At 45.4% G+C, this 114,201-nt stretch overlaps 2 protein-coding genes across 10 annotated transcripts; one reads left to right on the forward strand and one right to left on the reverse strand.

The window, feature by feature from the left end:
• Nucleotides 1–2,468: 2,468 nt before the first annotated feature.
• On the reverse strand, nt 2,469–91,036 carry R3hdm2 (R3H domain containing 2). 9 transcript variants are annotated; one of them, XM_051176106.1, is made up of 26 exons: nt 90,958–91,034; nt 65,438–65,655; nt 48,909–49,107; nt 43,291–43,332; nt 42,519–42,605; nt 39,912–40,038; nt 37,510–37,588; nt 36,802–36,861; nt 36,305–36,445; nt 35,688–35,796; nt 32,938–33,033; nt 30,192–30,223; nt 30,023–30,076; nt 23,999–24,222; nt 21,421–21,587; nt 16,914–17,015; nt 14,722–14,964; nt 14,278–14,404; nt 14,018–14,178; nt 13,430–13,584; nt 11,931–12,022; nt 6,958–7,127; nt 5,848–5,995; nt 4,185–4,282; nt 3,783–3,867; nt 2,469–3,172 (listed from the first exon to the last, which is right to left on the reverse strand). In XM_051176106.1, the coding sequence occupies exons 3-26, from the start codon at nt 49,071–49,073 to the stop codon at nt 2,832–2,834; spliced, it is 3,105 nt and encodes a 1,034-aa protein (XP_051032063.1). In that variant the 5' UTR covers nt 49,074–49,107; nt 65,438–65,655; nt 90,958–91,034; the 3' UTR covers nt 2,469–2,831. The 9 variants fall into 9 exon arrangements, with proteins under 9 accessions (XP_051032063.1, XP_051032062.1, XP_051032065.1 ...); XM_051176105.1 differs by lacking the exon at nt 65,438–65,655 and having other exon boundaries at nt 90,958–91,036; XM_051176108.1 differs by lacking the exons at nt 32,938–33,033; nt 65,438–65,655 and having other exon boundaries at nt 90,958–91,036.
• A 16,152-nt stretch (nt 91,037–107,188) lies between these two features.
• Inhbc (inhibin subunit beta C) lies at nt 107,189–113,543 on the forward strand. The gene is made up of 2 exons (XM_051176341.1): nt 107,189–107,504; nt 112,529–113,543. Exons 1-2 carry the CDS (start codon nt 107,189–107,191, stop codon nt 113,269–113,271), a joined length of 1,059 nt encoding a protein of 352 aa, XP_051032298.1. The 3' UTR covers nt 113,272–113,543.
• The last annotated feature ends 658 nt before the right edge of the window (nt 113,544–114,201 follow it).

The following is a 114,201-nucleotide window of genomic DNA, read 5'->3' on the forward strand; positions in this document are numbered from 1 at the left end:
TTGTAGACCAGGCTGGCCTGGAACTCACAGAGATCGGCTTGCCTCTGCCTCCTGAGTGCTGGGATTGAAGGTGTGTGCCACCATGTCTGGCTAACCCCAAAACTTTGGGCCAGGAAAGGGCGGGGAGCTGAGTGGGTGTGTGCCCCTACCTGACTCACTCCCAAGTGCACAGAGCATCTTTCTCCTTGCTCCTGTAGAATTCCATCCTCAAGAAGAGAAAGATGGTGGCCAAACCCAAAAGCTATGGGGCTGGAGAGACGGCTTCTTACCCAGAAGACTCAGGTCGGTTCCCAGCACCCACACACTGGCTGCATCTCTAGTTCCAGAGGCTCTACACCCTTTTTGACCTCTGCAGGCATCAGGCACACACACAGTGCACATACATACATGTAGGTAAACCACTTGTATACAGAAAATAAAAATAAATCTTAGCTGGGCAGTGCTGGCGCACACCTTTAATCCCAGCACTCGGGGCGCAGGCGGATCTGAGTTGGAGCCCAGCTTGGTCTGCATCCTGAGTTCCAGGACAACACAGAGGAAACCCTGCCTCAAAAAAACGGGGGTGGGGGTGGGAGGCCGCTGGCACCAGAGGTCTAAGGTGCAGATGAAAGTTTAGTCAACCCTGGGAAGGTTAGAGCTGCCTGTGGTCTTTTTTCTTTCTGAATGTATGTGTGAGTGCAGGTGTGTGCAGTCTGAGAATAACTCCTACAGTCAGTCCTTTCCTTCGACCTTGTGGGCTCCAGACACTTGCACACAAGCCCCTCTACTACCATTAACCAACCTTTCTGGCCCACAGCTACCTTCTATAGTGAGATTTATTTTTAAAAACACATTTAAATACATTAACTATATGCTGCATATTTTTTGGTGCATGTCCCCTCATGTGATTAGTGACCAAAGGACAACTTACCAGTCAGCTTTTCCCTTGTTGTGGGATCAAACTCCAGTTGCCAGGCTCGGCAGTCAGCATTTACCCACTGAGCCACTCTGAGGGCCATGGAGTGAGTTTCTATCATCTGTAAATAATGTTTCCTTACCTCATGAGACCTGTGTCCTTTAGAAGACAGACAACCGGTACGGCTTTACCCTTGTTTATCTATTCATTTGAGTGTTGAGACAGGGTTTCTCTGTGTAGCTCTGGCTGTCCTGAACTCGCTCTGTAGACCAGGCTGGCCCTGAACTCACAGAGATCTGACTGCCTCTGCCTCCCAAGTGCTGGAGCTAAAGGCGTGCACCACCACAGCCGCCACCACCTGGTAGCTTTTCATCCTTTTAATTACAATTCTACTTCTCAATCCTGACAGCTCAGCACAGGCCTATGGGATGGCTGCGTTCTCAGGGGTACAGCTTTCTCTATCTGTGGGTGATCACACGGAGGAGAGCAAAGGCAAGGTTGTAGCTGAGTGATTTTGTTTGTTTGTAAGAAAGTCTCAGCGGGTAACCCTGGTTGTTCTGGAACTTGCTATGTGCGTGCCAGTCTTGGACTCAAGAGTTTTGCTTGACTGCTTCCTCAGTACTGTTATTAAAGGAAGGTATGAGCCATCACGCTCACATCCACAGACCTGCTTCGAAACAACAACAGACACACACACAGGGAAAGGGAAAAGGGAGTGCTGAGGGCTCTTTACTGCCCCTGCTCTGTCAGGCCACAGCACTGAGAGGGCACGAAGAGCCGCCAGGCAACTCCACCTTGCAAGCTGGACAAGGACAGGTAAGCGTGCTATGTGACACAGCCGGCACTGCAGTTGGTTTTGTCGAAGCAACATTCACACGTGTCTGCACCAAGAAGCCGACTCTCTGCTTTTAGGGTTGAAGGTGCAATGTCCACACCCTGAAGGGTGTTTCAGAGGACTAGATGGACAGAAAGGAGGGCAGCATCTCGACTCAGTTCTGGACGTGACTCACCCAGCTCAATAGCAAGGCTACAGTGAGTGGCAGAATTAATGGGCAAGAAGGAAATCTCTGATAGGGACACAAAAGCCCACAGCTGAGGAGCAGTTTGCAGTTTGAGAAGCACAGACCCAGCAACTATGAGAATTGTATATAGGAAAGGGGAGGGGCCAGAAAGAAAAGGTTAGGAAAAGCTATGTGCACAAGCGAAGGAAATCTCCCTAACCTATAGAAACCTTCCAGCAACTGTGGAACTGGACCCATTCAGAGCCTGTAATCCCACTCACACCCACACCAATCGTCAACAGAGACAGTGATTGATGCCCAGTGACAGGTTTTTGCTTTTTTTATATTTATAAACAAAACCAACCTCCCCCCAGTAACTTCCCAAACAAACAAAAAACCAGATTAAATAAAATGTACAGTGAATACACCCAGCAAACATCTGTATGTGCAATTGAATACTGTGTCTGTTACTGTGGCACAAACCCCAAACAAACAATATACAGTGTTCTGGGGATGGGGGTCCCAAGTTTTAACTCTGTGGGGTTTGGGGAGACAAGATGGGGGAAGTGAGAGAATGGGGAAATCAATTTACTTTTCTTAATTCTGTCCATATAAATATATTCATGAAGACCAGAGAGGGAGGCTGGAAGGTGCGGAAATGGGGGAAGGGGGAGTGTGGGACCCTTTCAATTCTACTTGACCAAAAAATATGAAAGAAATTAATTCCATGGTGGGAGGAGATTTAAAAAAATGGCAGAAGAGGATGGGAAGGAGGAAACTGAAGGGGGCTGCAGGGGAAAGGGACCATGGCAAGGGAGTGGAAAGAGTCCCGTGCCAGTGTGAGACTCTGCTTCTCTCTTCAGCCTTGAGGTGGTCGACTCCGGCCCAGTTCTGCCTCGGCCCCCACTCCTACTGTACCAGCCTCCCTCCCCCATTCATTGGGAGCTGGCTCGCTCCAGGATCCTCAGGTCGTAGTTCTTTTTGGCCACTCGAAGTTTGAAGCGACTCACAGAGTTGTTGAGGCGAAGGGAGGCGTTCTGGGCGGCCAGCGGGCTGGGGAACACAGCCACTATAGTGTATAAGGCAGCAAGGTCCGAGTGCCGGCCATTCTCAGCAGGGCCACGGTAGTCCCCTCCACCTGCACCAGGCGACCCCTGAGCATCCTTAAGCCACTGGATCTTGGCACCAGACATGGCAAGCTGGGTGAAGAGTTTGTCTGCCTCTGTACGGGTGATCCCTTCAGGGAGGTCTGTCACCTCCAGAACCCTCCCCAGCACTGAAAGGGGAGGGGAGGTGAAGACTGGTGAGACACGGGGCAAGGACCGAACGGTGGCCCGGTAGAGCCTGACAATAAAGCCCCACCTTCCCCATTTAACTCCCCAAATCAACCCAACTTATCCCCATGGAGACGGGGTGGGGTGGGGTGGGGCAGTCAGAAAGACACGGAACCCTCCTCTCTCTAGCCCAGAGACATAAATAAGAGGGACTGAGGGTTAGAACTTTGGGTGTCTGATCTGGGCAGTGATAACTGCCCTCCTTCACAGGGCGTCAACAGCTGTTGGGTGTGTAGTTCAAAGACTACATGCCCGGCATGGAAGGCCTGTGGGAGAAAGCTCCTCTCTCATGCTCTCCAACCCCCAAATCAGGTCTAGGATGACCAAAGGGAGAAGCCCTACATTAGGGGACTGCTTCCCGAGGGCACGGCCACTCCCATCACTGTGCTATAACAAAGGTCTATGGTGGTCTGTCTACCTCAGGCATGCTTCACTACCTTCTGCTTGTTTGTGAGCAAAGACATGCATTTACCCACTCCACGCTAGCTTCCCCACTCCACTGGGAAGGCAATGAAGGGCGTTTCCTCCCGGGTCAGGAGCCCAGCTACTCACCGACATCTGCTGTCCCCAGGTCAGTGGAGGCGGATTTGAGTGCCTGTCTCTTGCCTCTGTTTCCGTGCTTCAATCCACTCTGTCCCTTTAACATCCCAAGTGAGGAGCATTTACTGCCTCGTGTCCCAGTGTCTGCCCTAGAAGCCGAGGGGCAGCACCCCACCCCGAGGGCCCTGTCTCACCATGGAGTTAGGTTGCCCCAGGAGTGGTAACTAATACGTAAAACCTCTTCCTCTCCCACGGAGGTGGGAGTCATGAGCACAGCAGGGAGTAAAACTCTATGCTGCGCCCATTCTGTGTTTTCTCCTGAGTCCACCAGCTGCTTGAAGCAGATGGCTCACAGACGGGACCATATGAGAAGGGGAGTCTGTGGCCCCAAGGCCGATGGTGGCACACACTTACCTGGTGCACCGTGTAAGTTGACTGGCCATGCAGTAAGGGAGGGCAGATGGACAGGTTATACTGTAATGGCTGACCCAACAGGGAATATCGCCCATCACCTAGGGAAGAACAGGTGTTTTAGGAGCTTGAGTCTCACAGTGTGTCCATTATGAGATTTCAAGAGGCTATGGAGATAAATAGCAACAATACACATACTGCTCCTACCTTTTCTATGATGGGAGTGTCTATGTAACTAATTTAAGAGTTATACTATTGCCAGACGGTGGAGGTGCACACCTTTAATCCCAGCACTTGGGAGGCAGACAGAGGTGGCTCTCTGTGAGTTCAAGGTCAGTTATAGGACAGCCAGAGGTGTTGCCCAGAGAAACTCTATCTTGAAAAGTTGTACTCCTATGTGGTAGCACACATCTTTAATCTCAGCATTTGGCAGAGGTAGGCAGACCTCTGTAGGTTCATGGTCAGCCTGGTCTATATTGGGAGTTCCAGGACAGCCATAGCTACATAGTAAGATCCTGTCTCAGAACAACAAAATAAGACAAAACAAAGACCTGTATCTCTTCCTAAACTCTCAGCAGTACTTTCAGATCCCTTTGAGTTCTGGCCATCACAGACGCTCTGTAAATGGCCAGGGAAGAGTTAGGTGTAATGGTAAATGCCTATTATCCTAGCACCTGGGAGACAGGGGCCAGGCTGGCATAATGGGAGTTACTAAGACCCATGAGAGAGGCAGTGCAGAGTGGTGGACAAGAGCACACACACTTAGAGCCCGATGCCAGGCAAAAACATTGGCTCTGTAGCTAGAAATGCGAAGCTGGGGAATTCCTCTCTTAGGTGCTGTTGGATGGATCACCAAACATGGCATGTAAAGCACTTGTAGACATATTAAGTATTGTGTTGCTTACTACTCACAAAATAATTTATTTTGGAGCATTTAAAAATTTTTAAACATCTATCTCATTTACTTGTAATAGACAAAGCAAAAGCAGTAAGACTATTTCCATCTTACACATGCTTACCCCATTTTATGGATGATAAAATTAAGGTCTATGTCTAAGTTTAAGTAACTTGTTCAACATCACAAAGCTAGTTTGCCCTGAAACTCAAACCCAAGGGTTTTAGGTGAAACTCAGTGTCCACAGTTAGCACTTACTGTCCCTTCAGGGGCCCAGTTCAAGGCACACGTAAACTCACACAGGCACACGCATTAATAACAGAATTATAAAGACACCCCCCCCCCACTCCAACAGGGTTTCTCGGTACACAGCCCTGGCCGTCCTGGAACTCATTGTGTAGACCAGGCTGGCCTTGAGCTCAGGGAGATCCGCCTGCCTCTGCCTCCTGAGGCATGCCCAGCTAAAAGAATCTTAGCCAAACCCCACAGTGCTCTGACACTTGAATCTCTCTGGTCCAGCTCTTCTGTTGAATGGAAAGTTGAATGAACTTCCCTCCTCTCTTTACCGACCTGGTAGTAAACACCAGGTGTGTGTAGGAGGAGGCTGAGTAAGCCACGTGAGAGCAGCAAGGGCAGGCTTGGTGTCCTCTGCAGTGTCACATGCAGTGCCAGCTCTACCCTCCCTCCCCGCTGCGACCGTCTCATCTCCCACCTTGGAATGGAATGTGAATGCTGAGCTCCACAGCAGCCCTCCTTCATCTAAGTTCCTACCCTGTGCAGGACCCCCCGGCCGGGGGAATGGCGTGAGGACAGGCAGGGGACCGAGTCCAGTGCAGACGTTGCTGAGGCTGGTGACAGGAGAGGGTGCTGGAGACTGGGTAGGAGATGTGACTGGGCTGCTGCCCATTTGTGCGTTGGCCTGTGAAAGACAAGAGCATGTGTCACCGGCCACACACACCCTTTGGTGTGTCCCATGCCATCCAATTCACCACTCTCAAGTAACAAGGAGTCTTGTGAGAACACTCTCTTCTTCCCTAGTTTGTGTACTGTTTACTGTTCTTATTTCCAGCACTCCAGATCAAACCCAGGGCTTTACCTGTGCTAGGTAAGCAAAGAGCCCCTCACCTGCCTGACAGCCTGCATTTCTATTCTTAATACCCACTTTTGATAAACTATTCCCTTGTCTCGTCTGTGTGGGAGGCACAGCTGAAAGAAAGTATTGGAGAAACCAGACTTATTAAACGTGAGCATATTTTCTTCAAAGGAAGGAAGTGCTGACTTTGGTCACCTGGAGGTAAGTCTGGAGTGGAGGCTGTCTGATCACCTGGTGGCCCTTTGTATTCTATGGAGCCAGCTTCCCGGATGCCCCAATATTCATCCATCTTAGTATTGTTTAGGCCCTTATCCTGCACTTTGTATATATGCATGTTTGTGGAGGCTAGAGGTCAACTTTGGGTATTCTTTTTTATTCATGACAGGGTTTCTTTCTGTAGCCTTGGCTGTCCTGGAACTCATAGGAATCCAACTGTCTCTGTGTCTTGAGTGCTGTGTCCTGAATGGGATTAAAGGCCTGCACTATCACTGCCCAGCTTGGGTACTGTCCTTTAGATACCACCTACCCCAGCACAGACCTTATATGTACTAGCAACAAGATCTACCACTGAGCAACGTTCACCCCTGGACCCTCCATTTTAAATACACTCTAAGCATGGTCTTCTGATGTGTTCTGTCTCCTCTCTTAGATAATTAGATCCCTGAGAAGAGGATACACTTCATTATTCTTGTTCAGAGGTACTGTAAAGGGGCTGCATAGTCAATGACACAGACTCCTCCTGAGGGGAATCTGGGCCTTCCTCTCCAAGACAAGGTTGGAGGACTAACCTGGGGGCCGCCATCAGGATTGTACAGGTCTCCAGGCTTCTGACCTCGCTGGTCCACACTGTAGTATTTGCAGTGACTCCATTGGGCCATGGATGGATTCTGGGGGGCCTGGGGTCCATTAGGGACATTCAGTTGCATGAGCACCACACCTGGTCCAGAAGTTGACACTCCTAAGTGGTATGAAGAAAGCCGTTGTTGGGAATTCAAACTATTTGGAAGTACAGTTATCTGTGAACAGAAAAGTCAGCAACAAACCCACCCACTTGTTTCAAGGCCATTGCGACTGTGTCCTGCCAGGGATCTGAGACAGCTGCTGATCTGGCCTTGGACTCTTCCCCAACCAGTGAAGTTTGAGTGCAAGAGAGATGAGACCAGATGCCAATATTCTCCTGCCCTTCATCTGCTGGGGCATTTTGTTATGACTGGCAGGAAAACTATTCCATTCTGTCAAACTTGAGTATTGCTAAATACCCAGGTCAGATGGCTGAAATGTCTGGGGCATGGGCAGGGCTTCAAGTATATGCAGGTTTTTGGGTAAGGACTGCGGCTGAACCGGCAAAGTCTTAACTGATTTGGAGAAGATGGAAACTCACAGCTTCATTATAGGCAACTTACAAAGTACTTTTTCACCAGTGGTGACGTGATGCAACACAACAGAGGGCATGGTTTGGAGGCATGAGGTGCTAAGATATAACCACAGGGCAGGAAAGACCACTACTAAGCAGCTTAGTCGACAAGCACTCACTGAACATGTGCTGTGTCAGTCCTTACACGGACACTAAGCGCACAGGAAAAAATCCTGGTCACTGTCCTTCTAGAAAGGACAATCTATTAGCAACTCAGACATTAAGCAAAGAGTGGAGAGCGGAGTCTGAGGTGCATTCTGAAAGGTACTTAAACTCTACCCTGGAGACGCTGGGAGAGAACCAGTGCTTTGTAGAGCTCACCTCATGCTTGCACTGGATACTGGGGTGATGAAGGGTGTAGGGGAAGGAAAACCGAAATAGGAGTTTCTGAGTGAGAGTAGCCAGAAGGATGATGGCAGGGCTCAGAACCTGCTGAAGGGTCTACTGGGAAGGATCCAGTCTTCCTTGCGTTAAAAAGAAGGTAAAGAGTCAGGGGGAAGCAGTTTGATGGGGGAATAGGTAGGGCTCTGGTTCTACACAGGGGATTATAAAGCGTGATAAGTTTTCTTTTGACTTTCCAGCTGTATTCTTGCCGGGGCTGAGCTGGCATGTAAGGTGGTAGAGAAATGGGGTTACTGGGATTTCCAGCTCAGAAGCTACAACACTGCTCTTTTCACGGTTTGGTACTTCAAGGTTGCCATGGCCACTATGATGGTAAATGCTATGGCTTCCGGGTACCAGCCATGCTGGGAGGGGAGTGCTTGCTCAGATAGTGTTGGTCATAGGAAAGTAAGAGGAACGTTAGGAGGTCTCAGAGAGCAATACAGGAGACAGAGAAGCTACTTGATTCGATTCTCTGGCCCATGTGTGAACCCCAGCCTCTAGGGTTTATTAAATCAGAGAGCACAGATTCTCAGTGCAATAGGCTTGGATCTTCCTATCCCCTGCACAAAGGGGATAGGGTATTCATGAATGTGGAAACCACAGTTGTGTGTTATACATTCATAACAACACTCCCCTTGCTACAGCTGCTCTGGGCACTTCGTTTCTCCATCCTACCAGCCCAACGCACGCCAACACCCTTTATCAACAACAACGCAATTGATCTTATTCAAGCTCCTCATTGCATCTCGAGGGGCCAACACACACACAATCAAATCTACAACTCTTGTAGAAGGCAGCTCATGATCAGAGCCTAATGCCGTGGGCTAGGAGAGGTGGGGCATGTGTCAGAGAACACAGTCAGGACAGAGGCAACCTCCTCAAACCAACGCAGACGTGGCGCTCCTGGGGGCTCAAGGCGAGGAAGGAGGACACAGCACTTGTGTTACTGTGTCTGGTTCCAGCGCAACAAAGCCAATACTGCCAGGAGTCTTAGTTTGCAGCCTCTGATCTGCACTCCCCACACTCTCCTCCCCTCTGGCCTGGAGCACTGCTCCTTCACTCAACCGAGGACACAGAGCACTACCCAAGTGATGAGCTGGATTTTATGCTTCTCTTCCTCGAGCCAAAAGCAGGTGGCAGCTGTTAACTGCTGAATTGTCCCCACTTCTTAATGGACATGGCAAAAAAATATAAAATAAAAAATAAAAAATAAAAGAAATTCCACTGCCCAGTGATAGTGCCTCCTTATCACCGGGCTAGGGAGAGGAGCTGGCTAAGAGTGGTTGGAAGAGAGAAAAGGGGACCGAATAAGGAAATCAATTTCAGCTTGAGAGCTAAGAAAGGAGAGGGGACGTGTGAATGGCTTTTTAAGTGGCATCATTAAACCTGGGCAGAAAGGTCGATTGGGCAGAGCAAACCACATAAATACAAGCAGATGACATTTATGTCTGGCAGAATTGGTTTTCGCTTTTTGTTTAGATTTTTTTTTCTTAGCTCACTGAGAGAGAAGGCTGAAAACTGACCAGGCTTCTCCCTTATCACCAGGCACCAAAATCTATGGAAAGGAAATGAAGCCAAAACTACAGGACAGAATCAGTATCTTGGCTCCCCACCCCACCCCACCCCACCCCACCCCACCCCACCCCACCCCACCCTTTTTTTTTTTTTTTTTTTTTTTTTTGGCAAGGGAGAGGGAAATGCGAAATGGACAAGGACACTCTCAGTTCTGAAAGCCCTGAGAGATGAGCCGGGGAGAGAGAGAGGCTATTTCTGTGCACTGCAGTGACCCTGCTGCCATGTCACTCACTTTTACTTCACGTGTGTGCGCATCTTCCCCAGCAAACCCCCATGTAAAGCTCAGGGGGCCTGAGAGCTGCCCTCTCAGTGGGAGACACAGTCCCCTGGAGTCACAGCCATCTCTAGCATTACAGTGGCAGAGTTAAGGCTCAGGCCTCGAGGTGAACTGGACGTCTACAAAAAGGTATTAATAAACCTCAACAGTTGTTCCAGGAACAGCCAATCCTAATCCCTGCCTTTATTTTTGGAAAAGTGACCATGCTGCTACATGACAGGAGGGCGGGCGGGCTGACTGTCCTCTGAAGGTGACAGGGTGGTTTTTGTGGACTTCTCCTGTCCAGTTAACAGTAACTGGAAAAGAAAGTAGAAGAAACACTTGTTTCTTTTTAAAATTTCCTTAATTCCCACGGGCAGGTATTTACAATTTTAAATATTAGTTGTTGCGTGAATATCATCTCTTAGCACTGGTAGGGCAGAGGGCTCCACCGTCTGGGAAGGGTACAAGTACTGTCAGAAGTTTCGAATCAGCCTAAACAAGAAGAAGATACAGCTGGGGAAACTCCAAAGCAGCAAGGAAAACCGGTGATGCCGAGGGTTTCCTTACTCCCCTGACTTGGGGAGCCCGGACCCCTTCCTTCTCTGAGCCTAGCTCTCTGATGTTGCCGGTGTCCAAAATAAGAGACTAGGTCAAGTGAGTAACACAAAATCATTTTCTATTTCTTTGTTTTGATCAATGTAAAGATACTTTACATTTGAACAGCAGATCACCAGAGGCCAAAGAGGCATGCTGACATACCTACCACACACAGGATGCCAACAACACACGTGCAAGCGCGTCCTCACACACAACACGCACTGGTCCTAACGGTCAGGGAGGCACCCAGCACCATCACAGTACACTGCTTCCACAACTTCCACTGAGAATCCCAAGGCCAAGTGCCCTGGGCAGACAGTAAGAGAGCCCACTCACTCATGTAATGGAAGGGGATGAACGTAAAACCTTAGCTTGTAAGAAACCCATGTTTGGTCTGGATGACACCAGAGGTCATGGCACTTTGAGGGTGACATAGATCATGTCTTATGAGCAACAGTAATTCTGTAATTGCCTCAAAACACCAAACAATGAGAGTATAAAAAAACCTTAGTGTGAGTACTTCATTCTAAGTGGGAAAACCAGCCAAATGGCTCACCCTCACCAGAAGAGGGCGCACAATGTCCCCCAAGCAAAGCAGAATGGGGAGGGCTGGAGGGTGAATTACAATTCAGAAATCCAGTCTAAAAAAAACAGGGAAGAAAGACGAAGAAAAGGGATTCCATCCCTAAAGCCCTGAAGTTTCCTTAGCTGTACTGTGTGGAGTGTCAGAGAGGGAGGCAAACAAGGGCAATCACCCTTGGCGTGCTGCAGGGCAGAAGCGGGACCTTCAGCTGGTCAGCGGAAAGCCACTTAGTCCCTGGGCAGAGAAGGATTGGGTGCACGAAGCCTCCTGGGATCTGTCACTGCAGATGAAGCTTACAGGGCACCAAGTCAAAAGGACCCGCGCTCCAGTTCCAGGGCTATGATGGCCTCTGGTAAGACATTCACCAGAGTCTTAGATTCCCTTACAGGTGTGGTCACAATAAGAACATCACAGTGGCCTGGCAGTGGTGGCCCATGCCTTTAAGCCCAGCTCTGGTTCTACAGAGCGATTTCCAGGACAGTTAGGGCTAAACCTGCCTCGAAAAACCAAACAAAATCACATGTATGTGGATGTACACCAAAATCTGCTAAGCAGATCCATGACATTTTAAAAATCATTTCTCAAAAATTTTTTTTTCACTTTCCCAAGAGAAAGAGAAAGAGCTGTCTAAAGGGTAAATGGGTGCAGAATATGGAGGTAAGGAGTTTACGACAGCAAGTGCACTGGTGTAAACACCCACACACGTACACATGGACTCAGACAGACAAAGAACAAAGGACCCAGAGATATAGCTCAGAACCATCATCTTTCTAGATTAGCCGCTGAGTGTCAGGATCGAGGCATGCACTCTACACTCAAATCAAGACTTAGGTCTCTGTGGTGAGGTCACAGCTCACATCTGAACCCCCAACGCTTTACAGTGTAAGCCCTTCAGTAGTGTATGACCCTGCCAGTGCCCAAGCCCTCCCCAGATCCCTTACCCTCTTACCTGAGTACTGCTGTGGTGGGCTGCAGGGAGAGGGAGACTGAGGCATCTGGTACTGCTCAGAGCCAGGAGGCTGCAGAAACCCCACAGGAGGGCTGGGAGATGAGAAGAAAGGAGGGGTGAAGGGACACAGGGGGAGGCATGGCCCCTGGCAAACAGCTGCTGCATCCTAAGCTTCCCCGGTGGGAAGCAGCAGCAGCTACAAGCCATTCCGAGACCAATTTGCCATGTGATTTCTAAATTCACTGATCAGTTCAAACTTAATTATATATATTTGTACTTGATCATCTTTCAATTAGGAAGCTGCTAATCAGTGCTAAATGTGGGACGCTAGCAGCACAAGCTCTTCTCAGCAGTATGGAACACAAAACACCTGAGTACATACAGAGGCCTTAGAAAAAGGATGGACCAACAAACACATGTATGTGTGTATGCACACACAGGTATTCTCAACAGGATAGGCCACCAAGTATGGAACACCAAGCACACACATATGCACACATACAGAGGTCTTACAAACAAGAGGTACTAAACAAGCCAGGGTCAGACCCACAGTGCTAGAAGAAAGGGGTAAAGCTACTAAGGGCGAATGCCTGAGGATGCACAACACAGTGATAAACACTGGGTATCACCTAACGACAAACAGGAGCAAAAACATGGAGATATACACATAAAACGACAGATAAACACAGACTGGAGATAGACACACAGGAACACATACAATTCTACTTCAGCCACATGTCTATCCAGCTGTGTGGCTTTGGGTAGGTTTGTTAAGAATCCTACTCGAATCTCATCCATTTAATTAATTAATTAACTTATTTATTTATTTAATTTTATTTTATTTTGAGACAGGGTTTCTTGTGTAACAGTCCTGGCTGTCCTGGGACTTTCTCTGTAGACTCACAGAGATCAGCCTGTGATCAACTAGAGATGGGAGGCAAAGGCAGGCGGATCTGTTGAGTTGGAGGACAGCCTGGTCTACAGAGTGAGACCTTGTTTGGAAAAACCAAAAGAACAAATAGACAAAAAGAAACATAGAAAGAAACAACAAAAAAAAAGGTAGCAGGCTAGATTATTTCTAAGATATCCCTTTCTCTGCGATGATCTGTCCTCTCTCTACAGTAAGAAACAACTATGTACGTATACTGTAAAGCTGGTTCTTTTAATGATGCTCAGTCCCTTATCTCATAGCTCTGAGTCCCGCTGACTGAATAACAAGACCTGGGTCATTCTAATCTGTCTGGGAAGCAGGCAGTTTCTGCTGAGCTCTATAAACATCAAACCCTAGCACCCAATTCTGAGGCTGGATTCACCAGTCTCAGGCTGGCTACCATGCTGTGACCCTAATGCTTCTGACTCCCAAGTGCTGGGCAGCACCTGTGCCAGGACACCAATGGGGTCTTAAATCTTGCATCCCTTAGACCAGTGGAGAAAAAAGGACAGTTGGCAGTTGCTGAAGGCCAAGGGGAGATTCGGCCCGGCTCTCTGACAGTCCTCACCTTGTGCCGTTCTGCTGAGCTGGTGGGATCATGCTGTAGTATACGGGCACACCCCCTGCTGGGAGGCCTCCTTGCACAGACTGGCTGGCAGGGACCAACATGGGCTGCTGGAAAGGCGGCTGGACCACATTTTGTGAGTCACTGCCCACTGGGACCTGGGTGAACAAGAGCATGACTAGGGGTCAGCTTACCGAGCTCACCCACAGGCTGCTCATCACCAGCCCAATACAACTCCCTTCCCACTTTTAGGGTCTCTTCCAGTACTCCTCCTCTGCCCAAAGCAAACACTCATACAGACACTGAAACCTCTCCCTTCTTCACACACCACCTCAGACACCAGACACGAGGAGAGAGCACTGATCTCCTCTGGACTGATTCCGGGGTGCACACTCCTTATGTGACTGTATGAAAAGCACAGTTTAAAGACTTCTCAACTGTCTGTGTTTGCTTTGAGAAGAAAACATCCCTCGAAGTTCTAGGGAGAAAAGATGGTCTCAGTATTGGAATCTTAAGTCTGATGACCCCGAGAGGTTGTCCTTTTCGATTCACAAGGACCGGGTGCCCTTCCCGAACACAGGGGACACACACCTGGTAAGAAGGCAGTGGAGTGTACTGAACCACCAGGCCTTGCATCTGGCCTCCCATGCTGCTCCTCTGGTTGCTGAGCAGGCCCTGGTTCTGAGGCTGCTGGACCCCGAGCATGCCTTGGTAAGCCGTCTGCTGCTGGTTAGGCATCATGGGCTGCAGACCTAAGGATGGGTAAGAAGCTGTCAGTGTAAGTGTTCCGGAGGTCACCCCCGCAGATCTAACTGCCTCCCTTCTATTCCCACACCAGCAAATCTACTTACCAGGCTGTTGAGATGGCTGAGGCAGCTGCTGACCACGCTGGGGGCTATAGGCCACCGGGTGAGAGAGAGGTCGATATTGCTGGTTGGAATTAGGATACTGTCCAGGGGGGTAGTAAGAAACCTGGATCTTTGGTCAGAGGAAATAGATGTGAGAGGTCTTTTTAATCCAGTCTTAACATCTGCAAATTACTGTAAGCCTCAGGGCTGATAACCAGAAATTTGTAAATGGAGATATTTTGAGTTCACAATTATAGGGTGACTATACAAGTTTGAAATAAGTCAGGACTTGTGTTGTGCGGGAGGGAACTCTTCTGGTGGAATGGTAACTGTCCACGTGTGCAGTGGGGGTAGCATCCTTTCGGGTCTGTGTCAACAGAGGAAAGGAGGGCTGTCACCCTGAACAAACTGGAGCAGTGACCAAAGGCTAGGGAAGGGGCTGCTGACCTGTTGAGGGGGCTGCATGTAGCCTTGGGGTGGAAGGACGGGCTGAGCAGGTGGCGCATGGCTGGAGGCGGGATAGTTGGAAGTAGGGAGGGGCTGTCCTGCAGAAGCCATGATGAAGCTAGGTTGTTGAGGATGCTGGGAAATAAGTGGGGGCTGGAACAGAGCTGAGGATGGATCAGCTGCTTCCGTAGAACCTTGGCGGCTAAGGCTCATCTGTCCAAATGGGTTGCTGAGGTCATCTGCCTGTTGAGAGAGGAGAGGACTTTAAGGACCGAAGCTGTGTCAAACCTCACACATTTGGCTTCAAAACAGAAAGACAGACAAACTGGGTGTGGTGGCACACACGTGTAATCTCAGCACTTGGGAGTCGGAAGCTCATCAGTCCACAATTAGCTTCAGCTTCATACTAAGTTCTAGGCTAACCTCAGCTATGCAGGCCTTGTCTCAAATGTGTTAACCCTAAAGAGAACACAGAGACAGGAAGTGCACTGTTCTACCGCAGTGGCTCTCAGCCTTCCTAACACCGTGACCCTTAACACAGTTCCTTCAGCCATAAAATTATTGCGTTGCTACTTTATAACTGTAACTTGATACTGTTACAAATCATAAGGTGTTTTCTGATGGTCTTTTGTGAAAGGGTCAATGGACCCCGGGGACAGTCCTGCTTCTGTGCCAGGAGGGGTGTCCGTTTTAAATGGAACAGCTGTGTAAGCCTAAGTTCAGAAGCAGTTATCTCTACAGAATTCGACAAGGGCTTCCCTGATTACAACCATCAAGGTTCTCTCTCAGGAGAGGGGGGCAAAGGGTACAGCTTCTACCTACCTATAGGAATACAGGACAAAGACAAGAACCTTTCTGTTTCCTGTACTCCTCATGCTTCTACCTTGCTATACCCTTGTCTGTATAAAGCCATCCGAAACACCTGCATAGACTGTGGACGCGAAGGCGCCTGCGCCTGCCTGCCACCACAGCCGAGAGCTAACTGCTGGGCTCACACCTGCGGCTTGCCTCTGTGCTCCCTTCTGAGGTTATTCCCACCTTGGCTCTTTGACACTAGCCTAGAGTTCTCCTGCCCTTCAGAAACCACTTCCAATTCTCACCTCTGAGAGGGGGCCGGGGAGGCGGCTGCACTAGAGACTGACTCAACAGTGCTGTAATTACCTTTCTCCCAGCTGTCCTTCCTACGTACAAGGGAGGGTGTGCCATCTCACTTGCAAGTGGCAGGTCAGTTTCTTAGCTCTCTGGTCTGTTTTACTCTCTGAACAGTAACTCACACACAAACACACATGCACACATAGAGTAGTTCTTTTGCAAAAGAAAATACTGGAAACCAAAAGAAAATGTTGCCATCTTGTTTCATTCAATTTCCAGGGAACTGTTGCTACCTTACTGGTCAGGAATAGATGACAAGAGACTAGAGTGAGATTAATTTGAGGTCCGTATTCCAGCACTTTCAGAGTGGAGATAGAGGTAAGAGGAAAAGGATTCTGGTGAAAAAGCAGAGGTGTGACCAACATAAGTAGAAAAGGTAAGGGCTCAGCACCACTGAGTTATCAACTATGAGGCAAGTCAGACTGGCAAAGGGTTTATACTTAGGATGCATGCGACTTTTTATTTTAATTTATTTACTTTTGGTATTTTTGAGACAGGGTATTTCTCTAGCCCAGGCTGGACTAGGATTCACTGTGCAGCTGAGGCCAGCCTTGTACTCAGGGCAACCCTTCTGTCTTATCATCCTAGGTGCTGAGACTGAAGGTCTGTGTGCCACATTCACTTACAGACAGTGTACATGGTGTACACTGTGCATGTGGCACAGTGACACGGGTAAGACAACATTTTAACAACAGGGACCCCAGCAGTCTGCAATGAAAGGAGACCAGAGAACAACCCTGTACAGAGTAAACTGGGAACACAGGAAAGAAAGGGTACATGTAACGGAGCAGGAGGGCCTCGGCTAGTTACATTACTTCACTCAGGACTTCAGCAAGTCTTCATAGAGTCACGGATCTATTGGCACACTGTGATGAGGCCATCAGGTTGGAATTTAGTTCAGCCTGTGCTGGTCCCTCAAGATACAGCTTTCAACATCTCTTCCAAAAGCACAACATACTTGCAAGACCACTAAAGACTGGCCCAGACACCCCACAGACACAGGCCACACAGGGACAAGACGGGGGGGGGTGAGTTTATACCATGTTGTACTGCTGGGACGGAGAGACTGGCAGGAGGACTTGGGGACAGGAGCTTGGAGAGAACGGAACAGGCTGCGGAGAGGGCTGCAGGGCCGGGACTGGCTGTGGGCCAGCACGGAGGCATGAGAGAAGGAAAAGGGTGAGGGAGAGGCGGAGGGGCAGAGATGGGGAGGGAAAAGGGAGGAACAGCAAGGTTAATCATAGAAGACGGTTCATATGACTCACATGACCCCTGAGCAGGCTTCGCCGCCACCAAGCCTGGGGTAGCTTGTGGCTTTCACATCTCTCTCTGTTATCAGAAGAGATCCAGTGTACCCTCTGCCCCATTAACCACTCAAACCGTGCAGCTCTTGGAGTAATCTCAGGACTCTCAGGGCCAAGGTCTGTGACCTGATTTCAAGCAAAACTTTCCTGAATGCCCACTTGAGGGATTCCTGTATACACTGCTGCACTACTTTTGTAGGAAGGGTCACCCAAGGGCATTTTCTTGGAGGAAGTGCTCATCCACAAACACATCTCCCTCTAGAGGGAAGAAAAGGAACAAACACCCAGAAGAGGCTGCATCCCAGCTTCCTCTTGATCCGAGATGTTCATGTTTCTTCCCGCTGTGAGAGCAGTGTGAAAAAAATGCCCTCATGAACAAACAGGGTAAAATATAACCACATTAGCTGTGGGTTTTATCCCTCAATCCCTTCACTAGCCTCAGGCAGGAGAATTTGTTTATTGACAACATGCAATGTTCTACACAACGAATTATATTTTCCTCATTTGGATTTTCTCATCGATTCTTCAGTCATAGCTCACTGGTAGGAGAGGGAGGAGAGAGGGAGCAAGGAGCAAGGTAAGGAAGAAGCGGGAAATAACATTTACAAACTGTGTCACAACAGCCTTACAAAAATACCTAGAGACATGACAGCTTGTAATTCCAACAGTAAAAATAGGGTCAACCTGGGGTTGCAACTCAGTGGAGTGCCTGTCTGGCAGTGCAAGGGTCTTGGTTCAACCCTAGGCAACATCTCCACCTGCAAAAACAAGGCTCCGAGTGATCAAATGTCTTGCCTGTCGTACAGCTAAATGACAGAGCAGGCCTGAAACCCAGTTCTTTTGCTGTTGTTCGTTTTTGTTTGTTTTTCAAGACAGTTTTTCTGTGTAGCTCTGGCTGTACTGGAACTCACAGAGGTCCACTTGCCTCTGCTTCCCAAGTGCTGGGATCATGGGTGCACTACTGTGTCGAAACCCAATTCTTCAGGACATGTGTTCATATCAGCTTATACTAGGAGTGTGGAGAGGGGTAAAGGAAAAGGGAATTAGAAGATTACTCAAACTGAGAATCCCAAACGACCTGGAGAGGAGTGCTACCATAGCCCAGAAAATTAACCCAGCCCTACTGACAAGCCTTGTCTTCTGTAGGTCAATGGTATTTCAAATGCAACTACTGGCCACGCTGCCAAACATCAGCTACAAACGCTGGTGGCTCTCGTAGCATTGTCTATCACCCTGTTGGTTCAGGCCTTAAGAGCAGTGAATTAGTAAAACAACTCCTGTCTATCACACACTTGTGGTAGCACACACTTTAATCCCAGCACTGGGGAGGCAAAGGCAGGCAGACCTGTGAGGGTTGGAGGCCACCCAGTCTACATAGAGAGTTCCAGGACAGCTGGGGTGGAGGGGAGAGAAGGGACGTGGAGAGCACAGTGGTCTTCTGGTTCCCATAACTAGGAAGGGGCACTGCTTTTTTATGTGTGTGGATATTCTGCCTGCCTGCATGCCTGTGTCCCTAATGCCCATGGAGATCACAAGAGGGTACTTGTTTCCCTGGAACCTGAATTACAGATGATTATGAGCCACCATGGAGACTCCACAGGAACTGAACCTGTAAGAGCAGCTGGTGAGCCAGTGTCCGCTGCTACTGGACCATCTCTCGGGCCCTACCCTTGCTTTTGCTTTGGTTATTCTGCTATTATCTTCTTGGATAGTCTCAGACCTCAGAACCAGGACACCTGCTGCCACCTACTGGTGATTCTGGGCTCCTTTGCAATATGCAACCTTAATCAGCTGACAAAGCATGGCCACTGAGCCTTTAGCCTCAGCCTCACTCCCTGGTGCCACATGCTTCATAGACACATGAGATGCGGGTCTGGTGAGAGTGTTGTTGTGCCTGCACAGCCCCTGGGCTGGGGCTCAAGTTTTCTCAAAGGTTTATAACACAGTGGCACGGGCAGTCAAACACCTTTACATTGTCTGAGGACCCAAACAACCGCTCAGACATAGTGCTGACAGCCATTAGGGCAACACACGAAGGAAGGGAGGAAGGAAATAAGGAAGGAGAGGCCCTCAGGTGTGAGGTCTGGCAGCACAGCAGAAAGGCAGAGGACCAGTAAGAGGCAGGCAGTCGGGAGAAGAGAGGGAGAGGAGGAGGGGGTGTTAGATGGTGGTATATACAAGTTTAGTGGCCACCACACATGCTTTCTGGGACACTGCATCTTACCCGGGGTAACATTCTCTTAGGACTATGTGACTACAATTACCCTCAATAGCGTCTGCCTGAGAGGACAGAGGCTTCTGTACACCCAGTCCACTGCACTGACCCACACTCCACACCAAGGACTCAACCACTGAGCTGCAGAATGCAGGAGCAGGGTAGGACTTGAGGGCAAGTTTGGGGTTTAGAGCCCACCACTCGTTAGCTACACCAAAATATTTGTCCCAAATGGTTATTCTCCTCTCTTTGCCCGTTCTCTGTTCTCGCTGTGTTTTTAGGTGTGGATGGCAGGTAGAAGGAAAAGACAGAAGACTAAGAGGGAGAAAAAGGAGCAAGATCGTATTAAAATACACACATTTCAGGAAAAAGAACTAAAAAATGCTGGGATCTTAGCAAATGAAATGGACACACCCAAACCACAATGGGAGGTGGCTGAGGAGAAAGCTAACCCACTCACAGGCAGAGCCGAGGGTCTACAGGCATGTCATACATGTCTTATCGGGAGCCTAAGTTAACATAAAGATGACGTAATGGGGCAGGTGGTAGCTCATCCTGGGATCTTCCCACCTGAATTTCCTGCATGGTTACTCGGTTGGGAACTGACTTTTGTATCTAGAAAGGAGCTATATATCTAAGGCCATGCTGGACTGAGCAGGGCAATGGAGGACCCTGCAGGTAAAATAACGACTTAAAGTGGTAGCAGAGCAGTGCAGACAAAGGGTCTCTGAGGGTAAAACATGAGGCTCTAGTCACGAAGAGCTCTTTATAAGGCAGGAAGTGGCCATTCAAAATATCTTTTAATTATTTTTTATAGGTGAGAAGAATATTAAGATTCCAGCTCAGAGAGGACCTGGCTCTCAGGCTAATGGTTTTCATGGTCTGCACTGGAGCACAGTGCTTCTCAGACCCTGGTTAACACCAACACCAACACCAACACCAACCAGGGCTTCCAATGACGTTGCTTTGGCGGCCCTGGAACTCACTACATAGAATAGGCTGGCAAGCTGGCTTTAAACGAAAACAGAGCTGACTGATTCTACCTGGGTTTAAAGGTGTGAGCCACCACTCCCAGTAAAGAAGATATGGCTCTTTTAATGGCCAGTCAAACAGACAAGTTTTGGGGTCTTTAAGGAATGTCTTACTTTGTAGCTCATGCTAGCCTCAAACTCATTATGTAGCCGGGCTGTCTTCAAGCCTTGATCCTCCTACCTCAGCCTCCCCAGTACTGGAATTACAGCTTGTGCCGTGCCGTGCGTCTGGTCTTTATGTTTTATGGTAATATGTTGTGTGAACTTGAGTGTTACTCCTGTGTTTATGGATCAACATATTTAGTCAGACTACGTGTGAGACGATGGGAGCTGTGATCTTTTCTAGTATAGTGACAAAATCACCTTGTTAATTACACAGGACTGTAAAGGGTACAGTAGAAACATGGCATGGAGTAGAAGATCTAACAATTCTCAGCAAACACAGGGATAAACTGTCCGGTGCCAACCTATGGAACCTCAGCACTGGGGAGGCAGGGGCTGAAGAACCTCCTAAGAAAGAGGCAGAGATGTAAATGCAGGCAGTTCTTAGGCCAAGTGTGGTGACAGCACACACCAGTCACTCCAGCACCTGGCAAGTGGAGGAGGGTGTGGAGCTGAGGTCCCAGCCTTCAACTTTTAAGGCTAATGTAGGCTTCATGACAGCTGTATCAACAGAGCAAAGCTTTGGCCAAACATTTGACCTGAATCCTTTCTCTCAACAACTAACAATAAACGGGTCGGATGGTGATGATGTATGCCTTTAATCCCAGCACTCGGGAGGCAAAGGCAGGTGGATCTCTGTGAGTTCCAGGCCAGCCTGGTCTACAGAGAGAGTTCCAGGACCTGTTTGAAAAAACTAAAAATAAAACAAGCAATAAATGGAAGCAGGGGTAGACTACTTCCCAACAGATCCTTTCTCTGCTCACACAGGGAAAACAAGGTGACCTCACTTCTAGAGCTTCTTTGAACCAGAGCAAAGGCTTGAGTAGTGACTCACCTGTGAAATCATGTGACTATTCAGGGGTGGCGCTTGTTGAGGCGTGGGAGGGAGAGCAGGAAGTTGTTGCTGCTGCTGCTGCTGCTGGGCAGTACAAGAGAGAAGGCCCCGGACAGACTGGGGTGAGGTGGCCTGGTTGCACACTTCTGGGGCACCTAGTGCCATACCTAAGGCAAAGAGAAGAAGCCACCCAAAGCTGTAGGTACAAACCTCCAATGCAACTGTTCCTGAAGTGTCCAGCTCAAGGGTTTCCCTTTTCCTTGTCTTTTATTGTCCCTTCCTTCTGCCCACCTCTGTCCCCATTTACCCAAATATCTATGCAAGCCTACAGATGGAGTGCAGTTTCTCTGCTGACAGGAGTCTACCACTTGGGAGATTTCTGCTCCCTAGAGTCAGGAACTACCTTGAATGTCAATGTTTGGTTTGGGAATTGAACAAGTTGTTCTACATGGAGAGGCAGGCAGATTTCCGAGGCTTGCCTATCTGTACATAGTGAGTTCCAGGACAGTCAGAGCTACACAGAGAGCCCTGTCTCAACACAACTGCCTACAAATGAGAAGCTGTTGAGGCGTTTCTCCTGACGTGCCTAACATCAACCTGTGCATCATAATGGACAGATGGAAATATGAAGCTTCGGGATTCCTGCTCCCTTATGGGATCTTGTGTTCTCTTCAAATTGTATAATACGATCTCTTGTAAAGTTGATGAGAAAGCAACTTGCTTCGTCAAGTAACCATGATCACACAATGTACAACCTTTACCCAACAGTTTTTCCCATTTCTAGGCTCACTAAGGCATTTTCATATTCACACTTAAAAAAAAAAAAGAGGAAAAAGGTTTATTCTGGCTCAATATGCAACATACTTTACTGGATATGCATTAGATATGAGAGATTACATAATGAACTAAGGAAAGGTAAAGGACTTGATGATGGGATATCTATAGTCAGACACGAGCCGGGAGGTGGTGCCCGCCTTTAACCCCAGCACTTGGGAGGCAGAGGCAGGTGGATCTCTGTAAGTTTGAGGTCAGCATGGTCTACAGAGTGAGTTCTAAGACAGCCAGGGCTACACAGAGAAACACCGTCTCAGAAAACAAACAATCAAAAAAAAAAAAAAAAAAAAAAAAAAAAAAAAAAAAAAGATGGGTAAGACAAAAGAATGAATTGGTGGTACTATCACCAAGGCTGAGAGACAGCCAAGATGAGGGATGAGGAAATAACAATCCCTCAGAGGGTCAGGGAAAAGGTGAGAGACGACAAAGCTAATGTCATATTCAAGAAATAGCTGGAGAGCTGGAGAAGGATGGACATTTGAAAATGAAACTACAATGTCAAACTAACAAGTTATACTTATTAAGTAGTCTGAATTTTATCATTACTGTTTTCTTTTTGAAACAGTGTCTCACTGTGTACCTGTGGCTGGCTTGGATTCACTGTGTAAACCAGGTTGGCCTTGAATTCACAAAGATCCCCTGTCTCAGCCTCCCAGGCTGCCATCATGCCCTGCTCTTTGTATAGGTGATGTAGAAACATGAGCCTTATGTGTGTTCAAGGTCTCCAAAGGGGTTACTTTCAAGACCCACTCACCTTGTTGCATGGATTGGCTGATTCATATAGGCTGGTTAGTCAGTGTGCCTGTCTCTGCCTTCCCAGTGCTGGGATTGTAAGTATACACCTTCATGCTTGGCGTTTTTGTTTATGTGATAGGGTTTCTCTGTGTAATGTCCTGGAACTCACTCTGTAGATCAGGTTGGCCTCGAACTCACAGAGATCTGCCTACCTCTGCCTCCCAAGTGCTGGGATTAATGGCATGCGCCACCAAAGCCTGGCTAACATGAACATTTTTAAGAGGGAGCTGAAGTGAGTAGATCTGTATTTTAGATTAGTACATTAGCTCTGAAAATGGCTGGGAGCTAACCCTTCAGTGTAATAAAACGAAGGCCTAGCTAAAGGCAGAGGCAGTGGCATTAGGAAGGGGCTCACAAAGAGGACAGGAGGTCTAACAGGAGCAGGCTTCACCACTACTCCTGTCTGTGGAATGAGGACAAGGCCTTCTGGATGGGATTCAAGAAGGGCTTCCTAGTGACAGGGTGGCGAGGCCAAGTCACAGGAGAGCTAACAACCCTGTGAAGAGCACTTCTTCCTAGTGACTACGTTCTACCTAAAGCAGCTGCAGCAGGTGTTTCTAAGCTCGGCTACGTTGGCTAATGCTAATAACTTACAGTTACACTTTATACTCTCTAGGGGCACAGAACCAAAGTATCTGTCATTTATATCTTACCATGTAACCTGGCCCTGAGCTAATGATCTATCTCAGTTGGGTAACAAAATAAACAAATCTCAAATAGCCTCCCCCACCTCCTAAAAAAGAACAAAGTCTGTAAGAAAATCAAAGAGCCAACTAGATTTAAGACTGGGTAATGGATGCAAGAAATCAGATTTCTCAATTCTGGTAATGCCATAAATTTCTAGGGAACTATACTGAACCAGATGTTTCATCAATGTAGGTTATTAATGATACCATGGAAACCACCAGCATCAAGGGCAAGGTGTGGCAAGGGGGAGGAGCTGGAGTACCTGGCCGAGAGACCCTTCCGGCACTGCCGCCTTTATTGCTGTCACCGCGGGTGAGGATGGAGATCCCACTGAAGCTGCTGGCTTTGGTGACAGGCGGTCGCATACTCCGGACAGACCCATCTGAGTCTGTGCTGCTCCAAGGCCGTGGCTCCAGGGATCTGAGTTCGCTGTCTGTGCTGCTCTGTCGGCTGCTTGAGGTGCGGCTCAACCCTTCACGGTTGCCCCTGCAGAAACCACAGTGGTCAGAACACCCCCCACCCCCCCACTTCAGCAGGAGAGCCAAGAGAGAGTTCATTTTTTATTCTTTTGTAACATAGAAGTGGGGGGGGGCATGGACACTGACTGCTTGTTAGATGGATGGGCAACCAATATCTGATGGGAGCAGACACAACAAGGTCCAGCCTAGTAAGAAAGCACAGAGGCAAATCTGAAAGACAGTGCACTGACAGCTAATTCAACAATGGATTCAAGGCGGATGGGAGCCACACATATGACCCCGAGACTGGTGGTCTCTTTCCTACCCCTGCAGGAATCTCACATGTGAAGAACAGAGGGCAGCAGAGGGGCGGTATTGACTTCTGGGACTCTTGGAAGTTCTACTGTTGGTAGAAGGTAGGAGTGGCCAGGGACATGGTTAAATCCCACAAACACCCCACACACAGCATGCACCTGCACCAGCAGGGTGCTACATGTGAATGTCCTCCCAGGGGCTGGAGGTGACAGACAGCAGTCTGACTGTCCTGTCCCAGTTGTTTCCTGAAGTCCCATGCTGGTATTTGAGGACAACAGACTCCACAGTCCCTAAGAACTGAAGTTGTCAGGAAGATCAAACATATGTTTTGGGCGTGGTAGAAAGTACACGAAGCTACTGAGAAAGGGGTTCATCTGTTCTCACTGCTCTACAATGGCAGGCTTATCCTGGCATAAAAGCATCACCTGCGATTAAAAACAGCAGTATGCCGCAAGATATGTCTATTAAAAGCATCACCTGTGACTAAAAACAGCAGTATGCCACAAGATATGTCTATTTTGGCCTGAAAATTTTTGTCTTGTCTTTTAAAAAATTATTTATTTAAATGTGTATAAATGTTTTGCTTGTCTAAATGTATGTGTACCATGTGTGTGCCTGATGTGCAGAAGGCCTGAAGAGGGCATCAGATCCCGTAGAACTGGAGTCATGTTTGGTCATATGCAGCCCTGTGGGTGTTGTGAATTACATCCAGGACCTCTGCAAGAGCAGCCAGTGCTCTTAACCACTGAGCCATCTCTCTAGCCCCTAAACATTTATTTTGTGTGTGTGTGTTTTGTGTTTGTGTATCTATGTGTGCACAGTGGCCTGAGCAAAGGGCATGTGTCCACAAGTGTATAGATGCCAAGGAGAACAGAACAGAGGATCCCCTGGCAGGCAGGCGTGAACCAAAAGGTGTGGGTGCTCAGAGTCACAACTCCAGTCCTCTGGAAGAACATTCCTCCAGCCCAGTATTGCTCTTGTGTGTTAAAGGGTGTGTGTGTGCATGCACACACGCATACACTTGTGCCTCCCACACATGTATTTAAACACCTGTGTGTGCAGCACATGTGTGTAGAGGCCAGAAGTAGACATCAGGGAGCTTTCTGAAATGTTTTCATTATTACATTTTGTTCATTTATTTTGTGTACCTGTATGTATGTGTGTAGGTCTGAAGACAACTTGCAGATATGTGGGTCCCAGGGGTCAAACTCGGGTTGCCAGGCTTGGTGGCAAGCACCATGACTTGCTGAGTCATCTCACCTGCCTTCCCTTATTTCTTGGGGGGAAGGAGACAGTGGCTTTTACTGAATCAGTTGGGTGGCTGGCCAATGAGCTCCAGGCTTTGCCTTGGCCCCTACTTCCACGACAGAGGCGACCACAGTAGTTTAGGTTCCCTTCTTACCAAAACCAAATAGAAAATGTTGCCCCAGTTTGTTACCTTAGCACCAACGGCCCTTTGGCTCAGTTATTCTGAGAAAACTAGCTAGCTTTCTTTCTTTTTCTTTCATTCATTTCTTTTCTTTCTCTTTCTTCCTTTCCTTCCTTCCTTCTTTCTATCTTCCTTCCTCTTTTCCCTCAGATAGGATCCCATCATCCTGCCCAGGCTGGCTTTTGTCTCACAAGTGCTGGCACTGCAGGTATGTGTCATGAGTGGCTTATGGCCACTTTTTAAGTGTCTATTAACTATGGAGAGCTAAGAACACACTGGCGCAACAGATAGGGATACGTTAATTCATCTTTCCTATCCCAATCCCATGCTTCCCTCTCTATAGAGAGTTAGAATAAGGGATTGTGACACATTCCTGTTTTCTCCAAAACTTGACTTTTTTCTTCAGATGTCAAGAACAAAAAGGGAAGCAAACATAAAGATACCTGAGGCAGACAGCAAATGAGACAACCTTAAACTAAAATACCATAGGCAGTTAGGGCTGGGACTGTGGTACTTATCTACCCAACCAGGTTCCCCAAGGCAGAGACGGTCAAATGCTCAAAATGTGGGCTGAGCTGCCTGTTAATTTAATACAGTATTCCCTTGAGAGAGTATCCAGAGAGAAAACCTATGTCAGTTTCCTTCTCCATACATGATCATCTCACTAAAAACATGGAAATTAGGGAGAGCACTTCAATTCAATTCCGAGGAATGACAGCGCTGTCTGCATGGTAGAGCCATGGGGTAGAGCCATGAATAAAATCAGAGCCAAAGTAGCTCTAACCTCTGTCACTGTTTCAAGATGGGGTCTGTGTGGCCCAAGCTGGCCTCAAGCCTGGTATGTAGCCAAGGATGATCTTGAACTTCTGACCCTCCTGTTTCTACCTCCCTCAGGGCTGGGTGTGTACGGCACTATACTCAGCTCATGTAGTATGAGGGATGGAATTTAGGGCTTCCTACATGCCAGGCAAGAAGCACCAATTGAGCTTCACTCCCAACTTCTCTGACTTAATTTTAAAGTAGATTTAATTTACTTTTGTAGAAAGAAGTCTAGTTTGTTGGGTCTGAGAAAGGGGGGAGGTGTAGAAGAGGCAGCATTTGATAAAAGACAATAAGCCTCACGTGTGACTTATTAATCAAGGGAGTTAGAACTTCCAAAGAACTGGGAAGGTGCCATAGTTATTGCCAGCGTGGATGGTAAAATGTGGTACATCTTATATTGTCAGAACCTGAACTAGGACAGAAATGTAGGCGGCAGTTGCAACAGAAGGCTTTGCCAGTGAGACTTCTGGACTATGCTCCAAAACAGGGTAATCGGTCACCCCATGATCCAGCATTTCAAAGGAGCTCTTTTTTTTTTTTTTTTTTTTTTTTTTTTTTGGAGACAAGGTATTTATGTAGCCCAAGCTGGCCTCAACCTACCTATGTAGGCAAGAATGATCTTGAATGTGCATTCATTCCTCTTGCCTCCACCTCCTGAGTGCTAGGACTAAATGTGTTAAAGGTATACACCACTATTCTCTCCTTCGTGTGGTGCTGGTGACTGTATACTAGGCAAGTTCTCTGTCAGCAGAACCACATCACCAGCACCTAACCTAGGTTTTGTTTTGTTTAGTTTTTTTTTTTTTTTTTTTTTTTTCGAGACAGGGTTATTCTGTGTAGCCCAGGTGGCCTTGAACACATAGAGATTCGCCCATCTCTGCCTCCCCAGTACTGGGAGTAAAGGTGTGCCACCACTGCAGGGGCTAACCTAGGTTTAAAAAAAAAATTATCTGTTCTTAAACCTTTGCATTGTCCTTTTAACTTATTTGCTCATTTGTATGAGACAGGGTCTCACTCTAACCTTGGCTATACTAGACTTGCCTTAATCATGGGGCATCTCTGCAGCCCCTCTGATCTTTTTTATTTCTGGGCAGTGCTACCCTGAGGTCCATCTGAAAACCAGACTGTGCTGGCCTTGAACGCATAAAGATCTTCCTGACTCTATCTACGTCCTCCCGAGTGCTGGGATCAAAAGTGTGTGCTACCACACCCAGGTTTTTATTTTTATTTACAACCAGGTATGTATGTGGGTGTCAGCACAGGGGTATGCACAGGCAGTGCAGGTGCCCTTCCAGGCCAGAAGCAGGTGTCAGACTCCCATAAAGTTAGAAATACAAGCAACTGTGAGCCACTTGATATCAGTGCTGAAAACTGAACTCAGGGTCCTCTCCAGTATCGGTATGCGCTCTTAACTGCCGAGCCATGTCTCCAGCCCCAATTTTATTTAACCGTTAATTTTTTTACATTTACGTATTTGTATTTGTAAACACACAGCAGCTGGCTTTCTGAGGGCTGGACTCAGGCCACGGGGATGGGCAGCAGCTGCATTACCAGCTGAGTCAGTCAAATCATTGGCCTTTACCTTGGACTTTAATCAAAACTCAGTTTGATTTTTGAGCTTGAAGAAAAGATCTGCAGAGGTGAGGTCCGCACCTGCTCACCAGATTCGCAAGCTATTATCTGCACAGTTTGATGCGGCCTGATGCTCACAGGACAGCACTGGGAATGCGAGTTAGGGCGTCAAACAACACGTTTGGGAGGAAGAGGAGATGTTAGGAAAGAGCTGGTGTGGGACAAGAAAAAGAACAATGGACAAAAATCAGCCTCAGTTTTGACAAAGCCAAGTAAAGTAGGGCTGGCTATTTCATCTCTATGCTTTCGTTTCCCTTGATGTAAACCAGTTGGCCAGGTCCAGACAAGCAGGTAGGGTACATTTTGGCAACTACAAAGCACTGTTCATAAATAGGAATAAGTTAAAGCTACTTTATTATAGGTACTGCAAAGTATCGAGCAGAATTTTCATTTTTTTAAATATGAGAACTTTACATATCTTTGATACCATCAACAATTCAAAGCTCACTCTGCCTCTGGTTTTCAGATGGACCTCAGGGTAGCACTGCCCAGAAATAAAAAAGATCAGAGGGGCTGCAGAGATGCCCCATGATTAAGAGCACCAGCTGCTCTCCCAGAGGACGTGGGTTTGATTCCTAGGACTCCTAGCTCACACCTGTTTGTAATTTGTTTCAGGGGACTCTGACGCCTTCTTCTGGCCTCTGTGGGTACTGCATATAAGGGGTGCATAGACACACATGTGTGCAAAATATCCATACACATAAAATAAATCTTAAAAAAAGAATTCAGAAATATGGAAACTCCATTTCAAGGGTGGGGAATTTCATTGTTTTAATCTTTTTCTTCTTCCTCCTCTTCTTTTTAAGATTTATTTTTATTTGTGTGTGTGTGTGTGTGTGTGTGTGTGTGTGTGTGCTGTGTGGGGGAAGTACACACGAATGGAAGTGTGGAGGCCAGAGCTCATCCAGTCCCTTGGAGATGAGTGAAAGTACTTGTGTGCCACTTGCTGCAAGTGCTGGGAAGCAGCCCGGTCTTCTGTAAGAGTGCCACACCCTGGGGACCACTGAGCATTCCAGTCTAGCTAGCTTTGGAATGGGCAGTGAGGGCAGGGCGGCTACAGCTTTAGAAGCAAGACCTATATTCTGAGTTCCTATGATCCCTAGGCTTTAAAAAGTGGAGGGGTCCCTTTAGAAAAAGTTAGCCCTGAATCACAGGCTTAGCTTCCTATCCTTCCTGAGGTCATCCATACCTCATATTGTCTCAAAGTGAGACTACAGAGACAGACTCATATATGTATTTGTATATGTGCATATATAATCTTTCCACGAGATAAAAACATTCCGTTATCCACACCTCTTCACTCCACAGATGAGCAAAGGTGGTCAGCAGACAGTTAGGGTATGTTTGAACCTTTTAAAAATGTCCAATTCCAGCCAATTTGTCTCAGACAAAACTAGTTGTTCCCCAACACCATCTACTCAGGCCTCAATGGATTTGACAAAAATAAACTCACTAAGAAGGAGCCTTTCCCCCCCCCCCAAAGGGAAATAGAAATCCAGCGAAGCGAAATCCACGAATTTAATTATTCCACAAGCAGCCATGCATGGAGAAAACCATTCACTCCACTGAAAAGATTACAGCAAAACAAAACAAAAAGTAAAAAGGAGAGATACAGATCACACACAGGTACCTAAAAATCTGCCTTCTTTTGTGAGAGCTAGAAGAAAAGGCTTCTTTGGAGAGTCTGTTGGTTAACATCAAAAACAAAACAAACAAAACAAAAATGGTATCATTATAGGATTACATTGACCTCACTGATAAAGCTGAATGGTAAGAGAGAACATGTAAATGGTACTAACCTGACGTCACTTAGATATCCATTCTGGCCAGTCTAGGTGAGGGAGAAAATGGAAAATAACTCATAAGAAAATAATAAGGCGTAACAGAAGAGGATGTCCATGACACTATGAATACCCATGGTCTTCAAACCAAAGCTCTCACCCCACCAACAGGGAGAGAGGGGGCAAGGCTAGGATAAACCCTGCCTAACCCCCCGTCTGACTTCTCACTTTAACGTGAAAACGCTTGGCATGTTTAGCCTTTCCATGGCGTTTACAATGAAGGCTGATTCAGGGAGAATGGAGAGGAGGGAGAGGGAAGTCGGAGCCTCACTGTTTCCTTCTTACCTCTACACGTATAAACTGTCAAAACGGACATACTGTATTTACACGTATGAACCGGCTGTCATAACTGACATACACGTTCAAAGGGAGGGGGACATGAAAGGGCAACATCAAGTTTTGGAAATTAATCTCAGTGGCTATTCTCTTTCTGTCCTTTTCATTTGCCCAAACCAAAGGCGCTGTGACCTGAGCCCCATTATGGGTGAGATATTGGGGAACCAGATACTGTTTAGAGCCTGGGGGGGGGATGAGGGTGTTAAAGGTCTGACGTAGTCCCACCAGGATCGTTTTCTGACGAAGCCACTGAGCTGAGTGAAGTGAGCACTGTGGTGCCACCCAAACCTTAGGGACAGCCAAAAGCGCTGTTGAGCATGGTGGGTTCTGCACAGAGCAGAGACTCCATCGGGCAGCTTTCCCAAGACACAGTTCAGGCTCTAGAGAGGCTGTGGCAACAGCATTTCCATCCGAACACCCTTCTTGGCACTTCCCGTTCTGGGCCTGCCTCCCTGTCCCCATTCTACTCTTAATCCCTCCCTCTCACTGGGAGGGCTCCTCTCCACATGGAAGCCTAGGAGGATGGTGGGCTTTGGCCATTTCTCCTCATCTAGATTTTCTGAGACTGCCAAGGCCTCTCCCTACACAAGAGCTAGGAAGTACTGAAAGGAACGTGATAAATCCACAAGGATTTAACAAAGAATACATGTATCAGTAGAGGCATGAGAGACTACAAACCAGGAGGAAAAGGAGAGAAGAGCTAACTTTGCCTTCGTTACATCTGCAGGCAGCTGTGTTCCACTGTGGTTGATAACTAGGCCCAATGTCCTACATAAGCTGTCTGTGCTTTCAGCTCATAGGGGTTGACACAGGGAGGCAGTCGCTTTCCACGTGTCAGTGACGCAGAAAAGGACACAGATAGCTAGGCTGTCTTTGCTGGCACTACAATCTGAAGACCCCTGAGCAGAGCAATCTATCAAGCGGTAGCTTCCATTCTGCAATGAACATGGACTCTGGAGCCAGACATCTAACTAGCAGTATTTAGGAGGTTGCTAGCAAACTACATTGTCTCATTTACAAAGTGAGAAAAATATTTAAAACAACTTCACAGACCAGTTGTGAAGATGACTTCACCTATGTAAAATGCTAAGAACAGTGCCTAACAGCGACTAAGGACACATAAGCACTTGTGTTCGGTTTAGTGGTAACCATGAAAGCTCTCCTCTCTCCCAGCCCTTGCGTTGCGGGTGATGTACTAAACCCTGAGCAGGGGGAGTTTCAAGGACAGACTTTTCTGACTCAGAATGGAAGTCTACATGACAGAAGGTAAGAAGGCTGCTTCTAGAATTCTAGGTCAGAAAGCTTGTTGTGTGTCACTTTCCAGTAAGGATTCATAAAAGCACCGGGCTCTCTCTAGATAATGGAGCAGACACACAGCAGCTCGGTTTTTGGTTGGAGACAGTATTTTTCTGAGTGAGGTGACGATGAAAAGACGCACGTGTTCTTTGTGTGTGTTTGTGTGTTGGGATGAGAGAAGAAGAACGGGGTGGAAGGGGAATGCTGTCCGTCCACATGATTTGACCTCCTTTGTTGCTAATCTGACCTAAGTAAAATGTTTTCTATCTAGACCCACGTGTTCTATCTAGAGAGCTGCTGTTTATCTAAACCCTTTCCTGAAACCCTGCTCTACATCTCCTAGACTAGTAGGCAAAGGTAACCAGATACAGGGGTAACAAGTGCATTTGATATGGCCCACAGTTCTTAAAACTAAAGTTACCTAAACTAATTGGTGCTGCCTTTTGGACCGTGAAGCCATTTCTTTTCTAGGAGCAAGGTAAGAAATACAGGAAGGAGGAGACTCCCCACTCCAGCTATGACTGAGGGATGGGAGCACCCTGAGCATGGAGATGAGGGACCTGCAGAGGATGATGCCAGAGGAGCACTTTAACAAAGCATCCGAATGTCCTAAAAACAAGCTGGCCAAACAAGATCAACGTCGAGCTTCTATGGATACCGAGTCTTCTACTTAGAAGCAAAGATTCGTAGGACAGACAGTGGGCATCTACAGGCGAGCTGGAGGAGGGCTTGGTAGGCAAGACTTAGGGCACTTTCATAGGCTCTGCCAAAACCATTTCTTTCCAGTCTAGTCATATTTACCAAATTCAGCCACTCCAAGTTTCGGTTCTCTTTGTATACCATATTGCAAAATGTATTTCAAAACAAATATTAAAACCAGTAGCTTCCCAATAAGCCACATTTAGGGTTAGAGGTCAAATCTGGGATTGACTGATGTTGGTTAAAAAAAAAAAAAAAACACAAAGAAAGAAAGAAAAAGAGCCAACAACATTTATGGCGGGTTCATTCCATTCACAGTTCCAAGGTTAGAGCTAAGAGCTATGATCTGACAACTCTCAGGAGCTACACTTACCTCTCGGGCAAATATTCTCTCTCGGGCCCTTTGATATTCCTCCTCTCTCTCTTCTATTGACTTGCTCCTCCTTCCATCCTGCAATGGAACTCTGATCTAGATCGATGAGCAGAATTAAGCTAGTTAAGTTCTCCTCGTACTGCAAGCTCACTGCACACCAGCAAGGAAGAGAAACCGGGAAAGTTTATGGTTGCCATCAAAAAAAAAAAAAAAAAAAAAAAAAAAAAAAAAGGAAAATAAAGAAATAAAATTTCCAGTCCTGGACAGGTCTCACTGGGTACATCTGACCATGCAGTTTGGGAGATCAGCTTTTCTGGATGGGAGAGGACCTGCCACTCCCCCCACCCCCAAATATCAGGAACAACAACTATTTATAAGGGTTGGGTTGCTTCTCTGGAGTATTCAGGGACTGTTCAGTCAGTAAAGATCAAGAAAATGCCCTGGGAAAATTAACAGTTCTTTAAAGGGCAAGTAAGGGAGAGAAGGAAGCTGAAGAGGGCAATGAAGTGTTCAGAGAAGCTAAATGCAGAGGGGGTTCGCAGAGCTAGTGTGTCACAGGATCCCTCTTTTGTCCCTAATGCCGTGTCCCAGCAACCAAGTCAAACATGGCTAAGCAAAGGGGCTTGGACATTTAAATCTCAGGTGTGACTAAGCATTTTTCTCACCTTAATTATAGTGACTGAAGGGAGCTGAGGAGCAGAGATTACAGAAATAAAGAATAAAGAGACAGCGACACAGAAGAGAACAAGAACAAAACAGAAACACACAATGAGTGCAGTGGAGAGAAGAGGAAAACAGGAAGGGTAGAGAAGGGAATGGAGGAGAGAAAATTTTATGTTCTCCGACAGACAGTGAGGTGACCAATACGATAGGCTGTCTCACGGGTGGAGGACCACTGCCCGCTAGCCGCCCCCTCGCTTCCCAGCACTGCTTTTCCTCTTCAACTGCTACTGTAAGCACTGTCCTGGGAGGGCGTCGCTACAGTGACTGCAAAAGCAGGAATTCTGAGAGGGGGCTCACTGAGCCAACATCACCATGCTACAGACAACTCCGACCTACAGACGGATCTGAGCTCTACAGAACCACCGCCCCGGGCTACCACAGTTCCCAAACACAATCCAAGATTGAGGAGTCTCGCTCTACTTGGATACGGTCCTCACCATTCTGTAGGACCCGTACCCCACTAAACACCTTTCATCACTTCTATTGCAAGAAGACATGAGATCCTCAATGAGCTGCTCAGCCTCTAGCACTGATAAGCCAACAGCAGAGTAGGAACCATAATGGGGCATCAAGGTGAAACCCAGCTCTGGTGACTCTGGGTAAAGGTAAAGTGACTTCAGGCAAGTATGGTGAGGTCTCTGAGACTCAGTCAGTATAATGTGTAAAGTGGGATTCATAACCCCACTTACACTGGGTTGTGGAAAGGATCAAAGAGATTATGTATGTATGTATGTATGTATGTATGTATGTATGTATGTATGTTTACAGCAAAGCCCAGCTCAGGGAAAAATAGCAACACCATGTTTATTCTAATACCACAGCCAGAAAGCACATAGTAACCCTACTAGGGACCAAGCTTGAAGCTGTAAGATGAAAAGTTCCCAACAGAACAGATCACCTTCCATTCCAATATGCCTCTAGGCCTGAATCCTTCCCGATCCATGAAGAAGGGGTTCTGGGAAAATGGAGAGAAGGGCATCAGGATGGAAAGGCTCTTTCTTGTTTTACAAAAAATGTGTCTTTTTGTAGTTGCCTTTGCTTTCAATCAGACCCAGCATGTTTGTCCACAGTAGATAATGGCACCGTTCTCAACAGGCCTCCCTTTCATAGTCAGGCAAGCAAGAATGGTTCTGGTCTCAAGACCAGACACTATTTCAAGAACACTAGCTTTGACTCTAGAAGTGAGATATTGTTACACAGTTACTAATCATGACTCTAGAAGTAAGATGTTATTATATAGTTACTATTCCTTACCAAGACTCATGTGGCTCTACCCAACCACTCTTCAACTCTAATCCCCTCTGGAGGCCAAGCAAGATGCAGAGTAGCTCTAAACTCTCCATCTAGCCAGGAAAGCTAATCTTCAATCACCTGCTACCTCAAGGGGTGGAGGTCAGAGCAGCCAGACCGGCCATAAATGAAGGGATAGGACAGTTTGTTGCGTTCTTAGTCCCACAGGAGCGTACCACAAAGGGACCCGAGTTCCCAGCACTGAAAGTCACATTAACTCACCTTGATAGAAGGAGGTGGGAAAAAGATTAAGGAATTTGCCAAAGGTATCAGAGATACTTTTATATCTGGTTACATTAGATCATAACTTTGCCAGTTCAAGGCTAGTCCTCAGCTAGGATAAGAATGAAAGTGGATAGAGTAGCTTTTGGAAGCTCTCAATGTAAACTGAGAGGGGTTGGGGGTGGGGGAGACACACTGAAATCAGCTAGGTCAAGGCTGACACAGGGAGAGGCCTTGCTTTGTACAAAGGAAATGTAGTTACAAGTTAGTGGCAGACCATCCCCAACATCCCTGAGCACCACGTTTCTGGGGACAGGAGGGCTGTGTCCAGCCCAGCAGCTGTAGTTAAGACTCAGAGAGCAAGAAGCCAAAAGCAACTCTGGATAGCAGCTCTATGTATTTTTTCCTTCTAAGACCTTTGTAATTTTCTCCCCCCCCACCCCCCGCACCAATTCCTCTCCCTTCCCAGTTTCTCTTACTGCATCTCTCTAGGCCCACCCTTTTTCACTCTTCACCTGGTTGTCGTCTCGGTCCATACTGGCATCATCTCTCTTGAGGATGAATCTCTGTTGAAATTCTGTGTTCTTCTCATCTTTTATGTGTTCTGAGAACCTCTGTTCAGGGCTGAGATGTGGAGAGAAATGTGCAAAGAAGGGAGTTAAAAGACCTTCACATCAAGGATGAGGACTTACAGGCACAGCTCTCCCAAATCCCACATCCTCTATTCAGGATTATTTGGTGTCAGGAATCCAAAAAGGTTTAACGAATCTTTGCATATAATCTCTTCTCTCTCCCACCATCTTCTTTTGAGACTGCATCTTCTGTAGTCTGGCCCTCAACTCCTGATCCTTCCTGAGTGTCAGGACGGTAGCTGTGCACCCTGCACGATGCCTGTACTCATTCAAAGCTGGTCTTGTCCCGTGTGAGGTGAACAGAAGCCAAGGCCAGTGTGTTTAAGACACCAGTTTCTCTAGTCAGAATCTGTCTTGTCTTACAGAAAGTAGGAATCGATGAGGTATCCCTCCCTGCTTCCCCTCCCCTAGAAGAGACATCTGGATTCTACATCTTTCTCTTCTCCTCTATCATAGCAGGTCATCCCATGGAAATGTTTCCAATCCATAGGTTTCCTTACATTCTTGTGTTGCTGGTTTTGTTGATGATGACAGCTTTCCCAGTTTGATCAACATTGTGGTCCATCCCAAAATAGGCAGCTACCCGGTGTAATAGCATCCGGTGGTATGAGGTCATCTGAGGGAACTTCTTGAACTGGTTACTGAAGGGATACCAAGGGTAAAAAGTAAAAGAAGATAACAATAAAAGGCAACTAATTTTCCTTAACAGTGTGAGAACAAAATAGTTTCAGTATTTTGCAGGTTAATTTGTCCCAGTCTCTAGTAATACTACCTGTTCCCACTCTGTGATGCCACTGCTTAAGGCCTTACTTCCACCAGCCCGAGTGTTGTTAGTCAAAGGGAACTGGGAGAGGTAGAGTAGCATCTGGGACAATTCCTAGCTGCTAAAAACATATCAACCCTCACCTGCTCTTACACAGACGCTGTGTAACCTATTCAGACTGCTTCTCCCAGCACCCCTCCACCTCTAAGTGTGCATTCCATAAAAGCAACTCACTTGTTGTCACTGATAAATTCCAGAATCTCCTGTTCCAATTTTAGCAGCATCATTCTGTCCCTGTTTACGAAAGATTAAAACAAACAAAAGCATAGTTCTCCTACAGACATTAAAAGCAGAGACTGAAAACAACTTGTTCATCACAAAACTGAGAGGTTGATCCAAACTCTAATAATGGCCACAGCACAGAGGCTGGTGACTCTCCCTATACTGTCCTGTGTTCTGAAAAAGAGCACCAACCCCAGTACATGCCCTGTATATCTCTCCTAATCATGTACCTGGTTATTCACATGAACAATCTAATTATTAGCAGCATGCTTGTATAAACACATACTTTATGACTGCAAATCTATGCATTATTCTATATCCCACCCAGTTATACAAAGGTTTTAAAAACAGCTATGATTTTGCTTATGTACAAGCCAGGTAGCTCGCTCCTTCAGGATTTTTAACTAGTTAACACTCAAGTCTTCAAAGTTCTTAGTCACTGTACTCTTCTCACACAAAATTTTTTACAACTCTTCAAAACACAGTAATCTCGATGTGAGCTTCTGAATCTCTCAGATATTAAACTCTACTTTTAGAAGAATTGAGAGATGGCCATTCTACATCCTAGTAATAGAGAAAAGTTGAAAAGCTGTTTGGTTTGAAAGGGTCCTGCAACCCCTACCCTACCTTTTTCCCTTCCCACCAATCAGATTATATTACCTTGGGTTCTTTTTCAGTGTATTTACAAGAAATTCATGTAGGTCTATTCCAGTGGAGTCGGTATACTCTTGGCTGGAGTCTAGAACACCACAGCAAAATAAATGTAAAAGAAGAGAAACTGCTTGCATGATATCTAATTTCACACAAAAGCCAGTATCTAAACAGAAATTACGAGAATAGGAAAATTAGAACCAAACTTTAAGTTCCCAGAATACAATCTCGAATGGCGTTTACTGTGAGCTCTGTGACAGTTCCTATCATGGACTGGGCTGTGATAAAGCATTTGTCTAGCATGTGTAAGGCCCTAGGTTCAATTCCAACAACTGCTAACTGAGAGAGACCCTGGGCTGGGGAAATAGCTCAGTGGACACCCACATAAAGCTGGTGTTGCGGACATAGAATGAGGACAGGGGATCACGTGCGTCTGCGGAACTCACTGGCCAGCAGTGAGTCCTACATGCAGTACAGACTGTCTGGACAGGTAGGTGGAGCGGCTGCTTGGATGGCTCAGTGGCGAAGGTGCTCACTGCCATAGCTGGTCACCTGGATTGGATCCCCAGAGCTGACAGTGGAAAGAGAGGGCCCACTCTGAAAGGTGTCCCCTGACCCCCCACACACATCACACACAATCAACAGAGACATACAAAAGTTAAAACAAGGCAGACAGCAACAGGAGACGCCGACCTTCCAACACGTGAACATGTACGCGTGCATACACCAACCCTGCTCCCAAAGCCCCCACACTACAACAACAGAAAGAAGAATGGAAGGATCTGGGCCAGAGTGTTAGTTACATCAATATTACACTAAAATACTACTTAATATTAATAAATATTTGCTGAATGTCCTGATCGAAATAAAGCAGATTTTATTCTACCTAATAAAAACAAAGTACAGGAAAGAACAGTCACAGGTGAATTTTCCAAAAAATCTCAGGGACTTTGTCCAATATATATCCAATATATATTATTTTTTTAATCTCAAGTTTGCTTCATTTGTCAAATACAATTGTTCAAAAACTAAATTTTCTTATGTATGTGTGTAGGTACACATGCCATGGCACAGGTCAGAGCACAACTTTGTAGAGCACCTTGAGGTAGATTCCAGGGATAGAACTCAGGTTGTCAAGCTTGCATTGTAAACACTTTTACCTACAGAGCCATTTTGCTGCACCCTCATATGTGACAATTTTTATACGCTCTGTCTTTTTGCTACTAGCCCAAATGTTTAAAGCCAGAGTCTAAGAAGTAAAAGTATATCTATGCTATAAAACATAATATATCAGGGCTGGGGTGTAGCTCAGCTGGTGGAAGGCTCATTTTAACATACATGAAAAGAAGCCCTTGGTTGGATTCCCTAGAACCACTTAAACTGAGAATAAACAAAGCCAGGACTGACTGACTACACTGACCTATCCTGGGCAGAGTCAATGTTGACAGAGTACCTCTCTGTGGTATGTAAGTCCTGAGGCAAGTTGATTAAAGATGCATAGAAGTACTTAACTTAGTTATTTGCTCCCCCAAGCAACCACAGCAGCAGGAACTGCTGGTCCAGTAAAACCAGTGGACACCAAGGTGTCAAGATGTAAGAAAGAACACTGTAGACTTGTAGCTGCTCAGGAGGCTGAGGCAGGAGAATTCAAGGCCTGCCTGGACTACAAACTAAATTCAAGGACAGCCTGGGAAACTTGGGGAGCTTTTGTCTCAGAATGAAAAGTAAAAGATGGCTGGCGTTGAGCATAGCGGTGGAGTGCTTACCTGGCATGCACAGCACCACACTTAAGGCAGGCACAGTGGCACACAGCACAATCCCAGGGCCCAGGAGGGTAAGACAGGGAGATTATAAATTCAGGGTCGCCTTCACCACAGAGGAAGTTATAGGCCAGGTCAGGCTACATGAGGGCCGCCTCAGAATTTAAGAGAGGAGTGGCAGAGCTGGCTTGGCAGTTAAGAGCCCTGCATGCTTGCCCAGAGGACCCAGGTTTGATATCCAGTGCCCACATGGTGGCTCACAACTGTCAGTGACTCCAGTCCCTGAAGAACTGGTACCCTGTTCTGGCCTAGTTGGGCCCCGGACATGCACATGGGGCACAGATATACACACAAGAAAAACATCCATGCACATAAAATAAAAATAAATCTTGAAAAAAAGAATTGAGATGCTGGGTGTTGGCGCACGCCTTTAATGCCAGCATTTGGGTGGCAGAGGCAGGTGGATCTCTGTGAGTTTGAGGCCAGCCTGGTCTACAGAGCAAGTGCCAGGACAGGCTCCAAAACAATACAGAGAAACTCTTGCCTTGAAAAACAAACAACAACAAAAACACCTTCCTCCTAAAAAGATGTGGTGTAGAGAGAGAGAACACTGGCTCAGGCAGTTAGCTGGATGACAGGCATGGTCCTCACCTCTGGACAGCATCTTCCTGGGGACCTTTTCTTTGCTTTTGTCTTTGTCTTCCTTTTCAGAGACATCCTTTGTGGACTTTTCTTCCTCCTTGTCAGAGGGGCAGCTGATGTGCAACTGAATTATATCCTTAAGTAAAAGGAAAGTGGCACATAATCAAAGAAGGGAAGAAGATTTAAACTCTTTGGTGGATGTGGAGAAATTGGCTCAGATCAATAAAAAGCACCTGTTGCCTGGCAGAGGACCTGAATGCACTTCCCAGCACCATACAGTGGCTCACAACTGTCTCTAACTCCAGATCCAGGGGCTCTGACGCCCTCTTCTGACTTCTGTGGGCATGCACATGATATACAGACATACATTCAGGCATAACATTCATACACATAAAATAAATACTTGTTTGCTTTGTTTTTCCAAATAGGGTGTCTCTGTATAACAGCTCTGCCTGTCTGGAACTCACTCTGTAGACCAGACTGGCCTCCAACTCAGAGATCCACTTGCCTCTGCCTCCTAAGTGCTAAGATTAAAGGCATGCACCACCACCGCCTGGCTAATGAACCTTTTTTAAAATAATAAACTCTGTGTTTCCCTCAAAATCCCAATAAAAGCAAATCTTGGAATGGCAGGTTTATCTTTTCTTTGTGTGTGTGTGTGTGTGTGTGTTTGTGTGTATGTGCCACAATATACGTGGAGCTCTGTTGTGGAATAATGTTTTTGTATACTGCAAAGAAGTATCACTGTTACTGATTTAATAAAAAACTGAATGGCCAATAGGAAGGCACAGAGGACACTGGGGAGAAGAAAATTAGCGACACCAGGAGTTGTTAGCTAGATGCAGAGGAAACAAGACATACACAAGATGAGGTAACAAGTCATGAGCTGCATCTTAGCATGTAAATTAATAGAAATCAGTTAAATTATAAGAGCTAGTTAGAAACAAGACTAAGCTATTGGCCAAGCTTTCATAATTAATGAGTCTGCCCATCATTTTTTGTGAGCTCGCAGTCCAAAAGCAAAGTCTGTCTGCAGAGATCAGAGACCCTGGCTTGAGACAGGCTGGCTTGTGTACTGGTGTGTGCAATGCTTGCTGGTTAGCATCGAGCTCCCAGAGGTTCTTTAGTCTGTGTGTCTCATCTTAACATAAGAACTTTTACATCGGGCATATATACTCAGGTCCTCATACTTGTATGGCAAGGTTTTAGCCACTGTGGTGGTTTGAGTAAAAACGGACATCATAGGTTTATATAATTGAATATTTAGCCACCAGGGAATGACTCTATTTGAAAAGATTAGGTATAACCTAGTTGGAAGAAGGCAGATGTTGGTGGTGCACACACCTGTAATCCCAGCACTCAGGAGGCACAGGCTGGATCTATGTGAGTTCGAGGCCAGCCTGGTCTACAGAGGGAGTGCCAGGACAGCCTCCAAAGCTACATAGAGAAACCCCATCTAAAAAAAAAAAAAAAAAAAAAAAAAAAACACATTATTGGAAGAAGTGTCTGGGGCTAAGTTGTGAGGTTTCAAAAGCCTAAGACAGGCCCAGTGGCTCTCTTCCTGCTGCCTATGGATCCAGATGCAACATCTCAGCTATGCCATGCACCCTGCCATGATGACAATTAAATGTTTTCCTTATAAAGGTTGATGTGGTCGTGGAGTCTCTTCACAACAATAGACACTGATTGAGACATCCACTGAGTCACCTTAACAGCCCCAACTTTATCTTATAGAAGAGTATATGTTACTCAGGAGGCAGAGGCAGGCAGATCTCTGTGAGTTCAAGGCCAGTCTTGTCTATAGAGGAAGTTCCAGGATAGCCAGAGCTGTTACACAGAGAAACCCTATCTCAAAACACACACACAAAAATCCTCCCCCCCTACCCCGGAAAAAAAAAAAAAAAAAAAAAAAACAAACAATAAAAGAAGAATGTATGTTGTTAGTTACTTTGGATTTTTGTTTCACCAGTCAAGCAGAGGGCAATCTTTTCCTGTCGGAACTCACAGCTGAAGCCACACTGGGTACCCCTTGTAGGAACTGGATGGCAAGGGCAGGTCACTCAAGTGAAAGGAAGTGGCTGGGAACCATTCAGCCCTGGGTCCTCTGCCACATGAGCAAGATACTAAGACTCACATTCCCACTGTAAGAGCTTTTCCTTTATGATTTATCTATCTGCATTTTATGCACGTTGGTGTTTTGCTTGTATGCATGTCTGTGAGGGAGTTGAGATCTCAGGAACTGGAGTTAAGGACAGTTGTGGATTGTCATGTGGGTGCTGGGAATTGAAACAGGATCCTCTGGAAGAGCAACCAGTGCTCTTATTTGCTGAGCCATCTCTCCGGCCCCTAAGAGCTTTTCTTTAAAGTGCCCTTTCATGCAAGTCTTGGTAGTGCAGGTCTGTAATTCTAGCACCCGGGAGGTCAAGGCTGGATTATCAAAATCATCTCTGGCTACATAAAGAGTTTAAGGCTAATCTGAGGTACATAAGACCCTGTCTCAAAACAAAGCAACATACTTTCTTCCTTGATTTCTAGGTCTAACATCCATGTTGTGATTGCTCTTATGCTTTACCCAACAATTGCCATGTTCAGCACTTAGGCTTGTAAAAGACCTACCTGCATGTCTAGTGACCCATCAGCAAATGGAGTGGAGGATTCCTCACACACCGCCAGACTGCGTACCAACTTGAGCTTGGAATTAGACTGAAAAACAAAACAAACATTAAAGATGCATCTCATATAGTGTTTTGGTAAATATTTAGAAAATACCTTCTTAGACTCTGCCAGTAGCAGTTTCTGTTAAGTAGTGTTGTTCTTTTTTTCTTTTTCTTTCTTGCTTTTTCTTTTCTTTTTTAATAGGTTATAACTTTGAAGTTCTAGCTGTCCTGAAATTACTATGTAGACCAACCAGGCTGGCATGGGGGAGATTTTGGTAAATATTAAAACTCATATAAACAGCCATTCTCCTAGAGAAGCCAGGAGTGAGCAGAGAAATAAGCAGCTCAGTACAAATACCCTCAGGCCCTGTGGGTCCTCTCAGACAAAGGGGAGGGACTGGAGCCCGTCCCCCAGGAGGAAATGTATGTAAGTGTGCATGCCACAGCCAAGTGCTGCACACGCCTTTAATCCCAGCACCTGGGAGGCAGAGGCAGGTGGATCTGAGTTCGAGGCCAGCCTGGTCTACAGAGTGAGTTCCAGGACAGCCAGGGCTACACAGAGAAACCCCATCTCAAAATGTGTGAAAGACGGTCATGACTGAGATACAATAGGCAGACAAGAAAGCTTTGCCCATATGTAATGTGAGTAACCTAGACAATCCTGAAACACACATTTACGAAATGTGTAATGAATGAAGTTACACAGTAAGAGACGGGAGAAGAGCTCTCACCTTGGCTCTTTTCCTGTTGTGACCATGGCTAGATGTCCGTCTCTGTTAGAAAAGGATTAAAGAACAGGGAAGATGGAGAATCAGTACTGTGAGCAATGCACGTTACCAACAACACACTAATTACTGGCATTCTAAGTGCCATCACCCTGTGGTGAAAATCTTTTGGTGTGGCTGTTGCCTGATCCCAACCCCAGCAAGTTCACACAGAGCATCATTCCCCACAAAACAAAGTCTAAGAAGACAGGTAACAATCTCCTGGGTTATTCACATGACTCTGAACTTCATGATTAAACTTATTTCCCCAGATATCATTCCACAGGACATATACTTTTATTGTGATGATACACAGTATTTCATTGTGTGGCTATGCTACAGTTTATTTTTACCAATCTCCCCCCCCCATATATAATTTCTAGTCTTGGTTTTTTGAGACAGGGTTTCTCTCTACAACAGTCCTGGTTGTCCTGGAACTTACTTTGTAGACCAGGCTGACCTTGAATTCACCAAGATCCACCTGAATCTGCCTCCCAAGCTCTGGGATTAAAGGTGTGTGCGACTACAACCCAGTTGATGTTTATAATCTTTACTAGTATAAACAGTGACTGCGTCATTAATATAGGAGACCTATGGTCTATTTTATAGACTTTATGAAGTGTTGCTAAAATGCCCTTCAACGTGTATAAATGTCTACTCTACTAATAATGTATGAATCTACTTACTTCCCATATGGTTAATTTTCACTTAACAGCCAAACCAAGTTCAAGCCTACCACAGATCAGGTACCAGGCAGAGAGAGCATATATACAATCATGCTCTCCTCAAACTTTCCAACTCTCATTTAAAACAGGAAGAAAGAAACAGAAGCAATGGCTGGAGTTAAAGGACCAAATCACATGATGGAGAGTATGAGCCCCAGACTGAGGCAGTAAGACACACAGAGAGCTTTAAGAGAATTAACATGATCAGTTCGTTATTTTGGTCATTTTTCTAAAGCAACAGAACAGAGGAGCCCAAAGGCATTATAAATATGAAGGCAGGAAGTCCAGTCAGGAGACCACATTCAGCTGGTTATTAATACGGCATACCTGAGTTCAGTATGTGTTGATATGGTAGCTTGCCCATTCCAAAAAAAAATCTTAGAACCTGCATTTTTGTGCCACTAAATCTCCCTGTAAAATTTGCTCTGAATCCCAATAACCTATTCCCAAAATACATGTCACATGGTCCAAGCAAAACAGCCTCCTCTCTTTCAAACTTTTCAGCAGCAACTCAGACAGGGACTTCTTTGACAGCACCAGTTAGATCACGGTGCGGCAGACCACAGAAGTAAGGGGGAGAGAAACTGGAGTGGAGAGGAAGAGGGAGCAGGGTCTTCACTGCCGAGAGACTGTGTGCCATGCTGAGACACAGAAGAGGACAGTGCATCCTAAGGAGCTGCCAGGGGCCAAAGGCTTTGTAAAGAACAAGAGCTCTACCTCCTGTGGTGGGAGCAGAAGGAGTCACACAAGGGGGAGCCAGTCTTCTCCAACCCCACCTGCCAACCAGCCATATCCTGAGATGCAAATAATTTTTTAACCAGATGAATGCCTCAAAGGAAATATAAAACCTAAAATGTTCTTTCGTTACTGTCTATCTTTAAGACACATACACAAGCGTTCAAAAGATAACCGTCTCCTAAAAATGAATAACTTGGATCTAAAAGTTAGTTTAATTATTATCTTTCATGTAATCTTGACAGCATATAATTAAACACTCATCACGTATCTGTCCTGAGTATTTAAAATTCACTCTTGGTATCAGTGGAGGCTGGAGTGCGTTTGGACTGTGGTCAATGTCTCCATGTACTCTGGAAGGAGAGTGGGGACGAAACTCACGCAGATGCATCCCCACACAGACAGAAGACAGAGAGGACAGCATCAGGACACAGATGTGGCAAACTGTGGGAAGACAGCAGAGGGACAGACACTGGGGACAGGTGTCTTGGGGAGCTGCTTGCTTTTAACTCACCCCTTTATGTTGTGGTTGCCTTAATCTTTAAAGGAGACATGCCTATGTGAATTAAGTTGTCTTGAAGAATTATGCTTTGAGTTTCTAGGCCTTGCAAATTGACAATTGCTCCTGGTTCTACCTAATCTGGCTTTTGCTAGAGTTAATGTTCTATCTCCTAGGCTTATAATAATAAGGCCCAGTCTCACCCTTGGGCATGAAATGAAGGATTTACAGAAACTGGCTTGTGTCACAGAAGAAAGCTAGAGCAACCACAGAGAAAAGAGGTCTCTAGCAGGCTAGCTGGATAAGGCTCAGAGTCTGGCCAAACTGGGCATAGTGCCACATGCTTTTAATTCCAGGCAGGTGGATTGCTGTGAATTCAAGGCCAGTCTGGTTTGCAGAATGAGTCCTAGGGCAGCCAGCTACACAGAGAAACTGTGCTTTGTAAAAACAAGAATGGGGTGAGGGGGTGGGGAGTGTCAAGTCTCCAGAGCCTCAGAATGTGGCAATATCTTGCTTGTAAGTGGACACCAAAGAATACCCTGTGGGTCCTGGGATTAAACACATTTCTCCAGCCTCTTACAATTTTTATTAGTTGGCTTGAGACAGGGTCTCATAGGTCTCACAAGCCCTGGCTTGGTTGGAACTTAACGTATAGAGCAGGCTGGCTTTGAACTCACAGAGATTTGCCTCCCTTGTTTCCTGAATGCTGTGACTAAAGACATGTGCTTCCATGGCCAACAGCAGTTTATTTTTTGATAGTTAAAAATATCACCGGAGTGGGCTGGAGAGATGGCTCAGAGGTTAGGAGCACCGGCTGCTCTTCCTGAGGTCCTGAGTTCAATTCCCAGCAACCACATGGTGATTCACAGCCATCTGTAATGAGCTTTGGCTCCCTCTTCTGGCCTGCAGGCATACATGCTGGTAGGACACTGTGTACATAATAAATAAATCAATCTTTAAGAAAAACAAAAAATCCTTGGAAGGGCTGGAGGCATGGCTCAGTGGTTAATAGACTGGCAGCTATTCCAAAAGACTGAATTCCATCCCCAGCACTCACGGAGCAAATGACTCACAACTGTCTGTAACCTCAGGCACTGCACATACATGGTACACACACAGTGCAGACATACACACAGGTACACACACAGTGCACACATACACACAGGTAAAATACCCATATGCATAAACAAAACCTCAAAACTTAAAAAAAAACCACTATCAGTGGTAGGATTAAAGAGATGGGTCGATGGTCAAGAGTACTAGCTGTTCTTGTACTGGGCCTAGGTTCTGTTTTCAGCAAGCACATGGAGGCTAACAGCGCCAGTCCTAGAGGAACCAATGGTTTCTTCTGGCCTCTGTGGACACACATAGGCACACACATATATAAACCACTCATATGATCTAGCTATATTTGCATCTGTCTATCCATATATCTGTCTATCAAGTTTGAGGGTCAGCTTGAACTACATGAAACGCTGTCTTAAAAGCTCTAAAAATAGGCCAGCAGTGGTGGCGCACGCCTTTAATCCCAGCATGCTGCAGAGGCAGATGAATACTCTGTGAGTTTTAGGCCAGCCTGGTCTACAGAGTGAGTTTCTAGACAGAGAAACCCTGTCTAAAAAACAAACAAACAAACAAACAAACAAAACCAAACAACAACAAAAAACACTAAAAATAAATATGCAAATAAATAAAAAATGCAAGAGTAGGTTGTCCCTTGTGCTCAGTGGAGTACAGTCACCCCATGGTCTAGCCCAGGACAGTGCAGTGTGTTTCTCAGTGGTAGGCCTGCTTTTTTAGTTACAAATCTGAGCTGCAGTGTAATAAAGTGATTCTCAACCGATGGGTCACAATTCCTTTGGGGTTGCATATCAGATGCATTACTATTCATAACAGTAGCAAAATTACAGTTATGAAATAACAACAAAATAATTTTATGGCTGGGGGCAGTCAGCACAGCCATTGGTTGCAGCCTTAGGAAGGCTGGGAACTAGAGGGTGCCATGTTGGTAAAGACAACCAATGGTGCCTTAAGCTGCAGGCCCACCAGCCCTGACAGCTTATGCCTGCTGTATTAATAAAGAGGGTGCCAGTTCCCTCCCATGTCCCCTGCCCTTCTTCCCACCAAGTTCCCAGCAGTGACCTCAGTGCGCCTTTGAAAGAACAAAGCTCAGTAGCCAGGGCCCCAGGCAGGCTGCCCTCGGCACCAGAGGGCAGGAAGAAGCTGAGAAGATGCTGACCCTGCACCAAGGCTGTGCGGGGTGAGATATTTACGATGCCTGCCCCTGTTGCACTTTCAAGCCTGTTTTGATGTAAGAGGGCACTATGCTGGCCATTTTTAATTTCTGTACCCATACAAAGTTTATGGTTGGTGATGTTACTCTCTTTCTTAAAACATTTTAGAATCTCCTCCTATTCTGCAAGGAAGCAATCCCAATTATATTAAAATGAGACCTAACAATATGCCTTAAGAAAGTCATGGAGCTTCCTCTTATACAATAAAAGTACAGGCTAAAATTACAAGAAAATGCAGCAAATATACTGACAGCCAGTGAACTCAGGTCCACACAGATTCGGGATCTCATTCTTTTGCCTTCATCATGGACTCTGTGACTATATAGGGTGGATTTTCTTTTCTTTCTGAGAGGCAGGGATTCAGGTAGCCTGGCCATGAACTTGCTGTATAGCCAAAAATGACTCTGAGCTCCTGGTCTTTCTGTCTTTACTTCCTAAGGGACTGTAATCTACACAGTGGACATCAGCTGTCATCCTAGAGTCAACCAAAGAATTATCTTAATCACATTGACCTGTGGCTATATCTGTGAGGAATTTTCTTTTTTTCTCTTTTCTTTTCTTTTTTTCTCTTTTTTTTCCCCTTTGGATTTTCGAGACAGGGTTTCTCTGTATAGCTTTGGAGCCTGTCCTGGAACTAGTCCTGGTAGTCTCTAACTCACAGAGCTCCCTCTGCCCCTGCCTCCCGAGTGCTGGGTTTAAAAATTTGCACCACCACCACCTGGCTGAGGCATTTTCTTTTCTTCTTTTTTGTTTTTGCTTGTTTTGTTCTGGCTTTGTTTTTTTTTTTTTTTTTGTTTTGTTTTGTTTTTGTTTTTGTTTTTCTTTCTTTCTTTTTTTTTTTTTTTTTTTTTTTTTTTTTTAAGACAGGATTTCTCTGTGTAGTTCAGGCTGTCCTAAAACTCTCTGTAGACTACACTGGCCTCGAACTCAAGAGATCCACTTGCTGGGATTAAAAGCATGCTTGAGGCATTTTATTGTTAACTGATGTGGGAGGGCCCAGCCCACTGTGGATGATAGCTCAACAAGCCAGTAAGAAGCCTTCTCTCACAATCCACGTTGCTGCTTGAGCTCCTGCTCTGATCTCTCCCAACAATAAACTATAACTTGTATGCTGAAAGAAACCCTTCCCTCTCCAAGTGCTTTTTGTCAAATGTTTTATCATAGCAACAGAAAATCAAACAGGATACAAAGTGCATGACTATGCCTGACTATGGGTTAAGTTTTTGGCAAGCACATGTTAGGGAGAGATCATATCAGAAATCAACAGATCCCTATAATTTTCTGCTTCTTGTCAAGTTAAAGGACTGTGAACACAACACACTGAACCCTTACCTGTGTCTCCTGGCGCAAAACAGCCTCTTCACCCTCTTTGTCAACTTCTTCCTTACTTGCAGTTTTAGTTACAAATTTGTTTTTGTTTACAGACTCTTCCACCAGTTTTTTCTCTGATTCTTTCATTATTTCCAGAGTCTCCTGAGTAGTGTTACTGTTAGACATGTTCTGCAGTGCAGACAGCCGCTTCTAGAGGTTCCTGAGAAACACCAAAGGCATCAGATGAGAGGTTCAGCTACACACATTCACACACACACACACACACACACACACACACACACACACACACACCCACTCTCTCTCTCACACACACACACACCCCTCTCTCTGTCTTTCTCTGCTAGCAGTTTCCCTAGAAAAAAGTCCTCTGATAAATACTGCCCGTGGATTAGTTTCTTTTATTTATCTATTTTAATCCTACTTATTTATTTATTTATCCATTTATTTATATTTTTTGGAGACAGGGTTTCTCTGTGTGGCCCTGGCTGTCCTGGAACTCACTCTGTAGACCAGGCTGGCCTTGAACTTACAGAGATCTGCCTGCCTCTGTTTCTGTGCTGGGTTTAAAAGTGTACACCACCACACCCAGCTTTCTTTTTAAACTTTATTGTAGTAAAACTGATATATAATATAGTATATATCTAATTAATTAAATTTGGTGTTTAGAGATAGGGTGTTCTATGTAGTCCTGATTACAAGTATATGCTATCGTGCCTGGCTACCTACATAATTTGAAATGCATAATTTGATGACTTGTAATATTAACATATCTGTGAAACCATCACTACAACAAAGCTAGTGAGTACACTCACTATTCCTCATGACCCTGCCTAGCTCCCTCTCTCTACACCGCCCCCCCCAGGTCTAGTCTGTGTCCTGTCACTTCAGATTAATCTGTACTTTCTAGATACTGCCGATGGGGTGCTGTGGACCAAACCCAGACCTCACTAGTGGTAAGCACACACATTGTCTAGAATCTCAGAGGGGAAATCACACTATCTGACAATTTTTTCAATATAACTATTTTGACATTGACCTGAGTTAAGTTCTAAAAGAGTTTACAATGAGTTCTAAGTTCTCCTGGCACTTTATATATGGCCACAGCAGAAACCTGCTCATATTTTCAGCTATATTATTTAACCCACTACATTTTTTTCTAGAGAGAGGAAAAAATGTATCATAAAGCTCCATTCATCACCAGAAAACACCCTTCTTTAACAAAAGGGAGAACTCCCACAGCTACAAACCACAAAACTGTTACTAGCTTCAAGCTACACACTATCAAAAAGCAGCTAAATTATACAACAGAACAGCATCTTACATACTTTCTTTTAAGTGGCTGAAAGTACTCAAGAAGAGAAGAACTTTCTAGCCATCTGTCCTCCAAAAAGACTTGAGTGTCTTCCTGGAGCAGGAAGAAATCTAAGCTCTGCTATTCACTATTGTGTTCAATCAATCTACTGCCTCCCAACGACTCAGGCAACACATGACTAGGCCTGTCCCTGCCACTTATGTCACTGCCTGGGAAATGTCGGGTTCCTGTCGATTCTCAGTTATGTCTAAGACAGTAGACCTGGGGAGTTCAAACTCACTCTGGTCCAAGAATACTCATAAATGCTACTTCTTACAGGGATTACTGAGTGTAGTTCTATCCCAAATAGGTTCTTCTTTCCTTAATCCAACCACATATATTCCCAGTATAGTTATACAATCTGAGCTAAATAGTAAATGATTAACAATGCTTTCAGAAAATTGTCAACCAGACATTTCCTTATTCTTTCAATCAACATAAAGGGGCAGACCCAAAAGGCTGAGAGGCACAGATGCCGGCCTCATCCAACACAGGCTGAACTGCCTGGGTTACTGCTCTGTCTGCCTGGCAGCAACTCCTGAGCAGCTGTTAGAGACCTGGTTTGCCTAGGGACAAAAAAATTTATCTTTCATGCTGAGCACAGTGGCACACACCTATAATCCCAGCAACTGGCAGGCAGAGGCCAGCCTGATCTACATAGCAGTTTCCAGGACAGCCAGGAATACATAGAAAGACTCTTTCTCAAAGGAATATAAATGACTGACAGCTAGGCGCTCTGGTTTTCCCGTATCCCAGCACCTGGGAGGATGGAGGCCGAGAGAGAAGGGAGGAAGGTGCTGTATATGATTATACCACCTTGGATGTGCCCAATGTCATCTAAATGGGAGGAATAAAGTACTGTTTTATATAAAGTAACTGATGTATGTTACAACCACCAGGTGTTTTTGATCATTGGCTGTATATGAGATTTTATCTTTATATCCTGTCATGTTTATACATGATTAGCTTTAAATTTTTAGTGTGTGTATATATATGTGTGTTATGCATGTGCATGCGTATGCCTGTATATGTGTGTGGGGGCCTGTTGTATGTATGTGTATGTGCACATGTATAGTGTGTGTGTATGTGAGCGTGCAGCAAAAGTGAAGGTCAGAGGATAACTTGTAGAAGTTAGTTTTCTCCTTTCACTCTGTAGACGAGGCTGGCCTCAAGGTGTGTGCCACTACACCCAGCTCAAAATAACCATTGATTAAGGTAATTTTTGTCGGTAATCCTATGTAGAAGTCTCTGCATATTTTTGGCAAATAAGAATTCCTAGCAATAAATCTTGGTGGGGGTGAACACAAAAGTGAAAGTAACAGCTTAAGCAAGTCAATTTATTAACTTTTAGAAATACTAAAAAACAAAGAATAGGCAGGGATATGGCATGGCTTATGGAATAAAAGTACTTACTGTATAAACATGAGTTCTTGAGTTCAAATACTCAGAACCTGAATTCAAACAAATAAACACACAAACAAAAAACAAAACAACAAAACCCACAGGCATGAGCCAGGTGTTGGTGGCAGCCTGATTTTAATCCCAGCACTCAGGAGGCAGACAGGTGGATCTGTGTGAGTTAGAAGTCAGGCTGCTCTACACCAGGGCTAGGCCAGCCAGGGTTGCACATGCCTATTCCAGTATTGATGGGTGGAGATAGGCATTGTCCCTGAGCTCTCTGGGCTACCAGCAATAGCCAAAATTGGGTACAGTGGGAGACACCCTATCTTTTCTTCCTCCCTCCCTCTGACTTTTTGAGACAGGCTCTCACTTTGTAAATCTGGCTAGGCTGGAACTCACTATGTAGACCAGGCCGGCCTCAAACTCACAGAGATCGGCCTGCTTCTGCCTCCTGAGTGCTGGGATTGAAGGAGTGCGGCAGCAGCCCTGTGAGAGACCTGTGTTACAAAGTGTCAAGGCAGAGAATAGAGGGAGACTCTGAGTGTCCTCTGGCCTTCACACCCACGTGCAGGCACCTGTGCACACACCCCACGTGCAGGCACCTGTGCACACACCCCACGTGCAGGCACCTGTGCACACACCCCACGTGCAGGCACCTGTGCTCACGCACTTGTGCTTGGTTGCTTGTACACACTGTTGTTCTTTTCATACAACTATTGCCTAAGAAACACAAACACTCAGTGCCCATGTGGAGTTTATTGAGAGAGGGGAGAGAAATGGGGGGTAGCTGGTGGCCAACTGAAAGCAGGAGAGAGAGAAAGAGAAAGGAGGAGTCAAAGAGAGAGGCGCGCTTGCTTTAAAAGGGAAACTTGCCCATGCGTAACTGAGTCCCCTGGCAGCCAGGTAAAGCTTGAGCAGCCAGGGAAAGCCTGACATAGGGATGGCATGGCCATCGTGAGGAGCAAAGTCAGCAGATTGCTGGTTCCCAACACACACAAACACATCAAATTTTTTTAAAAAAAAATGTTTAAAGTGAGGTGGCTTTAGCCAACACAAGGCACAGAAGTAACTTCCCCTTCTAATGGTTTATCTGGCATAGAGAAGAAATTAAGGAGTTGGGAGATTTTATTTTTGGCAGGAGAAACAAAAAGAGACTATTTCACACGTAACAGTGGCGAGAACAAAGGCATGAAGCCCCAGGGAGGCCCATACGAGATGCGAGCGCTTCCCTGTAACCCAGCTGCCCATATTGTACAGTGCACCCCAAGGAAGGACCTTCTGAGGACACTCACTGGCTCAGGGCTGCACAGAGAGACGCCTGGGCAACAAGACCCAACAATTTCCTTCATGGAGAACACTACATGTTCCCCATAAATTTTGACCGCCACATCAGTACCTTCCAGGGCACAGTAAGATTACCTATTCTTCCACAACTTTACAAACAACTTCCAAGGCAATAGAGCAAAAGGGAACATTAAATAGGGGACACTCAGAGAGAAAGACTCACATATTTGTAGTCTCTCTCCCAGCCTCTCTTTCTGAGACAGGGGCCTGCTATCTATCTCAGACTAGCCTTGAACCTACACTATTCCTGCCACAGTATATTAAGTGCAGCACTCTAGGACACATCATCTCAGATTTCTTCTTCTCCTTTACAACTGATGTTAGGTAGAGAGAACACAAATAAGACAATAATAGGTACTAAAAACACTGACTTACCCTGTGGCAAATTTCTTGTAAAGGTTTCTAGCCCTTTCCTCATTCACATATGAAGAGCCAACTGCTCCAAAGCAATAAAGTAAAAAAAAAAAATATTGGGCCAGTGAGATGGCAAAACAGGCTCTTGCCTCTTTACATAATTATACGAAGTTTAAGAATAAAACCCAACTAAGCATATAACTATAATCTAAGCACAGTGTGTCAAGGAAGAAGGAGCATGTGTGTGTGTATGTGTGTGTGTGTGTATATATATATACACACACACACACACACATACACACACATACCTGAGCTGGGCTGTGAGATCCTGTCTCACAAGGGGCTGGAGAAACAGCTCAGCAGTTAAGAACACTTGTTAATTTAACAGAAGACTCAGGTTCAGTTCAGTTCCAAGAACCCACACGGTGGGTTAAAACTGAATGTTAACTCCATTTCCAGGGGATCTGATGCTCTCTTGGACATGGTACACATATAGAACAGGCAGGCAAAACATTCATAAAAACAAATTGTTCATAAAAACAAATTTTATCAAATAAATAAAATAAATATAAAGAAAACAAAAAAAAAAGAATAAGTAAAACTCATCTATGGTGACTAAGTCAGAAAATGTCTGTTTTAAGAATTAAAGATAAGGGCAGGGTAGAAAATGACTGATAAGAGAAAGTAAGGTACGGTTTTCGAGTTAATGCAAATATTACATCTCGTTGGGTGTGGTAGTTCATGCCTATAACATAAGCCCTTAGAAGGCTAAGGCAGGACAATTACCATGAGTTTCAGGCCACTCTGTGCTACAGAGTTGAGATCCTGTCTCCAAACATCAAGCAACCAAAACCAAAATACGGAATTTTGTTTGTAGTAATATTTTCTTGTTTTTTAAGATTTATTTTTATTTTATATGTTTGCCTGAATATATGTACAGGCATGACAAGTGTCCCTGGTGCCTGTAATGGCCAGAAGAGGTCACTGAATCCACTGGAAATGGAGTTATAGATGGTAGTGGGCAGCACATGGAATCCTGGGAACTGAGGGGATCTTAAGTGCTAAGATATCTTTCCAGCCTCTGCAGAGTGGTTTTATAGGTGCAGTATAGGACTGCCAAAACTCATTATAAATATTTAAGATCTGTGTGTTTTATGTTATTTAACAAGCAAAATAAAATGTCTTAGAGGTCAGTGAGATGGATCAGTGGGTAAACAACAGTTCTTCCCACCAAGCCTGATGACCTGAGTTGGATCCCCAGAACTGGCATGATGGACAGAAAACCAATTCCTACAAACTCTCCTCTGACATCCATAAACCCCTACCCCCACTAACAACAACAACAACAACAAAATAATCCAAGAAAGAGAGAGAATAAAAATCTTAAAAACAAACAAAACTCTCAAGAATTAAACAATGGGAACAAAGGGTTAAAGACTAACAAGGTCTGTGAGGGTTACTGGGAGTTAAAGACTTAGACAGGTACTGCCACAGAGCCGCACTAGACCAGTAGGATGAAGAGAGAAACCCTGGGGCTTGAGAACAGTACTGGCTGCTGTCCCAGAGGACCCCGGTGTAGCTCTTACCACCCTCCAAGTACAGTTAGCAACCTGCTCAAGGTCAAATGGTTAAGTAGGAGAATGAGTTTGGGGTTCTGTATGTAGTTTGGAGTTGACCCCTCCTGGAGTGTCTTTGTTCCTAAACCCTTCCACAAATATGTCATCCATTCAGTGTGTTTTTCACTCAGCTGTTCCTATCTTTCATTGCACAAATCTACTAAAATATTTTCATCAAATTCAAAACTTTGTCATTGTGTTGCTAGTCCCTTAGGTCTCATATCTAAGAAATCACTGCCAAATCCATGGTCATGAAGCATGACCCCTACGAGTTCTACAATTTTATGTTTTATATATACTTTTTTTTTTTTTTTTGGCCCATTTTGAAGTTATTTTTGTATTCAGTGTTAGAAAAGGACATACTCCCCCCCTTTAACACATAAGAATATAGTTATTTAGCATCATGTGTTGTAGTAAATACTGCCCTTTCCCTACTAAATGACCTAGGTATACTTGTGAAAAAGAAAACAAAATAAAACAAAAGGATGGTATATTTAATGTATATCCAAGGGTTCCTGTCTTTTAAAAAAAGCACAACTTACTTTTATGTTTATGGGTGTTTTGCCTCCATGTATATATGAGTACCACATGTGTGCCTGGTGGCCATCTCATCAGAGCTCCTGCGGATGGAGTTAAGGACAGTTGTAAACTACTGTGTGGGTGATAAGACCTGAACAAGGGTCCTCTGGAAGAGCAGCCAGTGTTCTTAATGGCTGAGCGCTGTTCTCAAGCCACAGGGTTTCTCTCTTCATCCCACTGGTCTTATGTGTCTCTGTGACAGTATCACAGTGTGTTTGTTTTTTCTAGACAGGGTTTCTCTGTGTAGCCTTGGCTGTCCTGGAACTCACTTTGTATACTAGGCTGGCCTGGAGCTCACAAAGATCCACATGCCTCTGCCTCCCAACCACCACTGTTCTATTTCTGCACTCCATGTAAGGCTTGAAGCAAAGCAGTGTGAGTCCTCCTCTGTCATTTTTACTCAGCGTGACAGGAGCCACCATGCCCAGCTCCCCTCTCCTACTGTTTTTAAAAAGACATTTGTGTTTCCTTGAGATTCTATATGAATGTTTTCTTTTTCCTTTTTTATTTTTTTCAGACAGGGTCTCATTTAGCCCAGGATAGTCTCAAACTCATTAAGTAGAAGGCTTTGAACTTGTGACCCTCCAGAGCTGGGTTACAGGTGTGCAACAGTACGGTTTTAGTGGTGTGAAGGGCTTTGTGCATGCCAGGCAAACATCCAAGTGACTGAGCTGTACCCGTAGGCCCTCCCCCTTTCCTGGGGGGGGGGAGGCAGTGTGGGGGACAGGAACTTTGTGTGGGGGTCAGTCTGTCCTAGAATAATGGCAAGCTGGATAAATGCTCTGACAATAAGCTGTATCTCCAACCCTTTTAAGCTTTACTTTGAGAAAAGCTCTCACTAAGTTTGGATCCTGAAGACCTCAAATGTTAGACCTTGCGGAAGCATTCCCAAAAGCTTGGAAGCCATGGGAATTTGATGACTTTGTGTTAATCATAATTCATAATCGGAGATATTTTTAAATGAGTGAATAAATACATTCAAGTAACTAAATTGTAAAAGCTAGCCTGTGCTACAGAGAGAAACACTAGCTCATAGAATTAACAGAACAAATTGGCTGCAAACTAACTTCTGCACTTATTCTAATATCAGTGTTTTCTCAAAATGATCTGCTGCTTTCCCAAACTAAGAGAGGTATGTTTTTCTACAGCTCTCACTCAAGGGATTAATGACACTCTGATTCAAAATTTGCTTCTTAAGAACTGTGAGCTAAATGACTTTGTTTCATATGTTTACTTTACACACATAGGTGTTTTACTTTGTTTCATATGTTTACTTTACACACACAGGTGTTTTACTTTCATGTATGGCTGTGCACCATGAGTGTGTCTGGTGCCTCCAGAGACCAGAAGAGGCTGTTCATGCCTTGAAACTGGAGTTATAGAAGTTTTAAAATGCCATGTGGGTGCTGGGTATCAAACCTGGGTCCTCTGAGATGGTGCAGAAGGATTAATCATCCAAGGGTAGCCTAAATATATAGGTATTTGAGGCAAATCTGGGATATATGAGACCCTGACTTAAAGGTAAGGTTCAACTCCTAGGACCCACATGGTAGAAAGAGAAAACTGACTCCCAAAAGTTGTCCTCTGATCTCCACATCTGTGCCATAGCCTACACCAACCCTCCCACACTATAAATAAAAATAAATTTAAAAACTAAGCTGGGCGTGGTGGAGCACACCTTTGATCCCAGCACCTGGGAGGCAGAGGCAGGAGGATCTCTGTGAGTTCCAGGCCAGCCTGGTCTCAAAGCTACATAGAGAAACCCTGTCTTAAAAAAACAAAACAAATTATAATAACTAGCTGGACAGTAGTGAATTCCATCTTTAATCTCAGCACTGGGAGGCAGAGGCAGGCAAATCTCTGTGAATTGGAGTTCAAGCCCAGTGTGGTCCACACAGTGAGTTCCAGGACAGCCAGAGCTACAAAGAGAAGCCTGTCTCAAAAAAACAAAAACAAACAAACAAACAAATAATCTTGTCATAAGCCCAGTTGGCTACAGTAGGAGTGCAATTTACAAAAAGGTTGTAGGGGCCTCAACTACCAATCAAATCACACTGAAAATAGTATTTAACTATTTAACAACAATTTTTGAGAAAAGCACCTTTTATCATTCTTGCAATGTCTCATTTCATGGCTCTACACTGTCAGTATTAATGTAATAAATCACCAAATAAAGTAATTCTGCAAGGTTAAATGATGGTGTGTTTCATGTTCTATCTGCTCATTGGCCCCTAGGTCGGCCAATCTGATTCAGGACTCCATGGTAACACTCTCTATCACTAAGAGCTACAAAATGAGCTCACCCTCCCATCTTACAAGAAAACAGTTTCCACAGACACTGCTGCAAACACTATGAGAGAAGGTCTCTGCCAACATGTAAGAAATATCGCTGTTTTATGGTCCTAAAACTTCAGCAGGAGCAGTGAAGCGTGAAGTCAGGGATCTAGGGAAGTAACACCGGATTTTTCCCCTGCTCAATTCCAGAAGAGAAGTCTAAGGATCTAAGGGTCAGAAAACCACCATGAGGCTAGTCTAGTGAACAGCTGGTTCTTGTCCTGGGATGCGGTCTCAGCTTCTATCACTCACAACCCACAGCTAAAGATGTTGTAACAGGTATGGAAACAGACATACCTAAGCCTTAAAGTTCATATTTTCAAACACAGTTCTTACAGTCCTTAGGATTCTATTACATCTGTCATTTTCTCTGCATATACTTCCTAACCCACTCTCCATTACTTTTAGGGGAAAAAACAAAAACAAACAAACAAAACCCAAAACTGCTGTTCCTAATGCCAAAATATTTGCTCTTCACATTCCATACAACCCCATTCCTCCTCCTTTACCTGCAAACATCCCTGAAGAAAACAAGAAAAGGGAAAGAAAACCAAACCAACCAAAAAAAAAAAAAAAAAAAAAAAAAAAAAAGCCTACCCCACTGGTACACAGTTGTACTCACCAAATCACATGCCACGTTACGTAAGGTTCTCCTGGTTCCTAGGTGCCATCCACCAAAAACTGCGGAAGTGTCTCAGAGTACAACAGCAACTCTGCTCTCTATCTTTTGCCCTTTGATGTCCAGTGCTGAGAACTAGACAGAATCTAGTCAGGGTTAAAATTAGTTGGAGCTGGGCAGTCAGTGGTGGGCTCACACCTTTAATCCCAGCACTCAGCAGGCAGAGGCAGGCAGATCTCTGTGAGTTCGAGGCCAGCCTGGTCTACAGAGTGAGTTCCAGGACAGCCAGGGCTACATAGTGAGACTCTGTCTCAGCAATAACAACAATAACAAAATAAATAAATGGAATTAGCTTGTAGTTTCATTGTGTCACATTGTTCTTTATGCATTTTTTAACTATAGCAAAGTATGTAAAACACTAATTTTTCCATTTTATGTATATGCGTTTGTGTACATACACTATGCAGATGAGACTGGTCTTGAATCAGCAATCAACCTCTGCAGTGCTAAGGGTACAAGTGTAAAATACCACAGCAGGTTTTTAATTACCTTTAACTAAAGAAATATTCTAGTAGACAGGTGATGGTAGCACACCTTATAATCCCAGCACTTGGGAGGCAGAGGCAGGCGGTCTCTGTGAGTTCGAGGTCAGCCTGGTCTACAGAGCAAATTCCAGGACAGGCTCCAAAGCTACACAGACAAACCCTGTCTCAAAAAAATGAAACAATCAAACAAACAAAAAAATCAACAAATAAACTATATAAATAAATATGGGCCACAATTTATCTAGTCATTCTCTCATTATTATGAATTCAGGCAGCTATCAATTTCACAGAAAAATATTCTGATGAACACATCTGAATCTCTATTAAAGATTCTCTCTTGACTCCTCAGCATACATGTATTCTAGAATTTGAGAAAATGTTTTTCCTTACTTCACCCACTTAAGAAGAGACAAACCAACACTACTGTTGGTATTTTCCAATTGTTCCATGCCGTGTCCATTTCTCATGTCTAATGCTGGGATCTTCAACTTTCAGGACATGTACTCGGGCAGTGCTCTTTGTGAATCAATCTCTCCTTTGTATTTATTGGCTGTGTGTGTGAGTGGACACATGCATGGCTGTGTGGCATGTGAGGGCTCAGGCTGTCCGGGGCAGCAACCACATTTGTGCACCAAGTCATCTCTCTTGTCCTGGTTTTCCTCCTTTTCAAGACACAGTTGTCTCTGCACAGCCTTGGCGGTCCTAGAACTTGCTCTGCAATATGGTAGTTTAATAAGCAATTTAAAAAATACAAAAGAATAGCAAAGTTACAATAGGGGCTAGTGAGATGCTAAGACGTTTAAGGTGAGGCTCACAACTCAAACTATGTTATAAAATAAAACTAGAAGATAAAAGGGAACAGAATGTTTGGATAGTTTAGTTTTGTTTTTTGATATTTGGTCTGTTTGAAATCCTAGATTTTTTTTTTTTTTTGTTTTGTTTTGTTTTTCAAGACAGTGTTTCTCTGTAGCTTTGGAGCCTGTCCTGGAATTAACTCTGTAGACCAGGCTGGCCTTGAATTCACAGAGATCCTCCTGCCTCTGTCTGCCAAGTGCTGGGATCAAAGGCATGCGCTACCAACACCTGAGCAAATACTAGATTTCTTTTGGAGGTCAAGATATCTTAATAGTCCCACATATACTTAGTGTATGCAAGGCCTCCAGCTCAATACCAGTCATCACTACCCTTTCCCAAATCAGCTCATTAAAAATATATATATATATATATATATATATATATATATATATATAAAGTAATTTTATAGTAATTTTACATACAGTAATTTTCTATATAATAACATATAGTAATTTTAAGGAATCTTCATACACATAGTTCATACAAGCTGTACATTCTTACAGACAGATAAGAAAGACAGCCCCGTGAGCACACCACCTCAACATTGAAGTGTAAGGAACGGCCTTCGAGGTGGGTACCAAAGGCAAATGTCTAAATGACAGAGATGGGAGGAAGGCAGAAGGAGGCCCAAGAACAGAAGAGCTTCTCCAAGCTGGCGGTGAGCTCTGTGCAGGCAGGGGCTCTAGAGCAACTCAGAACAAACACCTGCAATCCAGCAGTACCAGCTCCCCAAACACCAGTGAGCGCAGGCGCTGGCCCCAACTGCAGCATCTTGCTAAATTTAGCTTAGAAGCCCTCCTGCATGTAAATATTAGATTAGGCCTTGAGAGCAAAGAGTCTGTATAATAAAGTCCATTCTCTATCAGAAACTGTGAATTTATTTTATTTTTGTCTGGTTTTTTTTTTTTTTTTTTTTTTTTTTTGAGACAGGGTCTTACTATGTAGAACTGGCTGGCCTGGGGCTCATTATTGTAGACCAGCCTGGCCTCAAACTTACCCAGATCTGCCTGCTTTAGCTTAAATGCTGGGATTTAAATGTAGGCCAACATGCTAGGCACAAGCAGCTGTGGATTTTAAAAGGCTCTGACATATCAACATAACAAGACCAGCAGTCTTTACTTGTAACAGCTGCCCATCAGCTCTCCTCGTTCCTTGGTTCTTCCCTGTCCTATAACGTCTTAGGATTTTCCCTGCTGGCTGGCTCTTCAGGGAGCATGTACTTTCCGACATGATCTCCTGCTCAACCACAACTCCTCCACACCCACTCGATTCAGTCAAATACAGGGCTCGCAACATCATCATAAGTATGCCTACAGGTTTCAGCCAATCAGGCTCAAGTACTAGGTATAAAAAGGGCTCAGGCAGCTGGTGGTGATGGCTCACACTCGGGAGGCAGAGGCAGGTGGATCTCTGTGAGTTTGAGGCCAGCCTAGTCTACAGAGTGAGTTCCAGGACAATCAGAACTACACAGAAAAAAACAAAACCTGTCTTGAAAAACAAAACAAAAAACAAGAAAAAGATACTTCCTCTGCCTATGAAGGGAGTGCTGGTAGTCAAAACCTGGCCTTGACACTTAAGACCACCAGCTATGTCAATGCATTTCACAGGAAACACACCATTCTTTCATTTGAGAAACTCACTATTGTATATGGCCGAACAATCTGTTCTGGATTCTTCAAACCCCACATGTAAGGGGCTGAGATGTAGCTTAGTGGTACAGTGGTAACACAAGGGTCAAGCCCCATACCACCCCAAAAGGGAGGGAGGAGGGCCGGGAGTGACTCAGCAGATAGACGTGTTATCCATGCAAGCCTGATAACCTACATTCAACTGCCCAGAAAAGACAGTCACATGTGGTGGCTTCCATCTGTAATCCTGGTGCTCTAGGGTCAATGGGAGGCAGAGAAGCTTGTGGCTATCTGGCCTAAAAAACGGTTTAGTAAGTATAGAGAGGCCCTGCCTCACACAGGGTGAAGGGAACCAACCCCTCCAAAGGAGGGCCATGCCATTTGTGTTTTCACACCACTTAGAAACGTGTGTGTGTGTGTGTGTGTGTGTGTGTGTGTGTCTACATTCATGTGTGCATGCCCTCAGGGTCTCTCAAGATTTATTAATGAAAAAAGCTCAGTGGTTAAGAACACTGGTTGCTCTTCCAGAGAGCCAGGGTTCCAGTCCCAGCATACACGGGACAGCTCACAACTGTCTATAACTCCAGTTACAGGGGATCAAACACCCTCATCTGACCTCACCAAACAGCAGGCATGCATGAGGTACACAAACATAAGCAAAACACTAATGTACATAACAAAAACAATCTTTTTAAAAAAGATTAGGGTTTGGAGGGAGAAAAGGAAAGGGAGAACATGTAATTATATTATAATCCCAAAACACATGTGCCTGTACCCGTGGAGGTCAGAAGAGGGTGTCTGATCCCCTGCAACTGGAGTTACAGGAAGTTGTGAGCTGTCATGTGGGAGCTGGAAACAGTAGCAAGTGCTCTTAACCACTGTGCAATCTCTCCAGCTCCATAAAATTTAAAATGTAATTAAAAAACTGGGGAGGGGTACTTAGAGACAGGGTCTCTCTATGTAGCCCTGGCTGTCCTGGAACTCACTCTGTAGACCAGGCTGGTCTCAAACTCAGAGATCCTCCTGATTATGCCTCCTGAGTGCTGGAATTAAAGGCGTGTGTACCACCACCATCCAGCTAATAAAAAATATTTTAAGGTAGAGTAGAAAGTAATAATGGAAAACAAGTGTCTATCCCTGAGCTCCATACACGAATAAAAAAAAATGAAGTGTATGGGAACCTGACATATTCTCTCTCCCTCCCTCCCTCTCTCTCTCTCTCTGTGTGTGTGTGTGTGTGTGTGTGTGTGTGTGTGTGTGTGTGTGTATGTATGTATGTATGTATGTGTGTGCGCGCGCATGCGCACCCACGAGAGTTGGTTCATCCTGACCTGCTGAGCCAGTCCTCTAGGGCTATCTTAAATCTTATATACGTTAACTTTATCTTCTTCATTCTTCTGGCCTCAGAGTGACATTTGTGAAGTGCCTCAGCCTCTGGTGTGTGATGGTCAAGTGTTTGTTGTTTTGTGTGTCTGTTCTCATTTATATGTTGTAGGTAGCAGGTCAGCAGGGAACTAGCCAGCTCTCCTTCTCACCACATGGTCCCAGGGTTGGCAGCAAGTGTCCTCCCTCACCTCCTGGACAGCTTCAGAGGCCCTGCATTTTCTGTGTCCTTTTTTCGTTTTTTGTTTTTATTTTGTTTTGTTTTTTGAGACAGGGTTTTTCTCTGTGGCTTTGGAGCCTGTCCTAGAACTCGCTCTGTAGACCAGGCTGGCCTGGAACTCACAGAGATCTGACTGCCTCTGCCTCCTGAGTGCTGGGATTAAAAGCATGCACCACCACTGCCTCGCCTCATTTTCTGTATTCTTAATCCTCAAACAAACAGACAGATAAACAAAACACCCTCAAAGCCCTCCTTTAAAACACATCTAGGAAGTGGGAACTACTATTATTCTCATTTTTACATATGAAGGAACAGAAAAAAAAAATCTAGTAATTTAGCCAATATAAAATCAGCAACTGGTGGGTAAGAATGCCTTCTTTCCCTTATTTTACTTTGGTTTTTCAAGACTGGGTTTCTCTGTGTAACCCTGGCTGTCCTGGAACCCACGCTGTAGACCAGTCTGGCCTCAAACGCACAGAGATCCACCTGCCTCTGTCTGCCTCCCGAGTGCAGGAATTAAAGGTAGGAACTACCATGCCCAGAAGAATACCTACCTGCCTCCCTCCCTTTTCTTTCTTTTCTGTGTGATGTGCATTGGTGTTTAGCCATGGGTGTCGGGTCCCCTGGAACTGAAGTTATAGACAGCTGTGAGCTGCCATGTAGGTTCTGGGAATTGAACCTAGGTCCTCTAGAAGAGCAGTCAATGCTCTTAACTCCTGAGCCATCTCTTCAGCTCAAGAATACCTTTCTCAAAGAGAAGCTAATAACTGACTATTAACAAAAGGGGAAGCTAGGAAAAGAGAGGTTATAAAAATTAGGCATACTAACTTTAGCTGCAGAAATGATCTCCTCTCAACAGAGCTTGACACAGTGGCTCACTGCTATAATCCCACAGCCTGATAGGTGGAGGCAGGAGGACCAGGAACTCAAGGTCATTCTTGGTATGTGACAAGTCTGAGGACAGACCCAGCTATATAAGACCCTGTCTTATGTAATTAAGAAGTAAATAAAATCATACTAAGAGTCAATGTTGCCAGAATGTCCTTCCAATGTACATATGTTCAATTATTAAGTTATGCTAAAGCACCCTTTACAAAAGCTACCCTTGGTCTTTTCCCCCCAAAGGAGAGGGTGAAAGGAAATGAAGGATAAAGGGAGCTGCAGTCTTACTATTCTAACACCTCTAGCAGCCTTTTCCTTCACCTTCCTAAGTCCCTGATAATTAGGAAAAATGGCTTGATTAAAAAGAAGGCTCCTTCAGTTGACATAAAATCACCTTTTGGTAATTTTTTGCCTGGAGCCGACTGAAACATTTAGGAAAGGCTTTAGATACAGCCCACCCACCCCTAGGGCAACGGAAAACCACGTTTAACACAGCCGTCATCTTTAATTCTCAGCGGTTCTTTCCCCCTCAAAGGCTATTCCTGTCCTAGCTGCAGACCGGGAGCTGCTCCCGGTGACGTCAGAGCAGTCTCCCAGCAACGGCTAAGGAGGGCTGTCCACACAGGGGTTTCCTGAAAAGCTAATGAGAAATTACCCACATATCTGCCGTAATATCAAGGTGCATAGATGCAATGGGTTTCAGCTTATTAACCTCAGAGCAAATAGGTTATCCTTTCAGAATGGTCTTCCTTTAATCTAGACTTAGCCTTCTCTCCCTCACCCCACCACTTCTGTCTAAATAAAGTTAAATTGTTAGTTTGAAACATTGTGGATATAAAAATTACTGAGACACTGAAGAAAACAGAATTGCAAAATTAAGCTAAACAGTGGCAATTATTTTTTCACTTATTACAAAGAATTCAGAGTAACAGAGAAATAAACAGGCAAGCTTTTAAAGGCACAACCCATATATGGTGTCTCATATAGATCTTTAAAGAAAGGTGACTCTCAGATTTCTCCAGGTGTTAGTCTGCTGAGTTCTTCAAATTGACCTCTGCAGTATTAAAATCAAACACTAAACCCAAAATCAATGAGCTAGGGCTGTTGCTGACACCTAGGCTCATACCTGGCAAGTCCTTCCTAAGCTATGTTTTAGCTATATAGATTCAGACTGAATTCTACTCTGAACCTCTCTGGCAAGGACTTTTATATAACTACCTATTTTGAGATCTGGAAAACATTACACAAAACGATCAGGACAAGTATAAATAATACAGAAAAAAAAAAAAAACCCAAATGTCAAGACTCAGCTTAACATCATGGTTCTGGGTTCTTAGCCTACCCCCCCCCAACATGAACTCCTTTTCTGTATATTTATAAACAGTAATTAGGTAAAACTCATCAGTAACAGCACTCACAGGGTTAATCCAAGCACCTTGCTTCAGCAATCCGGACTTTAAGCTACGCCTGTTGTAAAAGAAACAAACACAGGGTGCCCATCACTAAACACCCTGCTGCAGCATCAGCTTCATTCAGTGGTACCCAATTATCATCATCAAGTCATAAGGAGAACACAGGGCTTCAGATCGTTTCTCTTCTTCCTTCTCTCGGTCCCCTCCCTCTCAGAAGAAAAAGACTGCAAACAAAATAATACGTCACTGGAGGTAGAGGGAATCCCATCTCTGCACTCTTTAGAAACCAAAGCCAGCAAACAGAAACAAGCCAATTGTAAGAAACAAACAAGTCACCCAAAATTAGAAGTGGCAAAGCCAGAGAAACTCCTACCGACCCCAACACATCAAACAGCATTTGTAGGAAAACAGTTTAGCAAAATACCCAAAATACCCCCAGATGTTTATAATCACAAAAGCTCCCCAGATACGGAAAAGGCGACATATTTCTTCTTAACACATTCAAAGAGTAGGGGACAGTTACATAAAGACACAGGACACAGAGGCATATTCACCGGCGGGCATGGAGAGCTGGGTAATGACACAGTGAAGGATATTTATAGGGGATTCCCTGCTTCCTGCAATGTGCGTCAACAGCATCACCAAAGAGAGCAGAAATCACTGCGATTCTCATAAGCAAAATCTGAATGAAGCATTGCTTTAAAAATAATTATGGAAAAGGTAGAATCTGCATACAGTAGAAATCCTAGCAAAGCTAATTATTTAAAATCTTTCAAACATTAAAAAAAAGCCCCTGAAAATGTTCAGAAAATCCTCAAAAAATTTAATTTCTATAGTGTAAGCTGTGCAGTTAAATAAAAAACGGTATTTTTTTAAATGCCAGTTTTTGTCACCTCATCCCTCCCAACCTGTGAGGTCCAAGGACTTTTATTTAAGAAATAAAAATTGCCCACAACTCACCCCAGATGTATCTGCACGACAGCCAGCAGCAAGCTCACATTATTAATGGAGACCTCATTGTAAGGAGCGGTTCTGCCGGAATTTTGCCGGAAGAAATTCCTTCTGGGAAACCTGTGCCTCTTCCCCCGCCCACAGTCGCCAGCCGCCCCCCTTCACCCTTGAATGAAACGCTACTGATCCTTGTAGCTGCTTCTCCAGCAAGCTAAGTGCTCTGACAGCAGGTCTGAAGCTGACCACAGCCCAGCTCTTTTAAGGGATGTCACCCAGAGCTCTGCCAACAGACAGACAGACCGTGCACACACAGACACACACAATGCAAGCGCACACCCCCACCTCCTCTTGCTTTCATTCAAGCACTTCAGTGGCAAGCCTGCCTCACTCACACCGCTGAGGGGCTGCAAGCCTGCCTCACTCACACCGCTGAGGGGCTGCAAGCCTGCCTCACTCACACCGCTGAGGGCAGCTTCCAAAGATACAGCAGCAAATCCTTTTTGCTGCAAATGTTCAGCTGCCAAGACAGACTTTTTAGTGAAGATATAATGATCTGACGATATGTAAAAGTTCACCTTTAAATTAATCCTGCATTTTTCTACCCTGCAAAATAACTGAGGTCAAAGAAAGGATTTTCACCTAAAAGCTACCAGGTTCAAGTTTAAAAATGTAAAACAAGGACCAAACCCAGCCACAGAGAATTTTCTTTCCAGCGAGCTATATTTAGTAAAATCATTTATCATTTGGGGGCAGAAGACAAGCATCATGGAACAATAGTGGTTACCCATTTCTCCTCCCATACTGGTCCCTAAGACCAATGAGGAGCTACGGAAGGCACCATGGGGGGGGCATGAATGAGGAGGGATACTGGGGTAGGGATAAATACATCAAATACAGGAGCGAATTCAAAAGAGGCCGTGGGAAATGTGGTGACTATGGAGTGTGCACGTGGGCCAGCAACAGTAGCTCAGACCACTAATTCTAGCATGAGGGAGGGGGACAGGTGTGCTTTGAATCCAACCCAGCCTGGGCTACAGAAAAAGACAGCTTTGTTGTTGATGCTGAGACAGGGTCTCAATATGTATGTAGCCTTGGCTGACCTGGAACTAACTCATAGATCTCACCCAGCATCTGCTTCTCACAGCTGGCATCAAAGGCCTGAGCCACCACACCCTGCAAAGGCTCTATCTTGGGAGGAAAAAAACAAAAATGAAAACAAAAAACAGAAATCCCTGAGCCTCAACACCATTTCCCTGAATCTACCCTGGAGCTTCTGAATTAAATTCAGCACGTGGGATCACACCCATAATTCCATTATTCTCGGAGACTGAAGCAGTTCAAGGTCAGCCTAGGCTACAAAGACCCTGTCTCAAAATAATACAAATAAAGTAAAATAAAGTGTGGCTCTGCAATAACAACTTAACTGTGCCTTTCAGATTCTTCCTCCCTTCCCTCTTCTCTTCCTTCTGAGTCCCTTCCTTTTGTTCATAAGGACTGAATCCAGAACTTTGTGCATGCTAAGAATGTACTCTGCCTCCGGCCCTGGGTCCCAATGTTTAACTGCCTAAAGAGAAGTGGTAATAATGCCTAATGCTACAAGAAGTAGTGGACCTTACATGTAGTTCAAAATCTGTAATAACAAAAAATTACTACGGCTAAAGCCAAGGTAACCTAAGAAAAGAGGCACTGTTAAAAAAAAAAAAACAAAAACTTGTCCATGGGACCAGAGAGATCACAGCACTGGCTGCCAGAGAGGGCCCGCCTGGGCTTAATTCCTAGCAGCACCCACATGGTACCTTACAGCCATCTGTAACTCCAGTCCCTAGGGGATCCAACATGCTCTTGACACACATGGAACACAGACATGCATGCACACCAAACACCTACACATGTGAGATAAATAAATTCTTAAAAACTCATTCATTCAGTCAGACACATATTTGTTGTATGTACATGTTCTTACTATGGGCCCGGCACTATGATAAGTTCTATGGATATGACACAGCTTCGTTAACATTCATACTAAAGACGACAAAAAGACACTTTTTAGGCTCATAGAAAACAGACAAACAGATCACTGGAAGAAGTCCTGCTTCTATTATTTTCTGAGATGAAAGGATACTGGAACACAAGTAGTTTTTTAAAGTAACTTACTGTGTGTGTGTGTGTGTGTGTGTGTGTAGACACACAGAGGCATGTGTATGCATGCACAGGTCACGGCATACAAGCAGACATCAGAGGACAATTCTTGGGAGTCAGTTATCTCTGCCATCATGTAAATCAGGTGGCTGAGCTGGGCAGCTCCTCGTTAGCAGATTTTAAGCAGGGGAACTACTTGTTCTGTCCCTACATTTCTTTGTGGCCTCCAATTTTTTGTTTCCACAAGTTTATACTATATAGAAGATCAAAAATTAATGAAATAATCACTTAGAGCCACACAAAAAGTATATTTTTTAAAAAGTATATTTTCATGTAAATATGTGATGTAAAGTTTTAAATGTTACCATGGTAACTCACCATATTTCAGTATCTATCCCTAGCAGATACAATACGGTCACTCTGAACTATATAAAAAAAGCCACCAAAGCTGGGTGTGGTGGCACAAGTATTTAATCCCAGCATTCAGAAGACAGAGGTAGGTGGATCTATCTCTGTGCATTTGAGGCCAGCCAAGACTGCATAGGGAGCTCTAGGACAGCCAGGGCTACATAGAGAGACCCTGTCTCGGAAGGAAAAACAAGGGAAAAATAAAAATAAAAAGGAAAGGAAAGGAAAAGAAAGAGGAAAACTACCTAGGTGAGTTCTTGATGAATTACTGGGTAGCCCACATGAAAAGATCTAAAGACTAAAAACTGAAATGACTTCTTTTGTGGGGGGGGGGAGACAATCTGTTTTGGAGATAGGGTCTTAAACACACTATGAACCCCTCCAAACTCCACCTTCTAAGTACTGGCAATACAGGCATGTCTACCATGCCAGTCTCTGACATGACTGTAGAACCACTACCCTTTAAGAAAGCTGAATAGAGACCCCAGGATGATTTTCAACTATATCAAATGTCCACTAAAGTCAACACTGACTTGAAGGATTTAAACAAAAATCCAAACCCTGGTAATACAATTACCCAAAATTCCAGGAAACAATCTAAAATTACATGGCTAAGTAAAGAACCAAGATTATTCTAATTTGCATAAAACAAGACATGAACAATCAAAACATCAAGACGGACAGATTTGGATTATTAGACAATGAGCTTTAGGCAGACATTATACAAATGTTTCAACAAGCTACAACAGACACTCAAACAGTTGAAAAGACAAGCAGCTTCAGCAAAGAAATAGAATATATACAGAAATAAAACTGGAAACTTTAGAAACACAAACTATAACAACCAATATACAGATAATTACTGTATGAGTTTAGCAATAGACAGTAAAACAATATAATAAATTTGAAGGCCAATCAAAGATTAATGCACAATGTAAACAAAACACACACACACACACACACACACACACACACACATATTTGACAAAACTAGAAACCAATCTGTAGTAAAAATGCTCATTAATGAGATTGTCTTTAAAAAGAAAAAGCCAAAAAAACACCCCAGCAAGCTCTCCCTATGTAGCTGAGCTTGAGATAGTATGGGACTTTCTATGTAAATAAGGCCAGCCATCCACTCACAGTGGCCCTGTTTCTCCTTCCCAAATTCGGGATTACAAGGGAGTCACTGTGCCTGCCTTAAACTGGCCTGTTTTAAAACAGTCAAAGAAACCTAAAGAACGAATGTTTCTCTGCTAGGCAATGGTGGCACACGTAGAGGCAGGCAGATCTCTGTGAGTTCGAGGCCAGCCTGAGCTACAGAGTGAGTTCTAGTGCAGCCAGGGCTACACAGAGAAACCCTGTCTCAACCCCCCCAAACACAAAAAAAAGAGCTCACTGTCACTCCTATTCAAGACCACAGTGGAAGCCCTAAATCAATGCAATAAGCCAGAAAAAGAAACAAGCCACATAGTCAGGAACAAAATATAATTGCTCCTACCCACAGACCATAACCATATACACAGAAAAGACCCAAAAGTCAAAAGACTGAAACTAAACAAAACCAAAAAATATACCACACCAAGAAATGTCCTTACCTACATCATCCCAGGACATCGACACCAACAGACCAGTCAAATTTAGCATAAGCTATTAAAAAGTAAAATACTATTTATAACTGTGCTCCTCAAATTAAATGCTCACATACTGAAAACCACAATAGAAGATAACAGCAACCCAAACAAACCTGAGTATGTGCACAAGCTGAGACACAGTTCAGCTGTCCACTGGACTCAACGTTACAAATTCCACTCCATCCCAGCAGATTTTTGTAGACACAAACAAACAAACAAACAAAATTCTGATGTTTATATAGAAAGGAAAAGTCAAAACTGAAAAAAAACCCAACTTTTTAAGTTTTTAAATTATGTGTGTGTGTCCACAACGCACGTCAAGTCAGAGACAACTCAACTGTGTCTCTTTCCAACACACGGATCCCCAGGATGGAACTCAGAGTGCTAAGAAGTGAGTAGAACCTTCACCCATTCACTGCCCACCAAAAATAATTTCACAGAAGAAAGTTTTAGGGATCAAAGTATGCAACTTTTAAGACTTACTGTAAAATTACAAACACGAGGAGATCCCTGGATCAGTGAATGAGGGACAGACACACAAGCCTATGGGAAACAAAGGCATGTTTGAAAGACAATAGAACACCTTTGTGAAGGGGGACTAAGACAAGAATATTTTTGTTACTTTTACTTTTTTTTTTTTTTTTAAAGACAAGGTATGTAACCCCAACTGGCCACAAACTTGTGACAAGTACTGGGTTACAGGCATACACGATACCACTTAGCACCTCAGAACAGAAAATTGAAGCAAGATGGCAAAACCACACCTCAGCCAGGTGTAGTGACTCACAGCTATAATCCCAGTGCTCCTGCAGCAGAGACACAAGAATCACTCAGAAGGTCATGGGCCAGTGTGCAGCAAAAAGGCAGAAGCAAAGAGGCCATTTCCAGACAGAAGCGGAGAGCAAACTTCTGACTTTCATGAGTGTGCCATGCACACTCACTTACTCCCACCCTCAATTTAAAACAAAGCAACAGAGGCTGGAGGGATGGCTCAGTGGTTGAGAGCACTGGCTGCTCTTCCAGGGGACCCAGGTTCAATTCCCAGCAATGGCATGGCAGCTCACACCTGTGTGTAAGTCCAGTTCCACGGCTTCTGACACCCTCACACAGACACAACATACATGCAAAACATTGATGCACATAAAATAAACCTTAAAAATTTTCTACATGTATTTAAAAAAAAACCCTCGACAGCATTTAAGAAAGCAAACTTCAATTTTAAAATGGTCAAAAGGCACAGACAGGAAACCCTGACTGCACAGTGAAGGGACAGAGACAGGCTCTGACACACTGGCACCACCACTCTGAACCACAGGCTGGGTCTCAGAAAGCTCAACATGAATTTACAACTTAACCATCCATCCACTCCTGCTATTTACCCTAGGTAAATGAGAATTACACATAACATGGCGTACATGTCAATGCTCAGAACAACTCTATTAAGTAACTGAAAAAAGACCTATTCTGCAGTGAGTTAATAAATGGAACTTGCAGATTCATAAAATGGAACTTTACTCTGATAAAAAAATCTATGAACAACGTATATGAACCTTAATCAAAGACAGCAGTTTAAAATGTAGCATACTATGTGACTGTATTTACATGGTATTCAGGAAAAGCAAAAATTATAGAAGAGCTACCAACCAGAGCCATCAGAGGTGACAAAAACGAATCTGGACTGTAGTGGTAGCTGCTGTATCAACATTCGTCATAATTCAGAGAACTAAAGACTAAAGGTATAGTTCAGTGTCAGAGTGCTTGCTTAGTATGTTTGGAATCCAGGGTTTATCACCAGCATTGAAAAAAAATAATTTTAGAAAATAATTCGCACTGGGCGGTGGTGGTGCACACTTTTAATCCCAGCACTCAGGAGGCAGAGACAGACAGATCTCTGTAAGTGTGAGGCCGGCCTGGTCTACAAGAGTGAGTTCCAAGACAAGCTCCAAAAACAAAACAAAACAAACAAACAAGCAAACCAAGCTGCATGGGCTGTTTCTGAGGGGCTTCTGTAATCTATACAATATTTTGTTTTTGTTTTTTTGAGACAGGCCTTGGCTAGCCTAGAACTCTCTATGTAGACCAGGCTGGCTTCAAACTCACAGAGATTCATCTATTTTTGCCTCTCAAGAGCAAGGTGTGCATCACCATCCCTGATCCTATGCAATATTTAAACACTTTGGGGTTTTTGTTTTGACAGAATCTCAGTCTCTATCCAGGCTCACCTAGAACTCAGTATGTATGCTGTGCAAGCTGATCTTGAGCTGGCAATCCTGCCTGCACATAGAGAGTGGTGGATTACAGGTGCTTTAAATGGGATGTTGCTGTGTTTCTTCACTAACCCTAGTGCCACAGGCTGCAATCCTAGCTTCTCAAAAAGCTGAGGAAAGAGGATCATGGTGAGTTTAAAGTCAGCCCAGGAGATTTAATAAGACCCTACCTCACACTTACAAGTCAAGGTACTGTGCTTGACTACCATACAGGAGGACCTTAGGTTTAATTCCCAGGACACCAAAAAAGAAAAAAATAAATGAAAGAGAGAGAGAGAGAACTTACTCTCTTATAGTAACAAAGTCACACTCGTATAAAGAACTCAGAATGACAAGGGAGAATGACTCAATCTGGGTCACAACCCCTTTGGGGGTCACAGATCACGACTTATAACAGTAGCAAGATTACAGTTATGAAGTAGTCACAAAATAACTTTATGGCTGGGGATCAGCACATGAGGAACTTTATTAAGGGTCACAGCGCTAGAAGGTTGAGAACTAGTGGCCTAAAACAAACATTCAAAACTATATGTTTATTAACTGTAAGAATTTTCCAAAAGTTAGTGGGTTAAAAATACAAAAGAGAGGCTGGGAAGATGGACCAGTAAGTAACCAAAGGGCTTGCCACACAAACATGAAGACTGGAGTTCAAATCCCCCAGAAACCACATAAAAGTCAAGTAGGGAGGTGGCATGCCTACAATCCCAGCACTCAAGAGGTAGAATGATTTTCAGGAGAAGTTGGCTCGCTAGGCTTGTCAGAATTAGTGAGCTCCAGGCTCAGGAAAAAGTGGGAAACATTCGAGGAAGACACATGACATCAACTTTGAGCTTACACACCCATGAACACACATATACATACACAAGTACATTATATATACACACAAAAAATATTTTAAATTATACCAGGTATTATTTTCTTCATATATACATATATATATATATATACACAAACATATATATATATATATATATATATACACAAACATATATATATGCCATTGCCTAAAATGTCTTTAATAACCATGGGTTGATTCTTATCAGATATTTTAAAACTAGCCATTCTCAGACTCAACTATACCACATGGGAAGTTTTATGTTTTTTAACGTAAGCTTTTAAACAAACAGACTCATCAAATTTGACTTCAGTGTTACTAAGAATCTTAGTTCACTGCTTGCAACCAGAGTGTGTTCAGACCTTCATACACAAAAACAGCTGAGTCCTCAAAACTTGAACTAGGCAGCAGGAGAACTCCATTAAAAGCTCCCAGGGTACATCATAGGAACACTGCAGCATCCCCAATTACTTAGAGTCTCCCTGGCTCCCACAGTTCATTCGACAGTAAAGTTTAATTTACAGGCCATCTTTGAACCCATATGCACACATTGATAAGAAATGACATTATAAAGACAACAGGAAGAAAACTAAGCATGAGCCAAGTATCATATGACTCAAAATCAATTATTTTGTAAAATGATAATGAGATGGCACTTAGATTTTAAAATTCTTATGAGGGGTTGGGATTCAGCTCAGTGGGAGATGCTCTGGGCTCAGCCCTCAGCTTCAGGGGTTAAAAAATAATAAAATAAAATAAAATCTTTATGGTTATAGACACTACTGAAGCACATACAGGTGAAATGACACATGAAATTATTCCAGCTCTGAGCCTGGAGAGATAGATGGTAAAGCGCTCTGTCATACATGTACATGGTAAAGCAGCCTATGGTTTGAAACCCCAGGAATGGCAGCATGTGTCTAATCATGAGCTCCTCCTGTGAAGGAAACAGAACCCTGGAAGGTCACCAACCAGCTAGACTGGCGTACATAGCAACAAGCAAATGAGACAGTCTTGAACACAGTAGAGAAGGGAGAGCAGACTTTAGGCCGTCCTCTGACATTGTGGCATATTCATGTACCACACATGCACATACACGATGCACATAGACATCAACATAGAGATTGGAAAAAGACAAGAAACTTCCAACTTTGAGCCGGGCAGTGAGAAGTGGTGGCGCATGCCTTTGATCCCAGCACAAGGGAGGCAGAGGCAGGTGGATCTCTGTGAGTTTGAGGCCAGCCTGGAGCGAGTTCCAGGACAGGCTCCAAAGCCACAGAGAACCCTGTCTTGAAAGACCAGAAGAAGAAGGAAGAAGGAAGAAACGCCCAGCTTTGTTTCCCAGCAGTCTTGGTACCACACTGCTGTCAAGTGCCATTGCTGTCTCTAGTTCCCAGCGCGTCAGTGGAAATCAGCAAGTAATAAGATCTGTGCCACGGCAAGCACAGACTGATCAGTGGTAAAGCACACAGGAATCAACTGGTTACAAAACTGCCAGCAAGAATATGCTGTTTACTTAGAGAACGAGGAAACAGACTACCTGGTACTGTGGCACTCTGTGAAATTATGTATTCTCAGGGGGTCACTGAGTGGGCTTCAGAGTTACAAATGGTCCTTTGGTATCTACACCAAGAAACTGCTCAGACTTTCAAAGCAGATTTATGTTTCCAAAGAACACTGCACAAAGACCGCTGAGCACAGGGCAGCCACAGGATATCCAAGGAGTCCCAGGGAGGGCCCAGCAACTGTAGTGCAGCAGAGACCAGCGCCTTGAACTAGACCGATAACTGTGCCATGAACACTTGCACGCAGATCCATGGATGGAAGGGTTCACTGTGTGACTCACTCTGTCACACTACAGCTTCCAAAATGAGATTTTTTTCCCCATTTTTTTTTCATTTTTTCCTCATAAAAATTATTTTGGGGAAGAGGTTGTGGGGCTGAGGGTTGATATGACAGAAAATGAATGGGATTGAAATGTATGATGTGAAAGACACAAACAAAAAAAAAAAAAAAAGAAAGAAAGAAAGAAAGAAATAAAGAAAGAAAATTTAATAAGAAAAAAAGAGAGGCCACTGAAATTTAGTTAACTTTTGTGAAGTTTCCAACCTATGTGCTATATATGTCTAATGTGGCAAAAAAAAAAAAAAAAAAAAAAGACATGGAGTTATCATGTCAACACGCAGAGAGCATGCTGGCACAGCTCTGTAATCCCAGTGCTCTGAAACTAAGGTTTTGAGTTTGAGGCAGCCTGGGCTATATAGCAATACCTTGTCTTAAAAAGGAAAATCCCATTTTAATGAGAAACATTTCATTCCAAAGACAAAGAAAAGTATCCTTTTCTGACAGTATTGCTGGTTCTATACACATTCTATAGTTCTTCCCGTTGGGTCAAAGGGCACCTAGGTGTATGATCATGAGTAGGAAATGAAGGAACACAAATCAAGCAGGGGGTGTTTCTGGCAGGGCACTGAGCGCTGTGCCGCTCAGGGTGTCAGATCTGTGAAGCTCATGCTTTTACCCACTGAGCCATCTCCCTGGTGTTCTTGTTAATATGCAAACACATAATCCCATGCTTTTTTCTATTTTGTTCTTATTTCTTGGTTTGGTTTTGTTTTGTTTTGAAGCAGGATCTCATGGAGCCCAGGTTGTCCTTGATCATCTGAAATTGCTGCCCCAGTCTCCTGATCGCTGGGATTGATTGCAAACATGAGCCACGGATGTTCAGATGCTTTTCTCAGATTCTTGAGTGGTCGGTCAACTTGCATCTACTTCTTGTTATAACAAAATAGGTCTCATTATAAACCCAGGCTGGCCTGGAACTTGCTGTGTAGTCCAGGCTAGCCTCAAGCCTATGATGCTCAGGCGTCAGCATCCCAGACCACCGTGAGCCGACGGATCTGTACAGGGGTTTTGCTGCTGTTGTTTTTGTGCTGCGCTGTTTTCAGCTCTCTGTACTCAGACAGCACAACAGTCTCTTCTTTTCCCTTCCTCTTAGTTGAATCTAAGAGTTCAACTAACGCAGTACACAGTAAAGAACTCAACCTTGGGCCAAAGAGACAGCTCACCACGTGTTAGTACTTGCCACCAAGCCTGGTGTGCTGAATTTCATCCCCAGAAACCATGGTAGAAGGCTCTCTGGAAGAGCAGCAAGCACCTGTTTGTTTCTAGCATCCAGGCAGCAGCTCACAAGTGTCTCTAATTTGAATTCCATGGGATCTAGGACATTCTCCTGGCTTTGGCAGGCACCCACACACATGTGGAAGATACAACACACACACAAATAAAAATAAGTACTTAAAAAAGATTATAACACCTTGAATTGCAGTATGTTCAAGACAGAAAGCTCAACAAATAAAAAAAGAAGAGAATATACAAACTAACAAGTGCTGGGTAGCTGGGACCACGAAGCATTCCCCAAAGAACATAATTCTGAGACACATGGTGACATATGCCTAGGATTACAGTACTGGGAAGGCTAAGGCAGACAAAGATGACAAGTTCAAACTATGCAGCTCAAAAAAACTACGTCTTAGCAAAGTAAGAGTGAAGATAACTTGGATGGGAACAAGAACATAAGAAAAAGAGAGTAAAAATAAGATGAGTTCAACTTGCCTGACACGTCCAAAAAACAAGGTTATCTGTGAATGGCAGCAGAGCTAGCCTCAAGCTCTGCCAGGCAATACTGGATGTCCACATCTGAGGGCCACCAGCGCCATCCACCAGCAGGGAACAGAATGACTCTAACAACAGGAATCACAGGGCAGGAAGACAGCAGTGTCCTGGTCAGCAGAACTGACTAGAAGCACAACAGAAGGCTGAGTAGCTAAACAGTAATTCACCACTGCCCAGGAGAAGAGTTCCAAGGGCACCCACACTAGAGGTGGCCGATGAAGGAGAGAGGCAGGAAGGCCTCACACTTTAGTAACTGCCCGCCCCTCGCCCCTCTGCTTACAAGGCTGGAAAGGGTTCCTATTTAAAGAAGTGACTAACATTCAACAGTAATACACATACACTTCTCTTAGAGAGAAGAGCCTTGGGGGAACAAAATAAAGAGGGGAGGGAAGCAGTCGCTCTCAGGCTCTGAAAACAGAAGGGGAAGAAGCATCTCTCAGAACCACCACCTCACTCTTAGCGTTTGCCATCTTTCCTCCGAGCCCACAAAACAGCAGGAGAATAACAATGAGAAACAAAAACAAAAACATCCACTCCCACACAAAACAAACTAATCTTCCATAACCCAATCCCCACACCAGGGAATAGGTCACATCTGTAACTAAGAAGAATCTCAATTTCCTGCTGTGCTTTTCATACAGGTTTCTCTCCACTTCTCCTAAATTAATGACATCAAAGTAAGAACTACAAAAGCAAAAATTGTCACCAGAAAATTCAGCATAACACAATCTCTATGTCTGAGTCAGCCTAAGAGCAGATAGCTTTTGTTCCACAGCTCCAACATCAAAGTGACAATAAAAACTCCCTGATTTATCGTGTGCATCACATACCGCAGCCTATTCCCACAGGGTGGGTCAAGTAGGACTTAATGTGAACCAAATCTGTCCACTAGGTTGAAGGCAGACACACAGGTTCTAATGACTAGGGGTAAAAGAAACACACACACCCACCCACCTACACAAGCACACACACACACACTACAGACACATACACATACACACACACATACACACTCACACACTACAGACACACACATACACACTCACACACTACAGACACACACACATACACACCAGACATACACACCACACACACTCACTCACACACACACTCACTCACACACACACTCACTCACACACACATCATGCTAACCCCTTCGGCTCCCAACACTGAGGACTGACTCAGGACAACTGTTGCAATGCAGCTGTGACACACAGCAGAGGTGAAGAGACACCTCTTCCTGTGAGCAGTCACAGGAATACGTTTGTCACAAGTCCACAAGCCCCGCAATAAAAGGAAGCTGCTCAAACTGCCACTCACAACAAACAGCACAACCGCAATGTTCTTTTAAAAAATCTTTTATAGGAACTTTGCAAATCTGAAAACAAAAAAGCTAATAAACATAATGCCTCTTGTAGTAATACCTTTGTTTGTCTAGGTTTTCTGAAACGGGGTTCTCCCGGCTTAGCCTTCCCAGTGCTGGGATTACAGGTGTATATTACTATACCTGGGGAGCAACAGTATTTACAGAAAAAGCAAACCCCAATGACATAGACAACACAGTTTTTAAGAAAAGCAGAAAGTTAGGCCATGCAGTAGTGGTGCATGCCTTTGATCCCAGCACTCAGGAGGCAGAGGTAGGAGGATCTCTGTGAGTTCAAGGCCAACCTGGTCTACAGAGTGAGTTCCAGCTCCAGGACAGCCAGGGCTGTTACACAAAGAAACCCAGTCTCTTAAAAAAAAAGAAAAGAAAAGAAAAGAAAAGAAAAGAAAAGAAAAAAAGAAAAGAAACAAACCAACCATCAGGAAAATGGCTTTATGTCACAAGTTCCCAAGCTTGCAGTAAAAGGAAGCTGCTCAAACTGCAGCTCACACAACAGAATCCAATGTTTTAAATTTAAGAAAGTACGTATGATGAAGAAGATACCCTACATTTTGACATCCCCATGGACAGACAGCTGGCTCAGCAAGTACTTGTACTTGCTGCCAAGCCTCATGACCTGAGTTCAATTCCCAGGACCCAGATGTGGAAGAAGAAAAGCAAATTCCGGACAATGACCTCTGACCTCCATCCATGTGCAGATACACTCACATAATACTCTCACACACAAAAAAATTAATGCAATTTTTAAAAGTTATAATACACATATGTGAGACAAATACACATGGTCAGTATTTGTAAGTCTGAGATAAATTCCAGACAACCAAAATTTTATGACTGTTTGGTTTCATGAAAGGGTCTCATCTAGCCCAGGTTAGCCTCAAATTCAAAATCTAGCTAAGGCTGACACTGAACTGCCGATCCTCCTGCCTCCATCTCTGAGTAATGGGGTTATAGTTGTACACTACCATACTCAGCTAAGATAACCTGTGTGGGGTATTTGTACACTGTGTAAAGATGTATTACTGTAATCGACTGGTGTAATAGAAAGCTCACAGGCCAGTAGCTGGCCAGGGGAGTACAGGTGGGACTTTTGGGCAGAGAGAGAACTCTGGAAAGAAAGGTGGCGTTGCCAGCAGATACAGAGGAAGCTGAATGGGCAGTATGGAGATGATGGAACAAGCCACATGGAAGAACATAGATTAAAAAATATGGCTTAATTTAAGTAAGAAGAACTAGTTGGGAACCAGCTTAAGCTAACCCAAGCTTTTATAATTAATAGTAAGTCTCCATGTCATTATTTGCAAACTGGTGGTCCTAGTGATGAAGTACAACTACATTAACCCTCATGATCCATAATCCACCAATAAAAGTACAATGTAGAACAGAAAAAAAAATCTGCTCCTCTTACAATATTATTTTAATTAAGCAAAAGACATAGCACCAAAGAAATCTTGTTCCTAAACTATAGGGCAATACACAAATAGTCCTAAGACTTTAAAAGAAAACTTGGCTGTGTCTCTTCCTAACTTCACAAAGGCTGGTTGTACTCAGACTAAGATGTACTAACATTTTTTTTGTTTTGCTTTGTTTCCAATTCTTAAATTCTTCAGGTACTAAAAGGAAATGCACAGGAAACAACAGCTCCTTCCAAGGTAAAAACTTTGATTTTTACAATGTTCCATTTGATCACTTGGGCGTGGCACAATTCCATCAACTACCTTCACGTCTGTCCCACTCACCACACAGAGGAAACCACAGCTTTCTCATTCTGTAACCTTTAGCTTTCTCACCAGTGACAAGGGGTCAAATGGACCTTATGTGAGTCCTGGTGTTAGTTCCACTCTTGGTCAGAACAAAAGAGGCCCTATTCTGCTCCTGTAGACAGTACACACCTGCCCTTCAGGCACTGCATAAGGTCGGGGCACAGACATACATGCAGCAGAAAACACTCAAACACATACAGTAAAAATGAACATAGAAAAAGAAATGAACTAGACTTCATAAAAATTCAAATCTTTTGTAATCAAAAGGATATTATCAAGTCTCTAAAAACAACCCTCAACAATGGGAGCCTAATGTGTAGCCCAGGTGGCTTAATATTCAGATTATCTTGCAAAACTTGCACTTAATGCACGAACACAAACATGCACAAGTCAACTTCAGTTTTTCATGGCCAATGTGTTGCCAGGCAAGTCCTCTACCATTGAGTCAGTCACATTCCAGCCCTGGGGGGCGGGGAGGGGGAGATGTGGGCGGAGAGATGACTCAGCAGTTAAAAGCACTGGCTGTTCTTCCAGAGGACCTGGGTTCAATTCCCGGCACACACATGGTGGTTCACAGTCATCTGTAATGCCAGTCCCAAAGGAGCTATTGTCTTCTTCTAACCTCTATGGACACTGAAGCCAAACAGTCACACACATTAAAAAAAATAATAATAAAATAAAACATGAACCCTGACATGGTGGTACACATCTATGATCCCAGCACATGGAAAGCTGATTCAAGAAGACCAGGAATTTGAGGCCAGTGTGGGCTATTCCTACGGAGACGCTACATCTCAACCAACCCAACTAATATGCGCAGGAAGGGCACTTATCTGTCAACCCTGCCTTGGTAGGAGACAGCTGAGATCTCAGGTGTCCTCTGACCTCCACGTGCAGATCACAGGCCCAGGTGCACGAGTGCACGCACGCACATGCACACACACACACAAATACCCCCCCAACACTAAATAAGTGTAAAAATAAATATGTGAAATGATAAACGGGACACATTTTTACTATTAATTATGGACTTCAGAACATAAGAAAAGCAAACTTTAAACAGTCCTCCAAAGGGTATAAGTAAATGAACAAGCACATTAAAAACAAACAAAAGCACTCTACATCACTAGTCATGAAGGCAATATAAAACAGACATCACAGTGAGGTGCTGGACTCCAGTGCAGGCCTGTAATCCCAGCACTCAGAAGGAACGTGCAACAGAGACCAAATTTAAACAGTCTGGACTACAGAACAAGCTCCAGACTACCCTGGAATCCAAAGAAAAAGCTTATTTCAAAATCCCAAAGGCAAACGATGTACTTCAATAATAGAGTACCTGCCGACCATATGAAAGGCCACACACAGGTTTGTGATCAACTGATTCAAGTAGCGCTTTACCATCAACAGGACCAAACTAAAAACATGACAGTGAGGAATAAGCACAGGGTTAGCTTAGCAATCCTTCTCTCAGCTTTGGGATGCTGGGGTCACAGGCATGCATCAACAAACCACCTCCAGCTTTCCATTTAGGTACAGCAAGTAATTCTAATTGTCTGGGCCCAACTACTCAGAACAGGTGGAGCCTGGTCAAAGCCAGCCTGGGCAATTGTGCTGGCTAGTTTTATGTCAACTTGACACAAGCTAGAGTCATCCAAGATGAGGGAACCTCACTTGAGAAAATGTCTCCAGAAGTTTAGGCTCATGCAATCCCTGAGCTGGTGGTCCTGGGTACTATAAGCAGGCTGGGCAAGCCGTGGGGAGCAAGCAGCACCCTATAGCCTCTGCATCAGTCCCTGCCTGCAAGGTCCCCGCCTGGTTTGAGTTCCTGCCTTGGCTTCCCTCAATGTAAGCCATACCCCTTCCTCCACAAGTTGCTTTTGGTCATGGTGTTTCATCATAGGAACAACAACCCTGACTAAGACAGCAATTCACTATGTTCAACCCCCATTCCTGAAAGCTGTTTTTCAAGAAAGGAAATCAACAAGAGACTGCACAAGAAATAACCCTTTATAAATATTTTTTCTTTTCTTTTAAGAGCGTTGTTGCTCTGCTGCTATTTTCAATGCCAAGGACCAGAGTTAGGTTCTCTTACCAGTTAAGTGAAGGCGCTATCACTGAGTTTTAGCTGCAGTCCTAGAAAAGCGTTGTTCCTGAGGACTGAACCTAACATCTTTCCCATGCTAGGCAAGCCCTCCATCACCCACCCTAACCCTAGCCCCTGTAGGCAGGCACTCACAGGACAGGTGGACCCTCAACATAGGTCCTGCCCTGCCTCCTCAGCAGCTGGGATTGCAAGTATGAACCACCACATTTGGCTACCTGTAGTAAAAAGCTTTTTTAAAAAACTCAGTTGAACTTGCTTGATAGTCTCCTTGAACTTAAATTTCCTCATCTATTAAATGTGTACAATACCACTTCCAACCATACAGGACTGCATGAGATTAAGTGAGAACGGCAGTATGATGCTTAGCTTGCTGCGTAGAGCACAGAAACTGCTTCATACATGTTGACTGTTATTACCGAAGAAACGCTCAGTCCCCACGAGTCCAGTGCCGGAATGGCATCTCATTTAAGAAACAAGTTTAACCTCGAAAAAACAAAACAAAACAAACACCAAAAGTCAAAGCAACGTGAAGTACTGACACCCTGAGACCTCACAGGCAATTAAGAGATCGGGTTCAAGGCCCACAGGGCCCCTTTGGCTCGTCGCCTCTTCCCAGTCTTTTGCTTGCATTTCTTATAACCTGGACGGTTGTCCTAACTCTGCGAGTCAGCTGGACCTAAGCACAGTGTCTCAGTCCTCTCCACTCTGTGACAGCTGTTATGTGAGACTTAGTCAACATAGGGCACGGGCCCACTGTACAAGATGACATTCCCACGTCATCACCCAAGACTTGTACTCTTCCTCACAGACTAACAGCTCAATGGCATCTTTGTCTCCCTCAAGACTTCTTCACCTCAGAAAAAAAAAAACCACTGTCTGCTCAAGACAGCTACAACCTACACACCTTCTTCCGCCATGGAGCCTTCCTTTCATGCTCCCCCCACCAAGAAACGTTACTTCAGACCCGTATTAGCAACTCCACATGAATGATCAGCCATGGAAGCTAGAAAAGAGCCCACGAAAAGACTGAAGTGTTAACCTGAGAAATTACTAACTTTTAAAATAATCATCAAATTTACCTGAAGGAGAAACTAATCTTTTCAGCATCAAGAGACGTGTGGTCCTGTGTTGGTGATTTGCAGAACATCAGTCCCTGGCCATGCTAAGAAATCACAAAAAAAAAAAAAAAAAAAAAAAAAAAAAAAAATCCTTCATCCTTTGACCCAAAATACTTCATTCATTCCAATAATAACTTTAAAAAAACAGGTGGGCTGGGCAATGGTGGCGCACACCTTTGATCCCAGCACTCAGGAGGGAGGCAGAGGCAGGCTGACCTCTGTGAGTTCGAGGCCAGCCTGGTCTACAGAGTGAGTGCCAGGACAAGCTCCAAAGACACAGAGAAACCCTGTCTCAAAAAATCAAAAGAAAAAGAAAAGTAAAGGTGGGAGGGAAGTGGAAGGTGGGGTGGGGAGGGGAGGGGAAGGGACTGTGGCTGGAATGTAAAATGAAATAAATCAAAAATAAACAGGAGTCGGGTGGGGGGAGAGTGGCTCAGCATGAGCACAAGCCTGTAATCCCAGAAAGACCCTCTCTCAAACCTATCTCAAAACGCACCTGACCTTTAAGATAACGTACAATGCTTACAGCTTTACTGATGAAGAATAAATTAATACAATCATTTTGGAAAACTGACGATACTTAACTAATGCTAAATATGCAGATAGCCTATAACCTAGCAACACTCCCAACTATATAACATTGGAGGTGACTCAGTCTCACAAAACAAAAATGTTGTAGAACATGTACAAGAATATTCCTAGTAATATTATTCATAATAATCAAACTAGAAACTAGAGTATGGTATGGATAGACAATTATTATAAAGCAATGATAAAGAAAACACCATTGCTATATGCAGCTATATTCATTAATCTCAAAGACAATGCTGAACAACAACAAAAGGTACAAAACAGGATGCATGGTTATATTAATATGAAATTTAAAGCAGGTAATACTATGCCAGGCAGTGGCGCACACCTTTAATCCCAGTACTTAGAAGGCAGAGGCAGTCGGATCTCTGTGAGTTCAAAGCCAGCCTGGTCTACAGAGTGAGTTCCAGAACAGCCAAGGCAGTTACAGAGAAACCCTGTCTGGGGGGGGGGGGAGGCCAAAAATACTAGAAGTCAATAGTGATTCCCTTTGGAAGCCATTTATGCAAGAAATTACCATTTCTCTTTTTCCTTTTTGTCTCTGTTGCTATAATTGTTCCTTTTTGCAACATGTATACATCAGGCTAGCCTCAAATTCATGTTCCCCTTATCTCTCTGCCTTGTAAATGTTGGGATTATAGGCATGCCCCTTCGTGTCCAAAAGTCTGTCTAGAGCATTCCTGTGATGTTCAGTAGCTCCATTTCCAAAGAAAACTGTCTCAACAACACCCATGACGGAGTGAAAGCAGTGACTGTCTATCCAGTCTCTCCAGCCTACACACGGATGTACTGTGTTCAGTGCTGCTGTAGGAGGCCACGCCAACCATTGCCTACTCTGCGCAGTAGGTCCTCTATGCCTCCCTGACCAAGCCAGCGAACCTCAGCATTTCCCACTGGCCTCGTCACCATCAAATATAAACATGCTACAATCTATGCAGGCAATACCTGGCAATATACATACATAACTCATTAAAATCAGTCAGTGGTTTGTTTGTTTGTTTTATTTACTGGCCAGAAAATATTTGTACACTGCTTACCAAGGTGCTTTTGTGATCTCACCCCTGACTAACACTTTTTTTCTTGTCATTAACTTTTGAACCATCAATTCAGAAATAAATTATGTGCCATCAACTTTAAAACTATGCTTTTATGCCAAGTATGGTGGCACACACCTTTAATCCCAGCACCTGAGAGGCAGAGGCAGTCAGATCTCTGATTTTCACTCACCTTAATATCTCTGAATATACAACACATCCTCTATCCAGAACAATATTTTCCTAACCCTAACTCCTGGGGAAAAGATGAGGTCTCAGGAGACCTAAGAGGTCAAAGCAGTTTCATAGCAACACTAAGATCTTATCCGCACCCATCTGTCTTGGTGGTATAGGGGACTGAACCCAAGGCCTGAGCATGCTACAAAAGCTCTTTACCACTTACGTATACTGTTTTAGATGTTTGTTTTATGCATGAGTGTATATGTACTGTGTGTGTCAGGGAGAGTAACAAATGTTCTTAATTGCTGAACCATGTCTCCACACCCTACTGAAACTTCACCAGCCCTCTTCCTATTTTTGAGTTTGACACAAGCTCTTAGCAAGTTGTCCAGGCTGGCCCTGACCTTGCCACCCTCCCACTTCACCCTTCCCAGTCACTGGGGTTCCCGACCTTTGTTTGCCTTTTTTACACAGACATAGGACTGCATTCACAGGGGTCAAGGTAGGAACATTAATCAAAACGTCACAGTAGAGCTGGGGAAGAAGTTAGAGGTAACCCATATGCTAACACTGCAGACAAAACAACCGTGGCTGCACATCCCTATAATCTAAGCATCGGCGTTGAAGCAGGAGGATAATTATCTCAAGGCTAGCCTCAGCTACATAAGACGACCAATAACAAAGGAATGGAGGCTGGGGTGTGGCTCAGTTGGCAGAGGGCTTCTACAGCACTCACACAGCCTGGTGTGGTGACACATGTTTCCAATTCCAGCACTGGGATGCAGAGGCAGAAGCCCAAGGTAATCCTCAGCTATATAATAAATTCAAAGCCAGCCTCGGCCAAATGAGACCTTGGCTTAAAAAAAATTATTAGCCATATGTCCATTCCTCTAATCTTTCAATTAAAAAAATAAACAAAACTAGACTGTCTCTGTGGTGATATTTTGTTTATGACCTAACAAATGAAGCTTGCCTGAAGATCAGAGTGCAAAGCTAGCCACACTAGTTAGCCATAGAGGCCAGAGAGTGGCGGCTCACCCCTTTAATCCCAGCATCGGGAGACAGAGGCAGATGATCTCTATAAATTCAAGGCCACTCTAGACTACACAAGACTGAACAAGTCTAAAAGAGAAACAGCTCACACCTTTGATGCCAGCACTAGGGAGGCGGGAGACAGGAGTGAGGACTATAGCAGGAGAAGACAGGCGCTCAGGGCAGCCTGAGGAGTCAGACACAGACGCAGTCTAGGCAGTCAGGCTGAGGACAGGGTTGTCCCTTGGTCTGAGCATTGGTAGAGGTGAGAACTCTCTAGTGGCTGGTCACTTTCCTTCTCTGATCTTCCAGCATTAACCTCTATCTCTGACTCAAGAGTTTTTATTATTGAGAATCTGTGCTCAATGTCCCACTAAGAAATAAAAACTAAAACAGAGATTGGGATGTATTTCAGGGGTACAGGACTTGAGAGCATATGGAAAGCTCTCAGTTCAAATCCTAGCACAACACATAATAAAAATAGAGAATGCCCATAGTGAAACAGTAAAAATTAATAATCTTATAGACACGTCTCAATATCCTCTAACTCCTATAGGTAACCAAAACCTCAATGTGCTCCAATCCTTCCTATGAAGTAGCGTTCCTGCATATACTCTGTCATCTATACTTTGTGGGGTGGAGACTTAGGGTCTTGCTATACAACCCTGATGGGCTTCTGGGGCGCTGCTTCCTATGAGATCAAGATGTAGGTCCTCCTGCCCTCTCAGATCCTCCTCCACACCATGTCTGCCTGCACGCTGCCATGGCCTGCCATGGGTCTAAATAATGAAATGTGAGCCACCCCAATTAAATGTTCTCCTTCATAAGCATTGCTGTGGTCATGGTGTCTCTTCACAGCAATAGAAACCCTGACTAAGGCAGCTTCACATTCTCCTAAATGGTCAGTCTTGTAAATACTCGGGCTACACACATCTTTCAGTCATTTCGTATTATATCTAATTGTCTGTAGATAGTTGTTATACTGTACTGATTACAAGATAATAAGGGGAAATGTCTCTACATGGTTGGTACAGCCGCAGTTGTTTTTCTGATTTTTTTTTTTTTTTCTCTTTGATCAGCCTGAAACTCTATACGTAGACCAGGCTGGCAAACTCACAGAGATCCCCACCTGCCTCTGCCTCTGCCTCCCAGTGCTGAGACTACAGGTGTGTTCTACCATGCCCGGCCTCTTCTGAATATGTTTAACTGTTTAAATGTATTTGGCTGAATCCACAAATGTGGAACTCATAGTTAAGGAAGGTTGACTATAATTTCTTCCTTCAGTCCATGTGTTGTCTCTCCTCCCTCACCCCTACCCCCACCCCCATTGCTTGAGACATGGCCCACTCTATAGCCCAAGCTGGCCTGGAACTTACAGCAATTCCGCAGCCTCAGCCTCTCAAGGGCTGGGATTACAGACATAAACCAGCAAATCACATCAAACATGTTCATGCCTTTAAGAAAAAAAAAAAGTTTTCTTTATTTAATGTAGAAGTGTTCTGTTTGTGTTCATGGGTTGTGAGTGTGCATGCCTGGTGCTTACAGAAATCAGAAGAGGTTGTTAGATGCTGTGGAAGTGGAGTTATGGACAGTTGTGAAATCCCATGTGGGTCCTGGGAATGAAATCCAGACCTTCTGCAAGAACAAATGCTTTGTTGTTGTTGTTTTAATTGTTTTTGTTTTGTTTTGTTGGTTTTTCAAGACAGGGTTTCTCTGTGTAGCCCTGACTGTCCTAGAACTTACTCTGTAGACTGGGCTGATGTAGAACTCACTGAGATCCTCCTGCCTCAGCCTCCCGAGTCCTGGGATTACAGGTGTACACCACCAGAGCTGCCACCACACCACTACCTGGCTAGAGCAAGTGCTCTTAACCCCTGACCTATCTCTCCAGCTCACATTCATGTCTCTTTAATATTCTTCTTGGCAGAATAGTAAATATAAAACACTCCTGCTACAGACACACACACACACACACACACACACACACACACACACACACTTACTTCCACTGGGTCAAACATTTGGAAGGTCTGTATCATTCAATGAACCAATACTTGTCAATCTGGGCCTGCTGTGGTAGCACATACCTGTAATCCCAGCACTTGGGAGGCAGAGGCAGGTGGATCTCTGTAAGTCTGAAGCCAGCCTGATATATATAATGAATTCCAGGTCAGACAAGGATATACAGTGAGACTTTGTCTCCAAAAATAAAGTTGTCAGCTGACCAATTCATAAAACTTCCAAATCATTCATGGGTAGAGAGCTAGTCAGTCCACAAGGTAGACAGCTACAGACCCTAGACTGAAGCCAAGCTGTGTACCTACAGAGTACATCCCCAGACACACAAATAAAAGTTAGTGTCAGCAGGACAAAACTCCATTCATGTTTTCAGACTCAACAATGAATCCTCAGGCACTTGCCCATAGCCCAGCTCCAGAGGCCAAAGGAGGAAGATCTTGAGTGTGAGCTATACAGTGAGTCTAAGGCTAGCATGAACCAAACAGCATAGCCTTGTAAAAGGGCAGGGGGTGGGGGGATGGAAGCCAGAAGAGATGTTTATCCATTTATATCATACTGGGTACAGTATCAAAGAAGAATATCATAACTAATGACATGTCTTTGGGGCTGGATTCCAACAGTCTTCTGTTATGTTATGTATTACAGATTTGCAAAGATGTAAAGCAAGGTTAGGAACACAGCTCTGGTGTAGAGTGCCTTCACAGTGCATGTTAGTCCCTCAGTCTGATTTTTAGCACAAAAGAAAATATTAAAATACATAAAATGATGCCTGCCTTTCTCAGTGAATTGTTTTGAAAGCTGTTTTTTTTTTGTTGTTGTTGTTGTTGTTGTTGTTAAAAAAAGGTGTAGGAACTGGAGAGGCGTCTCAGTAGGTACCACACAAACACGAGGCTGTGAGCTCAGACCCCAACGCTTACAGTAACAATAACGTGGGCACAGCCACACATTTGTAGCTTCCTACTGGAGTCAGACATTCAGAGACAGGCAAACACAGAGCAGTTGCTGGCCTTTCAGCTGAAACCACAAGCTCCAGTACCTACACACATGTTCATGAGCACATACAGACACATAACTAAAATAAATCTAAAAAAAGGTAGGGGCTGGAGAGATGGTTCGGTGGTCAAGACCCCTGGCTGCTCTTCCACAGGTCCTGAGTTCAATTCTCAGCAGAGAACTGATACATAAAATACAAATAATTTTTTAAAAAGCAAAATAGAGAACACTCCATGTTCATCTCTGGCCTCCTCTAGATGTTCATATACAGATACACACATCTTTATGCATACAAGTACACACGAAGATACAGATATCATCAATATATAAAAAGTGTATTGTTGGGGGCTGGAGAGATGGCTCAGAGGTTAAGAGCACTGGCCACTCTTCCACAGGTCCTGAGTTCAATTCCCAGCAACCACATGGTGACTCACAATCACCTGTAAAGATATCTGATGCCCTCTTCTGGCCTGAGGGCATACATGCAGACAGAATACTGTGTACATGATAAATAAATAATCTTTTAAAAAAAAAGTGTATTGTTGTTACATTTGATGAATATTTAAATTGTTTTCTTAGTTTTAATCCCTAATAAAGTTCAATACTGACAAATATAATGCACATAAGCCAAAGTTAATTACTGTCCATTATAGGTTTTTGGATTTATTTGTTTCTATTTGTACACATATGTTTTGTCTTCATATGTGTCTGTACACCATACCCATGCAGGGGCCAGAAGAGGAGTCACACTCCCTGGAACTGGAGTTAAACTATGAGCAACCATGTGGGTGCTGGGGATCACACCCAGGTCTCCTGTAACAGAAGGCAGTTTGCAAGTCTGTGTGCCTGTGTGAGGTGTCAAGTCACCTGGAACTGGACTTACAGACAGGTGTGAGCTGCCACGTGGGTGCTGGGAATTGAACCTGGGTCCCCTGGAAGAGCAGCCAGTGCTCTCAACCACTGAGCCACCTCTCCAGCCCCATAATAAGTCTTAGAAGAGTTAAATGAGGCCTTATTTTTTATTTCAGGACATCAGTAACACATTGTATTTATGTTAATGTTCTCCTCAGTTTATGATGGTTTCTTGCACTTTCAAACCCTCACAATTTCTTACTATGCAGTAACAGCATTACTTCTCCTACTACCAAATGATGGACCAAACATAGATTACAAGTAAAACTGCATTCTACTTTAAATTACATTCAAGTTAAGTTGTTTGCGCAAAATGCTCACTCCTCGTAGTTGCTTTTCTTGCGCTGACGCTGCACACATGCACACAGATCTTCACATTTCATGGACAGCTTCGTGCACACAGATAAATTTCTGCTTGCTCAAACTATCTGTGAACCCTAGTCTGAACTCAGAAAACAATGCAAACATAAGCTTGAAGTGTGATGCTCACCTGGTCTCTAGCGCATCCATCCAGGTGAAGGATCAGAACTGTATCAAGAATGACTGACTTTGAGAGACACTGAGGAAGGCAGCCTCTGGCCGGTCACCTGAGAAGGAGAGAGAGAATCTTTCACCACACTGAGAACAGACCCTAAGAAGCTTTCAGCAACATGACAGTGAGATGAAATTCTCAGAACACTTCTGAGTTTTTACCGGTCTCTGTGTCTTAATTAAGTGATGTGGGTGACAGTACAGAAATCAGTTTGAAGCCACCTATATCCTTCCTTACTCTGAAAAGCTGAGCACTGTATATTAACTATAAAATCCCCAGAGGTTTCAAGTCTACAAAAGCTCTATATAGTTCTAAATTTAGCCAAGCAATAGAAATAGTTGGAAGATGTACAATTCATTTTAATATCTGTGTTTTTATGTTGCCAGGCAGCTAATTTCTTAAGTAAGGTTAGAGCAGCCAACCACATAAAAGGGCAGAGATACATGAGCCATATAATCAACTGACAGGTTAGTAGTTGTGTTAACTAAAATACTGAGCCAGGTGGTGTGGCTCACACCCCAGACCCCAGCACTAGGGAGACTGAGGCCAACATAGGCTACATCAGACCCTCCCTCAAAAGAAACATGAAAAGGGCTAGAGAGATGCCTCAGATGTTAGGAGCTGCTATTCCAGAGGACCCAGGTTTGATTCCCAGAATCCACATGGTAGCTTATTACCATCTGTAACTTTAGTTTCAGAGATCTGATATTCTCTTCTGTCCACCATAGACACCAGGCATTCAAGTGGTCCACAGACATACATGTAGGTGAAACGTCCATACACATAAAATAAAAAAAATTTAAAAAGTGGTATCTGTGATTTCAAGAAAGCATCACCTTACCCGCCTCCCAAAAGAATGTTCTGCATTTTTTCCATAGAGGATTTTAGAATAATTGAGCAAAACTACCACCATCACCCAGCTGACCTGTCATTTCTTACAGAATTATGAAAGGAGTACATTCTGGGGCTTGTAGAACACTTGTGATTTCAGGGTACCAGATCCCAATTCTAAGGCTAATCCTACTTTGGACTTTCTGGGACATTAGACCTCATAAGGAGCCAGGCCCCTTGTAGTTCCTCACGCCTTTAATCCCAGCATGCAAAAGGCAGAGGCAGGTGGATCTCTGTGAGTTTGAGGCCAGCCTGGTCTACAAAGAGAGTTCCAGGACAATCAGAGCTTTTTATATAGGGAGACCCTGTCATCATCATCATCATAATTTTAAAGGCTAGCAAGCTAACTCTGTGGATAACGTGATCAAGTCCCAGTGAAATGGCTCAGCAAGTAGAATTTACTGCCAAGCCTGATAATCTAAATCTAATCCCTAGACACAGAATGGTGGAGGAGAGAATCAACTCCCCAGTATGAACACAAACACACACAGGTACACACACACACACCTCTCTCCCTCTCTCTCCCTCCCTCTTCTTCCCTCCTTCTCCCTCTGTCTCCCTCTCTCTCCTTCTCCCTCTCCCTTTCTCTCCCTCTCCGCCCCCCTCTCCCTAAGGGCAACCCTCTCACTTCCTGTGAAATCATTTAGTTTGGACACTCCACTGTTTAGGTACATCTGGGAACATACATAGCTCTGCAATTCATCCTCCTTCCCCCACCAAAAACAAAATCAGTTGATCAAATGAAAACAGTAAGAACAGATGGACAGCTAACAATAAGAGATGGTCTCCCAGCCGGGTGTTGGCGGCGCACATCTTTAATCCCAGCACTCAGGAGGCAGAGGCAGGAGGATCTCTGTGAGTGTGAGGCCAGCCTGGTCTACAGAGACAGTGCCAGGACAGGCTCCAAAGCCACAGAGAAGCAAAAAGAAAAAGGAAAAGAAAAAAGAAAAGGAGATCTCCCCATGAATGAACTATTCTCCACTGAGGAATCAGGTTCTTTCAGAAGCGAATGCCCCAGGCCTGGGCAAGGGAAATACAAGCCAATTTCCAGCTTATACAGCTACATGGTACCATTCACAGGAAGAGCTTCTCAGGAGTAAAAACCCATTTCCATGAGAGGATTAATTGTTTATCTTTGGGGGTAGAAGTTTAATATAGGGTTTCTCTGTGTAGCCCTGGCTGTCCTGGAACTCACTCCACAGACCAGGATGGCCTTGAATTCACAGAGATCCACCTGCCTGTCTCCCAATCACCGGTATTAAAGGTGAGTCACAGCCAGTCCAAACTTATCTTTTTAACACAAATACTGGTATGACATTAAGGCTCATTTGAGCTTGGGGGGGGGAGGTTTTTTTTTTTTTTTTTAAAACATCTGGTGTTGGGGGGGGCAGAACGACAATTCCATAAAGTCAGCTTTCTTTATCACCTTTAGGTGGACTCCAGGAATCAAACTCAGGTTCCCAAACTTGAATAACAACAGAAGTGCCTGTACCTGTTAGGCCAACTCGCTTGCCTTAATCAAGCTTTTAAACAAACACAAAGGAGCTTCGAAGATTATGAAATACAGGTTTTGGCTATTACTGACAAATAAATTCCATGTCTGGGGATACAACTCAGTTGACACAGTGCTTGCCTAGCATGCTAGAACCCTGGGTTCAAGGCCCAGAACCACATAAACAAGCTCAGTACTTGAGAAGTCAATGCAGGATGACCACAAGCTGAACGAAGGTCATCCATCCTTGAGGTCAGTTTGGGCTACATGATAAGCTGTCTCAAAAATAATAACAATGAGGACCAGCAGGATGACTAAGGTAAATTTATGTGACAGTCTAAGCTGAATTCCCAGAACCACATAAAGGAGGCTGGATAACCCACTCTCCGTTACTCTCGACCTCTATACACAACCACGGCATGTATACATTCCCACAAACACACCCCATACACATGCCTCACACACATAATCAAGTACTAAACTGTGGCAAAAACTGTATTATGACATGGAACCGAAAGTGCACCACAAAACCAGTTAATGAAGACAAACCAACTTAATTCTATGTATTATATCAGAGCTAGCCAGATGTGGCAGCACACAGCCCTGGAATCCCAGCACCCGGGAAGCTGTGGCACAAGGGTCAAGGCTAGCCAGGGCTACACAGAGAGAACGTCTCCAAGCAAACTAATCAGGACGACATTCTTACTTCCACAGTTACAGATTTGTCTGACTTTCTTTAAGTGTAGGAGAAAATATGTCAAGGGAACTCAAAACAAAGGCCAGATTAAGAACATTTTTGTATCTGGTTATAAAATAAAAGTGACATAGGACTGGAGAGATGGCTCAGTGGTTAGGAGCACTGACTGCTCTTCCAGAGGTCCAGGGTTCAAGCCTCAGCATCCATACAGCAGCTAACAACTGTAACTACAAGATGTGACACCCTCACACAGACATACATGCAGGTAAAATGCCAATAAACATAAAATTATTGTTAAAGTGTGCGGTTATAAAAATAAATTAAAAGACACATAAGAGAGGATGGACAGAGTGCCTTCAATGGAGAGACGGGGCGACCGGGAAAGTGCTATATGCTGCTAAAACAGCAGCCAGACTAGACCATCAGGTGAAACATTTCCTACAGAGCGTGACATGGGTACAGCTCAAGGAAAACACTCAGGCCACGGGATATGAAGGTCTAAAATCAGTGCACCAACTGGACTCATGCACACGTCTTGAAGCCATGAGTCTGGTTGTGTTCCCTGCTTCTAAGGTGGTAACACATCCCATGGAAGGACGAAGCTCTCCTTTCTCTATCTTGGGTCTTTGAGACAGGGACTCAACAATGCACCCAGGACAGCTTCAGCCTTGCTCCATCTTCCTGCTCTGCCTTCCGAGCGCTACAGGAGCAGATATGCGCGGCCCTTATGCCTGCCTTCCTAACTCATCTTTAAAAAGCAGCACAGAAGGCGCTCGCTACCCAAAGGGTAAAGGACAAGGCCACAACTGAGTTCCCAGCACCCTGGCAACTCCAGCTCCAGGGTACTGGATGCCCTCTCCCGGCCGCCACAGGACATAAACTTACATATCACACAGTTCTGACACAGAATAAAGTCTTTGGCTAAGAGTGGCGGTACAGGCCTTTAATTTCAGTACTCAGGAAGCGATGCCAGGCAGATCTCTGTGAGTTCCAGGCCAGCATAAACTACATAGTCGAGAACTATCTCCAAAAATATAAAATCAGCTGGGTGTTGGGTGGCACATGCCTTTGATCCCAGCACTCGGGATACAGAAGCAAGTGGATCTCTGTGAGTTCGAGGCCATCTCTGATCTACAAGAGTTAGTTCCAGGACAGACTCCAAAGCTACACAGAGAAACCCTGTCTCAAAAACCAATAAATAAATAAGTAAATAAAAATAAAATCTTAAAAGGAAAACGAAACAATTATACAACATTCTCTTCTTTGGACCTGCCAGGACAACATAACGAAAGCACAAAATTTTTCTTCCTCAAAAAAAATCTACCTTTTCTGAGTTGTGGTGCCTTTAATCCCAGCACTCAAGAGGCAGAAGCAGACGGATCTCTGTGAGTTTAAGGCCAGCCTGGTCTACAGACTGAGTTCCAGTTCCAGGACAGGCTCCAAAGCTACAAGGAAACACTGTCTTGGGGGCGGAGGGAATGGGGGGGGGCAGGGGTGCGGTAGAATGGGGAACAGGTTTACATGAAACCTACTTTTTGCTGAGCCAGTGAGATGGCTCAAGAGACAAACGCACGTGTCTCACAAGCCTGACAGCTGAGTTCCATCCCTGGAACCCATGTTAGGTGGAAGGACAGAACCCACGTCATAGAAAGTTGTTCTCTAGCATCCATGCACACACATGACTTGGCAAATATTTATTCTCTCTCTGTATGCATATACACACACACACACACACACACACACACACACACACACACACACATGCATGCACACATACACATGTATAAATTCAGAAATATTTTTACTCCTGAAAATGCATGCATTCACCAAGAGACCTGGTACCGTACGAAGCGTGCTCGCTCACAAACAATCTGCACAGAAAGCACCAATTTATCCATGACACAGAAACATTTAAGTCTCTGAGGCTAGAGAAAAACTTACTAGAATGCTGTGCACAGACCATGAAGGGGAAAACAGAAGTCTGGTAGACGCTGTTACCCATTTGCCTAAGTTATTAGAAATTATTTATAAAACAAAATACTAATAGGCAAGGCTGATGGTGGGTCACAGCTGTTATCCTAGCACCAAGGGAGTTGGAGGAAGGAGCAAGGCCAGCCTGGGCTACACAGTGAGACCCTGTCTCAAAACAACAACAAAAACAAAAGGCAACAGAGCAGAGGGCTCAAGAGAGGCCCAGGTGGTAAGATCATGTACCCATCTTACAAGGACCTGAAGTCCAGCCTCCAGCTTCCATGCTGGACAGCTCAGGGCAGCTCACAACTACTGAGAACCCCAACTCCAGGGAGGCTGATGTCTCTGGCCTCCACTCACATGTACACACCAGACAGACAGACAGACAGACCGACACAGACACAGACACACACACACACACGCACACACACACACGCACACGCACACACACTATGCTTTGTTTTGTTTTGAATACAGGGCCTCAGGTAGCCCATGCTGGATTGGAACTCACTAAGTAAAGATAACTCTGAACTCCTGCTTGTCTAGTCATACACCACCAGACCTTTTATTACTTGTACACTAATATTAGAACCAGATCTAGTCAAAAGCTTACTACATCCCCAATTCTTTCTCCTCAAAGAAGCTGCTGCCCCGTGGGCATGCCAGCTTTCAGTGTCCTGGAAAATATTTAAGCCAAAGCCTTTGCCACCACATTCCTACAAAGTGCTTTTAAAAATACACCTCATCCTTTGCCTCCCTGAACTGAGGAGTAGCCAAGAACTGCCCGAGAGCAATCTCACCCAGGCCACTCCAGCCAGGTCAGAGAAGGTAACCAAGAAGGAAAGAAAGAAATGAGCACACCCCCACAGCACTCAGGGGCCTGCTCTGGTGTCCTCAAAATTAACGCAGATTTATTGAGTTCAGTTTATGGACGGGATCAAACGTTCTCTAGGACCACATCCCCCACTGTGAGCTCAGCTGGCATCTAGAGATGGAGGAGTACTCCCCCTTGCAGCAGATCTAAGACCATCCACACGGGGCTGGACACGGAGGAGCACCTGTTGCTCTTGAAGAGGGCTGTTTGGTTCTCAGTACCCACATGGCAGTTCCAGGAGACCCTATGCCCTCTCCTGACCTCAACACACACCAAGCATAAAAGTGGTACATACACATAAAATAAATCTTAAAACAGACAAGCCACAAAAAGATCTCACATTCCCTCCTGTTTTCTGCTCTGCCAAACAGAAAATATCCCAAGAGATCACAAGGGGAAAATGTTTTACAACGAATACCTTACAAAACGTTTCCAGAAATTCACTACAAAGGAAGAGCTCAAGAATACAGCCAGGTAGAGTGGTCCTTGCCTGCAACCCCAGGTGTTTGGGAGTCTGAAATGGGGGATCAATGGAGCCTAAGAGTTCCTGGGCAGATGGGGCACTACCAGGCCCTCTAACCTAGTCAGTCAATAGCAGTAAATCTGTTGAGTACTGACTGCATGTCCCGTGTGCAGAAGAGGACGCAGCAATTCACAACAGAGAAAAAAATGTCCTGAAGTTTTCTGGGGCGTTTCGTTTTGTTTTTTACAGGGGAGACTAAAACTTATAGAAAGTAACCGGTGACAAGTAAGAATCACACAAACCCTTTGCGATTGGATTCGGAGAGCTAAGGGCACGTGCCCTTTAGGGTCCCTTGAGTAACAACCTGAGAGAGGTGCAGAGGACGGCTAAGCAGTTTTCTAAGACAAAGATGATCTACAGACACGAAACAAATGTGCAGTCTCTGGGACAAAGTGTGCTAGAGTGATCTAACAATTACCAGGAGGTCAGGTCGGCGTTAGTCAGGAAAACTGATGCTGCACATCTACAGCATTAGAGGCAAACAAAGCTTTTACCAGGGCATAATGATGCACACGTTATCCCGGAGCCAAGAGGCTAAGACAGGAAGTCTGCCGTGAGTTTGAGACCAACCTAGGCTACAATGAGGCTGTGTCTCAGTTAAAAAAAAAAAGAGACTAGGAGACCCAGGCTTTACTCTGAAATAGGAAGCCATCCCTCTTGAGATTCCCTTCCATGGAACAACACAATTCCTTTTTTTTTTTTTTTGAGATAGGGTCTCTTGTATCTCAGGCTGTCTTTAAACTGTGTTATGTAGTGGAGGATGGTCTTGAACCTCTGGTCCTCCTGCCTCCACCTCCAGAGCGCTGGTATCACAGGAATGCATACCATACCCTCCTGGTTTTATACAATGCTGGGGAACGATGCCCAGGGCTTTGTACACAGTAGACAAGCACTCCAACCTGAGCCCAAGGCATATTATTTTTATCGTATTTATTTACTTTTACTGTTGCAGACTTATTCTTGAGACAGGGTTCTGTTACAGAACTCAGGCTAGCTTTGAACACAAGCCTATCCTCCTGGCTGGCCTCAAACTCAAGATCTCTAGTGCTAGGATTACAGGTCCATACCACTTCTACCAGCTTTTATTAAGCAATTTTTTGTCTTTTTTTTTTTTTTTTTTTTTTTTTTTGTTTATTTAATTCAGACATGGTGTCCTGTAGCCCAGGCTTATGGAAAACTCTTTATGTAGACTAGGCTAACTTTTAACTCTTGATCCTCCGGGACTCACTGTGTCATCACAGGGATCAATTTTAAATTTCATTTAGTGCACACAAAACTAGAATCGAGAAGAGAGAGAATGTGTGTGTATGTGTAGACCAGGTAGGCCTCGAACTCAAAAATCCTCCGGGGGGGGGGGGGAGAGGAAGATCCTCCAGAGAGAGTCTGTGTGTGTAGATGTTTGTATGTGGACCAGGTTGGCCTCTGCCCTGCTGGAATTTCAACTCCTGAAGTTTAGCTTTCGCTGGCATTTCATCAACCCTTCCATAAGGGTCTCTGTTCTAGAAATCACAGTGGAAAACAGGTTACTGGGGAAGCAGAGTACATCTAATAAGTGAAATGAGATAACATTACCCACAATCTTTCCACATCTACTTCACCCTGTATCCTGGTGTCCCAGTCCCGTGGGATGGAGGGAGCTTTCCTGGAGTAAGGGGGGAAACTACCAATCTAAAAACACAACAATCTGTGGTGCTGAGTGCTGCGTGTCACATTCCCCCAGCCTGCAGGGATCGCCTAGGACTGTTGACTCCAGTCCTCTGGGGGTGGGTGCGGTGGGGGGCACTGAGATTCGCTCGCTCGGCACGATGCACAACAACCCCCTTGGGGGTCACCGGTCCGCGGCGGCTGCCGGGCTCGCGGGCACCAGCGTGGAGAGAGCGAGCCCCCGCTTCTGGGGCTGCAGGGCATCTCCCGGCGGCGGCCGGAGGCGAGCGCTCCGCTCACCGCAGCCAGGGTGGCGGCGCTGGCCGCCCGGGGCTCGGGCACAGCCACAGGGGGCGGCGGGGGCGGCGATGGCGGTGGCGCCGCCGCCCCGGAGCCCGCGGGCCCCGCTCGCCCGCCCGCCCGCCCGCCCGCTGGCTCTGCGGCTCGCGCCGGCCGACTCCTTCCCGGGGGCTGCGGCCCGGCCCGGCCCCGCCACCCGGCCCGCCCGCCCGCCCGCCCGCCACGCCCCCTGCCCGCGCGCCGCCCGCCCGCCCGCCCGCCCCCCGGCCGGAGGTGGCCTCACCTCACGGGGGCCAGAGCGGGGAGGGCGCCCGGTGTCCGCCCGCCGCCCCGGCCCACGGCCGCTCGGCTGCGGCTCGGCCCCGGCGGTGGCGGCGGCGGCGGCGCGCTCCCGGGGGCGGGCTCTTCTCCCTCCGCGGGGGGTCTCCCCGGGCCCGGGCGGGGAGCGGGGCGGGGAGCGGGGCGGGGGAGGGGAGGGGGCTCGGGAAGGAGGGGGACGGGGGAGAGAAGGGGCCCAAACCCGGACAGGGAGAAGAGGGGGAGGGGGAGAAGCAGAAGGGAAGAAAGGCCCGGAGTCCGCCCCCCGCCGCGGCCTGCGCGCTACGTCACCACGCCCGGCGCGCTCGGCGGCGCGGCCTGCGCTGCTCGCGTCCGTCCCCGCTTCCTGTGCGCGCCGCGCCTCTCCGGGGCCGCCGGGCGCCCGCGCGCGCGCTCCTCCCCTCGGGCGTGCGCGCGCTCCCGCCGCGTGCCCTGGCCCCTGCGTCGCTCGCCGCGTCCGCTGAGGGCCCCGAGGGCAGAGCCCAGGCAGCCCGGGCTGGCTCTTCTCACCGTGCAGCCCGGGCTGGCTCTTCTCACCGTGCAGCCCGGGCTGGCTCTTCTCCCCGTGCAGCCCGGGCTGGCTCTTCTCACCGTGATGTCCTAGTCTGCTCTCACCGTGCAGCCCGGGCTGGCTCTTCTCACCGTGATGTCCTAGTCTGCTCTCACCGTGCAGCCCGGGCTGGCCTCACTTTGTAACCATACGTGGACTAAACTGTGTAGCCCAGGCTGGGCTCTGGTCCCACGGTCCATTTTCTCTGTCCTCTTGGAGCTGCAACCCCTGCACCTAAAATAAAGCTGCTTTCATTTTTTGTTTTTTTGAGGTTTTTTGTTTTTGTTGTTGTTTGGTTCTTTTCAGACCATCTTTATGTAGCTCTAATGTTTTGGAACTCACTCTGTAGACCAGGCTGGCCTTGAACTCCGGCAACAGTCACATTCTTAGGCCCTCTCAAAGATCGGTTCTATTTTGCAACAGTCATCTTAAATATCTAACCTTCCCTAAACTGAGCAGCGGTGGCACAGCCTTTCATCCCAGAGGAAGGTGGATCTCCGTGAGTTCGAGGCCAGCCTGGTCTACAAAGCTACACAGAGAAACCCTGTGTCAAAGAAAGAAAAAAAATCAATGGGATTCTACCATTAAACAGTTACAAGAGCGATAGTGGGGGAAAACTAACTACAATCCACTATAAGTTTCCTGGTATGCTGTAGAAACAGAAAGAGCAATTAGTTCTTAGGAGTAAAAAAGCACTGACCAGCCCTCACAGACACTGCAGATGAACTTCAGCCAGCCTTAAAAAGTAAAATAGGACCAAGCACAACTGACAACTGGCGAATGTATGTGTGTATGTATGTATTTACACACACACACACACACACACACACACACCAGTATTGTGTTTGTTGGACAGGGAGGAATGGAGGAGATTCAGAAAAGACACAGAGGTGTGAGGGGTGGGGGATGAGGATTCTTTGCTATATTGCATATGAAAATTTGTACGTGCTAGGTAAGGGCTCTCCCATGGCACTATAGCCCTAGCCCTCAAAGAGGCGTGTGATTTCTCTTTCCTTCGAAGCCCGTCAGGCTCCAGGTTTTCAGGCTGATGGCAGAAGCAATGATGGCCAGGATAGGATGTGTAGAACGGGCACCTTCTGTGTCTAATATCTTTGCTGTCCTCAGGACAAAACGTACAGTTGCTACAACTGTCTTCCAGATGTGGAAACCTGAGGCACAGTAATCCCAACCAAGTCCCAGACAGCAAACGGAGCTTGCCTTCACTAGCAAAACTGACACTGGCTGCTGGGAACGGTGGCACACACCGTCACCCCCGTGGGTCAGCAGACCTGGGTGGTGGTGGTGGCACAACCCGGCCCCTGCACTCCAAAGGCAGGCAGACCTCTGAGTTCCAGGACAGCCAGATCTGTAAGGGTTTAACTGGAAAGCTAGGCATAGTAGCACCAGTAGACTTAACGATTGAGGAAGCCAGACACGAGTACTGCTACACTCAATGGTGGCCTGGTCAACATAGCAAAACCCTGTGTGTTTAAAATAGCACGAAGTAAAAACAAAAGCCAGGCATAGTAGTGCAGCACTTCAGAGGAGGAGGTAGCAGGGTCGGGGGCACAGTCATTCTCCGTTACAGAGTGAGTTCGAGGCCAGGGAGTAGCAGCTAGGCTTTGGATAATGCACAGAATATAGGCCGAGTAGCACTCTATGCCCATTATCTATTCCCCAGGACAACAGGCACTGTCATACTGTTATACAGATGGGGACAGCTAAGGCACAGTACTCCAACCATAGCACCGGATGGGCAACTGTAGAAAAAGAACCTGGAGATGGGAGGTGGGCGAGCGCATCGAGAAGGAAGAGGACTCGAGTCCGAGGCCAGGCAAGGCCACACAGCAAGACCTCATCTCTCAAAAGGCAAAATTAAGAAAACAAAAAACGAGGTCAGACACTGCGGCTCACACCTGTAATCCCAGCACTCCGGAGGTAGAGGCAGGAGGATTGAGAGCAAGAGCCTGCTTCAAAACCCAAGGACTGGGGATGTATCGTTCCGAGAAAGTGCTTTGCCTGGCATGTGCCTGGTGTCAATCCCCAGCACCGTAAAAGTTAAGAATGTTAGACATCAATCCCCGCCGGCTGGTTGACAGGAGAGACAGCGATTGCTAATAGAACAGGTTTTCTCTTCCAGGCAGGAGGTAGCTCAGAGATAGAGCACTTGCCTAACGTGCACATAAAAGAAAATATCAAGTAGCAGCAATGTTTGCAAAGTGGTTGTGACATAAACAAACAACAAACAAACCCACTTATAAGAGTCCATTTTGTGATGTATCTTCATAAAACCTCTGTCTTTATTTGTTCGGGAGCTTTGGTGGGAGGGAGGGTTGAGGTAGGGTCTCACGGTATGTCAAGCGGAGCCTGCCACTCAACAGCCTTCCCCCTGAACCCCTCAAGTACTGAAGCATGCCAGTATGCTGACATCTGCTACCACATCTGGATAAGGATTTGGGATTTATTTTATTTTTGAGGGGGTGGTATTACTAGGAATTTAACCTGCATGTTAGGCAAGTGATTTTTACCACAGAGTCCTATGCAAAACCCTTAAACTTTTACTTTTAGAGAGAGAAAAAGAGAGAGACTCTCACTCTTAGCTCTGGCTGGACTTACAACTCACTCACTCTGTAGACCAGGCTGGCCTTGAACTCACAGACAGAAATCCACCTACCTCTGCTTCCCAAGTGTTGGTATTAAAGGTGTGCACCACCACCACCAGCACCACCACCACCACCACCACCTGGCTGAATTGTAAATTCTGATTAAACATTTACTGTTTGTCAACCACTGCTGTAAATGCTTCAAAATTACTGACCAGGCTCACATACACCAGGCTAGCCTGCAACTCTAAAGAAAAATGAAGTCAGGAGATATGCAGCCAAGAATAACCTTGAACTTCTGATCCTGAGGTACCCAAGCCCCAAACACTGGGATTGAAAGCAGGCAACCCTCATGCCCAGTGTGTGTGATGTTGGGAATCAAACCCGGGGATCCATGCATGCTGAACAAACACAATACCAACTGAGTTACATGCCTAACCCTCAAATACTGAAGTCAAGTCTAAGCCACGCCCAAAAGCATAAAAAGTGAAATTAAAAATACTGGTGAGATTTGTTTTGTGCACCAGCAGATGAATGGGTAATGAAAACAATGGCATGTATACAAAATGAAATGCACAAGTATTGATGTTTAATAAGGATCAGGAGACACAAATAGGCCGAATAGATGTTTATTCAGGGAGAAATAACTCACAACATAGACAGATGAGCACCAGCAGGTTCCTGGTCCCAAGGATGCCTCCAGAAGTGCTCCTGTCCCCTCACAGCAAGCAAGACAGCTCCCCGAGCCCCCTCCTCAGCCTTAGTTCCTCCAGGTGACATCCGGCCCTGTCTCCACCCCCCATGGGCGTGGTCTATGCCAAAGGTGTGGGCAAGGTGAATATCTCACTACACAAATGGGTAAAAAATATACGTGTGAATGCACTACAACATATAGAAAGGAGAAATGGTAAAACAGCTGATAAGGAAAACCTGAACTGAAGGCGATGGACTCATGAAAAGTCTGTAAAGTAACTCTTTTTTCTAGTTTTAACTCTGACATGAGTTTTTTGGGTTTTTTGTTTTGTTTTGTTTTGTTTTGTTTTTTTGGCACTGGATGAGAATATAACAATACATTTGAGAATGGAAATGTAAAACCCAATGAGATGCAACACAGCTTCAGAATTCTGTGTAGGAGTTCATTGAATCCACGAAGTCTCATCAACATGGCTGCCTGAACAATGACCAATGACAACACCAGCCGTCACGCCAACAGGGAGGTAGGAAAGCTCTCAGGGCCTCAACCCCAGACAAAGGGCTACAGGCAACTGGGGGGTTCTGAGGTTGGGAGAAGTCTTCTCCGGGGAAGAGCCCCTCTAATTGGTCATCTATACCAACGGTCAGCCCTGACCCTGAACATACACATACAGGTTACAGGTAACATTAACATTGTATGGGCTGAGGAAGTTGTACTTTTGCACTGAAGGATATATATGGTGGCTCACCCCTCTAACCATAGCACTCAGGAAGCAGAGACAGGTGGGTCTCTTGTGTGTGGATCTCTGTGTGTTCAAGGCCAGCCTGGTCTACACAGTGAGTTCCAGGACAGCCAGCACTACACAATGAGATCCTGTCTCAGAGAGAGAGAGAGAGAGAGAGAGAGAGAGAGAGAGAGAGAGACAGAGAGGTATAGATTGTGGGTTTGATTGAACTTTTTTTGTGGGGGGAGTTCAAGACAGTGTTTCTCCGTATTGCTTTGGAGGCTGTCCTGGAACTTGCTCTGTAGACCAGGCTGGCCTAGAACTCACTCTGTAGACCAGGCTGGCCTGGAACTCACAGAGATCCACCTGCCCTGCCTTCCGATGCTGGGATTACTGGCATACGCTGCCACAACCACCCAGCTGGGTTTGATTAATTTTGACTTGTGATGATTTTATTTGTAAGTTGTTTATAGTAAAGTTTTAATCATTTTTTAAAGACTCACAAATGACATTACTTTAGTTCCTGTCAATCTCAACCACCAGATAGTTTCCACAAAAAAAAAAAAAAAAAAAAAAAAAAAAAAGCATGGCTTACAGCCTTCTTGGAGTTCTTAGTGGTCATTTCCCAAACTTGTAGCGAAGAAATGAAAGCAAAAGAGGTGAAATCCCTAACACAGGGTTGGGGCTAATCAGAGGAAGTGAAGGACGGAGCTGTGTCAGTGGGAGACCAGTGAAGAGTCCCGGGTTCAAACACCAGCCCTCCCACATTCGCCCTCCTTTTCCACAGGGAGAGAGTCGGATTCTAGCCAAAGCCTCTTGGTTTAAAAAGGCTACCCACCTCCCTCCAGCCTTCTCAGGGAAATCCCCCCTGTGGAAACAGAGTTCCTTCCTCAGGGGCTCACTACTTGGGACTCTCGGAGGACAGAGGTAAGAATTCCGAGAAACCTCAAAAGCTCTCTTCCGGGGTAGAACTGATTGCAAAAGGCGAGAGAATCTAGACCTCAGGCCCATTCCCCACTGTTAAAGGACATAGGAAGTCGGCGTGTGGCCCAGGCTGTGACCTGCTCTGAGTTGATGCCCTGGTCCAGTGGCTTTCAGGCCGGGTCTTTCGTCCTGGGAGACACCATTTTACAAAGCAGCACTTGGCTCCATTTTGAGTGCAAACATGGTGGCAAGATGACCCTGCATTTCCTTTGTGCGTGCAGGCACGGTATCACCTGCCCTGGACGAACCAGGAGGCACAGGCAGATAAGTCATTCGTCCAAGTGAAACAGGCATCCCTGCGTCCCCAGGGAAATAGACTGGAAACATATTAAAACCATTACAAGGTGGCTGTTAAGATGGCTGATGGGTTAAAAGCTGCAGTCAGAAATGTCTTAGGATGTCCTAGAACTCTGTCTATAGACCAGGCTGGCCCGGAACTCAGAGACCCACCTGCCTCTGCCTCCCGAGTGAGGGGTTAAAGGAAATGATGTCGGGTAATGCTCTTGTGCACTGTAAAGATCCGTCACCTCGTATTGGTTCAATAAAACACTAGTTGTCAGTAGCCAGGCAGGAAGTATAGGCTACCAGACCAGGATTCCGGGAAGAGGAAGGGGAGAGTGAGTCGCCATCCAGACACAGAGGAGCAACATGAGAATTCCTTACTGAGAAAAGGTACCAAGTCATGTGGCTAAGCACAGGTAAGAATCAGTTAAGTCGTAAGAGCTTGATAGTAATAAGCCTGAGCAATAGGCCAAATAGTTTAAAACTAATATCAGCCCCTGTGTGTTTATTTGGGACTAAACCACTGTGGGACCGGACCGGACAGAAATGTCTACAAAAAGCGCTGGCTGCTCTTTCAGAAGATCCAAGTTTGGTTCCCAGTACCCACATGGCAGCTCACAACTGGCTGTAACTCCAGAGGAATCTCTGGCCGCCACAGGCACCGCACACATGTGGTACACATACATGTTAACAAAACACACAGAGATAAAAATAAAAAATCAAGTCAGACACGGTTGCCATATTCCTTCCATCCACCCGCTCTTTCCTGTGGCCCGGTGTCTTCCAGCTCACCCCTGAGGCTCTGCTAGTCTCCAGCAGCTCTTCAGCTGAGTTATTAATATCTGACCACCTACAGTGACTCTTTGTAGCCATGTCGGCTCTCGGCCTCTGTGTTCAATAAGGCCCTACAAAAGAAGCTGATGACTTCCCGCACTCAACAGCCACGGGTGCTATCAAGGGAAACTGGGATTGCTTGGTAAATTGCAGCCAATGAAACTGATGAAGCTTGCAAATTTATTGTTTTTTAAATGATTCCCACGTGCCTATCCATGTTTCCGACATAGCGCACGCACACACATTTCTTTTCTCTTCCTGTTTCCATAACTTTCAGATGACAACTTTGACTCAGTGGGCAAACTCCAACCAGAACTAACAAAGAAGGTTGGGCTGCGAGCACCAGAGAGGAAAGATGAGGGCCAGTGGACGGTAAGAGGCAGAGAGGAGCTGGGACGTAGTGGTCCCTGCCTTTAATCCCGGCACCTTTGCTCACGGCCTTTCTTTCTCCCAGGCTTCCCAGCAAGGCTGTGCAGAGGAAGGATTCTAACCTCTGTCCCAGGCCTGGCAGCTCATCTGGTTAACAATCTCCTAACAGTAGCAAAGGGACAGACATCTCTCTCTCTCCAAACAACCCTCACATCCCCCGCTCTTGTACTGTCACCGGAACATTCTGCCAAGTTCCACCTGTACTGGCTTCATTTTCCTGGTCAGATACTTGGCTGCTCTATCTCTGGCAAAAGAAGAGTCATGCCAGCCAAAGGTACACTCCTCCCAGGGTCCCTTGTGGCCAGGACAGAATTGGGGACACTAACGTCAAGACCCTGAACCCTGGATGTGTGTCCTTCAAGGAGGACCTCCTCCAGCAATGGCTTCCTCCTTGTTCCTGTTTTTTTGGTTACTGACTCCAGCCACAGTGGCCAACCTCCAAACTGGTAGTTCATGTCCAGCGTGTTGGGGGGCCACCTTCGACCTAGAGAGCCAGAGGGAGCTGCTTCTCGACTTGGCCAAGAAAAGTATCTTGGAGAAGCTACACCTCAGCCAGCGCCCCACACTGAGTCAGCCTGTGTCCAGAGCCGCTCTGAAGACCGCACTACAGCGCCTCCGTGGGCCTCATCGACAGAAAACCCTGCTGGAGCATGACCCGACACAAGAATATGAGGTCATCAGCTTTGCTGAGACAGGTAGGTCCATGGCCTGCAGCTCTGACCCCAAACCTCACCCTGCTTCACTCCTCCCGACGACCTCTCCCAAGCCATCCAGCACAGGCTACCTCACACAGGCTACCTCTGCACTCTGAGGTCTAGGTCCCAGATTCTCGAAGACAGGATAAGTCAGGTCCACCTGGGGGGGGGGGGGCTGGAAACTGCTAAGTTTCACTTCTGAAGCTGCTTGTCCTTGTCTCCTCTGCGTGCTCTCTCTCTCCTTCTCTCTCTCCCTCTCTCTCTCTCTCTCCCTCTCTCTCTTGCTCTCTCCCTCTCTCTCTGACCCCATAATCCTCCCAGTGAGAACCTGGCCCCAGGATCTATCACTTCCATCTTCTCTTCTTCAAGAGTACCCCATTTATGTAAACAGAGAAAAAGTAAAACACCAAGATCACGATACCTCTCCATACCTCAAGTCCTCATGTCAGAACAAGGTCAAATAGCACTCAGAAAGAGCTGTGAACAATAACCAATCAATGAAGAAACTCAGGCTTGGGCCAGATGTGATGGGTGCACACCTTTAATCCCAGCACTCTGAGTTCAAGGTCACCCACAGAGATAGGTGAGACCCTGTGTCAAAAACAAATAAAAAACTTATTTTGAAAAATTCAGTAAACTGGCTGAGGTGGCGAATGTCTTTAATCCCAGCACTCGGGAAACAGAGACAGGCAGATCTCTGAGTTTGACTCCAGCCTGGTCTACACAGTGAGTTCCAGGACAGCCAGGGCTACACAGAGAAACCCTGCCTTGGAAAGAACAACAAAAGAATAAAAGGTAGAGGAAAGAAAGAATTACTCCCACATGGAAGAGCACTAGAGAGAAGATGAGGAAATCTTAGCACTTAGAAGCTAAATGCAAGCTCCCTCTTGGGTGTGGGTGATGCTGCTCCCCACCTGGTCCTGGCCCCTTTCCCCTGGTGGCTGGTACCCTCTCCTCCTGGAGACCCAGCACAAACTCTGCAGCCATGTAGCTTGGGCTCCCACTCCTGCAGAGACATTTCAGCTGAGTGACCTAGGTAGTTAATGCCAATTTTCTCATCCATAAACGAGGATAAGACTGTAGCTTAGAGATGTAAATGGGTTAGTACATATAAAGTCCTTAGGATGCGGAAAAAATAGGAAGGACCATCCTATCCAGTAAGGGCTTCCTCTCTGTATCTTCACAGGGACGAAAAGAGAAAGAAACACTCTGAACTTCCTTAACAGGGCAGGAATCCCCTCCCCGAGGCTCCACCCCCATGATCTAAGCTCCACCCCCCATGACCTAATACCTCCCTGAAGGCTCCATCTCCCAATACTCTGGCCTGGGGAATCCTGATTTCAGCGCGATTTGCTTTTTGATTTTTGAGACAGGGTCTCCCTACGTAGCCCAAGCTGGTTTGAAACTTACAACATACCTCAGATTGGCCAAGCGTTCCTGACCTTCCTGCCTTAGCATCTGAAACGCTAGGATACGGATTGTGAGGGGGCAGAAGACAAAAGAATCTTCGGATCACTCCAGCCCAACCCCCTTTAAACACAATGGCTGGCCTCCAAGAGGGCAATTGCAGTGTAAACGACTGCCCAGGTTCTGCACACACTTTGTTTACTTTTGTCCCGTGGACAAAGCGTGTCACTGCGGCCAAATCCAGAAACTGGGGCGGGGGGGGGGCGGGGGGAGGCGGGGGGGGCGGGGGGACTGATAAAATGCAAACCAGGAGATGTTCACTGAGGGCTGCCAACATAGCAATCTATCATAGACTATCCTCTGGCCCTAATCATTCATTTCCTTCCCACTCGCACATACAAAACACAACCACCCCTCCTGACTCCCCCGTGTCACATTTCCATCCGTCATAACCTTGGGATTAGTGTTGAAGTCCATGGTCTCGTCACCTAAATCAAGAGTCCAAATCATGAGGCTGCCCGGGCTCTCTTCTCCAGGTTCAGGGATCTTCGATGTTGTCCTAAAAGTGGCTCATGCTGCCTTATGACACCTGGGTTCGGTTTTGTCGCATTAGAAGTTTAAAACTGGACCTCGTGGAAGAATTTTTCTAGAGAAACTGTCGATCCCCACAAATGAGGGTTTTAAGGGTCCCCCTCCCAGGGACCAGCTGTTCAGTGTTTACTAACACACCACTGCCCATGCCCTATAAATAAGTTACATCTTCACCCTACCCATCCAACCCAATGCCGAGGCTAATACAAGGACAAGGTAACCCCACAGATGTCCTCCTTTAGGAGGGTATGGGGGAACAAGGTACAGAGCGGCCACTGATTCATAAACCTCTCTCTCTGATAGGTCTTGCTGGCCTCCATCTCATGATCCTTTCTCTCTCTCTCTCTCTCTCTCTCTCTCTCTCTTGGTTTTTCGAGACAGGGTTTCTCTGTGTAGCCCTAGCCTGCCTCTGCTTCCTGAATGCTGGGATTAAAGGTTTGCACCACCACCCCTGGGCAGATAATAGGAGCTTAATAACCACAGAGTCAAAGGGAAAGGAAGAAAAAAATGATTTCATTTTTCAGTCCTTTTAGAATTATCCTAAGTTCTGCTGGGAAACTGAGGAAACTGTGTGTGTGTGTGTGTGTGTGTGTGTGTGTGTGTGTGTGTGTGTTGTTTTGTTCCTTTGAAGTAGGGCCTCACTCTGTAGTCCAGGATGTCTCAGACCTAAGTAGCCCAGGTTGGCCTCCTACTCACAGCAATCCTCCTGCCTCAGCCACCCAAATGCTACTAGAATTACAGGTGTGAGTCATTGCTCCTGGCTCTGTCTGGATCCCGGACCCCCCTCCAACTCATGTCTCCCGAAATGCCTTATCACAGCTAAAATAAGACGATCGACATTTTCAGCATTCTACCAGGAAATCTCTCCAGCTGAAGTCACAACTTAGAAATGGTTTCTGGCTTCCCAGTTACTACAGGTGACAGACAGCGGCCTCCTCGCTGCTAACGCCTCTCCTCTGTCCTTCCAAACTTGGCCTGCCACATTTGAGTCCCAAAGTCAATGCTGCAAATGTTGGTTTTGGGTCACAGTGGTGGCACCCCACTTCTGACACACATTTCTTTTCCTGTTACTTGTTAGTATTATATACCAACATAAAAACGGCCTTGCTGCTGCTGCCGCCAACGGGGTTTTTGGTTGGTTGGTTCTGTCAATCAATCCCACTTATCACACATAGTAGGAAACTGTTCTATCACTTGAACTACACCTCAGCCCTAACATAATTTTTTTTATATTTTTAAAAATAACTTATTTAGATTTATTTTATATGCATTGGTGTGAAGGTGTCAGATCCATGGGAACTGGAGTTACAGGCTTCCGTGTGGGTGCTAAGAATTGAGCCCAGGTCCCCTGGAAGAGCAGCCGGTGCTCTTAACCACTGAGCCATCTTACCAGCCCTACCCTTTTTATATTTTCAACAGTTATTTGGTTTTCGTCTTTATTTCTTCAGAGTCTTGCTCTGTAGGTGAGGTGGGCCTAGAGTTCTCGGCAATCCTCCTGGTCCAGCTTCCAACTATGAGGAATTTATATGAGTGGGCCACCACACTGATGCAGCTGAACAAATTGTCTTAAGACAATTAGGTCGTTCTTTGCATGATTCTGTGTCTTGATTCCCTTTAACTGGGCAACTTTTGTGACCCAGGTGATAATAATTGAGGTCACTCAAGCCACTGTATCCAGCTGAGAGCTAAATGGAACTCAGATGTTTCTGATGGGCTCTCGTTCTCCAGGCCTCCATCTCTCTCCCCCTCTTCCTCCCCCTCCTCTCTTCCCTCTTCCTTGCCCTCTCCCCTCTCTCTCTCTCTCTCTCTCCTCCCCACCTCTTTCTCCAGGATTTCCTGTTATTTAAAACAGTGTCTGGTTCCTAAGAGACCAGATCTCAGTGTGTAAATCGTTGTCAAACTGCTTGCTAATGTCTCACTGACATTGCAATTCCAGGATCTGTACAAGTAATGCATACAATCTTGAATACTGAAAGGTACTGGTTATTGCGAACCAGTCGTGTAGTATAGCCTTTTGTTGTTCTTGGGTTTTGCTTGTTAGATTTTTCTTTTTTTTTTTTTTTTTTTTTTTTTGAGGCTGTCCTGGAACTCACTTTATAGATCAGGCTGGCCTTGAACTCACAGAGATCCAACTGCCTCTGCCTTCCAAGAGCTGGGATTAAAGGTGTGCGCCACCAATGCCCAGCTTTTTTTTTTTTTTTAAATTATATATGGTGTGTGTCTGTGTGTGGGTATACACATGTAAGCACAGGTGCCCACAGAGGTAATGAGAGTCAGCTTCTCTTGGAGCTGGAGTCCCAGGTGGTTGTGAGCCACCCAGTGGGTGCCAGGGTTTGAATGTGAGTCCAGGGGAGAACAGTAAGCTGTCTTCACCATTGAGCTATTTTCCCGCACTTGCTTTTGTTTTTGGAACAGGGTCTCACACAGCCCATGCTGGCCCTGAATTCCTGATACTCCTCTTCTGCCCGCTCTTAGCGCTGTGACTTGACGGGTATGCAACTCCAGATGTTGTTTTATTCAGGCTGGGAATGGAACCCAGGCTTCATGCATACCGGGCAGGCACTCTTATCAACAGAACTTAGGGATCAACTTCCAGCACTACAAAAACTAAAGAGAAGCCAAACATGGTGGCATACATCTGTAACACCAGGGCTAAGGGTTCAAAGATACCTTTCCAAGTGGCCGGGGCATACAGCTTTAATCCCAGCACTCAGGAGGCAGAGGCAGGTGGATCTCTGTAAGTCTGAAGTCAGCATGGTCTATAGAGTGAGTTCTAAGACAGCCAAGGCTACACAGAGAAACCATCTTTAAAAAAAAAAAAAGGAGGAGGAAAGAAGAAAGGAAGAAAGAAAGTAGGTATCTCGGTATGGAAGATGAGAGATGATGGCGGAAAGGCTAGTTTGGACTACGTGAGCCATGGTCTTCAGAAACGGGAGGAAAAAGGTATGCTAAGAACAGAAAGGTTGCTGGCAAAGCTGATGAGTAGAAGGCCGCAATGACTTGACTAGGATTTCTTATGCTCCCAGGCCTCTCCAGCATCAACCAGACTCGTCTCGATTTTCACTTCTCCGACAGAGCTGCTGGCGGCACGGATGTCCGGCAGGTCCGCCTCATGTTCTTTGTGCAACTCCCTTCCAATGCCACCCAGACCCTGAATGTGCGAGTTCTCGTGCTAAGACCATATGACACCAACCTCACCTGGACAAGTCAGTACCCGCTGCAGGTGGATGCCAGTGGCTGGCACCAGCTTGTCCTGGGGCCTGAAGCTCGGGCTGCTTGCAGTCAGGGGCATCTGAGTCTAGAGCTGGTAACGGAAAGCCAGGCAGCCCACGGTTCAGTCATCCTGGGTGGGTTTTCTCACAGGCCCTTTGTGGCAGCTCGGGTAAGAGCCGGGGACAAGCATCGGGTTCACCGACGAGGCATCGACTGCCAGGAAGGGTCCAGGATGTGCTGTCGACAAGAATTCTTTGTAGACTTCCGTGAGATTGGCTGGCATGATTGGATCATCCAGCCTGAAGGCTATGCCATGAACTTCTGTACTGGCCAGTGCCCGCTACATGTGGCCGGCATGCCTGGCATCTCTGCCTCCTTTCACACCGCAGTGCTTAATCTACTGAAAGCCAACACGGCTGTCGGCGCCTCTGGAGGAGGCTCATGCTGTGTGCCCACAGCTCGACGTCCTCTGTCTTTGCTCTACTATGACAGGGACAGCAACATTGTCAAAACGGACATACCTGACATGGCGGTAGAGGCCTGTGGGTGCAGTTAGCCTCTGTGAGATATAGGCAGCCTGAGGTAGAGCAGGCACACGTGTGTCCTTACAAAGATGGCCTTCCTCAGGAGGAGGAAGTGATTATGTTCCTGCCTCTGTCCACAATGTAACCACCTTTCTAAGCATACAGACTACCCTCCATTGACTCCAGGAGATCTACAGCTAAAGAGAGTCACCCATAACCACCAGCTTCTCTCTCTCCTGGGACATGGTTGACCCAGAGCACCCCTCATTCTGAACCCTAGTCCAGGGGCTAATCCACCACCAACCACAAGTGACATCGTTCTGTTCCCACCAGGTTCACCCCTCGCTCACCCTTAACCAATGATGTCATCTACTCTGCTTCCTGCCTTGCCACCTGACAGCTCCCACTCCGTGACGATATGCCCTAGCAGCTTCCCGTGAATTCTACGGAGCTTCAAAGAACCCCTTCCTTGGGTTGACCAGATGTCTGTTTTCCAAAGCGAGATCCTTGCCCAAGTGTCCTACCCATACTGTTTGTGTAGCCTTCAGTGTTCTCTGTCTTCCTTTGCCACGTCATCCAGGCCCTCCTATCCTCTAGCTTCCAGCTGAATTTGGAGACTAAAGGCTAGGGAGCTACAGAGGTCAGAAAAAATTTGTCAGGCACAAGGTCTCACACCTATAACCCCAGCACTTAAGAGAGTGCTACCTACAGGTTGAGGCCAGCTAGTTCTTAGCCTAGCTTGGGTTATACTGTTGAGACCTTGTTGTAACACAAATAATAAAAACCCAGAGACACATATTGGAGTTCAAGCTGAAGATCAGAGAAGCAAATCGGCTAGCCACTAGCTCTTGTCTCTACCTCAGACTTTGGGGGAGGGGGATGATCCTGCCTCCACGAATCCTTAGCGTGGCTGGAGACTGAATTCCTGAGACTGAATGTCACATGAGACTCTCTGCTTCTTC

The sequence above is a fragment of the Phodopus roborovskii genome, unplaced genomic scaffold (assembly GCF_943737965.1).
Source record: "Phodopus roborovskii unplaced genomic scaffold, PHOROB, whole genome shotgun sequence".
In the NCBI taxonomy this organism is placed as follows: Eukaryota; Metazoa; Chordata; class Mammalia; order Rodentia; family Cricetidae; genus Phodopus; species Phodopus roborovskii.

Coding starts and splice junctions, on each gene's coding strand:
- R3hdm2 (XM_051176105.1), bottom strand. CDS start 49,073: ATGTCTAACAGTAACACTACTCAGGAGACTCTGGAAATAATGAAAGAA. Junction 14,965..16,913: donor CGTCCCAGCAGTACAACATG/GTATAAACTCAC, acceptor CTCTCTCAACAG/GCAGATGACCTCAGCAACCC. Junction 3,173..3,782: donor CCTGGGGACAGCAGATGTCG/GTGAGTAGCTGG, acceptor CTCCCCTTTCAG/TGCTGGGGAGGGTTCTGGAG.
- Inhbc (XM_051176341.1), top strand. CDS start 107,189: ATGGCTTCCTCCTTGTTCCTGTTTTTTTGGTTACTGACTCCAGCCACA. Junction 107,505..112,528: donor CATCAGCTTTGCTGAGACAG/GTAGGTCCATGG, acceptor TTATGCTCCCAG/GCCTCTCCAGCATCAACCAG.